Source organism: Amblyomma mixtum, chromosome 4 (assembly GCF_055824585.1).
Source record: "Amblyomma mixtum isolate Tamu chromosome 4, ASM5582458v1, whole genome shotgun sequence".
Taxonomy (NCBI): Eukaryota; Metazoa; Arthropoda; class Arachnida; order Ixodida; family Ixodidae; genus Amblyomma; species Amblyomma mixtum.
Genome location: NC_143015.1, coordinates 10,095,424 through 10,239,044, shown reverse-complemented (window position 1 = coordinate 10,239,044; position 143,621 = coordinate 10,095,424). Strand labels below are relative to the sequence as shown.

At 49.9% G+C, this 143,621-nt stretch overlaps 5 protein-coding genes across 5 annotated transcripts in view; 3 read left to right on the top strand and 2 right to left on the bottom strand.

Moving 5' to 3' along the window:
- LOC149345669 (UDP-GlcNAc:betaGal beta-1,3-N-acetylglucosaminyltransferase 7-like) overlaps positions 1-6,404 on the bottom strand; it is a 47,508-nt gene extending 41,104 nt beyond the window's left edge. The window contains exon 1 of the mRNA XM_089541178.1: positions 5,775-6,404. Within this exon, the coding sequence (XP_089397304.1) occupies positions 5,775-6,404 (630 nt within the window). The remainder of the gene's footprint in view (positions 1-5,774) is intronic.
- A 4,781-nt stretch (positions 6,405-11,185) lies between these two features.
- Positions 11,186-12,160, top strand: LOC149345668 (uncharacterized). The gene has a single exon (XM_089541177.1). It carries the CDS (start codon positions 11,186-11,188, stop codon positions 12,158-12,160), a length of 975 nt encoding a protein of 324 aa, XP_089397303.1.
- Positions 12,161-45,615: 33,455 nt separating this feature from the next.
- Positions 45,616-101,743, top strand: LOC149345667 (beta-1,3-galactosyltransferase 9-like). Its single transcript, XM_089541176.1, has 3 exons — positions 45,616-46,242; positions 92,649-92,879; positions 101,305-101,743. The coding sequence occupies exons 1-3, from the start codon at positions 45,616-45,618 to the stop codon at positions 101,665-101,667; spliced, it is 1,221 nt and encodes a 406-aa protein (XP_089397302.1). The 3' UTR covers positions 101,668-101,743.
- Positions 101,744-113,724: 11,981 nt separating this feature from the next.
- On the bottom strand, positions 113,725-128,717 carry LOC149345666 (lactosylceramide 1,3-N-acetyl-beta-D-glucosaminyltransferase-like). Its single transcript, XM_089585268.1, has 3 exons — positions 128,039-128,717; positions 119,669-119,899; positions 113,725-114,326 (listed from the first exon to the last, which is right to left on the bottom strand). The coding sequence occupies exons 1-3, from the start codon at positions 128,666-128,668 to the stop codon at positions 113,934-113,936; spliced, it is 1,254 nt and encodes a 417-aa protein (XP_089441394.1). The 5' UTR covers positions 128,669-128,717; the 3' UTR covers positions 113,725-113,933.
- A 13,120-nt stretch (positions 128,718-141,837) lies between these two features.
- The window catches only part of LOC149345665 (beta-1,3-galactosyltransferase 9-like), a 17,182-nt gene continuing 15,398 nt past the window's right edge, over positions 141,838-143,621 (top strand). Inside the window, exon 1 of the mRNA XM_089541174.1 lies at positions 141,838-142,464. Within this exon, the coding sequence (XP_089397300.1) occupies positions 141,838-142,464 (627 nt within the window). The remainder of the gene's footprint in view (positions 142,465-143,621) is intronic.

The window sequence follows — 143,621 nt, the reverse complement described above, 5'->3', positions numbered from 1 at the left end:
GAGCATCACCACTTACACTGCTATCGAAGCTGTGCAGATACGACGGAGAGCAGTCTTTTCCCGGATCGTCTAACGCTGCTCGGCCCTATCGGACGCGGCGGGCTGCCTGGATTTTCCTGCCACTCGTCACCTTGCCCTACCGCATTGCAATCCTCACTTTGGAACAAATGGACTGTGAACTGCTTGATTCATTTAGCATAGTGACTCCAGACTATGAAGTGTTAACTTTAATTGCAGATAAGGTAATATATTCGGTCTGTTATCGACCACCAAACGGTCATATTTCAACATTTCTTGGTTTTTATGAAGGCTTTCTTTCATTTGTTGTAGAGAACAAGTATAAGCTGATCGCCGCGGGGATTATAATATTGATATGAGCGTTAAGACTCCTATTAGTACAAATTTTAGCAACCTTCTCATCTCATATGGGTTTGACAACGTTATTAATGTACCAACCAGAATAACAACTGAATGCGAGTCAGTGCTAGACATATTTATAACAAACCTTTCATCGCAAGATATAAAAGCTGGTGCCCTATCGTGTCCCATCAGTGATCATCTTCCCGTGTTCATTTGTTTACAAGTTGCCCGCACTCTAAACTGTTCGTCGGCTGACAGTCTTTACCAGCCAGTAACTGATACGGCTCTCAATGCGTTTAGAAGTGAGCTGCTTCAAATAGACTGGCGCGAAGTTGTGAATATACATCATGCTAACAGCGCCTACAATGTTTTTTAGATACCTTCAAAAGATTGTACAATGCTCATTTTCCTGTTAAACGACACAAAAAGAGTAGAAAAATTCGAAAGCCATGGGTTACTCATGAACTGTACCAAGAAATGAGAGCAAAAGATAAGCTCTACAGACAGTTTTTAAACACCCGCAACGCTCCTGATTTGATCGTCTTTAAAAGGTATCGGAACCAGCTAACGAAAAAGCTGCGCACTGCACGTAAAGAGTACTTCTCGCGTTTTTTGGACGACAAAAATGTGCCGAGTGAGTTGCTCTGGGACAAATTAAACACGCTACTGCGTCGCGATAACCAACGTAGCTGCATTTCTAAGCTAACGATTGATGGCAAAGTTTTGCATGAGGCGGAACTGGCTGATGCTTTCAATATATTTCTTATAAGTATGAGTACTCCACGCAGTTCCTCAAATGCATGTCGGTATATCAGCACGCGGAATGAAAAATCAATATTTATACAGCCAGTGAATGAACAGGAAGTAATTTCAATAATAAAAAAATTAAAAAACAGCACCAGTAGGGATATTGAAGAAATTCAAATAAAACCAGTAAATTATGTCGCAGATGTCATAGCACCAGTTCTAACGCATATCTTTAATAAATGTCTGACGACATCGACATTTCCGGTGAAAATTCAAACTGCAAAAGTAGTAATGCTTTTTAAAAAGGGAAGTCGAAATTAATTGGGCAATTACCGTCCGGTGTCTATCTTACCTATATTTTCAAAACCTCTTGAAAAAATAATTCCCTGTAGGCTTGTAAGTTTTGCTGACCACTGCGAATTAATAACGAAACACCAGTTTGGGTTTATGAAGAATATGTCTACTGAATTAGCTCTGCTTTACCAGAAAGAATACATTTTAACGCAGTTTGAAAGCAAGGAAATAGTAGTCGTCCTTTTTGTCGATTTTTCCAAGGCATTCGACTTGGTTAATCATGATGTTCTGCTGCAAAAGTTGGACCTTTACGGTATACGAGGGTGTCGATTACAGTTATTACAATCATATTTGTCCCATCGATGTCAAGTAGTCCAAATAAACAACTCGCGATCACGAGTCCGGCCACTGCTTTGTGGTGTCCCACAGGGTAGCATATTGGGCCCCTTGCTATTTAACCTGTATGTTATTGACATTGTTAATATTAACCAGAACGCCAAATTTATTATATACGCAGATGATACTAGCATATTTTTTCTGGTAATCATATCGAAAACTAATCACTGATTGTAAAGACACCATAGTCCAACTGCAGCAATGGTCCTCATCCAATTACATGAAGATTAACGAAAATAAAACAAAAGCAGCTGTCTTCCGGCCGACAAATAAACCTGTTCCTCCTCATGCTGATATTGTTTTAAACTCTCATCCTGTTGACATTGTTGACCATTTCAAATGTCTTGGTGTGATATTTACTGCCAATATGTCCTGGGAATCTCATGTGAATTTTGTATTAGTGAAACTTGCTCGAATAACCGGTGTAGTTGGTCGTCTCCGATATATGCTTTCTACTAAAACAAAAATATTGGTCTATAATTCTCTTTTCTGTTCACACGTCAACTACTGCCAGCTTGTGTGGGGCACAAATACATTCTCTAACACACAAAAAATATTCCATATGCAAAAACGGTATCTACGTCACGTGTACAATGCTGGCTACAATGCAACCACTGCAGAATTTTTTCACAGTGCTCATTTTATCACAGCCCACAAGCTATACCGTTACCGTTTCAGTTCTCGGTTTAAATATGAAGTGAAAAAAAAAATATTCATAGCCTGGATGCCTTGGCACATTTAGAAAGAAATGCTAAATGTTATCAGACTAGACATGGAGAAAACTGGAAGGTTTCTGTACGACGCTTGAATTCTGGTATGGAGCGATTGTGTTATTCTCTGCCATCTCTGTTAAACTACTATCAGTCACTGAATTTTAATTTACTTAGTTGTTCCACTGTTAAACTTAGAGACATGTTTGCCGATTAACTAACCTGATTTCATCTATTCTGATGTTTGTTTTACCTAGCTCAGGACTTTTTTTTCCTTTATTTTGCACTGATGCAGTGTCTTGATTTGTTTATCGTTTTTCATTATCTAGTGCTGTCTACACGCTGCCTTCTATATGGGGCTGCGGACTCGTCAAGTTGCCAAGTGGCAGCTTTTTTTCCGTAGCCCTCCATCTGTAGCACCGATGGAAATAAAGATTTGATTTGATTTGATAAGTAGGGTCGGGACGCTTATAATGAACACTCCTGCTAACACGTACGGCTGCTAGAAAAACGTGCGGCTGATTTCGTAACTCGTGATGTACGAGGTCTCTTTTCAGAAAGTGCCCTGCTATGCCGAGCAGTCATACCGGGACCAATGTGGAACATTTGCATAGGGCAGCTGGTGCCACCAAAGGTAATCAATCGTGCACACGACGGGTGGCACGTTGCTTGCTAATGCTAAAAAATGGAGTAGAGAATGATGACCTAGTAAGTCCTTCTCTGTTCCAAGACAATTCTTCCTAAGAATCGAGGACCACGGATGAGGGTTAAAGACTACCTGACAAAACTGCCCTAGAGACCGAGTTACATCAGAATCGAGCATGTTAGGCGAGAGTGAAGAATGTTTCTGCGTGCAACTGTCCAAAAGAACCGTCGTAACTTAGAATCGATGACAGTTTTAAGAGTAACTATCTTACAGGTAGTTGTCTCTGAATAGAGCATTGGGGATGAAGGTGCAGATCGTCTCGAGGAGTAACCGCACAAAAAGACCGCTGTATCTGATAATCGAACACGTCGGGTGGAGAAGGATTTCAAAGAGTGAGCACTCAAACGGCTGTCGTACCTCGGAATCGAGAACTGGGGGGAGGAACTGCCAAAACACCATTCATATCATCCAGAACGTCTGGTCAAGACGAAAAATGTTGCGAAGAGTAAATGCAAAAAAAAAAGGTCGGCGCCAACTGGAAGACGTTCAAGTAACCCGCCGCCAGCTCGTATGCGCATGCGCGAGGAGATTTCGCCGCGTGTATGAATGTAGAGAAATACACAGTCGATACGCCTTGTTCCATGGAGGGTAAAGAGAGTCAAGCCGCTGCTAAGCGGTGCACGAGACTTGAAAATCTCAACTCGTCGGACCCGGAGGTTGTCGCGTGGCAGTTGGCCGTTGAGCGTAGAAACAACGAACGGAAGAATGAGCGTAACAAGGCCAAACGTGCGGCGGAGACGGTAGAGCAAAGGGAAGAACGGTTACCCAGGGTTTAACAGGGGGGAAACCAAGCTAATAAAAACAAGCTTAACCAAGATATACCAATGCCTCAGGCTACCTATATACTGACATAGCAGAGTTAAGCCACTGCCATTTTTTTTTTTTTTTGAAGCAGACACATGCTGCATTTATACAGAATGAAGGTACTGAGCGCATGCAAGTTCGTGAGGGTAGCAGAAAAGAAAGGAACCTAGTAGAATAAGGACAGCAGACTACATATTACCACCTATTTAATTATCTCCATTCACTGGCTCGCAGGGAGGCTGATGTGGTCCTGACGCACGCGCCACCTCTTTCTTTGATAAAGAAACACTTCGGACATCTCTCGAGCTATTTTGTCCTTACTTGCACTTAGAATTTTGATCCTCTCAAGTCATAGCTGACATTTATGATCATTTTCCTCTTTGCACGAGCGGTAGCCTGCTGATTCGGCGCAGTTAATGACTCTCAAGAGAGCTATACTCCGTTTAATACATAGCAGGCAACGCTGCGGAAGCTGCTGAAGTAGTGCGTCCACAAGACTATACTACTCCGCCACGTATCATTCGTTCTTCTCAAAACTTCGGTCGTTGTTTGGACGAATACAAAGAGTGGTATAAAACGATGTAGTAGCACTGAAAATCACGGCCGAAGCTTTCAGGCGCTCAGTGTTCGGGCTCTCTGGCCATAATTTTCACGGAGTGTGAACTACTTGGCGCGGATTGAGTAGGGGCGATTGACCCTACCAAACGCGTATCATACCGCCACGCGTACTTGTTGCTTCTCGAAATCTTGACGCAGGACGAAGCAGGACGAAAAAGTGGCAAGAGGCAAGTCCAGGAGGTGGCAGTCACGGCACTTAAAATTTGTCGCTTCGAAATATGTTTGCGTTCGCTTTGGTTGTATGGCGAACTACTGTTTGCGTGCGGACTTAGCCTGCGCGAACAGGCGTACTAGCGCTGGCAGGGTTGCCTGCTATGTATTAAACGGTGTATAGTGTGACCGTTTTGCTGGAATCCGCATTCCCCGGTTCTTGCCCTCACACGCTGCACACGAGCTTTCGAGGTGGGGTAGCTAGACTGCGCCAAGCATGGTTCCCTGACCCCGTGTTAAGGCGAAAGACTTTAATGCCTCATACTGTCGTTAGCAGCTGTGTCCGCGTTTCGGATGCATGCCTTATCAGTCAATCAATCAATAAATCAATCAATCAATCAATCCATCAATCAGCCTTTTATTTTCTCTATATTAGAGAAGGAGACAGGACTAAAAGCTCGGAGGCTTGACAGAGGCCCTGCTCCCTTTTTTCACGCTGGCATTGCAACAGACAAGCGGCAATAAATTCTGCGCTATACATTATAGCACAAAAGAAAATAACACACCTTGGAAAAAAAAAGCAAAAAGTACCAACACGAAAATACATGCAGCGTCATGACATGGTGCTGCATATGCAGCATATGCAGCATATGCTGCATGGTGCTGCATATGCAGTATAAAACATACCAGGCTTAACCAAAGCTATGCACCGGCCAATTTTTTTCTTTGTCTTTCTTTGTTATTTGTCTTCTTTGGTAGAAAGCCTGTCATGTCAGTTACTGCCAAATAACATTGCTGTTTTCATGCCACTCTGAAAGGCGCTTTGCAACGACATCATGCGAGATGATACTGCACTCTGGCCGCTCAGTGTGGTGCAGTGATATAAGAACATAGACGTCACCACATCACAACCGGGAATGGCACGCTTACCAGCTTTCGCTATAAAATCACCAGAGAAAGGCACAAAATCGACGTAACGTGAACTGTACCTGAAACGGCTCGATGAGGACGTCGTCGTCCATCTTGATCACGTGCTGCACCCCCGGGCAGTTTTCGGCCGCCCATCGCAGTGCGACCACAAACTTGGCCGACATGACGGCGAACGTGTCCTCGAAGGGAAAGACCACCAGGTCTCCCGTCGTGTCCACCTCCAGGTCCAGCCAGACGTCCACATTCCGCTCCGCTGAACGTCGTCCAGTTAGGAACACCGCGGTCCAGTTGAAGCGCTGCGCAGAAGCCTCCTCCATCAGCGTGTCCCTGAACACAGCGCGGCGGCTGCGATCTGCCGGGGCGCTGTACACGAGCAACAGCACACTTAGGGGGCGACGACAGCGCTCGATCACTGCCCAGCCACCTCGGGGCGGGAAGCCAGGCTCGTAGGAGCGCTCGACCATTCGACCGCCGACCTCGTCGTGGGCCCAGTCCATCTGCCGCGCGGTCTCACGGGGCCCTGCAGGCGCCACCCCCACTATCTGCGGATCCCACATGCACCACAACACAAAGACATAAGCGCACACACTGGCCGCGATGAGCGTCGCAAGAACCACCTTCAGACGATCAACTTCGATACCAGGTGTAGACAAATCCAGTGGGTTGAACGATGACAAGCGCCGCTTCATGATAACGGGAACATGAAAAGGGTCCTGACCACAGAATGCGAATATCTTCTTTTTCTTCTCCACATGAAAATGGCACATACCCATGCGGGGGAATTGGGGGTGGTGAATGCCAAGGAGGTATATGTGCGGGGAAAAAAAAAACCAAGTAGGATAGTACAATGATAGTACAAAAATATAGTACAAAAATATATCAGAAAATGTTAAAATTTTTCAAAAAATAAACAAATTAGAAATATTACGAATAAAATAAAATACGCTTTTTGGACATGCGGTGGAATTCTATATGGACTGAACAGGGTAAGCGACCAGTTGCAATAATATAACCATGAAGGTAGCCGCAAACAGTGCTTAACGACAATCCCGTGGCGCTCGCACGAAATGAAAGCAGAACTGGTGGAGACAAAGGGAGTCGTAACCTCGAAAGAGCGACCTCCAAATACTGTTTTTTTCTGAAATACGGACCGCCGACAATAGAGGAGAAAATGGTGAATTGTTTCAACTTCTCCGCATGATGTACAAAGGTTTGTCGTAGCCAACACGCATCTGCATAAGTACAAGTTGAGGTGGGGGATTCTGCATCGCAAAAGCGTCATGGACACTTCGCAAAGCCTTGACTTACACGATCTGACATTCCATGGGAACTTTAAATATTGAAAATCCACGGTATTCCGCAACGGATCACCCAAACTGGCTGATATATGTTGGAACTCCGATGTCGCTCCAGTATTAGGGTCGTCGTCTTCCTCTTTCTGCGCTGTCGCTACTGTTCGATGATCCTTAATGGAACAAAAACTGCGCACGTACACAGATGAGCGCCGTGAGCGAGAAACACACTCTATCAACTAAAGTTTCTTTCATCTCAGAGGAAATTTATGCGTAGAAAGAACAAAACAAACTTATGTGCCTAGCACAAATAACCAAAGACGGAAAAGACAAACGAAGGAAAACATTATTTCGATAATTATGTTTTCGTATTGCAGAACGGAATCGAACGCGAGCACATGCCTTCTTTCGTTTTGCAATAAAAACTTAGTCCAAAATTTTACTGGCCACTTTGTCACGAACGGCGAAATACAATATACACCATTATCGAAAAAATTATTTCGGTAATTATGTTTTCGTATTGCAGAACGGAATCAAACGCGAACACATTCCTTCTTTCGTTTTGCAATAAAAACTTAGTCCAAAATTTTACTGACCACTTTGTCACGAACGGCGAAATACAATATGCACCATTTACACTATGCGGCTGGAATTTCGAAATTCGGCGTGAGCAAATCAACATTTTTAATGTCCACCACTATTACCTTGCTTTTAGATGGAATGCTATTGTGTCAACTTCTTTTTGTTCAATTTTTCATTTTGTTTTGCAACGACCTCAACCTGTACGCAAGCTCCCCCCCCCCACACACACACACTTCATAAGTAATGCCTTAGCGCCTTCAAGGGAGAAGTAAATGAAGTTAAAATAAATTAAATTAAAGTCCTTCTTCACCGCTCGATCCAGGTGACCACCAGCCGCATAAGACCTCATTCTCACAGACGGTTTTTCCCGCGATGCTCCGTCTCTTCCGTCGAGCCGGCATCTGACGGATGCGGAGTTTTTGGACCGGCTGCTCCCTGAAATCGGGTGGCCGTAGCACTATAGGCGCTTTGCATCTCCATCGAGTCGGGGCGACAAACAGCGACGGAAAGTAAGCTTTTTCTCTCCTCGCACGCTACTCTGCGTCAAGGCTTGCGTGATGCGAGAGGTAGAAGAAGTGCAACAGGCACTTGGCACTCCGACTCCGATGGCCACAGAATCCCAGGCCACGACCTAAGCCGCCGCGGTGCGCCGCCAAATGCGTTCTCCCCCTCTGCGCCAGAAGTACTGTGCACGTCACAAAGTCATCAATCGCCCACCGTCATTTCCTACGAGCTCATCCATCACAGCATAGCATAGTCATAGCATCAGGCGAATATTTGCCTGCACGAATATCTACAAATATTCATTTTTCCCGAAAACAATATCCGACTGGAATTCTGTGCCTCATGATTCACCTCTCCTGTCTTCAACCATTTGAGAGCCTGTATATCTGAATGTATGGTTAGAAATGATGATTATTTATTAACAGTGCATAGTGTGCTTCTATGTCTACGTCCCTGTGTTTGGGGCATGTACTCTCACATAGTGTATTTCCTTTGTAACCTTGTTTATTTTTGTTATTATATTTTCTTGTTGTAATTTGTAACTTCACCACTGTTGCTGATCCTAAGGCATAGTACTTACTAATAAATGTATGTACCCTCTCCTGCTTCGACTGATTCGATCTGCAGTATTCTGTAAATAAATAAAAATAATAAATAAAAGAGAACTATGAAAAACCTCCATCAGCGCCACCCTCTCTCTTTCCATTGTGGTGAACCCGGCCACATTTTTCGACACTACCTTTACAGATGAATGGGCCAGCGTGGCTTCTCAATTCACGCCCCACGACGCTACCCTTGCCTACAGCCACGGGAGACCGACAGGTTTCTGAGCCGAAAGGATTACGCGTCATCGAGCCTTTTGTCCAGCTCATATAACCATCCACGCCACGTTTTGCTTCGCCAGGCCGCAGCTACGCAGCGGTTCTTCGCGGAAGGTCCCGCAGCCTCCGCAGAGGACGCTAAACAAAGTAACCTGTCGAGGTTAGCTTGCTTGCCAACGAGTAAAGGAAGATCGTCCAGCGACCACGCCGCATGGGGACGCCGCGCCCACGACGGTAACGCCGCATAGAAACAAAAGCTCGACCTCAACACGATCCGACTTCGGAATGACGCTGCCGCCCGGAGAAGCCCCATCGACACGCCCTACCGACTACTGACATGCTCGACGAAGCCGTGGCTCGACGCTGAATACGGCGTGCATTGCAAGAGCCAGGACATCTGACGTGGTAGTGGATATCGGCGGCCGGAATGTTACGCCTCTCGTCGACACAGGAGCCGATTATTCCGTGATGAATGGAACATTCGCATCGCAGCTGAAGAACGTTATTGCCGCTTGGGACTTCCCACAAATTCGCACCGAATGAGCCCCACCTCGTTACGCCATCGGGGTGATGCACGGCGTGAGTGACTGTGACGAGACATACCTATCCTGTGACCTCCATAATTTGTCAGCAACTTTCCCGCAACGTCATATTGCAACATTATGTACAGGGAGAAAAACGAAGACAGGGGAAGAAACACACAAACAAGCGCTGACTATCAACTGAAATTTTATTAGGAAATACTGGTGCTTATAATGGCTTCAACCCAGCACGCGAAGGCGCACAAAGCATGAAACACAACAAAACAACAGAAACAGCAAGCAAAACCCCACGTGCACATTAGCCTCATTGCTCAGCAGCCGTACTCTTAAGACAGCTCAGTTCTACCTGGTGTAACGCCACCGAAGGGTTTGCAACGCATGGAATGCGCGATGTGGCTATCAGATACGCCTCTACTATTTCCCGGCACTTCTGATTCCTGTGCCTGAAGACAGCGCTGGCACGCCCCAAATCAGGAACACACCACCCGTGAATCTTCGTAGTGATTATTTTATTTTCATTCTTCAAAGCTGCCGGCACGCCCCTTTATTGCTTTTGAAGCGCAAGTTTCACTACCGGACCTCGGGCTTTCTTCACGGTGGTGGCGCAGAAAAACTTCATTTATGAATTCTTAAAAAAAAACGAAAATTATACAGTTCAAAACAGCGTGTTGTCGGGCGTGTTGTCGGGCAAGTTTGGCATCCAACCCCAGGTACCTGCGCATGAGGTCCTCGCCATAAACAGGAATATCGCCTCAAAGACCAACGATGAGGACAAGGAACGGTGCCTCCTAGAAGGTGTAGACAGCCTAAAAAGGTGTGCTAGTTTGCGTACTTGTAAGAAGGACTGTTTGGACGTTAATTCTGTTGTGCGCCATTTCAAAAGTCATGACTTGCGCCTACTGCAATCCGACAAAGATGGCAGATTTGTAGTTTTACCTAATGACTTCTTTCAAGAAAAAGCACTCGAGGCGGTTCGCAAAAACTTTGCAGCCGTTAGAAAAAAGCGAAGTGAGATTAAAAACCAAATTTATTGACTTTTGCAAGAGCTTGCAACTGATGTCTTTAGCAAATGCAATCGATGCCAGTTATAAGAATTCTTTGTCAGTATTTTTTACAGCAAAAACGCACAAACCTGATCTTTCGTTAAGGACTATTGTAAGTGAGAAGGGATCCTGGCAACACCAAGTCAGCCGAATCCTTCTTGCTAAACTTAAATGCCTTTCCATTAACAATCCGTTCTTGGTAAAAAATTCAGCTGATGTTGCCGAGTTTCTGCAAAATAGCGGTCAGATAGGTTCTGCCTTCTCTGTAGATATTGAAGTTTTGTTTTATTCTGTCCCACATGCTGACTTGTTGGCCTCTGTTAGAGATTGCATCGAAAGCTCGGGGGCGGTGGCATCCCAGAACATAGCCGGCATCTCTACAGATAATTTTTTAAAGCTTTTAGAGTAATACCTGCATGTTACCTTTATCTTCCATGGCAGCCAGTTTTATCTGCAGCGCAAAGGCATTTGCATAGGTTCATGTGTCACACCCATTTTATGCGACATCTTTTTATCCTATCTTCACCACTCATTGCAACTAACCCTAAGTGACGGCCCGGTATTAAAAGTTTTTAGATATGTTGACGATTTTTTAATCCTTTTAAAGTCTTGGACCTTTACATCCCTTGACCAGGTTGTTTTTAACTGTTATGTTAAGTGGTCTCAGTGGCACCGACCGGATACCAATGCTCAAACACTTCGTTTTTGTCGTGCAGGTTGGTGGCAAATACTCTGTTTCCTCAGTTAGAGACAATGATGTAACCCTGACGGTGCTACCAAGTCCACAATTTCTCCTGAGCATGCTTTGTGACTGTTATAGTGTCATTAGGCTTTTACTGTTGACATCCGGTGACATTGAACTCAACCCAGGCCCTAGCTCTGACTCTGACTCTGACGGTCATCTTAGCAATGAACTACTGAAAAAGATTCTAAAAGAACAAGCAAAAACAAACAAAACTTTGCAGGAGTTAGTTACAATCCTAAAACATGTCGAGAGAACGGTTGATAATATGAGGTTGAGAATTGAAACAATTGAAAACGACTTAGGTAGGTTGAAGAAATGCGAAGAAAGACTTGATGAAAGTGAAAGACTATACAGAAGTACGAACAAACACATTCACGGTATAGCAGCAAAAATAGATGACTTGGAAAACCGAAGTCGACGCAACAACTTAGTGATTTATGGTGTGACCGAGAAACCGGAGGAAGACGCTAAATCACTTGAGGAACACGTTAAGCAAGAAATCTTCAAAGACAAGCTGGGCATGGAAGTGAAATCGGCCGAAAGAATTCACAGGATAGGTAATCCTAAAGGCAAAACACCACGTCCAGTCATAGTTCGGTTCTTCAATTCCGCAGAGAAAACAGATATTATGTCAAGCTGTTTCAAACTAAAGGGCTCTAACATTTCCATATCTGAAGATTTTTCAAAAAGGGTACGAGACTTACGCACTAAGCTATGGCGCTCATCGGAGCGAGAGAGGGCGGCTGGGGCAAAGGTGTCGCTTTCCTTTGATAAGCTAAAGGTCAATGGCAAGGTTTTCATTTGGGATGAAACACAACAAACCAGGGTCGAAATAACAAGAAGGGCCGATGATGTAAGGCACACCCAGCCTAACTCAACTCCAGGAGCAGCAAGCTCGAACAGTAATCATATCTGACCGGCCAAAACCAAAACACTAAGAATCCTGTCATTCAATGCTAGAAGTATAGTAAACAAGTTAGGTCACCTCGAGCAGCTAATTCTGGGACACCATCCTCACATCATGATTATAACAGAAACATGGTTACAAGCAGGGGTACGTGATTCGGAAGTTGTCCCATCAACATATAAATTGCTACGTAAAGATAGGGGTTCGCGAGGGGGTGGTGTAGCTATAGCTATTAAAAACAACATAAAATATTCAGTCCTGAAGGGTATTGATGACCACGAAAGTGTGTGGTGCAAAATAACATATTCCGGTAAATGTATATTACTGGGAGGCGTGTATCGACCCCCAAACGCCCCGCCAGATTATCTTGAAAAAATGAACGATTATCTGTCCCAGCACACTAACTCAAGATCTAAGTTGATTTTATCGGGGGACTTTAACTTGCCAGGGATAAATTGGGCGGACTTTTCACACGACGGAAAAGATGCCCAAAGCGCGGAAACGCTTTTATTTACAGCATTTAGTTTTTCCTTAGATCAGCTGGTTACCGATAACACCCGAGTTCTGTCGTCTTCCTCTTCACTTCTTGATTTAATTTTTGTTAGCAGTACACTTCCAGGGTGTTCAGTGCGCATCGAAGACGGCATATCTGACCACAAACTGCTAGTATTGTCATGCCCCATATCAGTCACTTGCAAAAAGAAGAAAACACTGCCAACCTTTGTCAAGGACTATGAGCGTGCAGATGACCCTGCAATTCTAAATGCACTTGAGAACAGCTTTGCCGAATTCAGCGTACTGGCCGATGTTCGTGAACTATGGTCCTGTTTCAAAAACACTGTAAATACTTGCGAAAAGAGATACGTTCCGCTTCGAAAAAAACGCATAAACAGGGAGTACCCGTGGATAACGCGCGAGATAATTCAACTTAAAAGAAACATAAAACGACGGCGTAAAAAAGGAAACAAGAATGACATTGCAAGTCTTGTTAACTGCTTACAGAGCAAAATCCGAGACGCAAAAACTCGCTTCTTTGATTTGACGCTGCCTTCCTTCATGGCTCACAACCCTCATAAGTTTTGGCGCTACTTATCTGAAGAACAGTCAACTGGTTCCATCATTACAGATTTCAGCGACACCATAAGTAAACCTGATGACATTGCAAATGAATTCAATAAGTTTTTCCAGTCCGTTTTCACCAGAACAGCCTCTCACGCTTCTCTACCCGCATACACAATCAAGGAACCCATGACAGAACTAATCATTAGTGAAGATGGAATCCTTTCTCTTTTACAAACACTTGACACAAAAAAACCTCCGGGTCCTGATTCCATCTCAAACACATTTTTAGTCCGATACGTTGACTGGGTGTCTAAATACCTGCATAAAATTTACACAACATCTTTACAAACACTCGTAATTCCAGATGACTGGCGCTGTGCCAAAATAATTCCTATACACAAATCGGGTCCTAAAACTGAACTGAATAATTATCGTCCGATATCGTTAACAAGCACTAGTTGTAAAATGATGGAACACATTATATTTAAAGCCATAATCTCATATCTAGAAAATAATAATCTCATTTATGAAAAACAACATGGTTTCAGAACAGGGCTTTCAACAGTAACGCAGCTTGCTGAAATTACTCACGACATCGCTAACACAATTAATGAAGGCTACCAGATAGATGCTATATTCTTAGACTTCTCTAAAGCGTTTGATGTTGTTCCTCACGATGACCTTGTAACAAAACTACTATCTTTTGGCATTGATCGCAACATTGTGTCATGGGTTTCCTGCTATTTGCAGAACAGAAAACAATGCGTTAAAATAGGTGAATACATTTCGCAAAACCTGGATGTCTATTCGGGTGTACCCCAGGGATCAGTACTTGCGCCTCTTTTGTTCCTCATTTATATAAATGATATTCATTCCTGTGTTAGTTCATCGATCCAGCTTCGCCTTTTTGCAGATGATTGTGTCGTATATATAGCTGTAAAAAAATCTGACGATCAAATTCTCCTTAACAATTCCCTAGAATCAATCCACGTTTGGTGTATGACCTGGGGAATGAAACTTAACGCAGATAAAACCAAAAGTATCACATTCACTATTAAGAAGCATCCTCTAAGTTTTACATACACACTTGGGGACACACAGGTTAAAAAATATGATCAGGTGAAGTACCTGGGGCTCATCCTAACATCTAACCTGCGTTGGGAGCCCTACATCAAATCCATTTGCTCTAAAGCTGAAGGTAAATTACATTATTTAAGGAGAAAGCTCCGTAACACGCCGGCCCATATTAAACTCAGTGCCTATAAAACTTTTATAAGACCTACCCTAGAATATGCGGATATAGTCTGGAGCCCCCATCAGAAAAGTTTAATCAACAAATTAGAGCGCATCCAAAAACTAGCAGTGAGGTTTGTCTATTCAAAGTATTCACGTCAAACTAGCGCTACCAGTCTAATAGTTCAGTCAAATTTACAAAGCCTGTCACAGAGAAGAATCATTTCAAGATTAAAGTTTTTGTTCCAACTTCTTCACGGTCACTTCAAAATAGCCAATTCACAATACTTACACCCGCCATTCAAACACTCGTCTAGAACAAACCATAGTAGTAGTAGTAGTAGAAAACTTTTATTTAGATCTTTTAAGAGATTCGCGGATTCGAAGCCTCCGTCGTCTTTCGTGGCGCCGGCGACTTGAGGCTTCTCTTCAGCAAGGTTGGGCCCCTAGTCCAGGGCTCCACTGAGTCGCGCTGCATCAGTAGCGTGCCGCACTAAGGCCCTTTGGGCCGCGAGCTCGCTGCTGGTGAGCCGGCTCTCCCATTGCTCCGCACTCGGGAATTCGTGTTGGTGGAATGCTTTATTTCGTTCGCACTCCCATGTGATGTGGTATAGTGTGGGTGTGTCGCCGCACCAGGGGCAGTTTGCTCTGTATTGTGTTGGTGACATCTTGTTATAGATGTACAAGTTGGGGAAGGAGTTTGTTTGTAGCCTACGCCAGCCGAGTGCTTCCTCCCTCGTGAGGGCTTTGTGTGGTGGTGGGTACTTGAATCTAGTCCCTCTGTATAGTTGTAATGTCTCTGTGATCCCCCCTCGCATGCTAGTAGCTGAAGCTCCAGAACATCTGACATGCCTGCTCGGTATGTAAGCCCTCGAGCTAGGCTGTCTGCTGTTTCGTTCCCCGCTACGCCTGCGTGGCCTGGGACCCAGATTATGTGTTGTATGGGTGTCTTCTCAGCAGAGGCTGCTGCCCCACTGATTATCCTGAGGGCCATGCCGCTAATTCTGCCCTTCGTATAGTTTTTACACGTGTCTTTCGAGTCTGTTAAGATGTTTAGGGATCGGCCTTTCCTATAGCCTTCTGCTACCGCCAGCGCGACGGCAATTTCCTCGGCCTCCGTTATGCCCACGACCTCCACTGAGGCGCATGTGGCCATGTCTCCTGTGCTATTAACTACCACCGTAGCGGCTAAGCGCTTCCCTGCATGTACGTACATGGAGGCGTCCGTATAGACTGTGTTCTCTGATCGGCCTAGCCTCCTTTCTATCTGCTCGGCCCTTGCTTTTCGTCTGTCCTCGTGTAGGTTAGGATCCATGTTTTTAGGCAGGGGTCCTACATTAAAGGTCTTTCTAAGGTCGTCCGGTACGTCCGCGTATCTGTCTATGAGTCCGCACGTGTTCCGACCCAACCTTCTCAGGAGCGCCCTTCCCGTAGAGGAGCCTCTGAGTCTGATGAGTTGTGCCCCCAATTGAGCCTCGGCAAGCTCATCGAAGGTATTGCTGATTCCGAGTTGGAGTAGCTTCTCGTTTGATGCGTTTCTGGGCAGGTGTAGAGCAATCTTGTATGCCTTCCTGAGAATACAGTCGGCTTGCTCTCGCTCCGCCTTTGTTGTTGCGTGGTAGGGCAAGGAGTACATAACTCTGCTAACGATGAGGCTGTTGACGAGTTTGAGGGTACCTTCTTCTTTCATCCCGTACCTTCTCTGAGAGACTCTACTGATCATTCTGCCAACCTGCTCCGCGGCTCTTCTCAACAGGCTGATGGTATGGCTGCATTTTCGGCTGCTCTGCAGCCACATGCCTAGGATTCGTACCATGTTCTGTTCTTGGATCAGTTGCCCCTCTAGAACTACTTCCAGCGAGGCTTTGGTAGGATTTCTTCCGATCCTGATGATTTCCGACTTCTCCGTCGAACATCTGAGGCCTCTCTCCCAGACGTAGGTCTCTACGCAGGTCACAGCTTCTTGTAGTCTGTCTTGCTTCTCCCCTAACGATCCTTGGGTGACCCACACCGTGATGTCGTCGGCATATATCACGTGTTGGATGCCCGGGATTTCCTTGAGTCGTCTTGCTAGCCCGATCATCGCCATATTGAACAGGACGGGCGATATCACGGAGCCTTGGGGTGTTCCTTTGCAAGGCGTGGTGAAGACGTCGCTTCTCAGCTCGCCTAGTCCCACGGTCGCTGTTCTGTCGCTCAGGAAGGCCCTGATGTAGTCGTGGGTTCTTCCCCCGCAGTTGGTGTTGTTGATGCCTTCCATGATGGCGGCGTGGCTCACGTTGTCGAAGGCTCCCTTTATGTCGAGGGCCATGACAACGTTTTCGCCACTTCTCGGCATTTTCTCGAGTACTTCCTCCTTGAGTTGGAGTAGTACGTCCTGCGTAGACAGGTGGGCTCTGAACCCGTACATGCTGTCTGGGTACAGTTGGTTCTTCTCTAGGTGCGACTGGATCCTTTTTGTGATTACTTTCTCGTACATCTTGCCCAGGCACGACGTAAGGGAGATCGGCCTGAGGTTCTCGACCTGGAGTTTCTTGCCTGGCTTCGGGATCATTACCACTACCGCGTGTTTCCACTCGGCCGGCACTGTTCCTTCTCGCCAGAGCTTGTTGAAGTAGGCTGTGAGCTGATCTATGGCTCCATCGCTGAGGTTTCTTATGAGCGAGTTCTTGATTCTGTCCGCCCCCGCTGCTGTGTTTTTTGTTGCCGACCTGATCGCCTCGACGACTTCCTCTCTCGTTATGGGCCGATCCATGGTTGGATTCTCTTCGCCCTGGTACTCTTCTTGGTAGCTTTCGACCTGGTCTCTGCCGTAGCATTTGACCCGGACTTCCTCGAGTAGCTGTTCGTCCGTGCCCGTGTACTGGCGCACCAGCCTCTGAATCGATTTGCCGCTTTCTGATTTGTTCTTGCTCGGGTCCATGAGGGACCTGAGGATCTGCCACGTCCTGGCCGTGCTGAGGGTGCCGTTCAGCGCGTTGCTGAATTGCTGCCATCCTTGCCTAGCCAGCTGCGTTGCATACTCCTCCGCTTGTTTAGTTATTTCGGCTATTTAATCTTTAGCTTCCTATTGAACTTCTGTCTTTTCCAATGCTTGGTGAGCCCGCGTCTCGCCTCCCATAGCTTGAGGAGCCGCTTGTCCACCTCCGGAGTTTGTTCGGTTCTATCCACCTCTTTAGTATAGAGTTCTTGGATCTGTCTGAGTTGCTGGCTCCACTCCTCCGCAGATACAATGTCGCCCTTGATCTGCTTGCAGTGTGCTCTGAAGGCGTCCCAGTCCGTTAGGCGGACCTTGCCTATTTTCCGCTTGATATTGTTTGCGGTTGTGCTGATCCTTATTATGTGGTGGTCGCTTCCAAGGTTCTCGAGCAGGTTCTCCCATTCTGCTTGTCTGGCGCCCCTTACGAAGGTTAAGTCAGGGCACGTGTCTGGACTGACGCTGTTCCCCTGTCTAGTTGGGTGATGTTCGTCGGTTAGCAATTCGCACTCTGCCTGTTCTGCTGCAGCGCAAATGCCACGTCCCTTCTTGTCGTCTTTATTGTAGCCCCACCTCGGGCTCTTGGCGTTAAAATCACCTGCTATTACTAGGGTGTTGTTCCCCGCTAACTTTTTCGCCTCCGTAAAGAGCCTATTAAAGTCCCCATCTTTCTGTCTGGGCGGGCTGTATAGGTTTATAATATAAGTGCTTTTAGATCGCGCTTTCTTTTTGGGGATTATCTCCGTGATCACGTGTTCGATCCGGGTGTCCTCTATTTCGTTATGTGCTATGGCTACTACTTGTTTGCTAATGAGAGTTGCTGTACGGCCATTTTCCTGACACGTAAAACACTTCGTCAACCAGTCAGCCGTGTAAATATCCACAAGTACTCCCTGTTTCCAGATGCTATATCATATTGGAATAAATTGCCTGAAGATGCGGTGAAGTGTACGTCCGTGGAACTATTTCTTAATTATATCGAAAAAATTGACTTTTCTGTTTAATTCTCTCCTAATCTTTTTGTGTTTTGGTCAGAGAACATCTCTGTATTTTTGAATTTTTGTTTTTACTCTGTTTGATCAATGATGCATTGTAAACACTCCTGCATGGGCCCGAAAAGGGCCTGCAGTATGTTCAAATAAATAAATAAATAAATAAATAAATAAATAAATAAATAAATTAGGACGAGGGTTGGTTTTTACACATGAACTCCCAGATAATCATGAGTTACGTTTTTGGACCTCGAACTTATGTTTCGTGGCAGCCACGTTTGCCATATGTATTCCCCCCGTGCTAACAAGGAGCTACTGATACGACTCCTCACACTCCAAGGTTGTAAAAAGAGCCATTGCGTCTCTCTGTTTGGAGTCGGCGCTTCACAAGTCGTGCCCTCATAGCATGCAGGAAAGTCTCGACTATCAGGTTTCCCGCCTCTTGGCGGTAGGCTTCCCTGGTCCGGTCATATCTGCCGTCGCTGAAACCCTCCTGCAGAAACAAAAAGGCGCCCAAAAAAGACCTGACTACAAGGCTTCAAAGCCGGTCTGGCCCCTATGTGCACCAGGTGTCTCATAACGTCAAGAAAGTGGCCGGTAGACACCATGTACCTTTGGTGTTCTCAGCCCCCAACAAGCTATCAAAGCTTTGCTGCCGCATTTCTGGCGTTTATGAAAGGGGTTGCAAAAAAAGGCATGGCACACTTCCTATGTTAAGTGCGCCACAGGAGTGGTATACAGCTTGCCCCTTTCTTGTGGCTCTTCCTATGTAGGCCAAACTGGCCGTTGCGTTAATGACCGGCTACGGGAGCATGCAAAAAATGTTGACAATAATGACAAAAATTCAAACCTTGTAAGGCACATTTCTTCCTGCACGTGCAGGGCAAGATTTGAGATGACAAAGATTCTAGGCAGGAGTACCAATGTAAAAGTTCGGCTTGTCTTAGAGGCCTTCCATGTTAAAAAACTATCTGATCGCTGCGTAAGCGATGCTTCGTTGCAAATCTAGGATGGTGAAGTTCCATATCTTTATTCGTTTGTATAAAATTGCGGTCTTTGTGATGTGTGTGCCTGCTCTACCTTTACGCATCCTCTGCGTTTCTGTATATATGCTGTAGTTTTTTCACCCCATTAAACAGTTTGAGGTACGTGGGGTGATGAGATAGAGATGTGGCCTGCTTGCGTTACCGCTGACAACGTTGTGGCAGACACGCGGCACTGCAGGAACAGGCGGCAGCGTTCAATGGGTGAGCAAACTCTCGCGGAAACCATTAACTGCCACCTGCCAGGGCGGCACGGTTGCCGCGCTGCCTATCCAGTGTACGGAACGCACTCAACGTTACAGAAGCCCAGCCGCGTACAGTTGCCCGGTATGCCATAGCTTTCGTTCTCTACCAGGTTCAGCTAACCGCAGCTAATTTATCTTGTGTGTGATGCTCCCAGATTTATCTCGACTGATCGTCCTCTCTCTGTCCTCATTCCCGCTATCCGCAGCTCAGGTTCTTCAGGTTCCGATGGCAGATGCCGCGGCTAGCAACATCTGTTCTTTCTACATTCATTTTTATGTATCTATTTTTATTTTCAAAATTTTTTGGCAATAAATAGCCACTGACAACAATATCGGATCCAGGCGGAGCCGATTCTACAGTGTTCCAGAATGTTCCAGTAACTTTCAACGCTTTATCACGATCAGCAAGGCTGAGAGCGGTGGGCATTCGGTTCGAGGACCGCCGAGCACGCCTGTTGCTACGCTGCAGCCGACTCATTCTCTCTGCGCGCGAGTCAGCCCAAATATAGTCGGATACAACTTAAGGCTGCAATGAAGCTCCGCCCACATTCAGCCTCTGCGCACAGAATTCCTCCACGACGAAAAAGTAGTCCGCTGCTTAAACATTTATTGTTACCTAAAGAAGAACCTTATCACACACAGAAAAATTGAGCTCTAGAATTTTGACACGCGGATTGTTTCGTATTGTGAAACATTAAAAGTAGATTTCGTTTACTGTTGTGAATGGGCAGCGGAGTAATACCAGACGCCGCGGACCGCGGCCCAGTGTTATCAACTGCTGTTTTTTTTTAAGTTGTATCATAATATAATATACTGCCTACTAATATACTGCCTACTATACTGCCTAATAATATCACTTCTCATATCCGCCTATATATACTAATATCAGAAGCCTTTTGCCTAAACTTGATCCTCTCAGGAATATAATTCACACAACAGAGTCTAACCTTGTTGTTCTTACCGAGACATGGCTCACATCATCAATCACCGACTCTGAAATTCTCTCGCTTTCTTCCGACTTAAATATTTTCCGGCGGGATCGAATCGACAAGCGTGGGGGTGGCGTACTGATAGCAGCCCACCGAAATCTCCAATGCATAGAATTAAGGATATCATCGCCCCTAGAAATTATATTTGTTATTTCCAATGCCTCTTACCCGCCTATAATAATCGGCGCCTGTTATCGCCCCCCCGACGCCAACGCTTCTTTTGTCGCCGAATTCCACACAGTTCTTCAATGCGTAACTGCAACGCACCGTCAGTCACCTATTCTGCTGTTCGGAGACTTTAACTTTCCTGCTATTACCTGGTCTAATCTCGCCAAAACACTATCAAAGAATAACATTGAAAGTGACTTCGTAAACACGTGTCTAACCTTTGGACTAACGCAAGTAGTCGCCCAACCAACACGTCATAGCAGCAATTCGTCTAATACACTCGATCTGATCCTTACCTCTGACTCCGATAAGCTCTCTTCGCTCACATATTTACCAGGTCTTAGTGACCATTCCATCGTGCACGGTTCGTTTCATTGCCATCTGCCGGGTACACCAACAATAATGAAAACAATAACATTATATGACAAAGGAAACTATTCCGCAATCAATACTGCACTTGAGGAATTTTCCGTCTGGCTTCTTGAGGACTTTTCTAAACGTTCCGCTGAGACTAACTGGTTACTTTTCAAGGATAAAATGCATGAGCTGATAAAGACGTACATACCCACTATCACTGTAACCGATAAACAATCATCGCCATGGTTCAACCGCACGCTGAAACGTCTCAACAACAAAAAGAAAAGACTCTTTCGCTCTGCTAAACGAATTAACAACGAATGCTCATGGAAAAAGTATTACACTGCGGAAAAGGAGTTTGAGTCACTTGCTAACAAAACAAAGCGTATTTTCTATTCATCAGTTTTGCCAACCATGTTAAAAAATGACCCTAAAAAATTTTGGAGTACTATAAACCCTAAACGCTCGCAACCATTACAATTACACGATCACTGCAATCGCCCGATTCCTGCAAGTCAAACAGCCGAAGAACTAAACCGTGCATTCACTTCTGTTTTCACGCAAGAACCTGCTAACAATTTACCAGATTTTCCCCATTACGATCACACTGTTATGCCTGAGATCACTTTTAATCCTCCCGGTATTGTGAAAATCATTGACTCATTAAGGCTTTCATCTTCTGCAGGTGTCGATGGCATTAACACCAAGGTACTAAAACATACGAAAAACACTGTCAGTGTGATTTTATGCCATATTTTCCAGCAATCATTGTCATCAGGAGTGGTGCCGGAAGACTGGAAAGTAGGCAAGGTTGTTCCAGTCCCGAAAAAAGGTCCTCCATCTTTATGTTCTAGTTATCGTCCCATTTCACTAACTAGCGTTTGTTCGAAACTAATGGAGCATGTGCTTTACTCTCACATAGTAAAATTCCTGATATCTGTCACTTTTTTTCATCCTAATCAGCATGGGTTTCGCAAAGGGCTATCATGTGATACTCAACTAGCTTTATTCATTAACGACATAAGCTCTAATCTCGATTTAAACATTCCGGTGGACGCTCTCTTTTTGGATTTTGAAAAGGCATTCGATAAGGTTCCCCATCAAAGACTTCTACTTAAACTTTCAAGCTTACACATTAACCCTCTTGTATTAGATTGGATACGCAATTTTCTCACTAACCGGAAACAATTTGTGTATGCTAATAAACTTTTGTCATCTTGCTCCCCGGTCCTTTCCGGTGTCCCCCAAGGCACTGTGCTTGGGCCTTTGCTTTTTCTAATCTATATTAACGACCTGCCTAATAATATCACTTCTCATATCCGCCTATTTGCAGACGACTGTGTAATCTACCGCCCCATCCATAACACCTCTGACTCTCGCTTACTTCAAGACGACCTTAAACGTGTTGAAGCCTGGTGCAACACTTGGTTAATGTCCTTAAACACTAATAAAACGTCATTGCTTTCTTTCCATCGGCGCCAAAACTATCAACCGTTCAAGTATGAAATAAGTGCATCTGAAATAGCATCTGTTCAATCGTATAAATATCTCGGCATCACATTTTCTAACAAACTTAATTGGTCAGCGCACATAACAAACATAACAAACGAAGCCAATCGCACTCTTGGTTTCCTCCGTAGGAACTTGCGACTCGCTTCTGCTTCAATTAAAACATTAACATACCTCACATTTGTCCGGCCGAAGTTAGAGTACGCATGCTCAGTATGGGACCCTCATCAATCTAACCTTTCAAACACCCTCGAATCAGTTCAGAATCGCGCAGCTAGATTTATTTTTTCGGACTACTCGTATCACACCAGCGTCACTGCACTTAAATCTGAGGCTAATCTTACTAATCTCGAGTCCAGACGTTGCATCTTTCGGCTCTGCCTCTTTCATAAATTTTATCACAGCCAACTTGATGTTTCAGCTATCCTGCCAGCTCATCGCTTATCAAGCCGTACCAACCATCCCAAAACAGTCTACCCTCCCCCAGCACAGACTACAGCTCATCTTCGCTCATTCTTCGTGCAAACTGCTCGAGACTGGAACGGCCTGCCATTCGACTCCGTGCACCACTCCGATCCACTGCACTTCAAGGCTGCCATCCAATCTTCCATTAGTGACACATTCAGCCCATCCCTCATGTAATACCCCATTCCTGGGGCATTTGAGGTATTGATAATAAATAAATAAATAAATACTATAGTTGTGTTGAGAAGCCATTTTCGCTGTATTTCTTCTCTCTGTACTGCAGTCTGGGGGGGAAATCTGACTGTGCAGCCTGCTCGTGCCCCCCCCCGGCACCGAATACGGGCCGGTGTAGTTTCGGCTACTAGGCTTTGTTTCGGTGCAATGCCAGCAGTGGGGATGGGATGGCCGGGACCCATCCTCTGGGGATGCAAACCCCCAATGGGAGTGGCAGCGACTCCCAGACGACTGTGAGGGCCAGTCGTGCACGTGAGGTCCGATGCCTGAGCGGAGGCAGGCCTGGGTTTATACTCAGGTTGGACCCACGAAATCCGGCCCGGAAGGCATGTCAAAACGCCAAAAGGTTTTCGAATACATGCTACCTTCCTTCCTCTGCGCGCGGGGGCGTGCAAGTCTGGCTACCGACGCGTCGGTTTCTGGTTACGGAGAAACCAGGTCCGCGCGGGGGTTCATAGTGGCCAGGCTCTGAGGACCGCCGCCTCGGGGAAGCGGCCTTACGGCTGGCCGCAGACTTAACCGCCTGCGGGATGCCGGGGGATGAGGGCTTAGTACTGCCTCGTAAGAGTCTGGCGAAAACCGAAGATGTGTGGAGTACCGGTGGAGTAGGCCCGGGTCATCTCATCCTAAGCCACGTTCTTGGTTAGTGGCCCGGTCGCCCAGCCTTGAACACTCTCTCCTCAGTAGGAGAAGAGTAAGCTAGGAGAGGAAATAAGTGCATGGGTGGTTGGAGGAAGCACAGATGGACCCCCCGGAGTCTGACCGGTTCTGAGGCCGCGAGGCCGTTGACGTTCTGGGCGTCCACTGGCCGGGACTATCACACATACTTCCGGTGTCCGAAAAACCGCGAAAAACCTTCGACGGCTAGTAGCCGGCAGGTGGGAAAAGCCTTCTAGTGAGCGATGAGGAGCCCCAGGTAGCTACTGACCCCGTGTTAGGTTTTCCTGTCTCTGACGGTCGGAGCCCGTTGCGTATGGTGGGTGGTCGGGCATCCCGTGAGTGGGGCCGCACCATTGGGCAATCTCGATGCTCTCCCTGCCCTGGCCAGGCGGGCCAGTAATGGAGTCGAGATAATTGAAGGATCAGAGCAAAAATCTCGCTGTCCCCATTCCCTTCCCACGTCCCATTTCCCTTTCCGCTACTTCCCAGGGGAGGTCAGGGGAGCCTCCCCGGGCCCGCTCTCTCGGCTGTGGGTCGCTAATGTAGCATTTTCCCTAATATTTTATTTTTCCACCCACGGGTGGTCAAATTACAACTTGCCTACGGGCCTCCTCTTTTATTTTTCAATTGGGTTAAGCCTGTTGTGTGTAAACGGTGCAGGCAGGGGCCTATTATTTTTATTTCTTTTCGGTTGCCCCAACCTATTCAATTTACTGCAGTCTCCACTACGTGACAATACTGGCCATGGATTTTCTGAGTGAACATCAGGCGATCATCGATCTTGGATCCAAGACCATGGCTCTGTGCAGGGCAATACGACATTCCTGTGGTGTTTTCCGCCCTTAGGAAGTTGGCATCAATCTGTTCGCAGGTGAGCAGCCGGAAGGAAGGAGGCGGCAGAAGGAAAGAAAGCAAAAAATTGCCTGCGGTTTCGCTCTGGTTCAACCTAGTCGAGTAGCGATAGCTACAGACCCCCGGCTGCGCTCCTCTGGCTGGCTCCTCCTGAGTCTCTTCAGAGCGCGGACTCCTCTTCACTTCACTTCTGAGTGGTCCTCTGGGCAGTCGAGTAGGGTGTGATTGAGGCTTGCTTTGGAATGATTGCAGAGAGCAGCGGGAACTGTATTCCGGGGGATACATCAGGGAGTAGGTATAAGGATTTAGGGGGGCGTGGAACCAGCGCGAGGGTGTTGGTGTAAACTTTATTGGCCATGACAAATTACAGGTGGGGTGCAGAGCACCCCTCATGGCCTGCGGGAGGGGCCCACATAGCGGGTTCCTCCCTTACAAATAGTGTGCCAGACCCTGGAGGGCCAGCCTGTCAGAGGCACTGGTGATGGCGAGTGGTTGGTCTTGGAGTGCTGAACTGGACATCAGCTGTTCCCAGTAAGTGATTGCCACCTGGGGGGGGGGGGGATGCGGGTAAGTGGAACAGGTGAGCAATACATGCATAAAGTCGCCTGGTTTGCCGCATAGTCGACAGGAGGAGGAAAATAGGTCAGGGAAACGTCCGTGCATGACTATCGGGTATGGGACTGTGCGAGTTTGAAGCCTGCGCCAGACAGTTGATTGCGTGGTTGATAGCCAAGGGTGAGGAGGTGCGTATGTCTGTGTTGGAGCGATAGTGTTGTAGGACGTCACTGAAACTTAACAGGTACGCCACTTCGATGGAGGAGGCGGTGTGCTGTCCCGCCCGGAGGGTAAGATCTCGGGCGAGGGCATGCGCCTCCTCGTTTCCGGGTAGTTCGGCATGTGCTGGCGCCCAGATGAGCGTTACGGTTCTGGAGGAATTCCAGCGTCGGAGTATGGTGCTGGCTTGCCGAGAGATACGACCAGTGCTATAATTTAGGATTGCTGTTTCCTAATCGGATATAATTAGAACAGAAAACTGGGCAAGTTGGAACGGATTCATCTTAATACAGCGCGATACACAGGACGAGAGAAAGAAACAAGAGACGACACGAGCGCAATCTAACAACTGAGTTTTATTTCTAGAAGGGTTACTTATATACGCACCAAACACAACGATAAAACACAGACACATCGCGATAGCCCTCACAAACCCGTACGCGCATGTAGCGGACTGCAAAAACCGCCTCATCCCAACAAAGCCATTCAGCATCTTAGCACATGACAAGACCCTGCAATCAACCTGTCGCCACACATTCCCCCAGAGCTCGAAACTCTTTATCTACCAGATTAATGGAAGGCTAGGCGACACATGTTCCAGTCTCCTGGCTTATCATAAACGCCTCAACTAACTCCCTGCAGGTCCTATCTGGGTGACAGAACAAGATGTTAGTCCTGTCCAAATGGGGGAAGCAGTCTTTACATTTTCGGCAGTGCAAAGCCAGGTTCGAGGACACTGCCCCTTTTACTGATCTGCGGTGCTCAAACAGCCGGATATAATCTTGGTGGCGGCTGAAGAGGAGATGGCTAGAGCGACAGCCGCTTCCTCAGCCGTGGTTATGGATGAGGTAAGAATGGTTCCTGCCGTAATGGGGCGGTCGTCACTGCGAACAGCCACTATGGCTGCCTGTGCGCCTGATGCGTAGAGCGAGGCATCAGTATATGCCGCATTGGGATCCTCTCCGTAAGCTTTGTGTAGTGCTAAGGCCCGGGCCTCCCTGCGCTTTTGATCACGCTCCGGGTGCATGTGTTTAGGGAGGGGTGGTATCTGAACTGCAGCTCTTATGGGAGTGGGGATTGTGTCAGTGCCGGGTATAACGCCGACAGGCGATATGCGAAGAGACTGCAGCAGAGCTCGTCCTGCAGGGGTGCGTGTGAGTCTGGCTAGTTGTGCCGTTTTGGTGGCCTCACAGAGTTCCTCGAAAGCGTTATGCATTCCCAGTCGAAGAAGGCGCTCTGTGGAAGTGCATGGAGGAAGGCGTAAAGCTGTGCGCGTACTGCTCCTAATGAGGCCGTCTAAGCGTTCTCTATCTTTCGCTAAGAGAGGGAGATACGGTAGTGCGTATGTTATTCTACTGGTGACGTAAGCCTGTGTTGGTCGAAGCGTGTTTGATTCCCGTAGGCTCGATTTTCTGTGTGCCACACGTTTGATGAGCCTGGATGGCTGTTGTGTATGCGTTTGGAGTGCTAGGATCGTATCAGTGTGAGAGCCACAAGTAGTGAGAAACATTCCCAGTATGCGAACCTTTGGCACTGTGGGAATCGGTTCCTTGCCCAAAACGAGCTGAATATTGGGTGGTGTGCCAGACATTTGGTGGGGCTTGTATGTGGGTCATTCCACGCGAACGGAGACGCGTAAATTTTTTGACATTTTTTATCGGCACGAAAAAATTACCCTGGTTGAACACATGCACTACGGTGGCGATACTAGCTTTATTTTTTCCTCGAAAAAATTTGTGTGACTGACGTCATGGCCGGAAGTTTGAGAAAATCCATCACCCTGGGCAACTTCGCTGATTTTACGTTAAACCGTCTCTGCTCTCCCAGAGGCCTATCATGGCACATAAAAGCCCAAGTGGACGTTCTTGCTTACCGAAAAAGATGACCCTTGAATGGCGTGAGTAACGACACAAAGATTGCTGAATTCTTGCATTTTCACGAATTTTTTATTTGCACTTTAAAAAGCGTTGTACCTACTATACTTTTGTAACGTGCTTTCAGGGACCTGGATACCGTTTTTCATATGTTGCAACCCCGGAATTCTTTAGCATTATTTTATAAATAAATGACAAGGAGTCCTCAATTTGTGAAAACTGCCACATTGAGGCCCCCAAAGCTCTATGTGGGCAACGGCCCCTGGCATTCTAGAATAATCCAAACGTTAGGAAAATCCCTTCTGCTTAACATATCAAAAATTTGGAAGGGCACTTTTCGTTGATGTAGAGAAATTATTTTTCAAACAGGAGCCACCGCGGCGCGGTCAACTGGTGCGCGCCCCGCGGGCCGCGCACGCCGTCGTCTGCTATGGTCGCGTGACGCGCTGCCTTGTTTGATTCTTGTCTGTTGTCCTAGGAGATAAACTTGAACGCCTAGAAACAGCCCCGAATGTTGACTTGCGAGAGCGGTTACTTCGAGGAGGCAAGCAGGAGTGGGAGCTGTTACAGCGGGAGTGGCCCTTTAGCCCTATAGGTGAAGTCCACGGTGCTTTCTCAAAATTGTTTTTTTTTTACAATATCATACGATGTGAAAGCTCCGTATCCTTCCTGATTTGACTTTTGCGCTGCGTCACAGCCCGTACAAGCAGTGGTGTTAGCCAATCTCTTTTCTTGCCCTGGCGCACGCATTAGTGTGAAATTTACTTGTTTTGAATGCAAGTTCTGAAACCGCCTAAATAAAGTTTATAGACCTAATGCCGGTATAGGACGAAGTAGCAGCGCGGCTGTCTAAATATGTATGCGCACAGACCTAGGATAGTAGCCACGGTTCACAGAATAGTCACGAGCGGTCACGTGGTGACTAAGAATCATGCAAGATTTGTGAAGAAAAAATGCCATGATCATGTATCATAGTGAGCTCTCTCGGAGTGCAGTGAGCTTGGCAGTGGCATGTAAGTACTCTTTATCATCTTATTGATGCTTCTAGGTGTCGGTTCTGCCATTTCCTAAAGGAAATGCTCTATACTGACTATGTTATTAATTTGTATATTTTGTAATCGCTCGGTTGGGCTGTGCAATTTCATGATTCACCTATTTGCGACAATATATTGGCGAACATTTTCTCAATGTAACTCAAAAAGTGGCATTCACAAACATTTTATTATAACAATTATCGGAATGGGTTCAGTTGAGTACTGTTTACAAATATAGCAGTCCACAGTCACTGTGCAGCACTGCCTGCAAAATGGAAGGAAGATGTGTGAAGCACCAAAGCTGTCAGGCGCTACTGTTTTAACGCAACACTCTATAAAATTTTTCTTCTGTTGAAGTTGACGTCGTCTTCACTGCCAACTGCGTATCTCCTATGGGAACAAAACAGTGATGTTCACGAGTTTTTGGAATGGCTGTGGCTGCGTTATATCGCGTGCTTAGAGCTCTTATTTCCGCAGTTACGACACTGTCGGGGACCCAAATAACGTTTATGGTCTTCAAGGCTCCCGTAGCCCATTCGTACAGATCTCTGGGCGTAAGAATCTGGTCGTTGAAGGGCCTTTGAATGCTAACTTTGCTAGCCAATCTCTTAAGTGTGCCTCCTAATCCATCACACGGACTCTTACCGTGTGATGTGGCGAAGACGTTCCACGTGGCGTCCAGCTGAAAGTCTTCTTGGTGCAAGCACAGGTTCCGGAAGTTTTTTCGGTTCTTGTATTGCGAAGCGGCACCGTGAGTGAAATAATGGATTCTATTCAAATCTTGCTTTCGCTTTTTTAATTCTTGAAGAAAGTACCGCTGAAAGGCGTGAACGGTGGCACTGTCGTGTACAAGAGTGTCGGAAACAATTACATAGGAAAGCGTTACAGTTGAGTCTCCCGTTTCGGTGATGTTTCGGATGTAGGCTACAATTGGATGAATTGTAGCTTGTGTTCTGTTCCAGTGAAATGATTGGGAAGCGTCCTGAACTATGAAATTATAGTTTTCTGCGAAGTCCATCAGTATTATCGCCTCATTTGAACCCATTGTGGTTTTCAAGAACCGAAGGTAGTTTGACTGAATTTTACTAATGAAGTGATGCCGTTTCAATTTTTGTAGCTTCTCTAGGAGCTCCTCCTTTGCATTCGTGGGTGAAGCAACAACAGTTATGAGTGAGCACTTTTCCGTGCGCACCCACTGTTTGTATCGAACTTCGTCTTTATCGAAGTTGTAGCTCTCAAACAAGTTCTTATGTGGTTCTAAGCCCGGACATTTCGAACACACACTCAGCATGCAGTTCTCCACTTCAAGAGACCAAACAGTCAGGGCCATCAGCTCAGCACAAGACTCCCGTATGCAAAGAGAATGAAGCATGAGTTTTACATTCTGATGATATTCACACACACAAACACAGTGTGTACCAGGGGAGCCGGCTAACACGCACCAGGAGGGTCGTAAAGACGCAAAACTCGAAAATGATGCTTGCATATTTGGATTTTCTTGCTTCCACTGAACGAAGGCTTCCTTCATGTTCAACAAAAGTAGACGCTTTTGGTAGCCTCTGAGAGCATCCTTCCTACCAGGAAGGCAGTATAATATTCTGTCGTCTTGATAGAAATCCAATATTGATGCTTTAACTTCTGCCGGCAGTTGGCGACTTCTTCGTGGATCAGGGATTTCAAGGATGCCTTTCGAGTCTCGAAGACGTCTAGAAGATCGAACTAACTTCTTGCCGCAACCGAAAAACGCACTTGTTTCTGGAATCGTCCAAGATCGCGGACAAAGAGCTAAAATTTCCAACTTCCTCTTTCTTGATCTTGTTTGCCTATATTTCTGTAGAAGACTATCTAACATCGACTTGTAGTCCTGCAGCTGCTTTTTGCGTCACCGGGAACGTTCTCTTGGGAGGTGGTAGCAGGTGTACAGAGAAAAGTATGTATGGGGGAGTTTACATCAGATTTTCTGTTTCGTTTACAAGGCTCGAAATTGGTGTAGTTTTCAGCCACTCGCTTTGTTCTCACTACATGTTCTAGCAAAGGGCTGCATAGAAGGTCCGTGGCGTTATGATGGCCTGGGGCGAATGTTTCTTGCAGTTCCCTAACCTCGGGAACTTCCTTCAGGTCTGTGCACTCAATGTAGCATTTTGGGCAAAGCTTGTCGCCTGTAATTAGGCCTAGTGTCGTTAACCTTTGGGCCAGAACAGTTGAAATAACCTTAGTCCTACGGCATGGCCTCGTGTGCCTCTTGAATGGGTCCATGCACAGCTTTGAGGCTGTATGTGTTGTATATTTTGAGACACACAAAAGTGGTGCGCACATATTGTACTGATTCCATCTTTGGCTCTTCTGGCTGGACTGGAAATAATGTCTTGCTGCTCAATAGGCAAATCGGAAAAAAGTTGAAGCCATGTCTTTCGTACGTAGTGCGTTTTGTGGCATGTTCCTGGTTCGAAAGAACAATCCTGCGGAGAATCCGTAGCCCTGGAATGGGCAAACAACATCCACTCTTAGCAAGCAAATAGCGATGCATATTTACTTGCAATTGCGTGCGCGTGCTGTGCTCTTGAATTTCTTTGAAACAATTTGCAGAGAATTTTTTTTATTTTTAGCTTGACTGCATATTATAAACAAACCAACAAATATCTATGCTCAGAGCAAAAATAAACAGTTAGATTTTTCCCCTTTCATCGCCACAAAATATTAACGCACACTTCACAAGCGGCAATGCATGCATAGTGGGCAGCTTAATCAGTGCAGTTAGCGAAAGGCTGACCAGTAAAAGTAATTCAAGGCACTGTTCTTTTATCAACGCACCAAATACTTGCCGGTTGCACTCACAACACACAAACAGTCATACCTGTGCAAGGCAGAAGCAGCCACATCACCGTCACCGTTCTTCATCGCTGGTGGGTCTGTGGGCTGATCATTGTCTTCATGCCAGCAGTCGACACACGCTATAAGTTGCTAAAGTGTTGTCTGCGCTCCCAAAATTATGTCAAAAGCCCGCAGTCTCAAACGCCACGCAAGGCCTAAAAGATTACTATTTTCTGTTATTCAGATAAAATATGCATTGTAAGAAAGAGAGTTGGGGTTTGCTGCCCCAGCGGCTAGCGCCGACGAAGGAGACGAAGAAGATAGAAGACGAAGCTGACGAAGCTCGGGTGCGCGCTTGCGAACGCCGGCCTGCTGAGAAGCACTGCTGGGACAAGGACTGTGCAACCGTTGTTCAGCACGAAGTTTTCGGACAGCGGGGCGGCCGAACACGTCAGTCAGGCTGGTTTTTAGAGCCGCCCAGGTAGTAAAATCCGCTTCGTGGTTGCGGAACCACAAATTGGCGACATCGGTCAAGTAGAAGATGACATTCGTGAGCTTAACGACGTCATCCCATTTGTTGTAAGCACTCACGCGTTCGTAAGAGGCCAGCCAATCTTCTACATCGGTGTCGTCAGTACCGCTGAAGATCGCAGGGTCGCGCTGACGGACGGCACCGGAACAGATGACAGCGGTGGAGACAGGTTGGGCCGAAGTTTCAGATATCGTGGTAGAGCCTGGTAGCCTGGGCATCGTGGCGTAGCTCCAGGAGAAGAGCAAGCAGCACCTCCACCAAGTGTAATGTGGGGACTCGCACAGGTAGTGTGGACGGCCACAGTCCTTGTCCCAGCAGTGCTTCTCAGCAGGCCGGCGTTCGCAAGCGCGCACCCGAGCTTCGTCAGCTTCGTCTTCTATCTTCTTCGTCTCCTTCGTCGGCGCTAGCCGCTGGGGCAGCAAACCCCAACTCTCTTTCTTACAGCATGTTTAAAAGCTATATTAAAGGAAACAGACGACACAGAGAAAGTGACAGACTACATCCGACCCGAGTGCAGAGCGCGCGTCACGCGACCATAGCAGACGACAGCGTGCGCGGCCCGCGGGGCGCGCACCAGTTGACCGCGCCGCGGTGGCTCCTGTTTGAAAAATAATTTCTCTACATCAACGAAAAGTGCCCTTCCAAATTTTTGATAAGTTCAGCAGAAGGGATTCTCCTAACGTTTGGATTATTCTAGAATGCCAGGGACCGTTGCCCACATAGAGCTTTCGGGGCCTCAATGTGGCAGTTTTCACAAATTGAGGACTCTTTGTCATTTATTTATAAAATAATGCTAAAGAATTCCGGGGTTGCAACATATGAAAAACGGTATCCAGGTCCCTGAAAGCACGTTACAAAGGTATAGTTGGTACAACGCTTTTTAAAGTGCAAATAAAAAATTCGTGAAAATGCAAGAATTCAGCAATCTTTGTGTCGTTATATTGCCCAAAACTCACGCCATTCAAGGGTCATCTTTTTCGGTAAGCAAGAACGTCCACTTGGGCTTTTATGTGAAATGATAGGTCTCTGGGAGAGCAGAGACGGTTTAACGAAAAATCAGCGAAGTTGCCCAGGGTGATGGATTTTCTCAAACTTCCGGCCATGACGTCAGTCACATAAATTTTTTCGGGGAAAAAATAAAGCTAGTATCGCCATCGTAGTGCATGTGTTCAACCAGGGTAATTTTTTCGTGCGATAAAAAATGTCAAAAAATTGACGCGTCTCCTTTCGCGTGGAATGACCCCTATGAAAAGTTGTGATTTCGTGGGTGAGCATGAGAGCCCTCTATCACGGACGTACGTGCAAATGATATTTAGTGCTCTTTGTAGGCGGTGTTCTATCTCCGCGTCGCTACCTCGGCATGTCCATAGTGTAATGTCATCGGCATAGAAGTTGAAGTGTAGGTTGGGTATAGAATTGAACTGGTCGACCTGGTCTTCCGACTCCCAAACTTTCTGCCGTCACCAGTCTTTTGTTTGTGACACAGGTGCAGAATCCACTTCCTCTGCTTTGGAGTGTCTTCACTTTTTGTTTCAACTGGTCGACCTGGTCTTCAGACTCCCAAACTTTCTGCCGTCACCAGTCTTTTGGTTGTGACACAGGTGCAGAATCCACTTCCTCTGCTTTGGAGTGTCTTCACTTTTTGTTTCAACTGGTCGACCTGGTCTTCAGACTCCCAAACTTTCTGCCGTCACCAGTCTTTTGGTTGTGACACAGGTGCAGAATCCACTTCCTCTGCATTGGAGTGTCTTCACTTTTTGTTTCAACTGGTCGACCTGGTCTTCAGACTCCAAAACTTTCTGCCGGCACCAGTCTTTTGTTTGTGACACAGGTGCAGAATCCACTTCCTCTGCTTTGGAGTGTCTTCACTTTTTGTTTCAACTGGTCGACCTGGTCTTCAGACTCCCAAACTTTCTGCCGTCACCAGTCTTTTGGTTGTGACACAGGTGCAGAATCCACTTCCTCTGCTTTGGAGTGTCTTCACTTTTTGTTTCAACTGGTCGACCTGGTCTTCAGACTCCCAAACTTTCTGCCGTCACCAGTCTTTTGGTTGTGACACAGGTGCAGAATCCACTTCCTCTGCTTTGGAGTGTCTTCACTTTTTGTTTCAACTGGTCGACCTGGTCTTCAGACTCCAAAACTTTCTGCCGTCACCAGTCTTTTGGTTGTGACACAGGTGCAGAATCCACTTCCTCTGCTTTGGAGTGTCTTCACTTTTTGTTTCAACTGGTCGACCTGGTCTTCAGACTCCAAAACTTTCTGCCGGCACCAGTCTTTTGTTTGTGGCACAGGTGCAGAATCCACTTCCTCTGCTTTGGAGTGTCTTCACTTTTTGTTTCAACTGGTCGACCTGGTCTTCAGACTCCAAAACTTTCTGCCGTCACCAGTCTTTTGGTTGTGACACAGGTGCAGAATCCACTTCCTCTGCTTTGGAGTGTCTTCACTTTTTGTTTCAACTGGTCGACCTGGTCTTCAGACTCCAAAACTTTCTGCCGTCACGTCTTTTGTTTGTGACACAGGTGCAGAATCCACTTCCTCTGCTTTGGAGTGTCTTCACTTTTTGTTTCAACTGGTCGACCTGGTCTTCAGACTCCCAAACTTTCTGCCGTCACCAGTCTTTTGGTTGTGACACAGGTGCAGAATCCACTTCCTCTGCTTTGGAGTGTCTTCACTTTTTGTTTCAACTGGTCGACCTGGTCTTCAGACTCCCAAACTTTCTGCCGTCACCAGTCTTTTGTTTGTGACACAGGTGCAGGATCCACTTCCTCTGCTTTGGAGTGTCTTCACTTTTTGTTTCAACTGGTCGACCTGGTCTTCAGACTCCAAAACTTTCTGCCGGCACCAGTCTTTTGTTTGTGACACAGGTGCAGAATCCACTTCCTCTGCTTTGGAGTGTCTTCACTTTTTGTTTCAACTGGTCGACCTGGTCTTCAGACTCCAAAACTTTCTGCCGCCACCAGTCTTTTGTTTGACACAGGTGCAGAATCCACTTCCTCTGCTTTGGAGTGTCTTCACTTTTTGTTTCAACTGGTCGACCTGGTCTTCAGACTCCAAAACTTTCTGCCGGCACCAGTCTTTTGTTTGTGGCACAGGTGCAGAATCCACTTCCTCTGCTTTGGAGTGTCTTCACTTTTTGTTTCAACTGGTCGACCTGGTCTTCAGACTCCAAAACTTTCTGCCGGCACCAGTCTTTTGTTTGTGACACAGGTGCAGAATCCACTTCCTCTGCTTTGGAGTGTCTTCACTTTTTGTTTCAACTGGTCGACCTGGTCTTCAGACTCCCAAACTTTCTGCCGGCACCAGTCTTTTGTTTGTGACACAGGTGCAGGATCCACTTCCTCTGCTTCTTCATCATTGACGTGAGGCACCAATAGCACCATGCCAGTCTTGGGAGGATTTCGCTGTCTTTTTAGCTGCCCAGGACAAACAATAAACGAAACAAGTCTCCCTCCATTGACTATACAGTTTCCTCGAAAAATGTTGTCAACAGTTGATTTAATTCTTTCTTATTGTTTAGTAGCATTACCATCATTACGAGCAATTAGAATTACTCAATCACTCACCGATTGTTGTAAATGTGCTGGGTAAGCTGGGAAGAGGGTAGGTATGCTGCCATATCGCAGCCTTGTTGTCTGCCCAGTTCTATCGTAACAGCCGCTATCAAAATGGACTGATTAAAGGCGGTCTCCGTCTTTAGGCCTCCAATCCTCTCGACGAATAGCACGCTCCCATGAATAGCATACAGTAGCGTCTGTAGGAAGCCTGTAATAGGGGAAACGTTGCAAAGGCGGATTTGCATTTGTAGAGGATGGCGATATGACACGAGTATTAAATAGTATTGACAGCGTTGTGCGAAATTGCATGCATCTGATCCGCAGGAGTTTTTTTTATTTTTTTGCCGCCAGTGAACCGCAGGTGCGAATCAAATGTAGCGTTTATGAATGTGAACAACGCGGCCTATAAACTGCATAAGCAAACGTACCAGCGAACGCCAACGGGCGTAGCGCCGGCCGAGAAAGCAATTTATGTTAAAAACGAACCCAGGCGCTGTGCTGGTACAATGGGGCCGATACAAAATTATCAAGTTCTTCACAAGGCAGCGAGCATGAGATGAAGGCAAGACCAGCAAGGCGGTACCGAAGAAGCCTGCATAGACGTAAACACGTAAAGAAAATAAGTATACTACGAGCGCAGTGAAGTCACAAGCGCTTGCTTAGCATAAGCAGGCGAGATTGAGTGAATTGAATTGAATTGAATTGAATTGGCTTTTTATTTGCAGGAAACAATACAGATGAATCCCTGCTGGTGGCGTAAGGCTAAAGGCTTGGAAGCCTGACGAGGCCTTAGCCCCCTCACATCAGTTACAGCCTGCAGCAGCAGACACACATTTTCTGAATTTAAGCATGTACGCGGTTGCAATAGGATAACATGTTCACGCTTTTCAATTACAACACAATGAATACGAGAAATACACAGTACAATGCAGCAATATAACTAAAGTGCAGTTCAAAAGTTTTGAGCACGAATGAAGGTACATAGGCATTCATGTACAAATGAAAAGAAACTAAGCCATAACTTGCGTACGTTGCGTACAAACTGCAAGTTTCTAATAACACAATTGAACAGAAGTGAGTATTAGCGTATATCACAGTCTAACAAAGAGCAGTACGAAAGGGAAACAAAAGAACAAACTTAGAATAATAGTTCCAAAACCATTTAGAAGATGTTTACTGTATTTGCAATGCGTTTATGGTTCTAAAATTATATTTGAGGAAAATAGGAATGCTCGATAATTTCGTTTGAAGGCTCTGAATGGTTGGCTGAAGTCAACATAAGATTCGTGTATGTTAAGCAGTCTAACTATTTGATAGTCCATAGCCTGTTTGCCATAGTTCGTTCTGAATTTTTGTACCTTTCTCTTACGATTCCTGATTGCATATCTCATGGAGGCATGCTGGACGTTATCGGCATATAGCTGTTTTTTGTATATTAGTTGCATTATCCGGAAATTGTACACTTTTTTAACTGGAAGGATATTATGTTTGAAGAAAAGTGGTTGCGTAGGCAAGTTTCTTACTTGACCTTTGTAATTCTCTAATATCCGAAGTACGCGCTTCTGCAGAACTAATATTCTCTCATAATTCCCTTTGGTGGTCGTACCCCATACTGGCATACCATAGAGCAGTTTGGAATAGAATAAAGTGTAGTACATTGATCTCTTCAGCCAAAGAGGTAAGATATGGGCCACTTTACTTAAACATCCTACAGAACGCGCGAGTTCCGAAATTAAATGATCTACATGATAAGTCCATGACAAATGTTCGTGAAACCATATTCCAAGAAACTTTTGCGTCTGCACTTTCTCCAAGTAATGGTCTTCAAACTTAATATTGATATTAAGTCACATGCATTCTTATTGATGGGTCTGAATACTATGTATTTAGTTTTTCGTGCATTGAGCTGCAACTTATTTTTTTCTAGCCAACGGGACAGTTCTAGCAGATAATCATTAGCTTCATTTCTTATTTCTTGGATGGTTGTGCCTGTAAAAAATATGCTTGTGTCATCAGCAAACAATGTGATTTCAGGTGTGTGTTTTAGCTCAGTGATATCATTAATGTATAACAGAAATAGTACTGGCCCTAGTATCGAACCTTGTGGGACACCTGCTTTTATAAGTAGTTTCTGGGAACGTACGTTGTTCAAGGTAACGTACTGTTGCCTCATTGACAAGAAACTCTGGAAAAGATTTAAGGTAATGCCTCTAATGCCACATCTGTTCAATTTACTAAGCATAATATCGTGATTCACCGAATCAAAGGCTTTCCGTAAATCGAGGAAGATACCTAGGGTATACAGCCTCCTGTCAATATTGTTAATAATATGAGTTTTAACTTTTACGAGGGCTTCTTCTGTCGTCTTGTTTTTTTGAAAACCATATTGGGATGGCGAAAGTATATTGTATTTGTTAAGGTAAGTTGTAAGGCGCTTGTGAATGCACTTTTCATAAATTTTTGAAAATGCGGGCAGGACTGAAATTGGTCGGTAATTTGAGATATCATTTGTAGAACCACCCTTATGAACGGGGACTACTTTCGCCACCTTCAGTTTCTGTGGGAAGATTCCAGTCAGAAACGATAGGTTTATTAGGAACGCAAGTATTGGACTAATTACAGACGAGACTTCCTTTATTGGCGCTACCTTAATTTCGTCATATCCACTCGAAGCAGTGGCTTTTAATTCCTTTATAAATCTGGCGACGTCAGCTGGAGTAACATCAAACAGCACAAGAGAATTAATTTGACTAGTTTCATCATAGTTACAGTCATTTTCAACCTGGCCTGTTGCGGGCATTGCTGCATGCACAAAGTATTCATTTATCACGTCCGCTAAGGGTTGACCTTCGAAAACGATGTTATTAATTTTCATTTGTTGAGGTGCACTGCTAGCTTGATTTTTCCCTGTTAAGAAATTAACTTCTTTCCATATTTTTCTTGGGTCCGATCTTATTCGGGAGAACAGTGACTCATACTAGTCTTTTTTTGCTTTTTTTACGTCGCTATTTAATTTCTTCCGAAAGCGCCTAAACTCAAGAAATAAGCCATAATCCTTATTGGCAAGAAATTTATGAAACATTGTGTTCTTTTGTTTTATTCTTTTATAAAGCCCTGCACTAATCCAAGGCTTCCTAATTTTACGTTTCTGCACTTTTGCACTTTTTAACGGAAAAGCATCATTGTAGCAGTATAGAAAGGTATCCAGAAATAGGTCGTATGCTTTGTCTGGATTTTCTTCCGAATACACTTCAGTCCAATCTGCTTGCTTGATCAATACTCTAAACTTAGTCAGTGAGTTGTTGCATATGATCCTGTGCTCAAAATTACGAGTTCTATCCTTATCTTTTCTGAATAAACATTAGGTGGCGATATAAATCGGCTGATGATCACTAAGATCACATGTCAAAACCCCTGCTGTATATCCCGAGTCGTTAAGGTTAGTTATTGCGACATCTATACTTGTGGAATAGTTCCAAGTAATACGGGTAGGGCTGGAAATGGCATTCTCACAGCCATAGGACATGATGAGGTTTTTCAGGTCCCGTGCGGGTAAATCGTCCTTCAGCAGATCAATGTTCACGTCCCCCATTACAAAATATGGTTTCTTTATGACATTAAAATGCCGAAGCAATTGTTCTAAACGCGATAGGAAGTGTCGCTTAAGTCCTGTCGGGGGCCTATAAATTACAGCAAGAAGAAAAGAGTCAGTTTCTACAGCTAAGCATTCTATGTCGTCATCGCTGCTAGTGACAGCATCAACTACTTGAAAAGAGTAATGACGTTGGAGATAAACAGCCACACCCCCACCTCTGCCTCTGCCTGCCCGGTCGAGGCGAATTGGCGTATAGCTGTGGAACTGAGGAAACAAGTCTTTTGCCGTGAGCCAGGTTTCGCTGAATAAGAGTGCGTCAAATTTTATTTGACACGACTTTAAGTAAGAATCTAATTCTTCGTGTTTGTTTCTTATGCTCCGTATGTTTTGGTGCAGTGCTACGAAGTGGGACTTCAAGGAATGCTTATCTATGGCATGCGTATGTGTCGACATTGCTGCAGTAGGTGGATTATGCTCTCATACAGCAATCTTGGGTTACCTAAGTTAAGAGATAAGCGCTACGTCTTCAGTGCTCATGATTTTGATGACGTCCGATGTTTCATCTTTCCTGGCAAAAATTTTTCCAGAGTTCACCCACACAATCTTCCATTTTGCAGCTTTCTTCTTTGCCACGGCTGCCCCAAGAAGCTGTTTGTTTCGTCGAGTCAGGTGTTCATTGACGTAGACTGTGCTACCTGTTCCTTCGTGGCCAAGCTCAGTGGTATCGATCTTCTTTTTTTTAGCTTTCATGAGCAAGGCGTTTCGCTTTGCGCGTGACACAAATCGAACGATGATGTTCTGTTCCTTCTCTCGCAAAGTTTTCACCCTGTGGCAGATGTCGATATCGGAATCAGCAACCTCCTCACCCACAGCTTCCCCTATCTATTTGACAACCACTAGCGAGTCAAGCTCTTCGGGCACGCCCTTGATTTCCAAGTTGTTGCCTCTTTGGTATTGTTCGAGTTCTTCGATTCTTCCTTCCAGTCGCTGATTTTCAGCTTTCAGGTCTTTGTTTTCTTCTCTTAGCGCTTGTATTTCAGCCATGAGTGCTTTAATGTCCTTTCCTATTTCTTTAACCTCGTCACAAGTGTCACTACAATAACTTATGCTCTTTTCAAGGGCTCTCAGTTCAGCCCGCACTTCTCTGCGGAAGTCCGCGACCATCGTAGTTAGCTCTTTTTTTTCTTCCTTGTTCATGATGATACTTTGATTTTAAACGTAATGCCACAATGATAGCACACTCTCAAGTACACTGTCAAGTACACTGTCAAGTACGCTGTCAAGTACGCTGTCAAGTACGCTGTCAAGTACGCTGTCAAGTACACTGTCAAGTACACTGTCCGGCAGCAATGCAGAACGAGAAAACAGGCACAGGGTAACGGGTTGACCCCCTTACCTGCGAAAATTTCAGGCTCAGTTTAGGCTTCCTGTCGCTCTGTGCACTGCTGCCGGACTGTGGAAATCCTGCAGCTCTCGTAGTATATGTAGGCAGCAGGCAGTCCCGAAGTTCCTTTCGGCGCACTCTCCGGTTGATGCCCGATTAGTTCATCGGCAGCGAAGCTCCCCTCGGCGATGCGCGGCGCACCAAGCGTGGAAGCAGCCTCTGATAGCGGCGATATTCCAGCGCCGATAATACAGACGGGCTCCACAAACAGTGTCCACAAACACTACAACAAGGGTATATAACCCACAAAGATAACCCACGGACTTGCTGTCCATCGGATCGAAGCGTCTGATTAGTGCTTCCGCTCTCCTCTCCCTCCTTTCAGCCTTGAATATGGAATGCATGTTACGAGGGAGTGCATGTTCAAGCGTCTTTGTTGCCTCTCCAACGTGACGCATGAGGGTCTCCATCCCTTCCTCTATGTTAGTGATCTTCCCAATGGCAGCTTTCTCTCGCTTCTTCCTAAATATATCCCATTCCGTTACTCTCGGTTGCCGCGCACGACGCGTCTTAAATCCTTCTTTAAGGATCGAGGCCAGAATGAAATGATCACTGCCGAAATTTTTCTCTGAATTGTGCTATTTTAGATCTGTCCCATTTTTAGGGAAGGTCAGGTCAGGGGAGGTGTCTGCGCACATGCTGTTACCCACCCTGGATGGATTACTAGGGTCCGTGTGTAGTTTGAGTCTAAGCTCATGCGTGTCTTCCCATAGCTGCCCGCCTTTGGGATGTTGTTTAGCGTAACCCCATTCCGGGTGCGCGGCATTAAAGTCACCGACTATTAGCAACGGGTTAGTCAAGGCTGCCTTAATAGCTTTGCGAAAGAGGGCCCTGAATATCACCTTTCTCTGCTGTGGGGTACTGTACAAATTTAAGAGGAACACGCTCGGTTCCTCTTTTCGTCCCGTAATAATTTCCAATAGCAGTGCTTCAATTTCGTTCCAGTTGACTTCGTGCTCGATTGCCGCAATGTTTCTCTTAATCAACGTTGTGACGCGAGATTTCTCACCTCTGTCACTTAAAAAAGCTTCGTATCCCGAAGGTTTTGCCGTTTTGCCCGTCTCCTGCCGGGCTATAGCTAGCGGGTTCTCATCTAATAGCGTCATATATTGTTGCACTAATGCCCGCTTGCGTAGGAATCCGCGACAGTTCCACTGGCAGATTAAAGACTCGGTGCGCCTCTGGCCATTTTGGAGCTGGTCAAATTTTTCCTATGCTTTTTGTTGCCATTCTCCGATGGAAACTAACTCTGCCCGTTGAGTTTGCACTTCAACCATAAGAGCTTGTATCTGGCTTTGAGTCTGATTTATTGCTTCCAGAATTGGGGCTATGAAAGAATCAAATTTAGCTTCGATTTTGGCTTCTAATCTTTCCTCTAGTGCCACCAACCGATCAGCGTCCTACCCTTTGCGTTTAGTAGGAGGCGGCCTAGCCGATTCTACAATCATTTTTTCCTCCTCCGGTGTCGCATGCTGTGTGGGAGTCGCAGCCTTAGGCGCCTGGGGTGTTGATCTCGAAATCAATTTTGGTAGTGCTCTGTGGGGGACGGGGACTCCGTACGCGCCTGCAATTTTGGTTTATTCAGTTTCAGAGTTAGTTTATTAATGATCTCATTAAGCTCCCCAACCTCTTTCCTTAATTTATCGATCTCCTCGTCATTTTCTTTAGCCTGGGAAGCCCCCCTGTCAAAGCTTGCCCTTTTACGGTCCCCGCTCGGGCTCCGCTTCTTAGTCCATGGGTTCGCTGGGTCCCTGGAACACGATCTCCATCTGGTTCTGGATCCGGAGCGGCCCCTGGTGCGGGAGCTCGAGCGGCCGCGCGATATTGCGGCTTGCTTCCTGTAGTGTCCTCCTCCTTGGGTCTAGGAGGTCACGTAGGCCCTCTGGATTCGGTGCACCCTCTGCTGTTGGAGCGCGAGCTGCCCCGACGCTGGTGCTGCCCGGGGTGCCTTCCCGTGGTCTCTTCCAGGCTCGCGAAATCTTCGGCACGGAAACCCTCGTAGTTGTTGCCGCGCTTGTCTCTGGGCGACCTTGGCGGGTGGAATTCCCCTCCAATGTTTTCTGGGTCCCGTGTTTTGGCGAACTGCCGCCGCTTTGCTCCCACCGCCTCTTCTTCACCTCGTAGGGCGTGCGGTAGAGCTCCTTGCATTTCTTATCGCCGAGCAGGTGTTCTTTGCCGCACAGATGACACTTGGTCTCGCATTGATGGTTTTCGGGCGGGTTTTCCGCCCCACAACCGCGGCAATTTACGTTTTTAGGGTCCGGGCAGACGTCGATTCGATGGCCCATTCTTCCGCATGCGTTGCACACTTTGTATTTTTTCCGGTAGAGCGCGCGCACCAATAGCGTGATGTGCACCCATCTCGGGACTTTCCTGTCTTCGAACTGTATCAAGACTGTCTTCGATTCCTTGCCTAATCTTCGAACCCCAGCATCGGGGGGTTGCCGTGCGTCTTGAGACGGTGCAATATGTCTGCCTCCGAGAAGTACAGGGGAACGTCGTGGATTACGCCCTTTCCGCAGTCCTCCGGCATGGCGACGTGAGTGGTCATCTCTATTCGATCCCCTTCGAAAGTGAGATGCTTCAGCTCTACGTATTTTTTTTTCGCCCCGCGTCTCTCGTCGCCACGAGAAGGGACTGTTGACGTGTATTTTTGGAGACGATGTCCTCTCCCGCTGCGTCTTGGTAGACTCCGGTAGCCCGGATTATCGCGTTCGCCAAGTGCGCGTTCCCGTGTTTCGTCAGCATCGTGACGCCGCCGCTGGGTCTCATGATTATCATTTTGGCACCGCCGGGGAGCCTGATGTTTTGCCTTTCCACCGACTTCGCCGCCATTTTCCTTCTCGCGAGCTTCTCGGCAGCCCGCCGCCGCTCCACGGTGCGCGTCTCTTGGTTGGGGCTAAGGGTAGGGTTAGCCTCTTTCGGCGCCGCTTTGCCTTTTCTCTTGCTAGTGTACCACTGCCCGGGCACATTTAGCTCGCTCGGATCAATGTCCGTCCCTTCGACGGTTTCCATCGTCGTACCTCAGCCGTTGGGCGGGACTGGGCCCCCGTCGGTGGCTGCACATCACTAGGCCTAGAGTTAGGCTCGGACGCTCTCCGCGGAAAAGTCCCAGAAATGACATACAAACAAAAAAGGCTCCCACCTCAGAAGATTTGGCATCCGCAGTGTTCGCTCGTCGTATTTTGTCAATTCGGAAGGCTTTCGGTTTCCTCACCGCAAGATTTTCGTACGAAGTGGCAGTAGTCGACGGAGCTCATCGACCACACACCCGATCGCTACCGCTGCCTCGACGGAACTCCGGGCACGCCATCTGTGCGTAGTGACGTCACTTGCTCCTCGCGCACGAGCAGTATGGTCGAGAAAGAGTGCACGCGAAACGACGAGACTGTTGCCGATGTGGCTCACGCTACAACAAATCAAAAAAGATTCAGGGGGCACTTTGACTGTCTAAAGTGGGTAGAGGCGGAAGCGTTTTCCGCACCACCTTCGCTGTTTCTGTGGCACTGGTGGCGTCACATATATTTGAGTACTAATTACTAAGTCATGACAAATCACTAATTAATTGTTAATTACTCATTAATGCCTGAATGCTAATTAACTGCTAATTAATGACGCTTAAGCTTCGCCTTTAGGAGTGGAACGCGACAGCGCGTTGTAGCGCTGCCAGGGAGTCCACGGAACGCCACCACACGTTCGGCGCGATGCCTTGCCCTTTGAACGCAACGCTTTTTGAGGAAAGGAAATGGCGCAGTAATTCTCTGTCATCTCAGTGGACACCTGAACCGCACCGTAGAGGAAGGGAGGTGGGAGTGAAAGAAGGTAGATAAAGAGGAGCCGTAATGAGGAAAATGAATATTGTATTTGAGGAAAGGAAATTACGCAGTAACTGTCTCACATATCTCGGTGGACACCAGTCAAAATTCAGGGGGGGGGGGGGGCACTTTTTTTACCTAAAGTGTGGTCACTGATGTGTGGTTAAGATATTAAGCTTCGCCCCTAAGAGTGGAACGCGACAGCGTCTTGCAACGCTGCCAAGGAGTCCATAGAACGCCATCGCCCATTCGGTTCTACGCCTTGCTCGTCGGTAAATTGGTTTTTGAGGAAAGGAAATGTATCTGTCTCTCATTTGTCGGTGGACACCTAAACCTCGCCGGAAGGGAATGTAGGAGGATGAGAGTGAGTGAAGACACCGTATTCACTAGACGCGCTTTTGTTCATTCCGAACCATCGAGCTGGCATGGCGGAGTGGATAGCGTGCTCGTCTCTCACGCCGAAGACCGGGGTTCGATTCCTGAGCTCGACCAATTTCTTAATCGCTTTTGTTTATTTATATGGCCTGACTAGTAAAGCTAATTAGGCTAATTGGGTAATTAAGCAATTAACTAAGCTCTGTCCCACTTACTTTGAGCATCACTATACGATCCCTTCTATTGGTTGTATGGTTACTAGCCAAAGTGCAATTGGCCCCGTTTGAAATTCGCGCACTGTGACGTCACGACCGTTTCCACCAATTGAAAAGCGTGACATTTTCTGTCGACAACTGCTGCTTACAACGATGAGACATTAAAGGCTTCCGCCTTAATAAAAAGTGTAATCGGAGTCAATTGTATCATCGCCTTCGCGGCAAAATGGTTAGTCAAAGCGCGGAAGCCGCTTATACAGCAAAACGAAAAACCGACTGTGTTAACCAGCCTTCGATTGCGTCGGGCGACAAAGAAATGCAAAGAATTCTTTAAGTGGTTTTGTCTCTATGTTTCTCTTTTTTGTCTTATGGTCGTCTTTCTGAGGGGCGCAAGTTTTCTTTTTATTCTTCCTCTTTATAAATTCAACTTGAGATGAAAGAATCCTTGGTTGCTTGTCAGTGCCAGTTTGTTGCTTGTTCTTCTCCTCCCTCCTCGCCCAATTGCTGCGTACGCATATTTTATTTCATTAAAATGTAATCGAATAGTAGCGACAGCGAAGAAAAAGGAAGACGAAGACCGTAATACCGCAGCGACATCGCATTGTGTGGACAGGACCCCAACAACAACAACGACCCTCGTCGTATTCCCGTTATCATGAAGCAGCGCTTGCCTTCGTTCAACCCACTGGATTTGTCCACACCTGGCATCGCAGTTGATCGTCTGAAGGTGGTTCTTGCGGCGCTCATCGCGGCCGGTCTGTGCGCTTATGTCTTTCTGTTGTGGTTCATGTGGGACCCGCAGATAGTGGAGGCGCCTGCAGGGCCCCGTGAGACCGCGCGGCAGATGGACTGGGCCCACGAGGAAGTCGACGGTCAGATGATCGAGCGCTCCCTCGAGCCTCGCCTCACGTCAAGAGGGGGCTGGGCAGTGATCGAGCGCTGTCGTCGCCCCTTAAGTGTGCTTTTGCTCGTGTACACCGCACCGGCGAGTCGCAGCCGCCGCGCAGTGTTCAGGGACACGCTGATGGAGGAGGCTTCTGCGCAGCGCTTCAACTGGACCGCGGTGTTCTTCACCGGACAGCGTTCAAGGGAGCGGAATGTGGACGTCTGGCTGGACCTGGAGGTGGACACGACGGGAGACCTGGTGGTCTTTCCCTTCGAGGACACCTTCGCCGTCATGTCGACCAAGTTTGTGGTCGCACTGCGATGGGCGGCCGAAAACTGCCCGGGGGTGCAGCACGTGATCAAGATGGACGACGATGTCCTCATCCAGCCGTTTCAGGTACAGTTCACGCTAAGTCGATTTTGTGCCTCTCTGTGGTGATTTTACAGCGAGCGCTGTTAAGCGTATCATTTAATGTTCTGAGGCGAGGCCGCTTATGTTCTTGTATCATTGCACCACACTGAGCGGCCAGAGTGCAGTATCGTCACGCATGACGTCGTTGCAACGCGCCATTCTCAGTAGGAACTATCAAGAAGCTCAGCAACTACGCTGCGCAAGTAACAGGGATCTTCAGGAGGGTCGCGCTGAAGGGCAGGGGCCTCAAAGAAAGTAGCCTCTTGAAACTGACGCAGGCTTATATTATTTGCCGAATATGCTATGCCACGCCATTCCTCGATATAAATTAAACGAGAAAGAGAAGATCGACGCAATTATTCGGCGTTGCATCAAGAGGGCGCTGGGCCTACCTATCTCCACCTCTACAGGCCGCCTGTTGGAAATGGGGGTGCATAATACTTGGATTGAACTCGCCGAGGCGGTGCGAATCGCCCAGCTCGAAAGACTGAGTACAAAGAATACGGGCCGGACCATCTTAGAGTGGGTCGGCCGAAAAGTAGATAGGGGCATATGCGACAAGGTCGCCCTACCGCAACAATGTCGCGAGAATATCATCGTTCCCCCCCTCCCCCGCAACATGCACCCAGAACATCACAGGGAAAGACGGGAGAAGAGGGCGTAGGCGTTGATTAAAAGGGCCGGGAATTTCCGGGCATATGAGGTTGCCTACGTGGACGCAGCGAGTGGCAGGTCGGGGGCGGCGGTCGCCTCAGTGGTCGACGGCCGAGGTGCCCCAGTCGCCGCCGCCTCCATTAGGAGTAGAAACATAGATACGGCCGAGGAGGTCGCAATAGCGCTTGCTTGCGCCGGAACCAAGGCTAGTTTGATTCTTAGTGACAGCAAAACAGCAATCTGCAACATCGGAAAGAGCAGGGTATGGCCAGAAACGGCTCGAATTCTGTCCGCAGCGAAAATTGATCGCAAGATGACCATAATTTGGGTCCCAGCACACACATCCGTCCCCGGTAACGAGGCGGCCCACATGTTAGCCCGAGATCTCTTTTTCCGGGTAACTGTAGAGGCACCCGATCCCCAGGGGATGGACGAACGTTTGCAAACCTACGCGGAAATCGCCGTGCACTACAGGTTAGGCAGGCGTCTAATGCCACCAACAGATCCAAACTTAACCAATACAGAGGCCATCGCCTGGCGACAATTACAGGCCGGAAATTTCGTTAACCCCGTCTGGTTATTTCAAACCACGTTAGACGATAAAAAATATGACAAATGTAAGACCTGCGGAGCGAGGGGGACCCTCGATCATATAATTTGGCAATTTCCCGGATCCCCGGGTGCTGCGGACAATATTAAGAGTAGAGCAGCCTGGGAGGCCCTTCTGCGAAGCGAGGTCCCCGCCGACCAGAAACGAGCTGTACGCCTGGCGGCTGCAGCCGCGAAGAGCCAATGTATCTTCGCCAGTCTTTAGTCGCGGAGGTCCCCTCGGTAGCGACCACTGCATCATTAACACTACACTACGCACACGCCCCCTCAAGCGTCCCAGAACACAAGCCCGTATCCCAGATTGGACGAAATTCAGGCAAAATATTAACTCACTTGATAATACACCCATTTCCGCGCAAGGCTACACAGCATGGTCCCAACAGCTGCTGGCACACCTTTCCTCGCATGAAACACACATCCAGCTCTCAGAGGCGGTCACGGACGTGGATAACCACCTTCTACACCTCTGGGAAGCCCGCCGCAGCCTCGTCCGCCGTTGGCGACGCCAGAAACACAATAGAAAGCTTAAAGCTCGAATTGCCGAGCTTACCCAGAAAGCGGCAGAGTATGCGGCCCAACTCGCCGACTCCAACTGGGTAGATAGATGCAACACGGCCGCGCGACAAATGTCCAGCCGAAACACGTGGCGTCTCTTTCGAGCCTTAATCGACCCAACCCAAACACGAACCGAAACACAAAAACATTTGCAGCGAGCCATGCACGCTTTTCCTGGCAACACGACTCAACTGGCACAGAAACTTCGGGACCAGTATCTGTGTACAGCCCAAGACCCCCGTGGATCTGCGTACTCTTATGCAGGCAGAGAGAACACTGAGCTGGATCAACCTTTCCAGCTGCATGACCTGCCGGCGGCTCTCGCCAAAATGAAACGGGGCACTGCGCCAGGACGGGATAAGGCCACCGTCAAGCTTTTGACGAACCTGCCCGACTTGGCATACCAGTCCCTCCTAGAATACGTCAATGCGATATGGCGCGGGGACACCCCCCTGCCAATCGAATGGAAAACGGCTTTGGTCACTTTTATTCCTAAAGCTGGCAAACCAATTAACACAGATAACCTCCGCCCCATCTCTCTCACCTCATGTGTGGACAAACTGATGGAGACGATGGTGCGGGATCGGTTATCTACATATCTTGAACACAAACATGTCTTTGAGAGCACCACGTTCGGATTCCGCCCACACAGATCCGCACAGGATGTCCTCCTCCAACTCAATCGGGAAGTCCTTGACCCCCTCGAATGCCCCCATAATGACCGGGTAGTACTCGCCTTGGATCTTAAAGGGGCATTTGACAATGTAACACATGAGATCATAGACAATCTGGCCATTACATTCAAACAAATCACCGATTACTACAAGGAGGAGCACCGGCGCTACCCGGCCCCTTGTAAGGGTCTGGATCGCGCTGACGAGCGCCTCCTCATCAAAATTCTTACTGACACTGTACTGTGCCCGGCGGTGCTTAAACATTTCAATACATCCTTTGATGGCGCGTGCCAGTTCTGTGGGGAGGTGGCTGACACCTTCCACATGGTTTGGGCGTGTCAGTCAAACCCATCTATCCCCCCCCACCCCAACCCCACCAGAGAGGACTGGGAGGCGGCCCTGCTCGGCTGTCAGGACCTAAAGACCCAAAAGGCCTTGGTTCACCGGACGCGGGCGGCGTTGCTTGCCAATGGGGCCCCGGAATAGGGGCTCCACCTAGTATTGTTAGGGGAAAGGGCCAATAGGGCCTACCCCAATCACCTCTCTGTAAATATTTATTGTATTATAAATGTTTTTCACCATGAGATCATACTCACTAACCTAAGTCACACCGACTGTGGCCTCAACACATTCCGATACGTAAGCCAATTTTTAATGGATCGTCAATCCTACATTCGAATTCAAGATAGAGACCATGGTCCTTACCTACTCGGCACGCGGGGAACCCCTAAAGGCGCGGTACTTTCCCCGCTGCTCTTCAATCTGGCCATGATGCACCTGCCGGCCCAGCTGGGTGGTGTCGCCGGCGTGCAGCATGCCCTGTACGCCGATGACATCACTCTGTGGGCCACGCAGGGCAGCACAGACACATTGAAACCAGCCTGCAAACAGCGGCGACGATAGTAGACCGCTACGCCCGCCGCTGCGGTCTTCAATGTTCCCCTAAAAAATCGGAATTTGTGCACCTCCGCCCCTCACAGAAGTGCACAACTAAAATATCTCTTTCTCTTGAGAGTGGTCCCATACGCGAAAGTGATGAGATACGGGTACTCGGACTCTACATCCACAAACACAGGCGGCCAGACACTACATTGGCCAAACTCCGTAAGGTGGGGGACCAGGTGGGCCGCATGGTCCGCCGGGTTCCCAACAAGCGCGGAGGGTTACGAAGTAAGGATGCCTTGCGGCTGGCAAACGCCTTCGTAACTAGTCGAATTCTCTATTCGACTCCTTATTTCCACCTACTGAAACAAGAGGAGGACGCCCTTGAGGTCATCCTTCGCAAAATTGTTAAACGTGCCCTTGACCTCCCCATCACTACTTCAAACGGCCGGCTAATGGCCCTTGGGGTGGTGAATACTTTCCAGGAGCTCCGGAAGGCGCACCTTACAAACCAGTACACGCGCTTGTAGCTAGCGAAGTCGGGTCGCCGCCTTCTTGCTCGACTCCATATCCAACACACCACTCCCATGGAAGACAGGTTTCACATCCCAGAACTGTGGAGACGTGCCCTCCACGTGCGGCCTCTTTCAGCATACACGTCACACGAAGACCATAATGGTCGGCGCCTGGCACGAGCGGAAGCGCTAGCCCGATATTATGGCAACAAAACAGGTGTATACTACGTGGACGCCTCCAGCCCTCACCACGGGGGATGGTACACGGCCGCGGTAGTTCACAACAGCAACACAGTTAACGGCCTCACTCTCAGAGCCCGCATTGCAACACAAGCAGAAGAGGTCGCGATTGCTCTCGCGGCCTCACATTCCAATTCAAAATACATAATCACCGACTCGCGAGGGGCCTGTCGGAACGTCGAACAAGGCTGCACTCCCTTCCTAGCCTATCGAATATACCAAAATTGCATACGGGATACGGACCCCGCTCACCGTTACCTCATATGGGCCCCTGCTCATCAGGGGTTGGCAGGAAACGAGGCAGCAGACGCAGCCGCCCGCGCGCTCTCTCACCAGGCTGTTTTCTCCACCCCACCTGATCAGGAACCCGATTTTAATCCGGTCTATACGTTCAAAAATATCGCAACCTACTATCAAGATAGCCATCGCCTTTACCCTAGCCCCTGTAAAGGCCTCAAGAAGGCGGATGAGCGACTCCTTCTCCGCCTCTTCACCAATACATTGCTGTGCCCGGCAGCCCTAAAACATTTCGACCCCTCCTTTAGCGGCAACTGCCCGCACTGTAGTGCGGTGTCTTCGGACACCTATCACATGGTGTGGGCCTGCCCCTCCAACCCGGCCATTCCCCCTATCCCCAACACAACCCGGGAGGACTGGGAGGCGACCCTGCTCGGCTGCCACGACTTACAGGCCCAACAAGCCTTAGTCGGGCGCGCCCGGGCGGCGGCTACCGCCACTGGGGTCCCAAACTACAGACCTCCACCTTGTGTTTGTAAGGACCGGTCCCTTACCGGCTGATCCAAACACCTCCTGTCCGTTCTGAATAAATGTTTTCACCACCCCGTCCCCCGCCCCTAGGCCTGCGTGCCAGGGACGGGGAGTAGGGGGCCTCCTACATCGGTGGAAATAAAAGTTGTTATCATCATCATCATCCATTCTCAGTGGCATGAAAACAGTAACGTCACTTGACAGCAAATCAACATCGCGAGTATGCTCAATGGTTACCACTTTGTAACGCGAAATTCAGCGATAGCTTTTAACCCATTGCTATTTCACTATATTAAGAGCGAGATCGTATCTGTGCAGTTTTTTTGTGCTGTATATGTGCAGGTTTTTGAGGAAAGGAAATGGGGCAGTATCTACCTCACATATCGCGGTAGATACCTGAACCGCGTAGTAAGGGCAGAGACGAAGGTGGGAGTGAAAGAAGAAAGAGAGAAAGAGGTGCCGTAGTGGAGGTCTGCGGAATAATTTCGACCGCCTGGGGATCTTTAACGTGCACTGACACCGCACAGCACAAGGGCGCCTCTTGCGTTTGGCCTCCCTAGAAACGCGGCCGCCGCGGTCGGGTTCGAACCCCGGTACTCCGGCTCGGTAGACGAGCGCCTTACCACTGAGCCACCGCGGCGGGTAACGATGCGCAGGAAAATTGGTTCTTGTTAAAGTGGTTTTTGAGGAAAGGAAATAGCTCAGTATCTGTTTCACATATCTCGGTGGACACTTGAACCGCGCTTTAAGGGAAGGGAGGAAGGTGGAGTGAAAGAAGAAAGAAAGAAATAGGTACCGTAGTGGAGGTCCCAAGAAAAATTTCGACTACTTTCTGTTCAGTTTGCCACACGCACACACATTCCTTTTCCCACTCGCTCTCCTCTATAGGCCGCCGCCGTTGTAGATGAGCGGTTGGTTGGTTGGTAAACATTTATTAAAACAGTCAAGGGGCCGAAGGCCCAGATCTAGGGGTCGGCCAAGACTCCTTGGAATCTGGCAGCCTCTAGAGCGAGACCGATGAGCGTTCGTTGGTCGTCTAGGGTAGAGCTGCGTAGACGAGCCTCCCAGGTATGTTGTGTGGGTGTTGGCATGTGTTGTCGTGGACAAGTCCAGACCATATGAAGGAGGTATGCTGGGATATTGCAGTGTTTACACATCGGCATATACCGTTCAGGAAATATATTATGGAATCTCAGGCGGTGCATATCGAAGCTATGGAAAGGAATGTGTTTGAGACCGGTAGAGACTATAGTGTCATCTCGCGGGTTGCGAGCAGACCGTGGCTGTTGCGACTGAAGGAAGGATGAAAAGGTAAGTGCACAGACATGCCCACTGGCCTTGATGAGCCACAGTCTCTGTCTCGTGCAGACGGGGGAGTGTTGAAAGATGTGAGAGCTTTGTTGGCGCGCTCCGCTATTCAGCCGGAGTTCCCTCGTTCGAAACTAGCCGTGACAGCCGCGTTTCCATGCAGGTGAAACGCACAGGCGCCCGTGTGTTGTGTGATGTCAGTACACGTTAAGGATCCCTACGTGGTGTGTACTCTGCCTTTTGTGAAGTTATATATCGCAGTTTTTGAGTCGCTTATTATGGTCTTTTCCCGCGAAACTTTTATGCACAATTGTATGGTATTGCTGCTTCTGCTTCTTCCGGACTTTTCGCTGGTATGGTCGCAGCTGCTATGCATTCTCCTTTGTGGTCAGCTATACCCACATCACATGCATCTTTGTGCCTGTACTCGGCAGCGTCGACATACAGCACTGACTTGTCTTCCACTCTATTAAGGCGGAAGCCTTTAATGCCTCATCGTTGTAAGCAGAAGTTGTCGACAGAAATGTCACGTTTTTCAATTGGTCGAAATGGTCGTGACGTCACAGTGCGCTAATTTCAAACGGGGCCAATTGTACTTTGGTTACTAACCATGCAACCAATTAAATGGATCGTATAGTAATGCTCCAAGTTAGTGGGAATTACTTAACCAATTAGCCTAATTAACCTTTCTAGTCAGACCAGATAAATAAATAAAACCATTTAGGAAATTGGCCGAGCTCGGGAATCGAACCCCGGTCCCCGGAGTGCGAGACAAGCACGCTACCACTCCGCCATGCCAGCTCGATGGTTTGGAATGAACAAAGGCGCGTCTGGTGAATAGGTGTCTTCGTTCACTCCCATCTTCCTCCCTTCCCGTTACGGCGAGGTTTAGGTGTCCACCGAGATATGAGAGACAGATACATTTCCTTTCCTCAAAAACAAATTTACCGACGACCATCCTTTCCTCAAAAACAAATTTACCGACGAGCAAGGCGTAGGACCGGACGGGCGATGGCGTTCTATGGAATCCCTGGCAGCGTGGCAAGACGCTGTCACGTTCCGCTCTTAGAGGCGAAGCTTAACATCTTAACCACGCATCAGTGACACAAGCAGCAACACCTTAAGGCTTTCGCCTCACCGCACTTTAGTTCAGCAAAGTGCCCCCCTGAATTTTGCGCATATTTGCCACGCGGGCATTCCTTCTGCTGATGTTGGGAGAGGGGAGCATGTTTTTTATAGGGGTGGCATTATGAAACGCCCTCTTATTTCCCCATCGACATCCATGATTTGAGGTCAGTTCCTCCCGCATTTTACGTTGACACTTTCAGAATTTTTCTGCTGGCTGCAGTTTTGGAGGTGGTGGTGGTGAAAATATTTTAATGAAATAGTTTAGGAGGTTGTAGCGGCGGTTGGAGCTCTCAGTGCGGAACCCCATTGGCGTAGGCTGCTGTCCGGGTTCTTTCGATGAGTTGCTTTTGACTCGCATCGTCCGAGCTGGTTGAAAACATTTGAGAATGAACAGGAGGTATGTTTGGATCAGCCCGTAAAGGAACCGATCCTTACAAACACTAGGTAGAGGTCCTTAGTATGGGACCCCACTGGCGGTGGCCGCCGCCGCGGCGCGCCCGACTAAGGCTTGTTGGGCCTGTAAGTCGTGGCAGCCGAGCAGGGTCGCCTCCCAGTCCTCTCGGGTTTGTTTGGAGATGGGGGGAATAGCCGGGTTGGAGGTGCAGGCCCACACCATGTGATAGGTGTCAGAAGACACTGCCACGGCCGCTAGATACAAAGCGCAAAGCGAGGTTGCGGCCCGCCACGTCGCACAGAAACGGCGTCTTGGGCTTAGTTCTCCGTGCGCCCGCCGCGGCGCCACTGCTCGGGGACAACTGCTCGCAGGGAAACGCCGCGACAGCTGCGTCGGTACGCCCGTTGCTCACTGTTTGAGGGCGTAAACAGTGCGCTTTCTTGTTGCTCATTAAAGACTGCATTTTTAAGTAGTCATTGAAAACGCCGATTATGTCACAATCACCGCAGCAGGTAGGAAGTGTATGCCTGAACGCTGTCCATAACGGCCGCCTATACGATGCACGACCGGGCGAGCGGCTGTACCTCAGGATGTTGCATTAATGCGCCTGAAGCTTTCGATCTACTTTTAAGGCGTAAGCCTTTTATGGCTCATGACTCGCCAGCGTGTCCGTCCGTCCATGCGTCCGCGGCAGCTGTCATTAATGGTTACTCGAAAATTCAGTAATGATAGTTTATGGTGTAGTAGTAGATGTACGAACAGTAATGATGATTAGTTAATGATACCCACTAAACGCGCACACTGCGCATGCGCAGTGCCCCATGCGCAATCCTCAGGTGGTTTAACAACGGCGCATGTACACTGACGTCAAAAGTTTGCACAATGGTCGTACCACCCAGAGCTCTCTCAGGTGCTCTCTGAACGTTGATCGAGGAAGGATGCTGCCCGCGCGCGCTCCAATGTCGCCCGCTACGAAACGCGCTCGCGATGCCGTACGGAAGCGTTCAAGAGTCGCCAAACGATCTTCAACAGTCCCCAAGCAGAGGGCACCGACAGAGGCGGTTAAAGGCTTTCGCCTCTTCGCACTTTAGATCGTCAAAGTGCTCCCTGATTTTTATTCACTTCTCGCTACCCCATGTAGACGGTGAATGAGACGGACACGCACAGCTGGTCACACGCAGTAAATTTCCGCTTCGTGTCACGTCGAATTTTGGCTCTTATATACACAAGTTATTGCAATCTATAAAAAAGAAAAAAACGATAATTATAGCTGAAGTTGTGGAACTTCATAAGCCCACCTGCAGCCGAGACAACCACAAAGTACTTGACACTTTTATTTCATGGTCATACAAGAAAGGAAGGAACCATTCACAGACGAAGAACCTTCCTTGACCTTGTCATTCTCTGTAAAATGCAAGGAACATGCCAGAGACCTGTCGCTTGGCGCCCACTTGTTCCTTTCCCTGACAGTCCTTGGCGAGCGAGAGAGAGAGAGACTCTTCAATGAAATACAGAGAATTTAGCCGGCGTTTCAATATCGCTGGCATGCGTAGGGAGGGGAATTTGGGAGATAAAGACAGAAGGACAGCAGCGTGGAAGAGGTAAAAAAAAACGAAGGTGAAATGCGGCCATGAAATGGGTACTAAGGATGCAATGGCTAGTATTGATGTAACCTATGGAATGATGGAGTGCATAGTCCGTCAAATGGGCTGACGAAGTTCACAGCCTGAAGAATGCATGAAGGTAACGTGCAAGTGAATTTAGAGCTTATCGAGATGTCCAATGTCTTTTAAATATGTAAATAGAAAGTTCATTGCAAGCCTCTGTTGCCTGAAGCAGGCTAAGGGACCTAAAACTTTGTCCATTGTTAGGGGCACTGGGCAGAGCTTCTGCATGCAATGTTTATAGTACGCACGCTCGTTAGCATACGCAGGACACTCAAGCAGGATAAGTTCCACAGTTTCTATCGAGGCACATATTTTCAGCCACGCTTCTCGACGCTGTAGTTCAGAGGGAAACTCATGATATCTCACAGTTGGCTGTTTTCTGGAGTTTGTGACGGACAGTGGCACACAGTAGATGCGCGGCATCGTGCCCCATACACGTCCCTGACCTCCACACACGTATGCACGAAAAGCCCAAAGAGTGCACGGCAGACACGAGGAAAACATTCATTCACGCCCACACGAAAAGTCCAAATCCAGCACCGCAGACGCGAGGCAAACGTGCTCACTCACGCACACAGCAGAAAATCCAAAGAAAGCACTGCAGACATGAGGAACGTGAGTAGTAGTAGTAGTGGTTTTTATTTTGCATTGAATATGGAAGGCAAACGCGGTTTTACACGACGCAAACGCGCTCGAACACGACGAAGCAAGGAGCGCTTCGGGAGTCCACTCCCGGGACCTGTCCCCGAACAGTGGCGCCCCCACCGAAAACAGCGACCGCGACTGTAAACTCCGCCAGGACATGCTCACCCATTGTCGGCGGCGCGACGTGGCTGGCCGCACCTCGCTTTGCGCTTTGCATCAAGCGGCCGTGACACTGCACTACAGTGTTGGCAGCTGCCGCTAAAGGAGCGGTCAAAATGTTTTAGCGCTGCCGGGCACAGCAATGTATTGGTGAGAAGGCGGAGAATGAGCCGCTCATCCGCCTTCTTCAGGCCTTTACGTGGGCTATGGTAAAGGCGATGACAATTTTGATAATATGTTGTAATATCTTTAAATGTATAGACCGGATTAAAATCGGGTTCCCGATCGGTTGGGTAGGAGAAAACAGCCCGGTGAGAGAGCGCTGGGCGGCTGCGTCTGCTGCCTCGTTTCCTGGTAGCGGTGTGCGGGGTCCGTATCCCGTATGCAATTTTGGTTCTTGTCAACTGCGCCTCTATTTCTTCCGCCGTATTTATTACGCCTAGAGACATGAGCCTCGCTTTTGGGGTGTTGGGTGGTAGTCTCAAAGCCGTTTTGTATGCCCTGCGCATTATAGCGTCTATCCTATTTCTTTCCTTTTGCGCGTGTCTCAGATATGGAAGTGCGTAGCATATGCGGCTGAGCACAAAGCTCATGAACGACATTTTGCGTAGCGGCGGCCGGTAGCCACGTTTGATCTTTAGGATTACCTCTGACGTCATACCAGGGTGAGAGATGGGCTACTAAGTCGAGTCGTAGCGCAGCGGCGGCCGGTAGCCACGCGTGACATTTAGAAACCCCTGACGTCATGCCATGCCTAGTGACGTCAGAGCGTGATGTCATACCAGGAGCGAAAAACTGACCAGGTCGCCGATATGCAAGAGATCAAGGCCACCAAGCGACAGTATCCCACCTGTGCCAGAAGGGAGCCTTCCTCTTCAAAGACTATAAACAAAGTTTATTCTCTCTCTCCCTACGTAGTTGAAGGAGACTTTTTTATTCACATACCCTAAAGGCCCTTTTCGGGCAGTAAATAGGGGGGGGTGCACAGTTACAAATAAACAATATTCCACACAATTGTAAAGGCAACACAGATCCAAAACCACAGGCAAAATCGGGGGGGGGGGGGGGGGGGGGGGAGTACAGAAAATTCAAAGTCGATAGAACGCAGGCTTCCTAATCCGAATTTGTTAGGAAAAAACACTTCAGTTTTTGCACAAAGGCATCATGGTTTGAGGTGAAGACAATGTCACCTGGCAACTTGTTCCAATGATGGACGGCAAGAAGCAATGGTGAATGACTAAAGAGGTGGGTGCGAGCAAACACGGGTTCGACTTTGAGAGCATGATCTAAGCGCGGAAAGATACGGTGGGCGGGTGTAATATAGTATGAAGCGAAATAATATGGACTGTGATACAATCTGTGAAAATGCGATAATAGTGCTAGTGTTCCTCTCTTTTCAAGTTATGATAGCTTTAGCGACGCTTTGATTGCCGTTATGCTAGAATGACGTGAATAGTCCTTAGTTATAAATCTCGCTGCTTTATTTTGTATTGACTCCAGTTTGTGAATTAAGTACAAATTAAGTACAATTGATGTGGGTTCCAGATTAATGATGCGTATTCCATTTTTGAGCGGACGAGTCTAGTGTAAGCTAAAAGTTTGGTGGCAGGATCAGCTTGGCGCAAGTGACGTCTGATGAAACCAAGTGCTTTAGATGATTTACTGACAATTGCATCGATACGGTTATTCCATGTTAGATCAGACGAAAGATGTATGAAAGATCAGACGAAAGACCAAGGTATTTGACTGTGGAGACATTCTCAATGGGAATGCTATTCATGGAATAACAGTGATTTTGAAGCTGATTATTGCTGGTGAATGTTATAGTCTTTGTTTTAGAGACGTTAATTTGCATTTGCCACTGTTCACACCAAGTGGTGATTCTGTCGAGATCTTTCTGCAAAGAGTTGATGTCGTCAGGGTTGATAATCTGTCTATATATAACGCAGTCATCAGCAAATAATCTAGTAGTAGTGGTAATAAATTCCCTTATATCATTAATGTAGATCAAGAATAAAATTGGTCCAGGTACCGAGCCTTGCGGCACGCCAGATCTTACCACGGTTGGGGAAGATCAACACCCATTTACACAAACATATTGATAACGATTAGTAAGAAAGTTAGTAATCCAGGTAATAATATGCTTGTTAATGTTGAGAGAATTTAGCTTCAGTAATAAACGATAATGGGGTACCTTCTCAAATGCTTTCGCGAAATCAATAAGTATAGCGTCAATCATTAAGTTAGCGTGCACGGCATGATGAAGGTCGGTTATTAATTCAAACAACTGCGCCTCACACGAACGACCATGTAGGAAACCGTGCTGATTTGGGGAAAATAAGTTGCGCTCGGTTAAGTATTTCTTTATGGCAGATGATATTGTCACGTAGTGGTGACTGCACTCCGGCGAACAGGAACACAGCGAGAATGTCTTCAAAACGAAACTTTATTCGGGCTGACTTGCGCCCGCAAAGAACTGAATCACTCGGCGGCGGCGTAGCAACAAGCGTGCCCGGCGGTCGTCGAACAGAATGCCCGCCGCTGTCGGCCGTGCTCTTTTTAAAGCTGATAGCGAACCTTCGAGACAAAGCGTGGAAGGTTCTAGAACCTTCTGGCACAAAGTATAATCGGCTCCGCCCGGATGCGATCAATCGAAATAATTCCAGGCGCGTCCCGCGTCACAAACGAAGCGATAAAGCGGCGTGCCGGCAGCCCTGCAGCATGAACAAATAAACACAACAAACAAACGCTACAAAGATTCGCGGCATTATTCCCCCCCCCCCCCCCCCCCCAAAGAAGCATCGACTCGATGCTTCAGAACATAATGCGGCTATCAACAATCAAAAACAGATTGTGCAAAAATAAACACCGAATGTGGAAACACGGCGTCCTTTAGCGTGCATTATAGGGCTTTAGGCGTACGACATGGACTACTTCTGGTCGTACGCGGCGTCGCTGGGATACAGCCATTTGGTCAGGGACGACTTCATAGTCCAATTCACCTAGCCGACGAAGAACCTTGTACGGGCCGAAATAGCGGCGCAAAAGCTTTTCACTCAATCCTCGGCGGCGGATGGGCGGCCAAACCCACACTCGGTCTCCTGGCTTGAATTCCGCGTTGCGTCTTCGTAGGTTGTAGCGGCTGGCATTGGTCCGCTGCGGATCTTTGATCCTTAATCGGGCAAGTTTTCGGGCTTCTTCTGCTCGTTGAAGGTAGGCGGCGACGTCGACGTTATCTTCCTCGGTAACGTTCGGCAGCATGGCGTCCAGCGTGGTCGTGGCCTCCCTGCCATGGACGAGCCTAAAAGGAGTCATCTGGGTGGTCTCCTGCACTGCGGTGTTGTAGGCGAAGACTACGTAAGGCAAGATGACGTCCCAGGTCTTGTGTTCGGCGTCGACATACATGGCGAGCATATCGGCGATGGTTTTGTTGAGGCGCTCGGTCAGTCCGTTGGTCTGCGGGTGGTATGCAGTTGTTCTCCGGTGGCTGGTTTGGCTGTAATGGAGAATGGCTTGCGTCAGTTCCGCCGTGAATGCTGTTCCTCTGTCAGTGATGAGCACATCGGGGGCGCCGTGTCGCAGAAGAATGTTCTCCACGAAAAATTTGGCGACTTCTACTGCTGTTCCGTTCGGTAGAGCTTTTGCCTCGGCGTAGCGTGTCAGGTAGTCGGTCGCTATGATGATCCACTTATTTAGGTTTTCACATAATGTGCGACATCGACAGACAGTCGGGGCCAGTAAAACTTGTCCTGAATGCGGCGGAGGGTGCGAGAAAACCCGAGATGTCCAACTGTCGGCTCGTCGTGTGAGGCCTGAAGAACTTCTCCCCGCAGACTGACAGGTACAACAAGGAGGTAGGCTGTCTTGTTCGCTGCAAAATTTTTCTTCACGAGGACATCGTTCTGTAAACAGAACGAAGACAATCCTCGCTTGAAGCAGGCGGGGGGTGAAGAAACCTTGCCTTCCAAGTATTCGATCAGGCATTTTATGCCGGGGTCCGAGCGTTGCTGTCGTGCAAGAGAGCTGGAGCTGATGGGCCCCAGGAAGGCGTCCTCATCGTCGTCCGGCGGCGGTGCATCTACAGGGGCTCGTGACAGGCAGTCGGCGTCAGAATGCTTGCGTCCGGACTTGTAAACGACGGTTACATCAAACTCCTGGAGCCGCAGGCTCCATCGAGCGAGGCGGCCGGAGGGGTCCTTCAAACTGGCGAGCCAGCACAGTGCGTGGTGATCGCTGACCACCTTGAACGGTCGTCCGTACAGGTAGGGGCGGAATTTCAACGTAGCCCAGATGATGGCAAGGCACTCCTTCTCAGTTGTCGAATAATTAGTTTCGGCTTTGGACAGGGAACGGCTAGCGTACGCGATGACCTTCTCCACTCCGTCAATTTTCTGAACGAGGACAGCGCCTATGCCCACACTACTTGCGTCGGCATGAATTTCAGTCTCGGCGTTTTCATCGAAGTGCGCGAGGATCGGTGGGGACTGTAAACGACGCTGAAGTTCCTTGAAGGCTTCCACTTGCGGCGCTTCCCATTTAAATGGCACGTCTGCATTTGTGAGGTGGGTGAGTGGCTCGGCGATGCACGAAAAGTTCTTCACAAATCGTCGGTAGTACGCGCACAGTCCGAGGAATCTGCGCACAGCTTTCTTTTCGGCCAGTGGCGGAAACATTGCGATGGCAGCTGTTTTCTGCGGGTCTGGGCGTACTCCCTCCTTGCTAACAATGTGGCCTACAAACAGCAGCTCTTCATAGGCAAAGTGGCACTTCTCTGCTTTCAAGGTTAGCCCGGACGATTTGATTGCGTCTAGTACTGTTCGAAGCCTTTTAAGGTGCTCCTCAAAGTTCGAGGCGAAAACGACGTCATCTAAATATACCAGACAAATCTGCCACTTCGAGCCTGCCAGCACTGTATTCATTACTCGCTGAAATGTCGCTGGTGCGGAACAGAGGCCAAACGGCATCACCTTGAACTCGAAGAGGCCATCTGGAGTGATTAATGCGGTCTTCTCGCGATATCTCTCGTCGACCTCTATTTGCCAGTAGCCGCTCTTGAGGTCCATTGATGAGAAATACTGAGCGTTGCAGAGCCGGTCCAGTGTGTCGTCGATGCGGGGGAGGGTGTAGACGTCCTTCTTTGTGATGTTGTTCAAGCAGCGGTAATCAACGCAGAATCGAAGTGCACCGTCTTTCTTTCTCACTAGAACGACAGGTGCCGCCCAGGGGCTCTTTGAAGGCTGAATAACGTCGTCGCGCAGCATTTCTTCCACTTGGTCCCGGATGGCTTGTCGTTCTCGCGGTGACACTCGGTAGGGGCTCTGGCGGAGAGGTCGGGCGTGCTGGTCGGTTATAATGCGATGTTATGCAATCGGCGTTTGTCGGACCATCGGCGATGACGAGAAGCACTCGCTGTAGTTTCGAATGAGATTGCGAATCTGGTCTTGTCTGTTCCGGGGCAGGGTTGGGTTTATGTCGAAAGTGGGCAACTTCTCTTGGTCAGGAGAATCTTCTACGGATGGGTCGGAGAGCGCGAAGAAGTCTCGTACGTCGGATATTTTGTCGAGGAAAGCGATCCTCGTTCCTTTGTTAATGTGCCGGTATTCTTCGCTAAAGTTAGTCAGCAGTACTTCGACTTGTCCTTTGCGGAAATGTGCGATGCCTCTTGCGATGCCGATTCCTCGGTCGAGAAGCAACTGCATGTTCCCCTCGATAATGGCTTCAGTGGTATTCGCTTCCGTGGAGCCTACGGTGATGATGACGCTTGAGCGGGGTGGAACACTCACTTGTTCCTCCAGGACACTGAGCGCAACGTGATGTTCCGGAGTTCTCATCGACGGGATGGCCTCTTCCGTGGAAAGTGTGATCAACTTGGATCATAGGTAGATGATCGCTTGATGCTCATTAAGGAAATCCATGCCCAAGATCACTTCGCGGGAACATTGCCGTAGCACTACGAAGGTCACGGGATAGATAAGTCCCTTGAGAGTAACTCGCGCTGTGCATCGTCCTGATGGCGTGATGAGGTGGCACCCTGCGGTGCGAATTTGTGGGCCGTCCCAAGCGGTCGTTACTTTCCTCAGTTGCGCAGCGAATGGTCCGCTCATCACCGAATAATCGGCTCCTGTGTCGACTAGAGCGGTGACTTACCGGCCGTCGATAATTACTTCTAAGTCGGATGTCCTGGCTCTAGAGTTACACGTCGTCCTCGGCGTCGGGTTACGACTTCGTCGGGTATGTGAATCGTGGGTGGGGCGTGTGGTCGGAGCTTTCCTTGATGGCGGCGTAGTTTTGAAGGCGGTTTGCGTCGTGGTCGAGGTTGTTGTATGCGTCGTCGGTGTAGTAGGTGCGGCGTCTTCATACGGCGTGGTCGCTGGAGGATCTTCATCGTTTCCTCGGAAAGCAACCTGACCTCCACAGGTTGCTTTGTTTAGTTTCCCCTACGGGGTCCAGGGGACCTTCCTCGGACAGCCGCGGCGTAGCTGCGGCTTGGTGATGCAAATCGTGCGGTGGACGGCGACGGGGAGCGGAAAGAACGGCTTGAAGACACGTACTCCCCTCTACGTAGGTAGTCGTCAATTTCCTGTGGTCGCTGGCTGGGGAGCGGTCGAGGGGCGTCGATGGCGAAACCTCGCAGCCCGATGCGTCTGTACGGGCAGTGGCGAAGTATGTGCCCGGCGTGGCCACAATGGAAACACAGTGGGCGGTTGTCAGGAGTCCGCCACTCGTCGCATTTCTTAAAGCTGTTGCGTCAGGTGTAATGTGGGCGCGCGGGAGCTTGGGACCGTCATTCTTGTAGAGCTGGTGCGCGTCGAAGAGGGCTTGGGGGGTCTCGTCGAGGCGCAGGACTGCGTAGTGCGGCGGCGTAGTTCATGGCTACAACTTCCGTTGTGTCGTCTGGGACGGGGAGCCAAGTGCATGCTGTACTTCTTCGTGGATGATGTCCGTGAACGACGCCACCTGAGTCTGCTGCGTTGCCTGTGTTGGCGATGGCAGCAGTCGGCGAAGTTCTTCGCGAACAATTTCGCGTATGAGATCACGAAGGTTGTCTCCACTTGCAGGGGTATCTTCTGGGGGGCTCGCCGACAGCACTTCAAGTGGTCGGTTGTAGTGCCGGGTCCGGGCGTTCAGGGTCTTTTCGATGGTTGAAGCTTCAGCTTCAAACTCGTCGACGGTTGTCGGAGGATCCCGGATCAGTCCAGCGAAGAGTTGCTCCTTCACGCCTCGCATTGGGAAGGAGAGTTTCTTTTCTTCGTTCATGTCAGGGTTGGCGCGCTTGAAAAGGCGTTTCATATCTTCCACATACGCAGTCACGGTCTCGTTTGGGCGTTGAAATCGCGACTGCAGCAGGATCTCCGCTCTTTCCTTGCGTACGATGCTAGTGAACGCAGCCAGTAGTTGCTTCTTGAAGGTCGCCCAGGTCGTGAGGGAAGATTCGTGGTTTTCAAACCACGTTCTAGTGGTGTCGTCTAATGCAAAATAAACGTTACAAAGCTTAGCGCTGTTGTCCCAGGCGTTCAGCGCTGCTACACGGTCGTACATGTCCAGCCAGTCTTCCCCATCTTCGTGTGGTTCTCCACGAAAAGCCGGTGGCTCACGGGGCTGGCGAAGCACGACGGGCATTGGCTGTGCACCAGGTTCAATCTTGGGGGGCACAGCAGGTCAGCACCTCCACCAGATGTCACGTAGTGGTGACTGCAGTCCGGCGAACAGGAACACAGCGAGAATGTCTTCGAAACGAAACTCTTTATTCGGGCTGACTTGCGCCCGCTAAGAACTAAATCACTCGGCGGTGGCGTAGCAACAAGCGTGCTCGGCGGTCGTCGAACAGAATGCCCGCCGCTGTCGGCCGTGCTCTTTTTAAAGCTGATAGCGAACCTTCGAGATAAAGCGTGGAAGGTTCTAGAACCTTCTGGCACAAAGTAGAATCGGCTCCACCCGGATGCGATCAATCGAGATAATTCCAGGCGCGTCCCGCGTCACAAACGAAGCGATAAAGCGGCGGGCCAGCAGCCCTGAAGCATGAACAAATAAACACAACAAACAAACGCTACAAACATTCGCGGCAATATGATATTTGAGTTTAAACGCTTCTTTTTATTGATGCATCGCTTTACTTGTGAAGTGAACCATGTATTGCACGTTGATGGTGGGATGGTAATTTTTGGAATATATTTATCGTTCAGTTCAATTAGCTTGTCATGGACTGTTCTCCAATTTTCCGCGCTTCCACAAAAAAAAAATGTGTTTAAAAATTCTTCGGAAAATGACGATAGTTCGCTCAAGATTAGGTCTACATTTGCTCGCGTATAATCGTATATGACCTTATTTTGCATTTCAGGCTTTTCAATTGGTAGGGCATACTCGCAGTGTAAGACATTATGGTCGCTAATGCGCTCTAATACGTTGACATGCATATTTTCTGGCTCAGTTTTCAGCACCAGATCTAAGACAGGAGCTCCACGCGTTGGACAGGATACGGTTTGGGTCAGATTAAACAAGGAAAGTAAATCAAGAAATTCCATACCTTCGCGCTGCCTTGTACCACCAGTGGGTGTGCACGTCCGCCAGTCTATTCCGGGATAGTTGAAATCACCAGCCAGGATTTTTTCTGCGTTCGGGTACTTGTCTGCAAGAAAACTAAGTGATTCGCCGAGGTCGTCAACAAACTGATTTCGTGCATCTGGCGGACGGTAACACACACCGACGGCACAAGTAGCAGCGGTCGATAAGTGCACCAAAACCCACAGAATTTCCAAGTCAGAGCCGGTGTCTACAATGCGAGTTTGAAAACAGTTTTTGATTGCAATTAAAACACCGCCACCACGAGAAGTCGGCCTGTCTTTTCTAAACAGCGTAAAACAGCTTGATAGTGAAAGTTCGTTGTTCGTAACATCAGACGATAACCAAGTTTCGGTGCCAAGAATAACATCGGCAGCACAACATTCAGTGAGAGCGCACAGCTTGCCTTGTTTGTTTAACAGGCTTCGGAAGTTGGACACGATGATGGACAGTGGCCTTTCAACTTTATCGTTTCTGCGTCATTCGCTGTTGGCCGTTTCACGCTTCTCAAGGGAAACTACCCGATCCTGCAAGCTATCATATGCATACAGCTTCTTTCTAAAAAGAACCTTGCCTAAAAGAAGCTTATATTTTTCAGTATCAGATTCCCGTTGCGCGCGCACAAAATCCCGGAGCTTTTTCCGTATGAATTGAATTCTTGGTGAAAAATCTTCTTCAATCCAGACGCGGAGCGTCTCTAAGTCTTTGAGTTTGTGAGCGTTCCTGAGGATGTTGCATTTGTCTTTGAAGTTCAAGAACTTTACAACTAATGGGCGGACGTGATCTTGTTTATACTGCCCTACTCTGTGGGCTCGTTCAATTTCTCCTGCCTGAATGTCAAGATTTGCCTATATAAATTCGGTTATTACCTTTTCTGTGTCTTTCCATTTCCCTGTCGAGTTTTCAACAATGCCCTTAAAAACAAGGTTATTCCTGTGCATCCGGTTATTGAGGTCGTCAAGGACCAGATTTGCCTGCTCTGTTTGCCTTGACTCCATAAATTTTAACTGAGCCTGAGATTCATTTATCGTTGAGTTCACGTTGCTGACGTCTTCGCGCAAGTCATCGACGACAGCAAGGCGATCCTCAAGTGTTGAGAGCCGTCGTTTTATTTCTGTGACGCTCGCATGAATTTCTTTCAGTTTGCTAGATGTTTCCTTTTGGAACTTTTCACATGACGAGACTAGTTCTTTCACGAGGGATAGAATATGCTCTGATTTTTCCGGGCCTGGATTTGTTTCCACGTTGCCAACACAAACCAGTAGGTGCGTGACACAGAACAAGAGAGTAAGTAAGCGCCCACCTGGTTTCCACCAGTGGCGCAGACCAGATGACCTCAACCATACCGCAGGCTGTGAGCTCGTCCCTCTATCGCGCGCAACAAAAGAGCCTATGCGGACACGATACGTGCTCAGATCGACACCCATGCCCAGTCAACAATGCACAGGTGGGGTTTGCAGCCAGTAATAGAAACAGTAATGGCGTCAAAAAAGGCGCACACACTCACCTACAAATGTGAGCAAGACCAGTTAGAATCGAAAACACGGCTGCAAATCCCGGTGAGCGCTTGTCTTCGTGGGTACTTGTAGGGAGTCCAGGGGCGCTGTAGTAGTTGCTGATGGCGTCTTCTGCGCAGTAGATGATGACGGTTCCTTGCGCAGGCAGGCGCAGGTGATAGTAGCAGCAGCACAAGGCCGCCGAATATTGCTGATGACTCGGAATCAGCAGGAGCGTTCTACAAGCAGGCGCAAAGCACCCGCTCTTGGAAGGTGGCGATGCTCGAACGAAGCGGGAACAGTGTGTAGATCGCCTACAAATGTGAACAGGACCAGTTAGAATCGAAAACACGGCTTCAAATCCACTGCACCATACTTTTTATGCGTAGCATAAAAATGATATCTCGAATTAAAAATGATATCTCGAAAAGAAATGATATCTCGAATTATCGCCCAATATCTATCGTGTCGTGTATATCACAAATTTTAGAAAAACACGTCTTATGTACAATGTCAGCATTTTTGCTGAGGCATAACGTGCTTAGCCCACATCAATACGGATTTGTTGCTGGTTCTGGTACCCAAACGTTGAAAAGATGTCGGATTCCGTTCATTCTAGTTTTGATAAAAATGAAGTGGCATTTGGTCTCTTTCTTGATGTCAGGAAAGCATTTAATACTGTTCATCGTGATATTCTCTGTGAAAAGTTGTTTTGCTATGGTTTTCGTGGTCCTTTTCAAATGTTACTAAGAAATTATGTGTCTCAGCGATCTCAAATGGTGGAACTTGGACCTGTGCAAAGCATAATTATAGACTTATATAGTGGTGCTCCCCATGCAGGGATCCACCTTATCACCCCTCTTATTTAATCTCTATGTTAATGACCTCCCCAGCATTATAACTTCATCACAGATTTATCAATATGCAGATGACACCCTCCTCATTTCATCTAATACAGATTTTTCTTGCGCACTCCGTCAACTTCAACAGGACGCTACTAATCTATATGATTGGTTTCAATGTAACCTGATTGATATAAACCCCCAAAAAACTCATCTAGTGTGCATAAGAAATGCACACAAGCCAATCCCGAAAAACGCTGCGGTTTTTGTGCACAGCTCCAGTTGCACTGCATGTTCTTGCTACCCCATTACATGTGTTGCGTCCGTGAAATACCTTGGCATTTACTTTGACAGTGATTTATCCTGGAACACGCACATGGCACACCTCAGTAAGAAGCTTAGAGGCGTCGCATGCTTGCTCTATGCTCTAAGGGCCTACCTGCCATTTGCCATAAGACGTTTAATTGCACAGTCTTTGGGGTATTCTCTGCTGAGATATGGCATGTGCTGTTTCTTCAAATGTTCTGCAACATCTGCTTCAAATGTTCTGCAACCCAGACGAAGACAAGTCCCCTTGTCGAAACGTTGGCTCAAGCAACCTGAGGTTTTCCCCTCCCTTGTTCATTTTTGTGATGGAAAAATAGGATAAACCGTATTCTCAAGAATATGGCTAAGAGTGTCATCTATTCAATACCCCATAAACAGCAAAGTGTATTCCTTTCTTCAGGTCTGCCTTCCTTTGACATTGTGTTCATACAAATCACTGTACTCAGATATTTCTGGAACTCTGAATTTCGGTTCCACAACGTTAAACCAATCCCATTAAGAAAAGTTTCTCGATATATTGTCCCTGCAGTGCGAACTCATTTTGGTATGTCTATGAGGTCATATTATATCCCATGTATATTCAGTGAGATGCCTGATAATGTTTTCAACTTGAACACTCGCAGACAGTTACGTGATGCTATTGCCGAGCTTGAACAGCTGTAGTGCATATGTTTCAATGTACACAAAACAAAGAATTGATTTGGTAACAGAGGTTGTTGCTGCTGCCGGACGGCGCCCTACAAGCCCAATTGAGGCTTTGGCGCGTCCGCGTCTTGTATTGTTTCTTTGGTGTGAATAAAGTATTTATTATTATTATTATTATTATTATTATTAATCACTCAGTTCAGCCCTTGGGCGCGGCCGGGCAGCCACGAAACTACGTGACGTGACGTCACCAAACGACGTGAAAGAAAAAAAAAAGAGAAAGAAAGAAAAAAAGAGAAGAAAAAGAAAAAAGAAAAAAAATATCCTGGCTTAGCTTATGGTTAAGCCTAGGATGCGAAGCATAGTCGGCATCGGCGAGACATTCTTGAGTCTGCAGTAAAACCATTTCTTCTTCGCGCTGCTCCTTTCGTTTCTCATGTTGCTTCTTCCGGTAAGCACGCTCCTTTACAAGGTGCTGTTCCCGCTGTTCAGGAGTTTCTTCAGCACGCATTTTCCGTTTGGTAGCATTTCGCCGCTCGAACCGTGTAGCAGTACTCGAAGCTTCATCCTTCACCTCGGCATCGGTTGTCGAACGCTGCCGTCTAGCTGCATACTGTGCACGTCGCTTGGCAAGCCGTACTTCTCGTTCTTCTCCCGTTCCCGTGGCTCTTGGTAACTTGCGCTTTGCGGTCTGGCGAGCCGCCCTCTCCCTGGCCGACATCTCGCTGCTCAACTGACAACGAGTGCGTCGCCTTTTGCGTGACGTCAGTATCTCCTAGCGGTAGGAGCGGGAGTTAGGCCGCCGGCGGAGGCTGCGCGTCCGCAAGCGAGCGCAAGCGAGCGCACGAGGCCCGAGCTTTCACAGCTCTTTTGACGTCATATCACGTGGTGCGCCGATGAAAGTCAAGTGGTAGCTACGCGGCCGTGCGTGGCGCAGCAAGGAAGATCTCGGTTGTCCGAGTAATTTGCTTCGCATAAAAAATGGCTGAGGCTTAGCTAAGGTTAAGCCTAGTCAGATGCGAAGCATATTGATGGCTAGGCTTGGTAATACATGGCTTTCCTTGGTTGAATACTTGGTCATTTTAATACAACCACTAGAAGTGTAGCAAGGATTGCCGTGGCAGCTATATACGGGATCATCGGTGAATTCAATGCAGAGTATACAACCGCTGCCCCAGCACCTGCTACAACATTATTCTTGGCACCCATGGAAAGTACATTGGAAACACCCTTAGTTATTCCACCACCGCCACCATTCCCTATAGACTGTATTGATGTACCCCCAGCAGCAGCAGGCAGCGCCTCTGATGTGGAGCCTCCACCGCCGCGGCCGACCGCGCGAGCCGGCAGCCCATCTCTCCTCTGCTGTGACGTCATGTTGTCACGTGGTGTCACGTGGTCACGGTGGTAGCTCCACCGCCGCGCTCGACGGGCTGTAGTGTAGCTCTAGTAATATGCTTCGCATAAAACAGACGGCTCAGCATGGTGGCGGTTGCCACCGCCCCGTTTCAAAGGGGGCGCTCCTATCCATTCATCCAACCATCCATACGTCACGGAGGAAAAGCTGCTGAGAAAATCGAGTGCCGCCAAGCAATACCTCGCGCAAAAAGACCTCGCAATATGCAACGCATTCTTGGCTTAACCAAGCTAAGCCTGGGCATCTATTTTTTCCTTTCCTCCCTCCTTCATTCCTCCCTTCCCTTACGGGTTGGGGGGGGGGGGGGGGGGGCTTCGGGTGTCCCCGAGATGTGAGACAATCACTGCACCGTTTCTCTTCCTAAAAATCATTGTTTAAGGATTGAAAGAAGCGCTGCATGCGCGCCCACCGAAGCGACGGCCCCGGCTGTAACAGATACCTCAGTACAAGTGAAAAGTGAAAATTGGTTCCTTGAGGAAAGGATATGACGCAGTAACGGTATCACATATCACGGTGGACACCCGAACCGCGCCGTAAAAAAAGGGAGGAAGGTGGGAGTGGTTCGGGTGCCCACCGTGATATGTGATACCGTTAGTGCGTCATATCCTTTCCTCAAGGAACCATTTTTCATTTTTCACTAGGAAGGTGGGTGTGTTTACCCGCCGCGGCGGCTCAGTGGTAAGGCGCTCTCGTATACCGAGCCGGAGTACCCGGGTTCTAACCCGACCGCGGCGGCCGCGTTTCGATGGAGGCGAAACGGAAGAGGCGCCCGTGTGCTGTGCGATGTCAGTGCACGTTAAAGATCCCCAAGTGGTCGAAATAATTCCTGAGACCTCTACTACGGCATTTCTTTCTCTCTTTCTTCTTTCACTCCTACCTTCCTCCCTTCCCTTACGGCGCGGTTCAGGTGTCCGCCGATATATGCGAGACAGATACTGCGCCATTTCCTTTCCTCAAAATCTAATTCACCAAGGTAAGAAGATCCGAAAAAAGTTGGTTTGGTTTAGTTTATTAAGGTTTAACGCCCCAAAGCGACTCAGGCTATGAGGGACGCCGTAGTGAAGGGCTCCGGAAATTTGAACCACCTTGGATTCTTTAACATCCACTGACATCGCACAGTACACGGGCATCTAGAATTTCACCGCCATCGCAATTAGGGTAGGAAGAAAGAGGTGCAGTAGTGGAAGTCTCTGGAAAAATTGGCAATGGCTTAGTTCGGCTATGACAGGATATGCGTAGCTCGGCTATGCCAGAATATGCACAGCGAAAGGTAAGGCATAGCTTGGTTAGTCTTGGTTAATCTTGATTGCAAGTCCAGGTTAGTCTGGTTATTTAGCTGTGTTGTGGTTTCAATCCTCCGACATGTGATCAGGCATGCGACACAGCTGGCGATGCGAGTGGAGGTGAGCGCCGGGATGGCGCAAGCGTTGTGACGTCATATCAAACGTCGGCGGCGGCGAGGCACACGGTGTGACGTCATGCCAGATGGCGCGGCGAGCACGCAGCGTCTAAAGTGCGGTGTCGGCCATCTAACGCGGTTGATAGGCAATGGCTCAAGGTCGGTCTCTGTGCCTCCTCGGAGCACCGCCGCAGTGAAATCGCTAGGTCGTGGCCAATGTAGCTTTCGCTACAATAATTTCAATCACATGTGGATCTTTAACGTGCACTGACATCGCTTAGCGTACTGGCACTTAGGCGTTTCGCCTCCATCGAAAAGCGGCCGCCGCAGTCGGGTTCGAACCCGGGGGCTCCAGCTCAGGAGACGAGCGCCTTTACCCCTCAGCAATCCTTTTCTTTATTCCTTGGGACGCATAAATATAACAATCAGAGTCACATGACCTGCGACGCAACATAATCGGCGCTTGACATCACCTCATATCCTTCTTTTTCAACTCAGTAAGCAGAAAGCTGCAACGGCAACGGGAACATACGTTGAATATTACAATAAATACAGAACAGAACAGCTCAGTGGTTATGGTGCTCGGCTGCTGACCCGAGAGACGCGGGTTCGATCCCGTCCATGGCGGTAGAATTTCATTGGAGGCGAAACTCTAGAGGTCCCTGTACTGTGCGATGTCAGTGCACGCTGAAGAAACCCAGGTGGTCGAAATTTCCGGAGCTCTCCACTACGGCGTCTTATATAGCCTGAGTTGCATTGGGGCGTTAAACTCTATAAACCAAACCAAACCAAGAACGACACAATGTTTCAGGAACAAGTACACAGCTGCCTGATCCGTACCGTTCCGGCTTTGACACGGAGCGACCGTGTTGCGTCAAGTAAGGGACCGCGTTATTTACGCCCTAGTCGGCCTTACATCGTTCCTAGCTGCCAGCTGACCTGTTTCTTCACTGTCGGCCTGCGGTGTTCCCGTGTCAGTGGGTCTTTCATCGTTCCATGCTACCAAGTGACCTCCTCCTGTCTCCGAAGGAAATTCATAGCTGCCCCTACATCTGTTTTATTGCTAGACTCCGAACGTAAAGTTGCTAGAAATTTGGGGTTTCTCTCCAGCGCCACCCCTGGGCAGGGTTGCCAGATTGGGCTATTAATAGCCAAATTGGGCTACTTTTTGTCCGAGTTGGCGTCAGAAATTTCGTTTTGGCTATGTGGCTACTTTTGGGCTACATCTTTTTCATGCGTGAAAAAAAAAGTTAAAGTAGTTATAATATGCTCTATTACAATTATACAGTGACAGAAATAAAAGGCATGATGGAATCAAAATGCAGGCGATAGCAGGTTAAAGAAATTGAGCGCGTCTGCTACAAAAGGACAATTTGTAAACGCTGTGTTCGAGAAAACTTACGTGTTCCAGACGGTCAAGGATCATGACCTTTCGATTTCTTTTATAAAGAGTGGACACTACGTGAAAGTTGCCCTCCGCGAACTAACGCCACGCGCGCGCGCGCGCGCCACCGAACATAGACTGTTGCCGTCTGCACATGTGAGCGTTCTCCCATTGACGGTGCACCACGGGTGACCAGGCACCAGAATAGAGGGAAAACACTAAGAGAACTTAGGTCTCCCTAAGTGGTGCGAATGCGTAAGCATTAAATGCTACTGTTTCGCTTCTGTTGCCTGGTTTCGTGATCCTCACATGTTAACCGTTAACCGTAGACGTGGCCGAGTGGCTTCGGGCGTCCGTTTCGGCTGTGGTAGGTGGCTGGTTGGAAACCCATCGCCAGGCATGTTAATGCCTCATGCTGTCGTTAGCAGACGCTGTCGGCAGCGGTGTCGACAGACGCGTCGGCAGATTTGTCCGCCTTTCGGCGTCACTGCTTAAAAAGAAACTGCGCCGAGGGTGGGAATCGAACCAGGGCCTTTGGCATTTGAAGCGGAGACGCTACCACTCCGCCACGAAGGCTCAAGGTTGAGCATGAATAAAGGCACATCTAGTGAATGCATGGGTTTCATAAATAAAATAAAAGGAATAAAGTGAAGGAAAAATAAAAACAATAAAAATAATAAAAAGATCAAAATAAAAATAATAAAAACAAAATATGAAAAATAAACATAAACAAACAGTCCGCCAGGAAACGCTTTCGCCTTGCAGCACTTTAGAGAGCCAAAGTGCCCCCTGAATTTTTTGCGTATTCTGGTTCTGCGGACACATTCTGCTCAAGATACGCATGAGGGAAGTAATGCTTACGAATTAATAAGGTCTTTTTCTGTTTCTTCTTATTCTCGTGGTGGACACAGCAAGCGCGCCACTCACAAGAGCCTACGCTTTTTCTGCAGCTCAAGAGGCACACATGCAGCCCTCAAGATTCATTGCGAGCGACGCGAGAGCGCCGTGTCCGTTGCGTAATCTGCGTGCCTTCGGCGCGGCGCGGAACCCATCTGTAACTAACGAAGGCGGCGGAAGTTAGTGGCATGACTTGCCATTAGATCCGTCGTTACGAGAACTTTCAGAATGGGCAAGTGGGCGATGCACATCCGGAACTACAAAAAGAAATGCGAAAAGGAGCCGGAATTCAAAAGTAATATGTTTTTCTCATTATTCTGAACCTGCTGTTAGACTGAAGATCAAATCGACATAGAATATCATCTAATGGCGTATATCCTTGATTTATTCTGAGCTCATGCATATCGTAGAATGTAGCTTCAAGAAGGAGCATGCTATATGCTTTGAGGTGACGCTCTCAGTGAGAACCTTTCTCTTAAAGCATAAAATTAAAATTTGAGGCTGCGTAAGTATGCAGTAAGGTATTTTCACTGTCGATGTGTCTAATCTGCGCGCGAACATTTAAAAGGTGAAATATTCCTAAACTATAGAGCTGCGATTGCACCTTCTTTTCCGCGTGCAGACTGGCAGTCGTCACCCGCCTCAGGTGATATGGCCTACTGCCGCGCCTGCAAATTGGAACTGCGGCCCGATCTTTAAGACCTGGTTAGCCGCACTGGTTAGCGCGCATGACGGAGGCGAAACGTAACAACAGAAAGAACACGCCGTGCGCACCCCCTCAGACATCATGTGCTGGAAAGAAATCTAATATGTAAATATTCTTGCCGAAAATTAATTCAATGTGCTTAAGAAATGTCGTCCCAAAAAGAAATATTTTTGGCTACTTTTGGGCTACGCAAAAATTTCGCTTTTGGCTACGTTTGGGCTACTACGGAGGCCAATTTGGCTACCTGAGGTCGGAGCCATCTGGCAACCCTGCCCCTGGGTCTGTTCTCACTTCATGAGACCTTGGGCTATCTGCGATGCCTATGAGTTGTGCCCTCGGCTTGAAGTCCTTTACCCACACTGTGGCTCCTGCTTTCAGAGGCGGCAGTGGTCCGGCCGTAAGGCAAAGACTGGAATTCCTGCGCTGTTTCTCGCAGTGCCAGTGGTGGTTTCTTATCTTCTAAGACTGTACGAGGTTTCATATTAGACACCTTTAGCATACCGTGTACCGTGTTACCGTTACCGGAGCACTGAGAGCCCGCCTACCGCCGGTGGGCACGCGCTGATTGGTCTCGATGCTGCAGGAGCACGCGTTTCTTCAAGGTACGTCGCGCCATCTGGCGCCGTCAAGGCGATTTGCGCGTGTGCATTGGCTGCGCGCGGGCTCCCGGTACACCGGTACCGGTAACGTAAACACGGTACACGGTATGCTAAAGGTTTCTATTTTCAGAGGCCTGCTGTAGCGTCGTACATAAGCGCCTTCCCATGAGCAGTTGCGCTGGACTTTTGCGCAGGGGCCCCGAGCTTTTCCTGTAAGCTATTAGAAGAAGGTACGGATCCTCGGCCTTCACAAGCAATCTCCTCACTGGTTGTACCGTTCTCTCTACCTGGCCATTGGCCTGCGGGTACCTTGGGCTTGACATGACGGTACGGAAACCGTACAAGCTCGCGAACGCTTTGAAATCTTCGGGTAGAAACTGTGCACCGTTATCTTGCGCAACAGTTTCAGGTTCCTTATCTCGCGAGAATTCTTCTTGAAAAGTGCACGATAACAGTAGAGTATTTCATTGATGAGGGGAGAGCTAGCTGTGGGAATCTCAAAAAAGAATCGACTACGACCAAGTAGTGCTGTTCTTTGATTTCACATCCAACCTTCTGCCACGGACTTCGTGGAGGAGGCGTGGGAATCATAGGTTCACTCTTCCGTAGTCTCCATTGTGCACATACCTCACAATGGTCCCCAGACAGCCAGTTGAGAGCTCAACACAGGCTGCCATACAAACTCTGGTTCGGTTACGTCACGCTGCTGCTGTGGTCGACCTGAATAAACCAATAGTCCTTTGTGATCAAATTTTTTATTTTGATGGTATGGGTTAGTCGGTGGCTGATCTTAAGGAAAGTAATATACAGCACAAAAAACAGGGACAGGAGACAGGAGAGACACAAACAACAGGACTGGCGCCAGTCCGTTTGTTTGTGTCTCTCTCCTGTCCTGTTTTTATGCGAAGCATATTACTAGAGGTACACTACAGCCCTTCGCCGTGGTTACGCGCCGTGCACACCACGTGGTACAGTGACGTCACACCACGTGACATACCACGTGACACATGACGTCACGACAGAGGAAGATGGAGGTACACTACAGCCCTTCGACGTGGTTGTGCGCCGTGCACACCACGTGGTACAGTGACGTCACACCACGTGACATACCACGTGACACATGCCGTCACGACAGAGGAAGACGGAGGTACACTACAGCCCTTCGCCGTGGTTATGCGCCGTGCACACCACGTGGTACAGTGACGTCACACCACGTGACATACCACGTGACACATGACGTCACGACAGAGGAAGATGAGGGTCCACCTCGCGCCGTCGCTGTGGTTGCACGCCGTGCAGACCACGTGGTACAGTGACGACACCCCACGTGACACATGACGTCACGACAGATCGCCGTCACGCGCTGGGAGAGGGAGAACGATGCCATCGCACAGACACCAGAATGTCCTCGAGCGGCATTCCCGCGCATTTCGAACGCGCGTTCACACTCAGTGTAGGTGAAACGCTCGCTCCACCGGGCAGGCGGACGCGGCTTCCGTGGCAATCCAGGCGCCCACCCAACGCGCGTCTCGGGGTTTGTCGGCGTTCCGCTGTAGCCATGCCGTTGTCTTCCCCCACGACGAAGGCTTCTAGTGGTTGTATTAAAATGACCAAGTATTCAACCAAGGAAAGCCATGTATTACCAAGCCTAGCCATCAATATGCTTCGCATCAGACCAGGGTTAACCAAGTTAAGCCTCAGCCATTTTTTCCTCTGTATATTACAGTCCTTTGTGCCCTGTGCAAATCGCCGGACCATCACATTCGCTCCGTGGGTGATCCAAAGAATAAACGAGACAAGAAGTTGCACAAGCCCTCTGTAAAAATGATTATGCCTACAAGTAATCGCTTTGCTTCATGTGACGACAACGACTTCCCTGAACTTGCTTTAACTGAGCCCGCTGCTCACCACCCGTCTTCTCAGCAGCCTTCATACGCACGAGCGGCTCACATTCGTGGATCAGATGGTACACCAGCACGACCAGTGCATCCTTCACAAGTGGATCTCAAAGATGAAGACGCACCTTTAGAAAATGCCATCGCAGAGGCTCGCCGCCGTCAAGACGAACTCACCCAACGCCGGGAACTGCGTCGTACTCACTCCTCTCCAAGAATACTAATCGCTACGGAGCAATTATCACAGGAATCACCTCCAGTAAGCACTGGGCCACAATCAAGTGCCGACTACCCGTTAACCATGACTACCTCTACAGTGGATAAAACATTAGCGCTCATGTAGCAGTTGACCTGCCTCATCGTAGAAGCTCTTCGGCCTCGTCACGGATAGCGCATCATCTATGGTGGCGCTGTGGAACTGTCGAGGCTTTGCTAATAAGGCCTCTGAAGTGAACATCCGCCTTCACGACGGAAAGCTGAAGGAATGGGCGTTCCTGTTGCAAGAGCATAATTCACTTCCACGCCATTCAGGATTCTGAGCATAATATTCACCATCTGTCCCTGATCGCCGTTGTATTGCCTCCTCCCTCAGTCCTAGGTAAATGTGCAATTTATATTCGCAGTTGAATTTCCCTACTCCCCTAGACCTTTCACGGTGGTGCAACACACGTCAAGAGGTCGCCGCCCTTCTTGTGAAACCTGCACGTACCTCTCTTATTCTAGTTTCTTTTTATGGCCGTCCTGGCTCGCATCTCCCAATCTTGAGTGGTTTCGTCTTCTCCGATCTACCAACCCGGGTGTCCCAATTCTAGTTGGTGGAGACTTCAACGGCGCACACACTTCGTGGAGTTACCCATCAGATTCCTCAAGGGGTGTACACATTGAGGGCAGCTTTTAGGATAATTCCTTGGAACTTTTCAACCATCCGAATACCTCTACCCTCCCACGAGGTGATCCGTATTCACCAGACTTGACCTGGTGGTAGACCCCGGTAACCCTCGCTGTGCTGTTGAATCAGATACTTGGGGCAGTGATAACTGCCATATTTTTATCTCCGTCGCTCCTTCGCGTCTACGGAAAATACGCCATAGCGTACACATAACATCATGGGACTCTGTACGCGCTGAAAACCATTCACGTACAGTAAATTCAACCCGTCTTCAGTGCTGTAAACTCTCTCTGCTGTTCTCGCCACTCATACTATCAGTTTCTTGAAGTGGTTTTTTCAGCACCACAAAAACGAGGACCCAGAACGAAAGAAGTACACAGGACAGGTACTGTCCTGTGTACTTCTTTCTTTCTGTTGCCTACTTTTTGTAGTGCTGAAAAAACTTCTTCAAAAAATCGTGTTCACCAACTAGCCCAACAACCTTCTTGTTCAGTCATACTATTACTACTACTGTAAATGAAGACGACCCAAACCCGGACATACACCTCTCGAACATGTGGGCTCTTCGTCGCCAGGCCGATAATTATGCTTCCCGTCACCCCGAGGACCCCTCGGCTCTTCCCTCTCTTCACCGAGCTACCGCACGTGCGCGGCGTTACGCAAAGCGACAAGGCAGGCAACGCTGGGCTGCGTAGTGTGTCCGCCTGTTTTCTACGCAGGGCAATCGACATCTTTGGCGAGTGTTTCACGCAATGGAGCGCCATTTTCAGCTTTCAGCTTACACAGAAAGCATTCGCTTCGCGGTGAATGTGGTTGCGGATACATTTGCACAAGAAGCGACCAGTCAGTTTTAAGCATGAAATGCTTTTAGCCCCCGTTGTCGGCAGTGTGGTGACGTCACGCCGAGACCGAGAGCTATCATCCGGGCTCTGAACCGAGAACATCCGGGCACCTGTACGAGGCTTAACGAGATTTAACGAGACTCTCTAAGCCCTCCTACGCGACCGGCATGCAAGCGCCGGTTGGTCTCCAAAGGAGTCACAAAAAATAACTGCTGCCAGTGCCTTCTCAATGTTTATCAAGATATCAGTCGCTGTGCGTTTGATAATGCACGGAATTATAATTTCCGATTTCTAATAAAGCGTGCAAAAAGCACATAAATGCCACGATACACTTCGTTGTCATACGTGATCTCTTAGGGGCTTCGCGCATCGAAGCAAAGCCGCGCCGGCGCACAGGGGCCCGGGGGAGAAGCGCTGCGTTCAAAGGGCAAGGCATCGCGCCGAACGGGTGGTGGCGTTCCTCCCTTCCATTACAGTGTGGTTCGGGTGTCCACCGAGATGGCAGAGAATTACTGCGCCATTTCCTTTCCTCAAAAAACCTTGCGTTCAAATGGCAAGGCATCGCGCTGAACGGGTGGTGGCGTTCCTCCCTTCCTGTACGGTGCGGTTCGGGTGTCCACCGAGATGACATTAGGCCTGTAAACATTTCATGCTTACTCTACTCTCGGTTACGGGAGCGGCAGACATTTTTTTCCACATCATGACTGCACCTGCACATCTCCTCCTGACTTATCGGTTACAGAGCCCATCGATGAGATTATTTCTGACCTAACAATAGCAGAACTGCTAGCCTCCATGGATGAACGCCTCAAAGCTACCACTTCTCCCGGGTACGACGGTATACCTACCTCTTTATTCCGTAACTTGGCAGGGACTGCCAAGTTAAAGAAAACAAATAAAGAAAGGAAACAAAGAAATGAAACAAATAAATCAAATCAAATCAAAACTACGTCAAAGCAAGAAGGCTAGCATGCTCGACCGGAAAATCTGAGCTCTTACGGGTTTGAAGAGGAAAACAGAGCCGAAGAGTCCCTACCAGTAAAGAACTTCGACTACAAGTCCACCTCGAAGGAGTACCAATACCTGAGAAGACACTCATACGAGTACTAGGGATGTGGATACAGTCAAATCAACGCTGTACTCATACCCTTGCGCTATTAAAGGCATCTACACTCCAAAAGGCCCGCATGATTACGCGCATCTCACACAGACGTCATGGCATGCGAGAAGAAGACACACTAAAATTGCTCAGGAGCCTAGTGGTCAGCAGGGCGACATACTGTCTCCCGTACTACAATCATGTCAAGAGTGAAATACAACAGGCGGACGCGATTTTACGCAATGCGTATAAAACCGCGTTTCGACTACCTAATAACACCTCAACTGAAAAGCTCTTAGCCTTGGGACTGCAGAACACGTTCGAGGAATTATGTGAAGCGCAGCATGTTGCCCAAATGCGCAGACTACAGCAGACCCCCACAGGCAGAGTTATTTCAAAGAAACTCGGCTACACCGAGCAAATTCGAGAAATATCGAGAACTGAAACGATCCCCGATAAGTACCGCAGCACGCTCAGGGTGGCACCAATACCAAGAAACATGGACCCTAACCTCCACAAAGAGCGCAGAGAGCCAAGGGCCGACCGCTTACAGAAAACACACGCATCCCAGGATACAACAGTGTATGTGCACGCTGCCACATACGCCATGACAAGGGGACAAGGCACCAACAACGCTGTAGCAACTGTAGTCAACTCGGAATTACACGAGATTACCAGCGCCTCACTGCAAGACTCTACGATAGCTGAGGCTGAAGAGGCGGCCGTCGCTCTAGCTGCAGCGGAGGGCTATCGGACTGGGCGGTCACTGACAATTCTTACTGATTCACAAGCAGCCTGCCGCAACTATCTTTGCGGCAGAGTCGGTCACAGAGCGCACCGCATACTCCGCTCTGTAGGCTGCAAGACGCAACAAACACATGCAAAACCACACAAGCCGATCAAACATAAGATCATTTGGGTACCGGGGCACACGGGGGTGGCAGGAAACCAAGAGGCGGACAGGATAGCTCGAGGATATTGTAACTCCCGAGCATCCAACGTCACCGATCTTGAGGAATCCCTGCCAGTATCTCAGGAATACTCTGCCATACTCAACAACTACAAAGGCAGCAGGATGCGGTACCCACCACCGCACAAATCCTTAGAGGCTGTCACATGGAGACAACTTCAAACAGGGTCATATCCAAATCTAAACACACTAGGTAAAATTCACCCCACACTTTACGCACACAATTGTATCACATAACATGGGCATGTCAAAAAGTCGACGTCGTCCCAGTTATACCAAACCCTAGTGTGGAGCAATGGAAGGGTCTGCTATCCAGCGACTGCCGCGATCACCAGATCGGTTTGATACAGCGAGCTCAGCTGACGGCAGCATCCAGCGGAGCCCTGGAATAGGGGAAATCGAACGTTGCGGATGGACTCATCTGACCGCATAAAAGCACTTGTGCTAGAGCTAAATAAAGTTATCCTATCCTATCCCAGATTCCCAAATCGGTTTCCGTCCGCAAATTTGGACGGAGGATGGTCTTGCTACTTTGGCTGCTGGCATGCTTCACCACTCTCCGCAGTCACCTTGTTCGAACCGTCATTGCTACAGACGTAACAACAGCATATGATAACATCCTGCCATTCTTGCCTCCCTTCAAGCTCGTGGTCTCCCTCATAGTTTCTTCTCTCCATTCACGCCTTTTTAACAAATCGAACTTTCAGTATAGGTGTCTTCGGAAAGTCCTTTGGTAACTTCAATTCGAATAAAGGAGTGTCCAAGGGCTCTATTCTCACCCCCATACTATTCAATGTGACTTTTATTCCTGTTGTTCAAGCCCTAGAGACCATCCATTTTATTCGTGTGGTTGCGTACGCCAATGGTATAACCTTGCGTGGCTGTCACTGAGACGCGTCTATCCATCAGTTGGTCCTCCAACACGCGCTGGATGTCTTGACATCTCGTCTCCCACCTCTGGATATAACCGTCTCGCCTACTAAATCATGTTTCATCCGCATTGAAAACAAAGCCGGCTTACGGAAAGCTCCCACTTTAAATTTTAGAGTAGACAGTTCTACGATTCCTCTCGTAGAAACTGTTCGTATTCTCGGCCTCCTCCTTCATAAATCTGGGACTGGCACCCTCTGGCGGATAGCCACCCGTAAATACGCTCACGCTACTATAGGTCGTATTCGTCGCATAGCTATGCGATCTGGTGGCGTATATCCTTATACCGCCCGCCCGCTTGTGCGCTCTATCCTTCAGCCACGGATAATATATCAGGCAGAATTTCCTAATCGTCCACACGGTTCCATCTCGAACACATTGTCCAGCCAGCCATTTACAAACGTCTCAAGCTCTTTGACTGTCAGCCGGTTTTCGCCATTTTTCTGTTTAAATTGACAACATATCCTCACGCGACGTGCCATGTGAATAGCGATAGGAACCAAGTCGGCTACCAGGCGCCATTTGCACGAACGCGCTAACCCTAAACAAGTGCTCTCGCTTTGAGTGCTGTTGGCGTAAGTGGTTTGCTGAGACGTGTAGTAGGTCATCAGGTTATCCGGCATAATATTGCTGCAGCCTGCGTACCATTGCAGACGCCGAAAAATGGAGAAAAAAATGTAATTTTTTTTCATTCATTCATTGCTATTTGTTGCTATCCAAATGCACGCAAACACTGCTTTGCGACGAGTTTGCGTAGCTGTTAGTGCAGCCAACAACAAAACACGCCTGCCAAAACTTCGTTTCAGCAGACATAATCACCCGCAGCACCGTCTAAATTAAGAGCACCGAAGCAAACTGCACAGAAACCAACGACACACTGCGCACGTCTGGCGGTGCGACCCATTCCTGCGAAGAGGGAAGCGCCGAGAGGCGGCGCCACCCATCTAGCTGCCCGGTCTCTATGTAAACAGAAACGCAACGATAAGTCCAGCCTAGTGGCGCCATCTGCTTGACAGAAGACAAGGGAATATATAGCTGATCGGCCAGCTTAACTCTTCCTGAGGTGAAATCCGTTTGTCAGAAACCGGATTTATGGCCCGTTCACATTCGTCAAAAGATCCGGTGAGCGAAGGGGATTCAGCTACGTTTGACACCAACTAGGGCGAAAGCGGTACGGCGAGGTCGATCAGTCAGGACTGATTTCCGTCCCCGGAAAAAATTCCATGCCCGCAAACAAGGACTTTGTACGTGAGGAGGTGGCCCGTCAGCTTTCGCTTTTGCCTAGCACTCAAGGGTCGCCACCATATTTGGCCCCGGCTCTCCAGCATGCTATTCGAGAGCTGGTTGCTGAGGTGCTTCCGTCAGCGCATTCAGCATCACCTGTCGCTGCTCCGCTGACGTACGCTGATGCCGCCCCAGACCTGTCGCCACCCCTCTGAATTATGCCAACGTCGTTCCAAAAGCTGTCGCCCGTCCAATGGCTTACGCCGAAGTCGTCGCACAAACTCAGCCGCCTACGTACCGTATAATGTCAGTGACCGTACAAGCGCCGGCACCTCATCTCCGACCCTATCCACGAGACCGATATTCCTGGCGCACAGCGGATAACCGGCCTGTTTGCTACGCTTAGGGTCCCTAGACCTACTACGCTTGCGGATTGCCTGGTCACGTGGCCCGCCATTGTCATCGCTGTCTCCCATTTTCACCCCCGCCAATCGGGTGCGGGCCTCCAGCGCGTCAGCACTCCGCGTCTGCTGAGCCCCGTGCGTCGACTCGTCTTTTCGCCCCCGACCGTTCAGCCATTACCGACCGCCGTCCCCCTTCGCCGCGACGCCGCTCCATTTCTCCGACGCGTCGCAGCTCATGTGGCAAGAACTGCGTCCTCGTCGAACTACCAAAGACTTCAACTGTCACCTGCGAACCTTATTGACGTTTTGGCCACGAGAATTTCTGTCATGGCCCTTGTGGACACTGGCGCCGCAATTTCAGTAATTGAATCCAAACTTTGTCGCCGCTCGAAGAAAATTGAGACGCCATTTGCCGGTCTCTCGCAGCCCACGGCCAGCGCTCAGCACATCAAACCGTCAGCATCTTGCACCGCTGGAGTTTTATTTCGGGGCATCCTCTATACGATCGAGTTCGCCGTCCTGCCGTTTTTTTCCCAACTCTGTTATTTCGAACTGGGATTTCCTGTCTCGTCATGCCGCTGTCATCGATTGCGCTGGCGCTGAAGCCGGGTTCCCTGCTCTGCCCCAATCCTTGGCGGACGCTGGTCCTTCACCGCCATGTATTAAAGCCCTCGTCGTCGAAAACATCGACCAGCCTCCATGCTCTACCATCCTTGTGCGCCTCACTTGTGACCCTCTCCGTGATGACACTGTCCTTACACGCCAGCCCATACTTTTCTCCACCGCAAGTGTCTTCTCCTGCCTTACGCCGAACTGACTATTTCTGCTGGCCTGTCCGTACTGTGGGTCTGAAAATCATTTTGCTGCCCTAGTGCTTTGCGCTGTGGCGAATCTGTCGGAAGCGTCCAACCTACCGCGTCTATTCTAACCTGTGAGGAGACTGCCGATGCATCGCACATCAATCTCACTGCGCTCAGGCCACAATCTTCTACACCCTTCATCTACACAACTATTTCTCCGCTCCATCGACGCAGATCTTCCTCCGCCGCAACTCACGCAGCTTCTCCACTTACTCCACCTGTTCCGCTCCTCCTTCGACTGCCATCACAGCTCGACCAAATGTCGACCAAATGTCACAGTCAACCAAATGCTCAAGAGCGGAGTCATTCAGTCCTCGAGCAGTCCTTGGGCTTCGCCAGTTGTGCCTGTCAAAAAGAACGATGGCTCCATTCGTTTCTGTGTAGACTACCACCGCCTTAACAAGACTACGCGCAAGGACGTCCATCCCCTGCCACACACGGAGGACGCCCTATACTGATGCAAGGTGCCCAGATATTTTCCTCTTTAGATTTACCTTCCGGGCACTGGCAGGTACCCATGGAAGAGGCCGATCGCCCCAAAACAATTTTGTAACATCTGACGGCCAATACGAATTTACTGTGATGCCTTTCGGCCTTTGTAAAGCTCCCGCCACGTTTGAGAGCATGATGGATACCATTCTGCGCGGGCTAAAGTGGAAGACCTGCCTTTGTTACCTCGGTGACATCATCGTATTTCCACCTGACTTTGACACTCACCTCTACTGCCTGAAGCACGTTTTGACCTTCCTCTCTGACGCCAACCTGCAGCTCAACTTGAAGAAGTGGCCGCCCGCCAACTTACCATTTTAGGCCACGTGGTTTCCAAGGACGGTGTTCGTCCGGAACCGGCTAAACTTCCTGCTGTGACTCCATTCCCTCGACCTGCTTCTACCAAAGAACTGCCCAGCATTTTAGGTCTGTGCTCCTAGGTTTATACGCAACTTTGGTTTACTTGCTGCACATTTGACACAACTTCTGTCCGGCAGTTCCGATCTGTCCGAGTGGTCCCAAGTGTGTGACGACGCCTTCGATTCCTTGCGCTGTATCCTCACCGCCCCACCGATACTGCGCCATTTCGACCCGACCGCACCTACCGAAGTCCATGCTGACGCCAGTGGGGTAGGCATCGGCGCCGTACTCGCACAACGCAAATCTGGCTTCGTCGAATACGTCGTTGCCTATGCCAGCCGCATAATCACACAGGCTGAATCTAATTACTCGGTCACGGAAAGAGTGTCTGGCGATAGTTGGGCTCTTACCAAATTCCGCCCTTACCTCTACAGCCACCCGTTTGAAGTCGTGATTAACCACCATGCGCTGTGCTGGCTTTCCTCTCTGAAGGACCCATCCGGTCGCCTCGCGAGGCGGGCCCTTCGCCTACAGGAATACGATATCCTCGTCGTGTATCGTACTGGACGCAAACATCAAGACGCCGATGCTCTGTCCCGCTGCCCACTTCCAGCTAATATTTCCAGCCTTACCACCTTCAACACCTCCTCACCGATGTTTAACATCAGCGCCATGCCTTCAGCGCAGCGTGCCGACCCATGGATCGCTTCTCTTTTTGACTTCCTCACCAACCCTACGGCTGCTTCTCCTTCGCGAGCTCTTCGCCGCCATGCTTCCCATTTCTCAGTTCGTGACAACCTCCTTTATCACCGCAACTACATCTCAGGTGGCCCCAAGTGATTGCTAGTTATTCTCTATTACCTTCGCTCGGAAGTCTGCGCCTATTTTCACGCTGACCCGGATTGTGGTCATGTCGGATTGTTCAAAACCTACGCTCGCATCCGGTTACGATATTAGTGACGTGGCATGTACAACTTCATCCTCAAATACGTGCGCTCATGCCTTACCTGTCAATGTCGCAAGCCACCTCCTCATCGTTCTGCTGGAGAATTGCAGCCGCTACCTTGCCCGCCACGCCCATTTTGTCGTGTAGGTAATAATTTACAGGGTTTCCTTCCGTACACACCACGCGGCAACCGTAGGGCTATCGTCGCGATTGACCATTTGACAAGGTATGCCGAAGCCGCGGCCCTTCCGGCTGCCATAGCTTCAAAAGTTGCCTCGTTTATTTTAAACCAATCCATCCTTCGTCACGTGGCGCCTCGCGAATGGCTGAGCGACAGAGGCCGCCTCTTTTTCTCCTATGTTGTGAAATCACTGCTCACCAAGTGCAAAAAATTCGGGGGGGCACTTTGGCTGTCTAAAGTGCGTAGAGGCGAAAGCGTTTTTCGCACCACTTTGCCTGTGTCACACTGGTGACGTCACCACTGGATTACGCCACACATAATTGATGACGAAGTAATGACAAATTACTAATGAGTGGCTAATTACTGATTAATGGCTAAACACTAATTAACAGCTAATTAATGACGCTTAAGCTTCGCCTCTAGGAGTGGAACGCGACAGCGTGTTGTAGCGCTGCCAGGCAGTCCATGGACGCCTCCATCCGTTCGGCGCGATGCCTTGCCCTTTCAACGCAACGCTTTTTGAGGAAAGGAAATGGGACCGTAATTCTCTGTCATCTCGGTGGACAACTGAACCCTCACCGTACAGGAAGGGAGGAACGCCACCACCCGTTCGGCGCGATGCCTTGCCGTTCGAACGGAACGCTTTTTGAGGAAAGGAAATGGCGCAGTAATTCTCTGTCATCTCGGTGGACACCCGAACCGCACCGTACAGGGAGAGAGAGAAAACTTTATTTACAGAGGAATTCGGGGCACGCCCCAGGGTCCCCGCACGACCCCACTGCACTCAAGTGTTTATGTTCGGAAGGTCCATAACACTGGCAGCACGGCCGGTGGCGATGGTCTGCACGGCCGGGTCCTCCGCGCGCAGCAGGGTCTCCCAGTCCTCCCAGGTCTTGAGGTTCTCTAGGTCCCGCGGGGGAGGGTCCGCCGGGCAGAGGGAAAGGATGTGGAGGGAAGAAGCGAAGGGTTCTGGGCATAGAGTGCATGCCGGAGTGGGGAAGGAGGGATGATAATGGGCTAGGGTAAGGGGTGAAGGGAGTGTGTGTGTCTGTAGTCTGCGCCAGAGTGTTGCGTGTTTGTTATCTAGGGAGGGGTGGGGCGGGGGGTAGAGCTGGCGTAAGGCTCTGTGCGCCTGGGTCAGCTCACTGAATGAGTGCATGCGCTCCTTCGTGAATCCCCGATCAGAGGCCACCTGAGCCCGGTTTAAAGAACCTCGGGCTAAAAGGTTGGCGGCCTCGTTTCCGGGATTCCCGGAGTGCGCGGGCACCCATATCAGCTCCACTTGGCGGGGCGGGGGGGGGGCATCGGGCGAGTCCAGTATGCCAAAAGCAGGGACATGGACTCGGCCTCGAGCAAAATTTAGAATCGCAGTTTTAGAATCGCTTAAAATGTACCGGGCTTCCGTGCGGGTTATAGCAAGGGCAATGGCGGCTTCCTCTGCAGCCTCTGGGGACGTGTCTGGAGGGAGAGGTAGTGTGAGGAGGGCGGATAAAGAGGAGTCCACCACAGCTGCTGTCGCTTCATCACCCGTGCAGGCAGCGTCCACCCACACGGCGTCCGGCTGGGGGCCGTACGCTCGATGAAGTGCCTTCGCACGGGCTCTGCGGCGCTGCTCATTGTGGGACGGGTGCATATTCCTCGGGAGCGGCCTGATGAGGAGCTCTCGGTGAAGGGATCGTGGGATGGCGAGGAGGGTTGGGTCGTTGGCCGGTATTTTGATTCCGAGGGTGTCCAGGATATACCGACCTGTGGAGGTTTGTGTGAGCCTGATGTATTGGGCCTGTCGGTGGGCCTCCACCAGTTCCCCGATCGTATTGTGGAGGCCCAGGCCTAGTAATCTGTCTGTGGGTGCGTTGAGGGGAAGGTGAAGTGCTACCTTGAAAGCCTTGCGAATCAAAGCATCCAAAACGTTTGTCATGTTTGGATAGGTGTAAGTATGGGGTAGTGTACAGCACACGGCTGAGGACAAAGGCATGAATGAGGCGACATAGGTCGCGCTCCTTCATGCCTCTATGACGTCCCGAAACCCTTCGGATGAGGTGCGATATCGCGCCTACAACCTGCTTGAGTTTCTTGAGGGTGGTGGTGTTTTTGCCATCGTTCTGGATGTGCAGGCCCAATACACGGAGGGTTCCAACCTCAGGTACCGGGTCACCATTCAGTTCAATGGCAATGGGGGAGAGGGGCAGCGGTGGTTCTTAGGCCGGATGAGGAAGAGTTCGGACTTCTCTGGGGAGCAAGACAGTCCGATGGTCTGTGCGTAATTTTGGGTGAGGGTGGCTGCTTCCTGTAAGGTGTTCTCTATGTCTCCGTCACTGCCGTGAGTGGTCCACAGGGTGATATCGTCGGCATAAAGAGTGTGCTTCAGGTGGGGAATAGTGGCCAATTTTCGGGAGAGGGGGATGAGGGTAATGTTAAAGAGAAAGGGAGAAAGGACGGACCCTTGAGGGGTGCCGATACTCTGAAGAGTGTAGGAGGGGGAAGACAGAGGGCCGAAGTGTATCTCAGCTGTGCGGTCAGTGAGGAATGCTGAATGTAGGCATACGTGCGCACACCCACATTCAAGAGGGATAGAGCAGTCATGATCGCCTGATGTTCAATGCGATCAAAAGCTTTGGAGAGATCCAAAGCTAAGACTGCCTTGGTGTGACCCGGAAGAAGCGGGTCGAAAATGTCGTGTGAGAGTTGCAGCATAGCGTCCTGTGCGGATAGATGGGGGCGAAGATTGTTGTCCGCCATGTGACTTGTGAGTCTCGCTAACACAACATGCTCTAGGAGCTTCCCAAGGCATGAGGTTAGCGAAATAGGGCGAAGGGTTTGAAGTGTAAGTGGTTTGTTGGGTTTAGGTATGAATATTACCTTCGCGTGGCGCCAGGACTGCGGGAGGTTACCCTCCCTCCAGCACTGGTTGAAGTATTTCGTAATGTGGGTGATCGATTGGTCATCCAGATTACGGAGCATGGAGTTTGTGATTTGGTCTACACCAGGTGCGGAGTTGGCGCGGAGAGTCAGGAGGGCCGCTCTGACTTCCGTCTCCGTGATGTCGGTGTCGAGTGTTGGATTTGCTTGTCCTGTGTAGTGCGGTAGAGGTATGGGGCCGCCTGGAGATGTGTACATGGTTCGAAGTGTGTCTAGAAGGGTGTCGAGATCGTCAATGTGTTCATGTGTGAGGCGTGTCACGTGGTGCTGTGTTGCTGATTTGGTGCGCGTGGGGTCAATGAGGTGTCGGAGGAGTTGCCATGCGCGTTTGCTGGACAGGTTTCCGGCGATGCCGTCACATATCTGTCCCCAGTTGGATCGGCAGAGCTCCTCAGAGTGCTCTTGGATTTGTGTCTGCAGCGCGGCCAGCCGCTTCTTAAGCGTTCTGTTGTGTTTGTTGCCTTTCCAGCGTTCTAGGATGCTGTGATAAGCCTCCCAGAGGTGGGCTAGGCGTGTGTCAAGGGTAGGTGTTTCGGTTGTAGTTTCAATGTCTCGCGTGTTGTGGTGAACGTCATGCTTGAGTGACTGCACCCATTCGTCGATGTCTGCGATGGGAGTGTCTGGGAGGGCGGTGCGTACAGCGCGAAAGGCATCCCAGTTAATGAGTTTGTGTGTTGTATTTGCGTGACGGGGTGCTTTGTACGGGACAGTGATTTGTATAATGTAATGATCACTGCCCAGTGTATCGTACACGAAAGGAGGAAGTGGGGATGAAAGAAGAGGGGCCGTAATGAAGAAACTCAAAATTGTATTTGAGAAAAGGAAATTACGCAGGAACTATCTCGCATATCTCGGTGGACACACGTCAAAACGCGGACACATCCGCCGACACGGCTGTCGACACGGCTGCCGACACGGCTGCTAACGACAGTATGAGGCATTAAAGGCTTTCGCCTTAATATAATTCATCGCACCACCTCCGCCTATCATCCGCAAACCAACGGTCTCACCGAGACCTTCAACCGTTTCCTCGGTGGCATGTCTATGTACGTCTCCTCAAACCAGACTAACTGGGATCTTGTGCTTCCTTATGTAACCTACGCGTACAATACCACAACGCAGTCCACTACTGGCTTCTCTCCTTTCTTTCTCCTTTACGGCCGTCACCCTTCTGCTGCCATCGACACCAATCTGCCATACCAACCCGACGCTTTCGAGTACACACGTCTTTCTGAAGCCGTCCGGCGCGCCGAAGACTGTCGCCGGGTAAAACAGTAGACGCCCATACTTTCAAGGCCCAGTCAGCAATTCACGCAGAAGAGGTTGCCATCGCTTTGGCAGCCTCTGACACCTCCTCCAAATACATAATCACCGACTCACGAGGGGCTTGTCGAAACGTCACGCAAGGGTGGGTTACTCCCCTAGCTTATCGTATTTACCAAAATTGTAGCCGAGACTCGGATCCCGCGCACCGATCTATCGTTTGGGCTCCAGGTCACCAAGGCGTCCACGGAAATGAGGCAGCCGACGCCGCCGCCCGCGCGCTCTCTCTCCGGGCATTTCCCACGGGACCCGACGCCGACCAGGACTTCCATTTCAATCCGATTTACACTTTTAAGGAAATATGCGATTATTACAAATCCACGCACCAAACTCTTCCCACCCCATGCAAAGGGCTGGGGAAGGTCAACGAGCGGGTACTCCTGCGCCTGCTCACCAACACGATGTTGTGCCCGGCAATTCTACAGCATTTCGATCCTAAATTCGACGGGCGGTGCTCACACTGTGGGGAGGTGTCTGACACCTACCACATGGTGTGGGCCTGCCAGCAGAACCCATCCCTACCCCCTATCCCGAACCCCACCCGAGAGGACTGGGAGGCGACCCTGTCCGGTTGCTGCACCCTCGAGGCCCAAAGGGTCTTAACGCAGCGCGCCCGGGCTGCGGCAAACGCCAATGGTGTGCCTGACTAGGCATCCCACCTAGTGGTTGTAAGGGCGTGACCCTTCAGGTCACGACCCCCAACACCTCTCTCTATGATTAATAAATGTTTTCACCACCCACCACCCGTCGCCCATGCTCTCACGACTGACACCAAGTGCAGAGAGAAATCTCGCCACGACCTCAATCAAACAACGCCGCACTTCTCCAATTGCTACCTTGTGTGGCTCTGGATTCCGATATATACTCCGGACCTGTCGTCAAAATTTCTTGCGAAGTACCATGGCCCATACCGTGTCCTGGAGCGCACATCTCCGGTTAATTACAAAGTAGAACCTCTCATCCCGTCTTCAGATCGCCGTGCACGCGAGGCTGTTCCCGTCCAGCGCCCCAACCTATTCTACGACCCAGCCATCCTGCCTGCGCCCTAAGTCGACAGATTGGCTCCTCTTTTCCCCCGGGGGCAATTGTAAAGACGAAGACGATCTTTCTGTTTAGCGGCGGCATTGCCATCGCTGTGCGTGCTGTGTGCTCACGTAGGCTGACCGCCAACTGTTCCCGCCCTGCTCCTGAGGTCCCCGCGCCTTCAATAAACCCCCATCTTACAATATCATTAGCAAACAACGTTCCTCTTATCGTGTGCATGATTTGCGACCTTTACACGTACCTCACTAATGTTCCGCACTGTCTTCGTTCCTGGCTGCACACCGTAGCACAAGCCTGTCTCTCAAAAGGCACCTCGTGCACCACAAGCTCTGAAATCAGCCGCACGTTTTCCTACCAGCGACATGGTTTAGCAGAAGTTGAAAAGCGTTCTGGCCTTTTTTACAGCCACTACTGTCGATTACAGCGATACTTCGTCCTTTTTTTTTAGGCGGTCGCGCGTGAAGAAGGATTAGCCACCATCGACTGCCTTGCTGCCCCCCTAACATGCGCCCCCCTGCCACGATGCGGTGTCTTCGAGCGCCTGCTGGGAGCCTGATCCGCCGGCACTAATTACTTCTTTAATTTCGCTGGGCCCCCGCATCCTGTTTATGGGTGCACACTAGCGCGTATTCCTGACGCGTGCACCATGCGAGTGCTGCGTGCTGGAGTGCCCGAAAGACCAGTCTTCTGTTGAGACAGCATCCTTCGCCAAAGTGGTGTATCTTTAACGCTGCTTTAATAGCTCCTGCATCTTGGAACTGGTCTTACATCCGCCGCTGGTTATGACCTGAGCGCCGCTAGTTATGATCTGAGCGCCGCTGTGCACGTGGCATCGTCGCCCGTGCTGTTTCATTAAAACGACAAGAACGTGCAGTACAAGGTTTGCTGCCGGTGTGTTCTTTCGATTTCGTAAGTGCGGTTAAACACCATAACGCGAGAATAATCTAAAAACGCGGATAAAATTTTTTCTCTGTTTGTTTTAGTGCGTGAACGTTAGATACTGCGCCATTTTCTCCCCCCCCCCCCACGAAAAAATAAACAATTTAATTCAAGTTTATTTGCATCTATATATATTACAGATGATGGTAGTGCAGACAAAAAGCCAAAGGAATTTGGCTTGACCGGGGTCTGTACCCCCTACAGAAATGGCACTGTGCACAATAAAGAGAACACAAAGATACAAGAATGCATAAACGAAAAAAAGCATTAGTGAACATTCTATAACAGAAATACTTTCGAGCAAAAAAAAAATACGATAGAATGCTTAAAGGAATTAAATTGCAGAAAGCGTATAGTATCAAATGATACAAATAAAACAGCTTTGAAATTCACAAGTATTAATAATAAGTTACCAACAAGCAAAGAATATTGGTTTGGCATTCATGGCGTCAGAGTATACTACAGCAAAGAAAAGAAAACAAAGAAAAAAGTGGAATCCACAATGAGCCCATTAAAAGGAGAGAGTGGTTGCTATTGAGTTTTTAATGAGTTTAACAAAGATGGCAGTATGTGGCGTAAAACTGGTTGACCGTAAATGCGTTTCCCAGCTGCAGGAATACCTCAAGAAGGACGTGCCGATGCAACCACGGTCGCTGCATTGCCGCGTGTGGAAGCGGATGCAAGTGATCCGGCACCCGAGGAGCGTGTTCTTCGAAACCTACGGATCATTCCCGGGCGACTTCTTCTTCACATACTGCTCGGGGCGCACGATCATCATGACCTTCGAAGTGATGCGCGACCTCCTGAGGGCCGCCTCGTTCATCCCTCGCCACACGAGTGTACGGCACGCACCCTTTTACCTGCTTCTGCGCACGTTGAGGTTACCGTTAACATTCATTTGCAGTGATATCCCCGCAAGGCGTATTATAGAGCAGCTTCAGCCGCCAATTCATGGCATGCGCGTCGTCGCTGTGTCGGGGTACCCGGAGGAGCTATAGCAAAGGTAGAAGCGCAGCAAACCAGGAGACCTCTTTCTCCGAAAACTCTTCAGGGGCGCTGCGGAGTCCATCTACATTGGGCGAGTGCAGGTACACGCATAGCTCGTCGCTTATGAATGTATCTTTTCCTTGCCTGCGTTCAAATTTGTGATGTTGGGGGGTAATCGTGTATTTGACGCTCAGAACTTAACTTTGAAATTCTTTAATGGCGCCAGAGACTATCGGACCGAAGTTGTGGCGCCAGCGTGCTCCCAATCCTTGCAAAATCGGCTCATACTTTCAAATGGCTCATAACGGGGTTAGTAAGGATTTCGACTGAAAAAAACAAAGGGAGTGTTTTCGCCTGTTCGCTGGAGCTGTCTCAGCACCGACCATGAGGTATTCTTTAGAGTAAAAATTGGTTTTGAGGAAAAGAACTGACGCAGTAACTTTCTCGCATATCTCGGTGGACACCCGAACCACACCGTTATTAAAGGGATAAAGTAGGGAGTGAATGAAGTCAGATCATCACTAAAGGCAATGGTGGTGGTGAAAACATTTATTACGAATGAGCAGGAGGTATGTTTGGATCAGCCCGTAAGGGACCGATCCTTACAAACACTAGGTGGAGGTCCCTAGTATGGGACCCCAGTGGCGGTTGCCGCCGCCCGGGCGCGCCCGACTAAGGCTTGTTGGGCCTGTAAGTCGTGGCAGCCGAGCAGGGTCGCCTCCCAGTCCTCCCGGGTTGGGTTGGGGATGGGGGGAATAGCGGGGTTGGAGGGGCAGGCCCACACCATGTGATAAGTGTCAGAAGACACTGCACTACAGTGTGGGCAGCTGCCGCTAAAGGAGGGGTCAAAATGTTTTAGCGCTGCCGGGCACAGCAATGTATTGGTGAGAAGGCGGAGAAGGAGCCGCTCATCCGCCTTCTTAAGGCCTTTACATGGGCTAGGGTAAAGGCGATGACAATTTTGATAATATGTTGTAATATCATTGAATGTATAGACCGGATTAAAATCGGGTTCCTGATCGGACGGGGAGGAGAAAACAGCCCGGTGAGAGAGCGCGCGGGCGGCTGCGTCTGCTGCCTCGTTTCCTGCCAACCCCTGATGAGCAGGGGCCCATATGAGGTAACGGTGTGCGGGGTCCGTATCCCGTATGCAATTTTGGTATATTCGATAGGCTAGGAAGGGAGTGCAGCCTTGTTCGACGTTCCGACAGGCCCCTCGCGAGTCGGTGATTATGTATTTTGAATTGGAATGTGAGGCCGCGAGAGCAATCGCGACCTCTTCTGCTTGTGTTGCACTGCGGGCTCTGAAAGTGAGGCCGTTAACTGTGTTGCTGTTGTGAACTACCGCGGCCGTGTACCATCCTCCGTGGTGAGGGCCGGAGGCGTCCACGTAGTATACACCTGTTTTGTTGCCATAATATCGGGCTAGCGCTTCCGCTCGTGCCAGGCGCCGACCATTATGGTCTTCATGTGACATGTTTGCTGGAAGAGGCCGCACGTGGAGGGCACGTCTCCACAGTTCCGGGATGCGAAACCTGTCTTCCATTGGAGGGGTGTGTTGGATATGGAGTCGAGCAAGAAGGCGGCGACCCGACTCCGTTAGCGACAAGCGCGTGTACTGGTTTGTAAGGTGCGCCTCCCGGAGTTCCCGCAAAGTATTCACCACCCCAAGAGCCATAAGCCGGCTGTTTGAAGTAGTGATGGGGAGGTCAAGGGCACGTTTAACAATTTTGCGAAGGATGACCTCAAGGGCGTCCTCCTCTTGTTTCCGTAGGTGGAGATAAGGAGTCGAATAGAGAATTCGACTGGTTACAAAGGCGTTTGCCAGCCGCAAGGCATCCTTACTTCGTAACCCTCCGCGTTTGTTGGAAACCCGGCGGACCATGCGGCCCACCTGGTCCCCCACCTTACGGAGTTTGGCCAATGTAGTGTCTGGCCGCTTGTGTTTGTGGATGTAGAGTCCGAGTACCCGTATCTCATCACTTTCGCGTATGGGACCACTCTCAAGAGAGAGAGATATTTTAGTTGTGCACTTCTGTGAGGGGCGGAGGTGCACAAATTCCGATTTTTGAGGGGAACATTGAAGACCGCAGCGGCGGGCGTAGCGGTCTACTATCGTCGCCGCTGTTTGCAGGCTGGTTTCAATGTCTCCTGTGCTGCCCTGCGTGGCCCACAGAGTGATGTCATCGGCGTACAGGGCGTGCTGCACGCCGGCGACACCACTCAGCTGGGCCGGCAGGTGCATCATGGCCAGTTTGAAGAGCAGCGGGGAAAGTACCGCGCCTTGAGGGGTTCCCCGCGTGCCGAGTAGGTAAGGACCATGGTCTCTATCTTGAATTCGAATGTAGGATTGACGATCTATTAAAAATTGGCTTATGTATTGGAATGTATTGAGGCCACAGTCGGTGTGACTTAGGTTAGTGAGTATGATCTCATGTGTTACATTGTCAAATGCCCCTTTAAGATCCAAGGCGAGTACTACCCGGTCATTATGGGGGCATTCGAGGGGGTCAAGGACTTCCCGATTGAGTTGCAGGAGGACATCCTGTGCGGATCTGTGTGGGCGGAATCCGAACATGGTGCTCGCAAAGACTTGTTTGTTTTCAAGATATGTAGATAACCGATCCCGTACCATCGTCTCCATTAGTTTGCCCACACATGAGGTGAGAGAGATGGGGCGGAGGTTATCTGTGTCAATTGGTTTGCCAGCTTTAGGAATAAAAGTGACCAAAGCCGTTTTCCATTCGATTGGCAGGGGGGTGTCCCCGCGCCAAATCGCATTGACGTATTCCAGGAGGGACTGGTATGCCAAGTCGGGCAGGTTCGTCAAAAGCTTGACGGTGACCTTATCCCGTCCTGGCGCAGTGCCCCGTTTCATTTTGGCGAGAGCCGCCCGCAGATCATGGAGCTGGAAAGGTTGATCCAGCTCCGTGTTCTCTCTGCCTGCATAAGAGTACGCAGATCCACGGGGGTCTTGGGCTGTACACAGATACTGGTCCCGAAGTTTCTGTGCCAGTTGAGTCGTGTTGCCAGACAAAGCGTGCAGGGCTCGGTGCAAATGTTTTTGTGTTTCGGTTCGTGTTTGTGTTGGGTCGATTAGGGCTCGAAAGAGACGCCACGTGTTTCGGCTGGACATTTGTCGCGCGGCCGTGTTGCATCTATCTACCCAGTTGGAGTCGGCGAGTTGGGCCGCGTACTCTGCCGCTTTCTGGGTAAGCTCGGCAATTCGAGTTTTAAGCTTTCTATTGTGTTTCTGGCGTCGCCAACGGCGGACGAGGCTGCGACGGGCTTCCCAGAGGTGTAGAAGGTGGTTATCCACGTCCGTGACCGCCTCTGAGAGCTGGATGTGTGTTTCATGCGAGGAAAGGTGTGCCAGCAGCTGTTGGGACCATGCTGTGTAGCCTTGCGCGGAAATGGGTGTATTATCAAGTGAGTTAAAATTTTGCCTGAATTTCGTCCAATCTGGGATATGGGCTTGTGTTCTGGGACGCTTGAGGGGGCGTGTGCGTAGTGTAGTGTTAATGATGCAGTGGTCGCTACCGAGGGTCTCCTCGGTGTTGAGCCAGTCTGCGTGTCGTATGTTGCGAGTGAAGGTTAAGTCCGGACACGTATCCCGTGTCACGGAATTTCCTAGCCGGGTTGGGTGGACAGGGTCCGTGTGGAGGGTGAGGCCCAACGTGGACGCAAGCTCCGCCAGCTTACGCCCGCGCGACTCCTCCTTGCGATACCCCCACTGCTGACTGGGAGCGTTAAAGTCGCCCACAATCAGCAGGGGATCGCGGCCCGCTACTCTTAGCGCGCGGCTAAAGAGGTCCGCAAAAGTCACTCGCTTTAGTTTGGGAGAGCAGTACACGTTGAGTATATGCAACGGTGGGTCCCTGCGGCGGACTGGTAGGAGGGTCACCATTACATAAGAGTACTCTAGTTGAAGGTCGAGATCCACTAGGTTGGCTGTGTAGTCTTTGTGAACGAGAAGACAAGACGCGGGATCCTGTTGGAACGTCGTGTAATTTGAAATTGTGGCGCCCAGGCCTGGCTCTTGGAGGGCAACCACGGCTGGTAAGGACTCGAAAGTTTCAAGGTAGAGGCGGAAATTGGCCCGCTTAGTGCGATCCTTAAAGCCTCTACAGTTCCACTGTGTTATTGAAGTTGACATGGCCGAATTGGATATGGCGGAACTCCTTTGATTAAGGTGTCTCGCCATGATTTAAAATTCTTGGGGGGGAGGAGGAGGGATTGGCTGCCTCAGAGCCAGCTACTTGCGCCATCAAGGGGGTGATGACGGAAGGAGCGGGGCAGCTGTCCTCATTGTCCGAATCAATAATCAGACGGTTGAATTTGGAAGGGCGGGATACGTCCCTAATGGGTCCCGTCCGACGGAGGAGGCGGGGGTTGTCCGAGATGTGTTTTGAGACCACCGCGGGGACGGCAGATTTGACCTTTGTCAAGATCTGGTCCATGGCGGTCTCGATCATATATCGCAATTTAGAGGTTAAGCGCTCCTCCATCGCAGAGATGGCTGTCACGAGGGCAGGCGAGATCTCCGCGTCGCTCTCCATTGCGTCCGAGTTCTGCGGGCTCGGTGCGGCAGACGCCAATTTTGACTCTAAATTTTGAATTTTGTTGAGCAAAAGCTCATTCTGTGCCCGGAGCACGTCTATCTGTTTTTTGTACTCCGCGTCGAGTGCGGAGACGGTTACGGGGGAGGGTGAGGGATGGGAGGAAGAGGAGGCGATCTCAGCCCAGCTGCTCACCTGTTTGTCGTGTTGAGGCGCTGATGCCCGGGCGTCGGCAGCGCCAATTGTCTTGAGGGCCGGGAAGTGGCCAGTGTCTCTGCCGCTGGGCGGTGGAGGCGCCGTCTTCTTCCCGGGCGCTGGCTTCACCGACGGCGAAGAAGGTGACGATGTCTTGTGGTCGGTGCCGTGAACACCACGCGGCGTTCCGCCACCGGCACCTGGTTTTGAATGACTTGGCTGCTTGCCAGGTCTCTGGTTTTTTGGCACCTCTGGGCGTTTAGCCTTGGGGCCATACACCTTGAGCTGCCGGAATTTTCCCGTGCAGTCGCGGGAGTTGGTAGCGTGGGCTTGCCCACAGACTGCACAGGACAGAGTACATTCATGCGGCGCCTTGACTCCGTCGACGGTCGGCGCCGTTTGGCCACACAGGCCGCACTTTTCATCCGGGCAGGGGCAGGTGTCTGCTCGGTGGCCCACAGTGCCGCACCGCACGCAGGCCGGAATGGTTCTCTTGTACGCACGCACAAGGGTCACCTCAGAGTTATAGTGCACATATCGCGGCACCACTTTTCCTACGAAGGTGAGCGACGCGACGTCGGATTTGCCAAGCTTGCGGATATCGGCAAGCTCTCCAGCACGCCACTGGATCTTGTTTTGGAGGGACTCACTGGTCTCGTGCTTGGCCACGGTGATGACGCCGCGGAGTCGAATAGACAATTCGACTAGTTACGAAGGCGTTTGGATGCCTTGCGGCTGGCAAACGCCTTCGTAACTAGTCGAATTCTCTATTCGACTCCTTATCTCCACCTACGGAAACAAGAGGAGGATGCCCTTGAGGTCATCCTTCGCAAAATTGTTAAACGTGCCCTTGACCTCCCTATCACTACTTCAAACAGCCGGCTTATGGCTCTTGGGGTGGTGAATACTTTCCGGGAGCTCCGGGAGGCGCACCTTACAAACCAGTACACGCGCTTGTCGCTAACGGAGTCGGGTCGCCGCCTTCTTGCTCGACTCCATATCCAACACACCCCTCCAATGGAAGACAGGTTTCGCATCCCGGAACTGTGGAGACGTGCCCTCCACGTGCGGCCTCTTCCAGCAAACATGTCACATGAAGACCATAATGGTCGGCGCCTGGCACGAGCGGAAGCGCTAGCCCGATATTATGGCAACAAAACAGGTGTATACTACGTGGACGCTTCCGGCCCTCACCACGGGGGATGGTACACGGCCGCGGTAGTTCACAACAGCAACACAGTTAACGGCCTAACTTTTAGAGCTCGCAGTGCAACACAAGCAGAAGAGGTCGCGATTGCTCTCGCGGCCTCACATTCCAATTCAAAATACATAATCACCGACTCGCGAGGGGCCTGTCGGAACGTCGAACAAGGCTGCACTCCCTTCCTAGCCTATCGAATATATCAAAATTGCATACGGGATACGGACCCCGCACACCGTTACCTCATATGGGCCCCTGCTCATCAGGGGTTGGCAGGAAACGAGGCAGCAGACGCAGCCGCCCGCGCGCTCTCTCACCGGGCTGTTTTCTCCTCCCCATCCGATCAGGAACCCGATTTTAATCCGGTCTATACATTCAAAGATATTACAACATATTATCAAAATTGTCATCGCCTTTACCCTAGCCCATGTAAAGGCCTGAAGAAGGCGGATGAGCGGCTCCTTCTCCGCCTTCTCACCAATACTTTGCTGTGCCCGGCAGCGCTAAAACATTTTGACCCATCCATTAGCGGCAGCTGCCCACACTGTAGTGCAGTGTCTTCTGACACTTATCACATGGTGTGGGCCTGCCCCTCCAACCCCGCTATTCCCCCCATCCCCAACCCAACCCGGGAGGACTGGGAGGCGACCCTGCTCGGCTGCCACGACTTACAGGCCCAACAAGCCTTAGTCGGGCGCGCCCGGGCGGCGGCAACCGCCACTGGGGTCCCATACTAGGGACCTCCACCTAGTGTTTGTAAGGATCGGTCCCTTACGGGCTGATCCAAACATACCTCCAGTTCATTCGAAATAAATGTTTTCACCACCACCCGCGGCACACGTCTCCAGTGAGTTTCAACTGGCCGTACATAGAGAGCTGGCCCTTCGGTGATGTTAGTTGAAAATCCCGCAGAAGCTTGTCCGCGACGTGCGGCTCTCTGGTGCCTGCGACGATGAGGTTTTGCTCCCATGTGGGGAGCAGGCTGAGGGATGCTGCGGCCTTGGCGCCCAGGTAGGCCGCGAACGCTGCTCCCAGCTCGCCATGTTGGTAGACATCCCTCAGAGCGACGGTCACCCGGGGCTTCAGGATGATCACGATGTCTTCTGGATGAAGACGCGGCAGTGGCTTTGGTTTCCAAGAGGGTCCCGTCTTAGACTGGGCCCCTCCGTGAAGCGCTGCAGCGCGCGCAGCAGCGTTGTCCCGTGTTGAGCGGCCTGCCGACGTGGCGTCCGCTTTCTTCGAGGCGGCGTCCCGCTTGCGGGAGCGGCGTTCCACTAGTTTGAAGAGCCTCGGGTTCTCGATGGGCGCAGAATCCGGACTCTCAGGCGGTGGAGCTGAGGGAACCTCGGACCAGGCCATGGCGTCCGGGTCGTAGCCTCGTTGTACTTTTTGGGCAGCCATCTTGGCACGGGTGGGCGACTCACTCACGGCCGAGCGTCGGCGTAGGCGTTAGGCCTAGCGCCGTCGCCACGAAACGCAAGTGAGGATCGGCCCTAAAATGCGTAAATGTTGCCCCACCTGTGTGTGAGTGGTGTCCACAGGTAGCTGTCGACTTCGCGAAGACAGACGCGGCTGCGTTGACGGGGTTCCGGCCGAGGAACCGTGGCTCCAGCCAAAAGTTGGCGGAGACGATGCGCTGTACGTCCACTCGCTCCGCGCGTTTACAGCGCCCCCACTAAAGGCAATGCTTGGTTTCACTACGACGCCGCCTTTTTTCGTAATAGGACTAGTAAGGCTTTCGCCTTAAAAGATCAAGTGTAGTGTTTGCTCCTGTTCGCTGGAACTGATTATGCACTGACGAGGAGGCATTCTGTAGTGTCAGATCGCCGCTAAAGGGAAGACTTGCTGCACTATTTCGACTGGGATCGAAGTAAGAGTAAAACGAATGGAATTGTGCATCGGATTTATGACGGCCCCCGGTTCCTGGATATGTGACGGGTTTCTGATGTTTGTTTACCCACAAAAATGCAACGGGTCTTACTTAAAAGTAACACTAAAGCTCTGACATAGTACTTGGTAGAAAGACAGCGCAAAAAACGACAACCACAGGGGAGGACAAGACAAAACATAATGCTCTTAGCGTTCTTTTGTGTCTTGTTCTCTCCTGTGGTTGTCGTTTTTTGCGCTGTCTTAGTACCGGCTATGAACAAAATCTAGCCCAGCTTATTGAAGCTCCGACATAGCACTGTTGATTTATAGCAGACAGCTGTCGTCTTCATTATTCACATTGGATGCATTGTTCTCTCGTCCTGCTTCTTAGCACTCGGTCTCACAGCGTACCACGTGCTCTGCAGTTTTGTTTCCCCTCCGCCTTCTGTGCAGGATGACGCCTACATAACGGGCGACCTGGCACTCGTCCACGGCATCGGCCACGTAGACATACACGAGCGATACGAGTGGGACACTGCGAAGACCGACTGCATCTTTCAGGGCAGCTGCTTGTTCACGCACGAGCACTTCGCCTACGGACTGAGCGTCGGCCGTCGCAGTCAGTGGGGCCTGGTACTCTGGCGCCGGAGACTGGACACGCGTGAGACGCTCGACCTGTCCACGAGGCTTCAATGCGCGGACTACGCGGAATTGTTCAACCGAACAAGAGCCGCCCTTGCCGAAAAAGTGTCGACGTATGAAGAAGGCGCTGCCATAAATGGCGGTTCACAGTGGATCACGACTGATGCGAGTTGACCGGGGAGCACCCTGCTTCTGTGAAAGCAAAACTTCGAACAATTTTAAAACACGTCCGACTGTAAAGGCCTACGGTTTCAAGCTGATTTGCCGAGATGGAGTACTGAGGTGCTTCGTTGTAGTGATTTTAATAAAGAAAAATACGAAAACTATGGAAAAGACGACGGCAGCCGCGCAAATCTCTGCCTATTATATTAAGCACCAGAGCTGCGGCCGGCGGGAGAGGGGCAGGGAGCATGGTGCGCGAAAACCTTTACTGGTTCTCGCGAGTATTCAAAGTCGAGTCCAGTGGGCTGGTTCCTTAGTCCAGGGACAAGGGAGCTGAGAGCGAGAAAGGAAAAATTGGCCGGTAGGTTGCGAAAGCTCGTTGTTTGTTCCTGGCTTCACACTGGCGAGCTGCCTTCTCCTTCTGTTTGGCAGTAGACGGCCTGGCAAACCATCATTGTACACAGTGAGAAAGATCCACCGTGACTACCGCCGCGCTCCGCCGACGGATCGAGCTGGGGGCCCTTTTTTTCGCAGCTGGTATGACATCACCTCGTCTGTAGCGCCACTGGTGAAAGGAGCGCGAGGCTCACCGCCGTGACTACCGCCGCCCTCTGCCGACGGGTCGAGCTGGGGGTCCTTATTTTCGCAGCTGGTATGACGTCACCTCGACTGTAGTGCCACTGGTGAGAGGAGCGCGAGGCTCACCGCCGTAACTACCGCCGCCCTCCGCCGACGGATCGAGCTGGGGGCCCTTCTCACTCCGCGAAAGGTCAACCGTAATTACCGCCGCGCCAAGCTGAAGGCTCAAATCCTACCGTAGTATTGCTTTCGCAATAAAAGGTGAGAGCTATGTACCCTATTTCATGATCAGCATCAGCCTGACTAAGCCCACTGCAGGGCAAAGGCCTCGCCTATGTCTCTGCAGTTAATCCTGTCCTTCGCCAGTTGCGGCCACCGTATCCCCGGAAACTTCTTAATCTCATATGCCCACCTAACATGCTGCCGCCTCCAGCTACGCTTGCCTTCTCTTGGAATCCACTCCGTTACCCTTAAGGACCAGCGGTTATCTTGCCTTCGCATTACATGCCCTGCCCAAGCTCACTTCTTCCTCTTGATTTCAACTAGGATGTCATTAACGCACGTTTGTTCTCTCACCCACTCCTCCCGCTTCCGATCCCTTAACGTTATACCTATCATTTTTCTTTCCATAGCTCGCTGCGTTGTCCTCAACTTAAGCTAAACCCTCTTTGTTAGCCTCTACGCTTCTGCCCTATAGGTGAGTACCGGTAAGATACAGCTGTTGCATACTTTTCTCTTGAGGGATATTGATAAACTACCATTCATAATCTGAGAGAACCTGCCATATGCGCTCCACCCCATTCTTCTCGTTATTTCCCTCTCATGATCCGGATCAGCTGTCACTACCTGCCCTAAATAGACATATTTTCTTACTGCTTCCAGCACCGTGCCATCAATTGCGAACTGCTGTTCTCTTCCTAGACTGTTGATTAAACTTGTTTGCGCTGCTCGCCAGCGAGTGTCCAGGCTGTGTCCGAGATGTAACGGCACGAGGGCGAACACTGCCCTTATTTACAAAAACAAAAGCACTGCATATTTAAAGCCACGCGTTCATAGTGCCCTGCTGATAACTAATCACCCCCGCTGAACTCTCCACCAGCGGCCAGATGGGCGCCCGGCCCCATGTCACCCGAAGTACCATACACAGATCGTTCACGTCACTCCCTGATTTGCATCCGCGATGCCAAGCCCGCCTACCCGATGTATACATAGCCGCGCATGGTTTTTCTCTCATAGGTGCGCCACTGCCACGCGGGCACCCCTTACAAAACGTTTTAGACAGTCTATGGAGTGTCTATAGACTTCTGTCTATGAAGTCTAAAGATTGTCTATAGACAAATCGTAGAGAACAGTCTATAGGCGATACAAATGCCATAGACAGTCTATAGGCAATGTATAGATTTATGGATATACATTATTAGTCGACGTTTGTCTATAGACAGTGTATAGGCTATGAATCGACAAAAAGCAATAACTATAGGAGGTCAAAAGATTCAATAAGAAGTCTATAGACTGTCTATTGACCATTCTTATCAGGGACAGGAGCGTCACTACATTGCTCAGGATGATTCCCATCACTCTAAGCCGCCAGGACCTTGCGATGCAGTTCTGCGCAAGCGGCCCAGTGTAGGAGCATGTGCTCCAAAGTCTCTACTGCGCCGCAGTCACTGCACGTGTCGCTGAGCGAAAGGTCGTGGTCCACCCGTCCTTCCCAGGGCCACACGCAGCCGACGTGCACTCGCAAGATCATTGCGCACTTGAGGCGGGAAATGAGCACGCGTTCCCGACAGGGTCGCCCTGCCTGCAAAATTTGTAAGTCCGACTGTTGCCGACAGAGGTGGTCGAAGATCACCAGGCACACATCCTCCAGTGCAAGAGAAACGTCCCTAGAAGCAAGCTGATGTGCAGTGACCGAGTGTACACTGCACTCTGATGGGGTAGGATGACGATGAAAGACTTTTATTGGTGCAGGGAGATATGATTGGACCGAGTGTTAAGGGGCCGGCACTCACAAACACTAGTTGGGGTCGCTAGTACAGGACCCCAGTGGTGTCGGCCGCTGACCGGGCGTGCTCAACCAGTTACATCAGTGCCTATAGGTCAGAGCAACCGAGCAGGGTCTCATCCGGATCATCCCGGGTGGGGTTGAAGCGAGGGGGGGGGGGGAGATAGCAGGGTTGAAGCGGCAGGTCCACACCATGTGGCAGATGTCCGAAGACTTCTGCCCACAATGCTAACAGCTGCCCGAGAAAGAAGGGTCGAAGTATTTGAAACCTGCCGGCCGCAGCATAGTTAGTATACAGGCGGAGCAGAAGCCACTCCACCGCCTCTGAGAGACCTTTACACGGCGGTGATTAAGTCCGGGGCTAGATAGGTAATATAAAACAATGTCTTTGAAGGAGTAAGCCGCAGTGAATTCGAGATCCTGATGTTTGGGCTTGGTCGGGAAAGCCCGGCGAGAGAGCGCGCGGGCGGCGGCGTCAGCTGCCTCATTTCTCTCAGAGCCCATGTGAGCAGGAGCCCAAACGATATGCCGATGAGCGGGGTCCCCGGTGTAGACGATGTTTTGGAGAAGGCGGTAGGCTAGGTACGATACCCAGCCCTGCTCGACGTTCCGACAGGCCCCTCGAGAGTTGGAAATAAATGTTTTCGAAGTGGGATGAGAGACAGCCAAAGCAATGGTGACCTCCTCCGCGTGTGTTATGTCACGGGCTCGGAAAGTAAGACACTTCACGTTTTTAGATTGGGGGACGGGTGTGGCCATGTACCATCCCCCATGGTGGGGGCCGGAGGCATCCACGTAGGATACGCCGGGTTTCAATCCATAGTGGCGTGCCAGGGCTTCCGCCCACGCGAGGTGCCGGCCATTATGGTCATCACGGTGCATGTTCGCGGGAAGAGGGCGCACGTGGAGGGTGAATCCCCACTGGAATGGAATAAGTACGTGCTCTTCCATGAGAGCGATGTGTTGTATGTGTAGTCAGGCAGGGAGGCGGAGGCACGTGCATTCTGAGAGACAAGCTATGCGCTTTCGTATCGCGCGCTGCAGCGGATTCCCAAAGGTGGAAGTCTGCAGGCGGCTGAGGGCGGCGCTGCTCTTGAAACTGTTCCGCAAGCGCCATCACTGCAGAGGAGCTTCTATACAACTCCAACTCCTTTGAAATAGTTATCAATGTGCAGCCCTTGTGGAAAAAGTTTTTGCATTTTGCAGCGATACCAGTTGCCCGATGTTCGGAGTAGTTTATAGTAGCAAGTGACTGTACGCATGAAATCAGAAGTGCAGGTAAATAAAGACAAACAAAAAAAGCGGGCCACCGCGAGAAGTAAGCAAAGTGAAAGAACCACTGCAATAAAAGACCATCAGGCAGAATGTTTTCGTTAGTCTGCTATTGCCTTTTACTGCATACCCGGAGTATGCTGTTCCTTCTTTTTTGTATATTTCAGATACTTCAAAGGCCTTTGGGTAAGCGCTTTACTTGAGGGGTGGGCTGACAACATGGTATTAATAAAACATTGTGTCGATGCCTTGCTTGAAATAGTCCGGCTTTGTATGAAGGGTGCCATTTGTGGTAAGACTTCCAGACTCTAGCTGTCTGAATGAAGGCGTCAAGATGAGTCCCGGCGCAAGCAGGAGGTGGGTAAAGAGCCTTGTGGTGGCCTGCGCCGCCTGAGGACGATGAGCAGGCTAGATAGTACAGTTACAAGGAAAGATGATACGTTCTATCATACTTTTTATTTATTTATTTTATTTATTTATTACCTCAAAGGCCCCGGTTGTGGGGCATTACATGAGGGATGGGCGGATTACATGCAGATTATATAAAGATTACAGAGTACATAAAGATCAGGATACATAAAGATTACTGATTACATAAGGATGGCCTCAATCTTTTTCTTGAAGTCGATGCAGTTGACGATGAGTACGGCTTCCGGCGGCAGATCGTTCCAGTCCCGAGATGATATGACAAAAAAAGAACGGAAATGAGATGTTGTTCTTGCAGCGGGTGGGTATACGGTCTTGATGTGGTTGTTGCGGCTAGAAGGACGATGAGCTGTTGATATGATAGATGATCCTAAAGGTGAATGATAGAACTTGTGGAATAGGCATAGTCGAGATATTTTTCTTCTAGTTTCAAGGTTAGGCAAGGATGCTCTGGATTTTAAAGAGGACACGCTAGTATAGTAAGAGTATAGTAAGTATAGTAAGTAAGTATAGTAAGATAGTATAGTAAGATGCAAACATAGCTTTGCAATTTTACGACGTTGCTCGTAGTAAGATAGGCATGAGTTATTTTTGAGGGATGTAACATTAGTAGAGTATAAGTAGTTTCAGTAGATAAATCGAACTGCGCGATTTTGAGCAAGTTCAGAAAATGCAGGGGGCCGCTTTGTTCACCTAAAGTGTGGTGCGGCGAAAGCCTTAAGCGCGGTATCGCTGCTTGTGTCACTGATGTGTGGTTAAGATGTTAACCTTCACCTCTAAGAGTGGAACGCGACGGCGTCTTGCAACGCTGTCAGGGAGTCCACACAACGCCATCGCTCGTACGGCTCTACGCCTTGCTCGTCGGAAAATTCGTTTCTAAGCAAAGGAAATGTATCTGTCTCGCATATCTCGGTTGGCACCTGAACCTCGCCGTAAGAGAAGGGAGGAAGATGGGAGTGAACGAAGACACCGTATTCACTAGACGTGCGTTTGTTCATTCCAAACCATCGAGCTGGCATGGCGGAGTGGTTAGTGTGTTCGTCTCGCACTCCGGAGACCCTAGTACGATTCCCCAACACGACCAATTTCCTACTCGCTTTTATTTATTTATTTACTTTACTTGGAGCATCGCTATACTATCCCTTCAGTTCGCTGCATGGTTACTAGCCCGTTTGAAATTCGCGCACTGTGACGTCACGACCAATTGAAAAGCGTGGCATTTCTGTCGACAACTCCTGCTTGCAACGATGAGACATTAAAGGCTTCCGCCTTAATACACTCGGAAACTTTGAGTGGGGTCCCAGATGGCAAATTCGAACTCTAAGGCCGAATTAATGTTTTATGAGGTAGTAATTTAACTGCTGGTGAAGCTAGACGTAAATTACGACGAAGGAAGCCGAGCGTTTTTGTTAGCATGTGGGTAGATCACATATCCGCGCTATGTGTGTAGACCATTTAAGGGTACCCAAGATGTCGATACCAAGATACTTAACAAAACTGAGGAATGAGACACTGGAACCGTCCAGAAGATAATTTGGGATAGGGTAAGTTTGTCGCCTGTGGAAAGAAACAAGTCCAGTTTTTTTAGTGATTGTGACCTTCAGCCATCTACGACACCACTCCTCCAACCTTTGTACTTGTGAGTCAGTGCTACCCATTCACCTAACTACACTGCCGTCCTGCAGTGAAGCCACGAACTCAAAAGAAATTTAAAGGTGCATAAAGAGGAATCTACACTCGTCTTTTTACCTCGGGAACTCGATCAACACGTTCCGAGTATTCTTAGAAACTTCGGATTATTGCGTGTGCAGCCGATTTCCCTACTTTAAATGGATTAAACGCCCCGGCTCACGCCTTTTGTTTAAATCACCGCGGACGGTAGGAGTCAACCAACCCTCTAGCCAGTAAAGTGACGACTAGCCGCTCTGCCATCGCCGGAGTTATGTGTAGCGATCGGCGAAAGAAAAAAGTCCATGCGTATTTTTATTCCGTGGGCTTAATTTGCAGCTGCGTAGTCTCTGACTGGACCTATTTATTCACGGAAGCCAAAAAAAAACAAAATAAAAGCGAAAGCGAAGCCGCCACGCGACTGCTTGAAAGGCACTCCACGCGTTAGTTGACCCGTCCTACCTTCAGCGGTGAGTTTAAAAAAGGGCAGGAGCCGAGACGTTTAATCCGATATAAATTACGGAACTCGGCCGCACAGGAAATATTTTGAAGTTTCAAAGGATGCTCGGAACGTGTACATCGTGTTGCCGCGCTAAAGTGACGACTTCTGGTTCCTCTGTAGTGCACCTTTAAGTTATGTGCAAAACGTATACTGCATGCGTGCCAATCTATTGCGGACGCTGCTGACACGCGGTGAAGCCACCCTACCAGTGTTCCCGTGGCTCCGTCGACAGAAGGGTTGAAATGCGGGTCAGTGGCTACAGTCGGGGACAAAAGTCTCCGGACCACGTGTCCCTCTAACGAAGCCGATAGCTCTGTTATTAGTCGGCGGCTGGAGACCACACTTGTGGAGGGAAATTTAAATTTTTGTTCTTTCATCACCACAGTGCTGTCTCCAGCCGCTGTCTAATAGTAGAGCTATAAGCTTCGTATGACGAACACGTGGTCCGGAGACTTTTGTCCCTGACTGCACTTTGTAAACGAAAAAAAAAAGCAGTCACCAAAGACGAGGGACAAGAGAAGGAGTACACGCCGCAGCGACTGGACTATCAACTGAAGTTTATTAGAAAATACATAGTCCCAGCAAGGCCAGCTGAGCATGCGCAAGAGCAGCATCACAAATCAGAAATGTATTTTCTAATAAACTTCAGTTGATAGTCCACTCATTGTGGCGTGTACTCCTTCTCTTGTCCCTCGTCTTTGGTGACTGCTTTTTTTCCATTTTCCGTTGACACCTAAGGGACGGCCGAAGCTCTGCTCGCCAGTTTTTGACCAAACGCAAACGTTCTTCAAAAACGGAAGTTTTTTTTTTTTTTTATTCGATCAGCGAACCTATTCCCATTTGTTTAGGCATCCTCATCTATCATTACATACCGTTTTATGCTTTGAGGCAATCAACATCGCATTACAAAAAGACGGAAGTTTTCAAACACGTGCAACAAGAGGTAAAGGCAACAGCTTATGCTCCGGTGGCCATTTGGTCATTGGCAAGCTGCTGAGAATCCGCGCTTTTTTTCGTTTTTCCCCGATATCCCGCAGTGCGAAAACAACGTTGAAAAATCACAGGAGCTTTATGCGTATCTCGCTGCTATAGGCCGTTTTGCCGAGAGAAGCCTCAGAACTCGTGTCAAAGGGCCACCGAAGTGCGCGAACAGTTTGGTTACGCCAAGGTAGATATCTCGGTTTGAGCGCAGTGCGCGTCCTCTTCGCGATAGACGTACAGCCGGCCAAATCGTTAGCTGGCGTGCGCGCCGGCCGCTTTTTCTGCGCTCCTGCATTTTGCGACTAAGCAAACTTGCCGAAAGCTCAATATGAAGCACGCATGCCAGCTAAACATTTGGCCGGCTGTACTCGCAACTTGGACACAAGTGCCTCGGCTTCTTTTCACCTCCATACTGACGCGCACCCCATTGACTTACTGCCCACTGCCAGAGTACTCATCATGCTGGTGCAATACAAAACACGCAACTCGGAAGCCATAAGGCGCCTCTGTACCACTAGGACACAGATCACTCGTGTCATTCGAGACATCTGCACTCGACACAGAGGCATGCAAGAAGCTGACATCTGTCGCCTCACCCAAGCCTCGCTCATTAGCCGTATCGTGTACACCTAACCCTAGTAAAAAAAAAAACGTAGAAACGGTAGACATTATCGTCCGTGCAGCCTACAAGGCAACCCTAAGGCTGCCCTCCTATGCCAGCACACAACACCTCCTTCAACTTGGCGTGCACAACACACTCACAGAGTTGATCGCGGCCCACAAGACAGCTCAAATCCACCGCCTCTCACGTGTCGTTCTTGGTCGCCATATTCTCAACCGGTTACATATCAACCCTATGGGCGAAATTAACTCCCCCACACCCCTTCCCACAGGTATCTACAGTCGCCGGAGGGTCAAACTCCTGCCAAAAACTATGTTACCTGGAGGATATGGCACACACCGGGGCCGTAAAGCACAAGCCCTAGACACACAGTACGTCGATGGCACCCAGCCAGTCTACGTAGACGCCTCCAAACACAATACCAACACCTATACAGCATATGCCGCCACTCCTCGTGCCGCCCTACTCAACGCAGCCACGACGCGGGTTTCGTCTCCCACTGCTCCAGAAGTTGCGACAGCGCTGGCCATCTCTCAGCCTGCCCTCGCACAGTTACTGGCGATTCCAAAACACTATCCGCAATTACTCCAACTCCGTTTGCCCTGCCGCGGCACGCATCCTCGAAGACTGCGCCCCTCCGCGACCGATTGACTTAGTCTAGGTTCCTGCTCATGCTCGGAACTCCGGGAACGAGGAAGTCGACCCGTGGTTTGGCGAACCGGGCGGCCGACGCGCCCTCCTCCCCGGACGTCCTGGCGGAGACTTACCAGACCCAGGCTGAAATTACCAACCTATACGGAGAACAGCGTCGAACGTATACCCTCACCTCATCCTGACCTCGAGAGACCACCAGCCACCCTACTCCGTCGATTAAAAAACTCATTCCCTTCTCAGTCACTCCCGTCTAGCGCTTATCACCAACGGTGAATTGACCCCTCTTGCCCAAACTGTAACAATGGCACTCAAGGAACACAGGCTTACATCTTATGGGGGTGCGCGAAACAACCGCCCCACATGCCCTACAGCCAGCTCCCTCTGAAGAGGAATGGAATGGACTGCTGACATCCGCAGACAAATCGCAACAACTGCTTCTCACGTCGTGGGCCCAAGCAGTCGCTCCCACCTGGGGGCCACGCCGCCCCACTATGCCTCCCCAATTCCAATTATGGCAATAAACTTTATTCACTCACTTCTTGAATTAGAGAAAAAATATCGCCAAACCATGCACACCCCGAGAAAGGAACGCGGACGAGACACAAGCGCTTGTGTCTCGTCCTCGTTCCTTTCTCGCGGTGTGCATGGTTTGGCGATATTTTTTCTCTAATTCAACTATGCACCAACTAGCCCAAAAAGAGGTGTTAATGAAGTATCACTCATTCCTCTTTCCGACGCAGTTGACGGCTAAAGTGGAAATTAAACAGCAATGGCTACTGAGGTCTATTTCCTGAATCTCCCCAATAAAGTTTTTCTACACCTTTTCAACACGGGGTGCGCCATCTTCCGGTTAAAAGCCTCAAACCAGGCGGCAAGAGCCCAACAGTAACTTGCTGGCGGCGAGAGTAACGCACCAGTCAGTGTTGCCCGTTCTGTCTGGACTGCATGGGAAGCTAGCATGTCGCTACGAGCCATGGCTACGAGTACATGCATGGCGAGTGTATGTGATTGTTTTCCACTTGACTGTCAATTTAAGTGTTGCTTCTGTCGCAGATAAAAACTGAAAGCGGAGTCCTTTCCTATTCTACATTTGAGAGGCCACAGGGGTTATAGATGGTCGACCACTGTGTTTCTACAAGGTAGATGACTGGGCAAGTTGGTACTGATTCATTGATTTTAAAACCAGTCAAAGGACAGAACATAGAGAAGAGCACAAAAAGAGGCTCTGCTCTTCTCTGTGTTCCATCTTTTCACTGGTTTTAAAATGAATCGAATACTATGTTCAACGATGCGGGATCGAATCCCGGCCGCGGCAGCCGCTTTTCAATGGAGGCGAAAAGCAAGGCTCCCATGTGCTGTGCGATGTCAGCGCACGTTAAAGAACCCCAGGTGGTCGAAATTTCTGCCGCCCTCAGCTGCAGCGTCTCTCACAGCCCGAGTCGCTTCGGGAAGTTCAACCCCATAAACCTAACCAAACATTTGTATCCCACCTCACCATTAACCTTCCCTTGGCCTGACGGTATGAATAAAAATTGCTCAAAGCGAGGCTTTCTTACTAGACGAACTGCGGTGCACACCACGTTATCCATGCCATAGCTTTATTAATGAACTCCAAAATAGTGATTCGGTACACGACACAAGCTGATTAGCGCTAGCCGATGCTCTCTGCAAGGAGGCTTCAGAATGGCAAGAGCATTATTGTCTTATTGACAGCGACATGCATGCCAAATATTCTACACGCTGCAGGGAGCTCATCCATTCAGTGCACTCGCTTACATTTCTCCGAAAGATAACGCGCATGCAACACTCATCTGAAGTACTCAGCGTCACGGGCATAGCAACTTTAAGATCACAAATTCTTTCTCGGCTTCTGTAGAAGTAAAAAACGGTGCGCAGTATCGTGTCAGCCCAAAATGATGGTTTGGGGTTTAACGTCTCAAAGCGACTCAATGCAAGAAACACTCCGTGTTGGAGACACGATCGAAATATAACCGCCGCAGCCGGGATCAAGCCCGCGTCTTTAGGGTCAGCAGCTGACCATTCGCGGCAGCTGCATCAGCCAAACGAGATGCAGAAAATGATATGGAGTGAATATTTATTGCAATTAAACTGTATAAGCAGTCATCTTACTGCTGATATTAATAAGACTGCTTGGCTGGGTCCCCGTCGCGCACGACGGTGGAGTGTCAACAGCCGAATGCGCAGATGCCATCGCTTAGTCGCAACTGTAAATTTAGCTGCATTTTTCTTTTATCGTGCTTCCTTTGTCTGCAATCTGAAATAGTACTGATGGGCGTCGCGCTGCGGCAACTAAAACACAAGGACACCATCCTGCCGCTCGCAGTTGCAGCCGAACTGACAGTCGTCAAGGCCAATCGGGTGTGGCTGCAAACGATGGTTCAGAAAACGACAAAACTCGGAATGCGGACCAATGCGCGTACCCGTGACACAACTATGGTGCGCCATTCTGCAATCATCGAGCAAGCTGGCGTCCAGTTCCGCTTGCAAATCTTCAGGTAGGGCCCGCAGTGACACGAAAGCTCCGTGTGCGTTACTTCGAGCGCTTGAACAGAGTATTGCCGGCGTGATTAAAATAGGATTCTTTGTAAATACCAGGATTCTTGTAAATACCAGCAGTGTACGCTCGCGCGTACACAGTGCCTGTACACTAGCGCGCGAGCAGCGCAAACTTTACTTTTAGAGCGTAGCTCCTAAGCACCCGTTCCATGGGTGTAGCCGCGTTGCCGCCGTCGGTGTAACCGAGCCAAATCATGAATGAATAAAAATAAAGACTATAAACAATATAAAAATAAACATTCGAATCCGCGGCGCATCGAACAGATGAGCTTCCCTGGCGACTGCACTAGAGAACTAAGCTCTAGTGCACACACTCTCGCGCTGCGCATTGCACATCGTCGTATTCTTCACCTAATGCAGCTGGGAAACAACGTCGCTAGACGTGCGGACGACGCAGGAAAGCAAAACAATGAGGCTACAAATTCTGAGGTACCAGCAGGGCAGCGCTCAAATTTCGCATTAGGGAGAATCGTAAACGTACTTAAAAGTTTGTTGCGCATTGTAAACGCTGTGCATAAAACTCACCTGTCCTTTCTCGGTATCGCTCCTCTCCGTACTTGTCGTTCTCAGCTCCCTGGTCCCAGTACTGATTAAGGGATCCGCCCACTGCACTTGGCTTCGAACACCCTCGAGAGCCAACAATGTTTTTTACCCACCCACTCAACCCCTGTCCCTTTTTTTTTGCGCCATCCGAAACTCCGATGCTTAAAATATGAGACAGCAATTGTCACGGCAGCAACATGTTTACCTTTCTTTTCGTATTCTTATTAAATAAAACAACAAATAACAAACAATGCAGTAACAAGGCCCACATCACCACTCCCTCCTCGCCTTCATCTGGTCGGCCAATCTCTTCTGCTTCATACAACAAACACCCCCTTTTTTTTCTACCTCCCAAAGTTCCCTTATGCCCTTAGGTAAAAAATAACATAATAAAAAATAAACTCAGTTGTCCAGCTCGGGAAAAACGCTTGAAACCGCAGGATTTCCCGCTATGACGTATTCTGAAATTGGTGGGAGCTTTGCTCTAGCTCAAACAGGGTGCTCCACGGTGAACTGGCATCTGTGGTGGCGTGTTCATTCGTCGACATTTCTTCCACAAGGGCGGCTCTTGTTCGGTTGAACAATTCCGCGTAGTCTGCCCAATGAAGCCTCGTGGACAGGTCCAGCGTCTCACCCGCGTCGAGTCTCTGGCGCCAGAGAGCCAGGCCCCACTGACTGCGACGGCCAATGGTCTGCCCGTACTCGAAGTACTCGTGCGTGAACAAACAGCTGCCATTAAAGATGCAGTCAGTCTTCTCAGTGTCCCACTCGTATCGCTCATGTATGTCTACGTGGCCGATGCCGTGGACGGTCGCCAGGTCACCCGTTACGTAGGCGTCGTCCTGCACAGCGGACGACAAACAGAAAGGCATGTGGTGCATTCTGCTAACTACTGAACATCATCATTGCCAGCCTGACTACGCCAACATGCCGACAAAGACCACTCCCATTTCTCTCCAATTAACCCTGCTCTGTTACAGCCGCGCCCAGCATATGCACCCTCATCTTTTTTTTTTTAATGAGCTGTGCGCATAACAGACGAAGAGAGAGGAAGAACATACACAACAAACAAGGCGAATGTGTGTTCTTCCTTTGTCTTCGTCTATTAGGCGCACAGTTATTTTTTAAAGACCATGAGCCGACTAGCTCGACAAAGAGTGTTAGACGGCCATATCCCCGCTAACTTCTTAATCTCATCCGCCCACCTACCTTTCTGCCGCCCCCTGCTACGCTTGCCTTCTCTTGAAATCCACTCCTTAACCCTTAAGGACCAGTGGTTACCTTGCCTTCGCATTACATGCCCTGCCCAAGCCCATTTCTTCCTGAAAGTCATGAGAGCGCAAAACGGGGACACGGACGAGGAAGGGAACAGGACGAGCGCTGCACTTTCAACAGGATTTATTCAGGGAAAAACGTTTAAATAGCCTTTGCTCTTATCCATGCTCTTGATCGCAGACAATCGCCTCTCACAGATACGCATCAAGAAACAGCATTTCACTGTGGCGAAGAACAACTGACGTGTCACTAATACAACTATCACCTCGCTTCTTGATATAGAAGGCTTCCACAAGCTCACGTTCAGTCCTATCTAGGCTTTTCAATAGCACTTTGCAATCATATAGTCGAGGCTTGCAGGCTACACGCTTCTCTTTCGAGCAGGCTTGGCAGTGGTCTGGAAGATGTCCTCTCTTGTTCAAAGAATTCTTGTGTTCAAGCAGGCGCTCATTAAGACAACGGCCGGTTTGTCCAACGTACACCTTGCCGCATGTAAGCGGGAACTCATAGACTACTGCTTTCTTGCAGCCAACATGTGGCATTCGGTGTCTGATGGTGCACTCTTGTACTTTTGTTCTTCCAATCCGTGAACACATTCCGGCGAGTTTTCGCGGCGCTGAAAATACCACATCGACGCCATACTTATTGGCCACCTTCTTCAGGTTATGAGAAGTGTGGTGTACGTACGGTACAACTTCCGGCCTTGCCTGCTTTTTTTCTTGAGGTCGGTTGTTTTCCTTGCTGCCCTTCAGCTTTTTCAGCAAGGTCTGCGCCACGGAGAGAACCAGGGAAGCCGGGAAGCCTGATTTCTGCAGCCTGGACACCTGGGAAGCATAGCTTGAGTGCATGGCATGGTGGCAAGACTTCTTTAGTGCGGAAGCTAAGCACTGGGAAGCGATAGCCCTCTTAACGGTCTTAGAATGGTTCGAATGGAAAGGCAACAAATCTTTCTTTGCGCGTGGACAGTACTGCCAGCAGACGTGTGAAGGGTGGAAGGTTAGGGTGAGATCTAAAAACTGTAATTTGTTATTACTGCTAGGCAGTTCGTGTGTGAAGGTGAGACCCATGCTATTCCGACCAAACGTACCTAAAACATCAGCTACTGCTTCGTCAAAAGTAAAATCGTTATCTGCCAAAAGGACCAGGTAATCGTCTACATATCTAAAAACGTGGACTATACAATCCGTGTCAAGTTCTTCACTCAAGGAGCGGTCAAACTCAGATAAAAACATATTACAGAGTACCGGGGCGACACACGAGCCAATACAAATGCCCCTTTTTTTGTAGATACGTTTGGTCATTAAAGTCAATAAAAGTGGCCTTGAGATAAAACTCAAGTAAAGACAAAAAATTGTCCACATTCAAACCGGTAGCGTTTTGAAAAGCAGTGGCTCCATTTCTGTCAATGCAATTACGCACTGCAGAATAGAGATGTACATGCGGAACAGAGTAGAAAAGATCTTCTACATCAATAGAAAAACCAGAGCTTATGTTCCTATGAGTCTGAAGGAAGGCTATTACGTCATCCGAGTTCTTAGTTGCAAAGGGGTCTTCTACTTCCAAAGTCTTCAGGTGCTTGAGCAAAAATTGGCTGATTTGTCGTTGCCAAGTTTCCTTTTCGCTTACTATAGTCCGGAAAGGCATTCCCCGCTTGTGTGTTTTGGCGGCGAAAAAAACCGAAAGGCTGCTCTTTTCAGACTTGTTGATGGCCCTGGCTAGTGTCTGCAGTTGCAGCTCATCACACAACGACACTGCATCTTTTTTCATTTGCGTCGTCTTCACTTTCACGGACCTGAAATTCTTCTTCACTGCTTCTATTGCCTTTTCGTTGAATAAACCGGACGGCATTGCCACAAAACCGCCTTCTTTGTCTGCCTGCACGAGCTGCAGATCTTTCGCTCTAAAAAACGAAACGACCTTCGCCGTGGGATCAGCTCGATGGCTGGGAGGGTTTGAATCCCTGACTGACCTGGTGAGGGTGTCGACGCCGTCCAAGAGGCACCTTTCCTGGTTTTCCTTCGTTGTTTTGTTGGCCAGTCGTCGGTTGAGGGCCAGCCATTCGTGTGGCTTAAGCTCGGATGACGTAATAGCCTTCCTTCAGACTCATAGGAACATAAGCTCTGGTTTTTCTATTGATGTAGAAGATCTTTTCTACTCTGTTCCGCATGTACATCTCTATTCTGCAGTGCGTAATTGCATTGACAGAAATGGAGCCACTGCTTTTCAAAACGCTACCGGTTTGAATGTGGACAATTTTTTGTCTTTACTTGAGTTTTATCTCAAGGCCACTTTTATTGACTTTAATGACCAAACGTATCTACAAAAAAGGGGCATTTGTATTGGCTCGTGTGTCGCCCCGGTACTCTGTAATATGTTTTTATCTGAGTTTGACCGCTCCTTGAGTGAAGAACTTGACACGGATTGTATAGTCCACGTTTTTAGATATGTAGACGATTACCTGGTCCTTTTGGCAGATAACGATTTTACTTTTGACGAAGCAGTAGCTGATGTTTTAGGTACGTTTGGTCGGAATAGCATGGGTCTCACCTTCACACACGAACTGCCTAGCAGTAATAACAAATTACAGTTTTTAGATCTCACCCTAACCTTCCACCCTTCACACGTCTGCTGGCAGTACTGTCCACGCGCAAAGAAAGATTTGTTGCCTTTCCATTCGAACCATTCTAAGACCGTTAAGAGGGCTATCGCTTCCCAGTGCTTAGCTTCCGCACTAAAGAAGTCTTGCCACCATGCCATGCACTCAAGCTATGCTTCCCAGGTGTCCAGGCTGCAGAAATCAGGCTTCCCGGCTTCCCTGGTTCTCTCCGTGGCGCAGACCTTGCTGAAAAAGCTGAAGGGCAGCAAGGAAAACAACCGACCTCAAGAAAAAAAGCAGGCAAGGCCGGAAGTTGTACCGTACGTACACCACACTTCTCATAACCTGAAGAAGGTGGCCAATAAGTATGGCGTCGATGTGGTATTTTCAGCGCCGCGAAAACTCGCCGGAATGTGTTCACGGATTGGAAGAACAAAAGTACAAGAGTGCACCATCAGACACCGAATGCCACATGTTGGCTGCAAGAAAGCAGTAGTCTATGAGTTCCCGCTTACATGCGGCAAGGTGTACGTTGGACAAACCGGCCGTTGTCTTAATGAGCGCCTGCTTGAACACAAGAATTCTTTGAACAAGAGAGGACATCTTCCAGACCACTGCCAAGCCTGCTCGAAAGAGAAGCGTGTAGCCTGCAAGCCTCGACTATATGATTGCAAAGTGCTATTGAAAAGCCTAGATAGGACTGAACGTGAGCTTGTGGAAGCCTTCTATATCAAGAAGCGAGGTGATAGTTGTATTAGTGACACGTCAGTTGTTCTTCGCCACAGTGAAATGCTGTTTCTTGATGCGTATCTGTGAGAGGCGATTGTCTGCGATCAAGAGCATGGATAAGAGCAAAGGCTATTTAAACGTTTTTCCCTGAATAAATCCTGTTGAAAGTGCAGCGCTCGTCCTGTTCCCTTCCTCGTCCGTGTCCCCGTTTTGCGCTCTCATGACTTTCACGAATATGCACCAACAAGCCCAGTTTCAAGTACTTCTTAGCCATTTCTTCCTCTTCATTTTGACTAGGATGTCATTCACCCACGTCTGTTCTCTCACCAACTCTGCCGGCTTCTTGTCTCTTAACATTACAGCTATCATTTTTCTTTCCATAGCTGGCTGCGTTGTCCTTACCTCAAGCTGGGCCCTTTTCGTTAGCCCCCACGTTTCTGCGCGAAAGCTGAGTACCGTTAAGATACAAGTGTTGTGCACTTTTCTCTTGAGGGATAGTGGTAAACTGCGATTCATGATCTGAGAGAATTTGTCATATGCGCTCAACCCCATTCTTATTCATCTAGTTATATGCCTCTCATGATCCGGATCACTGATCACTACACCCCTAAGTATACGTATTCTCTTACCACCACAAGCCTCTTGCCACGAATTGTAGCGAGGTGATTGGTGTGAACAAACCAACCGGCGACCGCGCACGCATTAAACGTAGCCGCTCGCGGTAATATGCTAACGCCGAGGAAGCTTGAGGGCGACGGAATGCGGCTGGACGAGAAAAAAGGGCTGAGCTCGGTTCGACCACTCTCGTCTCAACCTCTCCGGCAGACTCGGAACGCCGAATGAAGAGATGAAGAGGCGGAAGCGTGCTCAGGCGCAGTTTCGGCAACGAGAGGCTGAACGCCACGCAAGACGGCACAAGCGTACCGATGTCGAAGAGTTACTACAGCGAGCGGTTGTGATGAAGCACCTAAAACGTGATGAAAACGAGCGGTTGCGGCAGCCAGAGGACGAGGAGAAAACGAACAAACGGAGAGACGAGGCAGAGGCGAGAGCTCGGGTAGAACAACCTCTTTCTTCTTTCACTCCCACCTTCCCACCTTCCCACCTTCACTTACGGCGCGGTTCAGGTGTCCACCAAGTACCATACAAAGCTGCGACGAATCGTTTAATAAAGACGTTTGTACGAACCCCATTCAGTAGCGCGTGCGGTGTGTGTGGCACCGACATGACAAAGGAGCCCGAAACAGCGTACTTCCGGATATACGCAAACGCTTAAACTAGTAGAAAGAAATTTAATGAATATAGAGGAAACATCACACCCACACAGGGTAATGCTTCCGCATTCACACACTTAATCAGTCTTAAGTGCTGAACGTAGTTCTTTTACCTTTTCTAGCTCAACGAAGCAGTTTTTTTATTGAAGTTAGACTCTATTCACTGTAACGCCATAATATATCAGTACAGGCCCATTTGACCCCACCACCCCTTTAAGCTGGCCTCTAGAAAACGGTGTGAGGGGTCGTCAGTCCGTTTGAACGATGGCGGTAAGCACCCAAGAGCAGGCCAAAAGTGTGCGTGCCGTACACTGGTGTGGCGAGGGATGAACGAGGCGGCCCTGAGGAGGTCTCGCATCACATCGAAGGTCATGAGGATCGTGCGCCCAGAGCAGTATGTGAAGAAGGCGTCACCCGGGAACGATTCGTCGCTTTCGTAGAACCCGCTGCTCGGGTCCCGGATCACGTGCATCCGCTTCCACGCGTGGCAATGCAGCGACCGTGGTTGCAGTGGCACAGCCCTCTCTATGTATTCCTGCAGCTGGAAAAAGCATTTGAACATTATGCACTGTACCGAACGGGGAAGAAAAAATTCTACGCGCTTTAGAATATTCCCACGTTACGACGGTGACCTGCATTCACGATGCCGAAGGAACACACCGGCAGCAACGTGGCGGCCAGAATTGTAACGTGGCGGCCAGAATGTATTAGCGACAGTGACACGTGCACTTCGGCGCTCAGAACAGGACCAGCGGCGGATATAATATGGGCTTGAAGTGGACGGTTAGATGCCAGTCAAGCTATGACGTCGCCAAACGAGGCCACCTCCACAGAAGGCTGGTCTTTTGGGATGGTCAAAAGACCAGTCTTCTCTGGAGGTGGCCTCGTTTGCTGAAGTCACAGCTCAACTGGCGCTTCTAACCGCCCACTTCGTGATGATGATGGTGATGATGATGATGATGATGAAGTGGGCGGTTAGAAGCGGCAATGAAGCTATGACGTTAGCAAACGAGGCCACCTCCAGAGAAGACTGGTCTTTTGGCCGTCCCAGCACGCCACTCGCAGTGCGTATTCGTCCGGAATACACACTAATATGAGTCCTCGAATAGGACCTGACGGCACTCAGCACCGAGAGGCTTAAGTCAGCGGGCAGAAGGGAAGCAAAGCAGACATTAATGTCGCCGAATCAGGCTTCCAGCGGGCGCTTGAGGACACCGCAAGAGAGAGGGCGACAATGTTACTTAGCCAATAAAGGCGTCCGTGCTGGTTAATTCTTCAGCACGTGCGATCCCCTTCGGAAAAGTTCAGTGTATCTCCGTAAGCGGCATTTGCAGTGGTAAAGAGGATTGGGACGCCAATAACAAAAACTCCTTGAACCCGTACGGCTGCTAGAAAAACGTGCGGCTGGTATCAGAATTCGTGATGTACGAGGTGTCTTTTGAGTGTGTCCTGCTACGCCGCGCAGTCAGTGCCTAGACTAATGTGGAACATTTGCACAGGGCAGTTGGTGCCACAAAGGTAGTCAATCGTGCACACGATGGGTGGAACCTTCCTTGCTAATGCTAGAAATTGGAGTAGAGAATGATGACCTAGTAAATCCTCTGTTTCAAGAGAATTCTTACTAAGAATCGACGACCATGGGTGAGGGTTAAAGACTACCTGACAAAACTGCCCTAGAGATCGAGTTACATCAGAATCGACCATGTTAGGCGAGAATGAAGAATGTTTCTATGTGTAACTGTCCAAAAGAACCGTCGTAACTCAGAATCGAGGACATTTTTAAGAGTAACTCCATTACATGGAGTTTTCTCCGAATCGAGCATTGCGGATGAAGGTGCAGAGCGTTTCTAGGAGTAACTGCACAAAAAGACCGCTGTTTCTGGTAATCGAACATGTCGGGTGGAGAAGGATTTCAAAGAGCAACCACTCAAAAGGCTGTCGTACCTCGGAATCGAGAAATGCGGGAGATAAACTGCCAAAAGACCATTCATATCATCGAGAACGTCTGGTCAAGACATGCGCGAGGAGATTGCCCCGCGGGTATAAATGTGGAAAAATACACCATCGATGAGCCGTGTTCGATGGAGGGTAAAGATAGTAAAGCCGCTGCTAAGCGGTGCAGGAGACTTGAAAATCTCAACTCGTCGGACCCGGAGGTTGTCGCGTGGCAGTTGGCCGTTGAGCGTAGAAACAACGAACGGAAGAATGAGCGTAACAAGGCCAAACGTGCGGCGGAGACGGTAGATCAAAGGGAAGAACGGTTACCCAGGGTTTAACAGGGGGGAAACCAAGCGAATAAAAACAAGCTTAACTAAGATATACCAATACCTCAGGCTACCTATATACTTGCATATACCAGAGCTAAGCCACTGCCAATTTTTTTTATTGAAGCAGACACATGCTGCATTTATACAGAATTAAGGTACTCAGCGCATGCAAGCTAATGACGGTAGCAGAAAAGCAAAAAAGCACCTAGTAGAGTAAGGACAGCAGACTACATATTATCACCTGTTTAATTATCTCCATTCACTGGCTCGCAGGGCGGCTGATCTCGTCCTGACGCACGAGTCCTCTCTTACCTTGATAAAGAAACGCTTCTGAGACTTCGCGAGCTATTGTGTCCTTACTTCTACTTAGAATTTTGATTCTCTCAAGTCATGGCTGACAGTTATGATCATTTTCATCTTTGCACGAGCGGTAGTCTGCTGAATCAGCGCAGTCAATGACTTTCAAGAGAGCTAGTGCGACCATTTCGCTGGAATCCGCATTCCTCAAGACAAGCCCTTACACGCTGCACACGAGCTTTCGAGGTAGGGTAGCTAGACTGTGCCAAGCATGGTTCACTGACCATGTATTAAGGCGAAAGCCTTTAATGCCTCATATTGTCGTTAGCAGCCGTGTCGGCCACCGTGTCCGCGTTTTGGATGCATGCCTTATATGGGCATATGCTAATCATTACTTAATGGATGGCATTCGAATGATATTGTAACGTGGCGGCCAGCCGAAGATTGAGGCCTGATGAACCATGAACAAGATATGATTTAATGGCCGCTGGCCTAGCGCGATCGCTCTGTCCCGCGCCACTGCCAGCTTCGTCTTGTTAACATTACCCTGGGCCACCGAGCGATCGTACCGATCGTAAACAGAAGAAGGCGTCGATGAAGGGACGGGCGAAACGGTGATGGGCTGCCAGATTAGAAAGAAGTGGCAAAGTGGTGAAGTGCTGGCCGCCACAGAGGATGAGATGATCGAAGGATGAGTCCCGGTCCACAAAGCATCCGTGCCGGAGGGTGCCAGGAGCTGACGGCCGAGGTCCTTGGCCGCACCGGACGGCAGGGGCAGGGGGCGGTGTCTTCACGTGTGGGTCCTGGGTCTTGGGTAGGTCTTGGGTCGGTCGGGTCATCGCTGCAACGTCGTCAATGCATCATGTCCTGTGGTCCGAGCGGGGGACGGGGCGGAGGTGAGCAGCGAGGTCGATTCAGGTCGGGCGGGCTGGGGCACGGCCGGGCGGGGCGGACCAGGTACTCACGGCCGACGTCCAGGGCAGGCGCAGGACACCAAAGCTCCAGGACCAGGTGGGCGATGAAGGGAGCCCAGCACCTCACACCAAATGTAACGTGGCGGCCAGCCGAAGATTGAGGCGTGATGAACCATGAACAAGATATGATTTAATGGCCGCGGGCCTAGCGCGAGCGCCCCGTCCCGCGCCACTGCCAGCTTTGTCTTCTTAACAATATCGCAACGCGATATAAGGCATTCTATAATAGTTGCGTGATAATTAATGACTTATAATTAATTAATGACTTATAATGATGATTAATGACTTAATTAATCACTTAGACGTGATAATAGTACATAAATAAAACCGAGTAGCAAATTGGTCGACTGGGGGAATCGAACCCGGGTCTCATTAGTGCGAGACGAGCCCGCTAACCACTCCGCCATGTCAGCTCCATGGTTTGTAATGAACAAAGGCGCGTCTAGCTAATACGGTTTCTTAGTTCACTCCCATCTTCCTCCCTTCCCGTTACGCGAGGTTCACGTGTCCACCGAGATATGCGAGACAGATACATTTCCTTTCTTCAAAAACCAATTTACCGACGAGCAAGGCTTAGAACCGAACGGGCGATGGCGTTCTGTGGACTCCCTGGCAGCGTTGGAAGACGCTGTCGCGTTCCACTCTTACAGGCGAAGCTTAACATCTTAACCACACATCGGTGACACTAGCAGCAACACCGCGCTTAAGGCTTTCACCTCACCGCACTTTATGTCAACAAAGTGCCCCGCTGAATTTTTTCGGCAGCCCTGACCGAGGAACTCTCATAAAATATCGAGGGGAGACAGGAACTTAGGAGTGCCAGATCGGTGGTAATCCCGTACAATCGCAGTGTGTCCCATAACCTGAAAACGGTTGGCAACAAGCATGGCGTGCCGATAGCCCTTTCTGCATCGAGCAAATTGGCCGAGGTGTGTCCCAAGGTCAGCATAGGTGCCCCTGCGAGTCCCGGCTGTGGTATGAACCACACGAAACCGTACGTACGTTGAGCCCCGGTTGTGGTCTCTGAGATCCCCCTTTCATGTCGTAAATTATATGTCGGGCAAGGCGGTCGCCATGTCAGCGAACGTGCCAGGAAACATGAACGATCACTAGATAACATTTCAGACTCGTACCCAAATCTGTGCGCCCACTCACGCTCTTGCAAAAATCAAAATATGGTATTGTATTCTGTAGTTCTGTTTGTATAAACCAGGTGGCGCTAGGCACGCGCCCTATCTGGTCAGCTGACTCATATATCTGTATATAGATTTATCATAAACTGTGAATAGAGGAGTTCGTCGAAGTACATGGCGGGTGCTTGACGTGGTGGTGCTCCGGCTGCTCCGGCGTAGTCGGGCCGGGCAGTTCCCCAACGGTAAGGGATACAACAGTTGGCGACGAGTGGAGAAGAAACCGAACGCGGAAGCAATGAGCCTGCATCAACCGCCCGAGTTCCTGCCGACGCCCGGGAAGCCCGCCATTCCTTGGACGCAGTGGCACCGCCTTTTCAAGAACTATCTCCTGGCGTCTGGGAGCGACGCTCACCCATCTCCGCGCCGTAAAGCTTTGCTGCTACACTGTTTGGGTTTGGAAGGCCAACGTTTGTGCAACGCGTTGCCGGAGGAGAAATCGTCGACGCCGCCTGCAGAAGAAAACGAAGGAAGCGGTACGAGTGACGAGTACGATGCAGCTGTGGCTGCGTTGGACGCTTACTTCACTTCTAAAACGAACGTCGTCGTGGAGCGGCATCGGTTCGGAGAACGCACCCAACTGCCCGGGGAGACCGCAACAGCGTTTGTCATGGCGTTGCGTGAGCTGGCATTGAGCTGCGACTTCGGTAAGCAGGCTGACGATTTTATTCGTGACCATCTTGTAACGAAAACGCGACCCTGTTCTTCGGGAACGCTTACTGCTTGAAGGCACTTCGCTCACTCTTGAACGTGCACTGGCTGTTGCAAACAGTATTGAAGAAGCCACGAAATAGTGACTTGAGCTGCAGTCATCGGCTGCGAGCGTTCAAAAGGTCGAAAAACATCGGACGCCATGCCGCTCAGAAACGCAGTTACCGCCTCCGCAGCAGCAAAAGTCCCGTTTCCGTTGCGGGTCTTCACGACATCTTGCAGATTCCAAGACATGCAAGGCGCGGGGTAAAACATGCAGCAAATGAGGCAAACGAGGACATTTTCAGCGTGTCTGTAGAAGCGGCATGCCTGACGAGCGGGCTCTTGCTGTCCGAGAAGTCGACACCTGCAGTGCATCCGGCGATCTCAACGTGTTGCTTCTCGACCGGCAGTGCAAAGGAGGGATACACACAGAAGTCCTCGTACAAGATGTTCCTATACGTTTCCTTGTAGACACGGGCTCTGCTGTCTCCATTCTGTCGAACGCCACGCATTCAAGGTTGAAACGCTTCCCTTTGCAGCCAACATCAGCGTCACTCTACGATTTCTCTCGCCGCAGAATAACCACCGAGGGGTGTTTCACGGCGCCAGTCATCTTCCAGAATCGGCAGGCCGCCATTCTCTTCTACGTCGTCAAGGACGGTACTGACATTCTCGGCATCGACGCTGTCAAAACGCTGGGTCTGCGCATCAACGGTACATCATTGCAATGCATCCATATTACGCAAGCGCCAGAAGGCCTTGGCGCTGAACTGTTCTGCCAGTTTTCTGCAAAACCCGTAACACCACCTCTGCAGCCAGTTGCATTCCTATCTGCACCATGGCAGAAGCTAGGCATCGATATTGTGGGCCCTTTTTCCGAAGTGCCGGCAGATTGCCGTTTTGCCATTACAGCCATCGATTACTACAGCAAGTGGCCTGAGGTTTGTTTCTCAGCGAAAGTGGCAACTGCAACAGTCATCTCCTTTCTGCGAAGTATCTTCAGCAGGGAACGATATCCAGACGAGATTGTGAGTGATCACGGTGCTCAGTTCACAGCCTTGGAGTTTGACAGTTTTCTCAAAGAACGTGGCATCGCTCATACGTATTCGGCAGTCGATCACCCGCAAGCTAACGGACAGGTAGAGAGGTTTAATCGAGTACTCAAAGAGTACGTTCAGGTCTGCACACAAGAACATCGGCCTTTGAAGGAAGCTATCACCGAATACCTTGGAGTCTACCGTTTCACACCGCATGCGACCACACGAGTGAAGCCGTCATCCCAGAACAAAACTTGATCTTGTAAGAGCGCCAGGTAAAGAGTTTTTTCAAGATACGCAGGCAGCGATGAAGTCCATCCGCAGCAGAGGAGCACAAAAGCGCCAAGCGAGTAAGACTTACACTGACCGTCTACGAACTGCGAAGCACTCTCCATTAACAACAGGTCAACTGGTGAGAGTCAAGTTGCCTGGTCACGTGCCCGAGGGCGCTTTGAGCTACTGAAGTCCATTCACCATTGTGGACCGATGTGGTCAAGACACCTACAAACTCAATGATGGCCGCACATGGAATCGGAGTCGGCTGGTACCTTGCCCCCAACCACTTACACCACCTACAGTGCCGAAAAGTGGTTCGCGTGAAATAGTAAAACCACTTGGCGAACCACAGCAGGAGAACCACGACCCACCTCAGTAGCCATCTGTTCAGACGCCAGTTGGAAGGGACACTCCAGAACTGAGGCATTCGACTAGACAAAGAAGACCACCAGTGTGGTTTAAAGACTATCAAAGACATTGAGTGTTCATTGTGTTTTTCCAGTGTTAGTTACTAACTCTTTTTGAGGGGGGAATAATGTGGTATTGTATTCGGTAGTTCTGTTTGTATAAACCAGGTGGCGCTAGGCACGCGCCCTATCTGGTCAGCTGACTCATAGATCTGTATATAGATTCATCACAAACTGTGAATAGAGGGGTTAGTCGAAGCACATGGCGGGTGCTTGACGTGGTGGTGCTCAGGCTGCTCCGGCGTAGTCGGGCCGGGCAGTTCCCCAACGGTAAGGGATACAACAAAAAAAGACCATAACGGTCAGTCACGACTTGAGGGAATCAAAATTTTAAGTAGAAGGACAGACTAGCTCGCTAATTGTCGAAACCGTTTTTTATAAAGGAAATAGGCAAAATGTGCGTCAGCACCACATAGTCTCCCTGTGAGCCAGCGAATTCCGATAATTAAATACGCGATAAGAAAAAGTCTGCTAACCTTAATCTACTAGATTCTTTTCTTGGTACTGTCATGAATTTTCAAGCTCTCAGTGCCTTCATTCCGCACAAATTTAACATGCGTCTGCTTCAACAAAAACAGAGTACAGCGCCCGTCCTGTCAAGTTCTTTCTTTCTCCTCGTCTTAAAATGTAGCGCTGGATTACTTTAAACAAAATCTTGGCTTAACTCTGCATGACCCGCCCATGTCCATTTCTTGTATTTTATTTCGTCTAGGATGTCATTAACTCGAGTTTTTCACCTCACACACTCTCCGCTCTTCCGCTCCCGTAATATTGCGTCGAAAATTTCCCTTTCCATAGCTCAGTGCTACTGCTGCGAGCCGCCGCTCCCGAGGAGAGGGTCCATACATGGGAGCGGAGGACCGGAAAGGACACCTAGTCGAAAAATGAGCATGTGTGGAAAAATAGAAAGAACTCTCTAGAGATATAGAGATAGGGAGCGCTCTCGTACTCCCTACCTCAACCTAACGTGAAATAGCAATGCTTATCAGCTTTCCCTGAATCTCTCGGTTCCACAGTGCTAACCATTCAGATACCTTTTTCTTTGTATTTCTTTGTTATTTGTTTTCTCTGGTGGAAAGCCTGTGATGTCAGTTTACTGCCAAATAACACTGCTGTTTTAATGCCACTCTGAATGGCACTTTGAAGCGACGTCATGCGTGCTGATACTGCACTCTGGCCAATAAGCTTGGCGTGGTGATACAAGAACATAGACGCCACCATATCGGAACCGGGAATGGTAGGCCTACCAGCTTTAGAAGAATGGCCTGTGGGGCGAGTTGGTGCATGATGAAATGAACGCGGGCGCAACAAGGACACTAACAAGAACGGGACACCACATGCGCACATGTGTCCATGTGGTGCGCATGTGGTGTCCCTTTCTTCTTAGTGTCCTTGTTGCGCCAGCGTTTATTTTATTTATCAGCTTTCGCTGTAAAATCACCACAGAAAGCCACAAAATTGACTTAACGTGAACTGCACCTGAAACGGCTCGATGAAGACGTCGTCGTCCATCTTGATCACGTGCTGGACCCCCGGGCAGTTTTCGGCCGCCCATCGCAGCGCGACCACAAACTTGGCCGACATGACGGCGAAGGTGTCCTCGAAGGGGAAGACCACCAGGTCTCCCGTCGTGTCCACCTCCAGGTCGAGCCAGACGTCCACATTCCGCTCCCTTGAACGTCGTCCAGTTAGGAACACCGCGGTCCAGTTGAAGCGCTGCGCAGAAGCCTCCTCCACCAGCGTGTCTCTGAGCACGGCGCGACGGGTGCGATCTGCCGGTGCAGTGTACACGAGCAATAGCACACTTAGGGGGCGACGACAGCGCTCGATCACTGCCCAGCCCCCTCGGGGCGGGAAGCCAGGCTCATAGGACCGCTCGACCATTCGACCGTCCACCTCCTCGTGGGCCCAGTCCATCTGCCGCGCGGTCTCACGGGGACCTGCAGGCGCCACCCCCACTATCTGCGGATCCCACATGAACCAAAACAGAAAGACATAAGCGCACACACTCGCCGCGATGACCGCCGCAAGAACCACCTTCAGACGATCAACTTCGATACCAAGAGCAGACAAATCCAGTGGGTTCAACGAAGACAAGCGACGCATCATGATAACGGGAATATGAAAAGGCTGCTGTCCACAGAATGCGATGATGATGTCCTCAGGCTTAATGGCACTTCTTCTTCTTCTTCTTCACCTCTTTATAATACTCACGGCGTCTTCCTCTTTCTGCGCTGTCGCTACTGTTCTATTACATTTTAATGAAATAAAATATGCGCACGGAACCATGCGACGAGCATAGAGGAGAAGAACAAGCAACAAGCTGGCGCTAAATAGCAACCAAAGATTCTTTCATCGCAAGCTGAATTTATCCACAGGAAGAAAAAAAAGAAAACTTGCGCCCCTCAGAAAGACAACCATAAGAAAAAAAAAATTACCGACGATTACGTTACTTCCTAATGCGAAATTTGAGCGCAGCAAATAAGCTGTTTGCAATTTCGGCTCGGGCGGTGCACATATACAGATCCGCCGCCACCAATCTGGCTCTCTGATTGCCACCGCACAGGGGTTGCATTGGAGGAGGAGCGAAGAAAGGAATTAAGTTCGAGCCGGCGCTTTGACAACCGGAGACTCGCAGGAAGAGGGGGGAGGGGGGCAGCGTGTACACCCAGCGGCAAACGATGGGGCAGAAGCGCGCGCAGCAAGCGGACAACACGATAAAGGGAGGAGGGAAGAGATAGCAGCGACTGATTGATGCCGCTGACGCCGATAGTGAGTCAACCCCAGCTGCGGAGTTGGTTTCAGGGACAATGCCGCCGATGCCGACACAAACAATATGATACCCTCGCTTCCGCAGCGCTAAGAACCAGGTCTAGCCGTGGGAAGGTGGTCACGTATTCGTCGACGTGCCGGGGCCTACGTGAAATAACCGGCGCGTCGGCAACTGAAGAGCACCCTATCCGCCACACAAGAACAGGGGGGGGGGGGGGGGGGAACCCTTTCCTCCTCGTTCTGCATGGCGGCGACGGTGTTCTATGCAGTCACGTTATCTTGACTCTCTAACGGCGTCAGCGGCATCCAGCGGTATCAGTCGGTCGCTGCTAGCGCTGGGGGGATGAAAGGGGGCAGTAACGTTATCTTGACTCTCTAGGGGCGTCAGCGGCATCCAGCGGTATCAGTCGGTCGCTGCTAGCGCTGGGGGGATGAAAGGGGGGCGGAGCTGGTTACGAGGCCGACGACAACGCCGACGACGACGCGAAACCCAGGAACGGACGCCAAAGAGCTGCGCTCTAAAAAAAAGAGAAACGTAGAGATAAAACCACTTCAAGAATCGCATTTCTTTATCGCCCAACGCAATCGAAGGCTGGCTGACACACTCATTTTGTCATTTTGCTGTAGTTTTTGTCGTTTTCTTTCACAATTTGACGGCCGTTTTGACGCAAAGGCGATAATAAAATTGACACCGATTACGCTTTTGATTTAATTTATGGCAGCGTGAGCCACATCGGCAACAGTCTCGCCATTTCGCGTGCTCTCTTGATCGACCATACTGCGCGAGGAGCAAGTGACGTCACTGCGCACAACTGGCGTGCCTCACCTCGCGCGCTCGCCGCTGCGGGCTACTGCGCATGCGCGAGGGTACTGCTCCGCGTGTATAAATTTGAAGGAATACGCAGCTAGGTGTAGAGATCGCGGGTTCGGCCGCTTATCTGTTTTTTCAGCAGCGTCCGCTTCGGCGGACGCGGTTGTTGCACCGACGCGCGTCTTTTATTTTCTTTTTCTTTCCTCTGACCTTTGAATTTTTTCTCTATCTGCACGCGGCAGCGGTGGTGGCTCGGCTCGAGCCAGTAGGCAGGCCCGTGCAATTTCCTTTTCATCCTTCTCCCAGTCACAACAACAAACTACAAGCTACTGCGCCGTGCTCCATGGAGTAAAAATGCCAACGGCAATGAACACAATGAACGCCGACAGCCTATAGCTTCAGCGCGCGTTTCTGGTACAACCTTGTCAATGCCTGCAGCCCACATCTCGTTCTAATCACCCCACGTACCTATAAGCTCGATTCAGACTTCCGCTGACGCAGGGAACCATTATGCGCACTTCCTTTCCTTAAAATGATCGGAGTGTAAAACGTTGTCAACGCCAACGCCAGTGAACACTACAAACGCCGACAGCCTATGGCTTCAGCGATATCGACGGCCTATGGCTTCAGAAATGAGAACAAGAGAAACCATAAGAAATAAATAAACGCTTCACAATTGGTACTGCACATTATCTCGTCTTTAATTTTGTCATAGTTACAGCTACCGGAATTTCAAGGTTTAACAGGGAGGAACCAATCTAATAACGACAAGCTTAACCCGGATATTCCTCTACCACCTCAGACTACGTATATCCTGGCATAGCCGAGATAAGCCACTGCCAATTTTTCCACAGGCAAGCAGGAACAAGGTTGCGGTGGAAAACGAGGGGAGAAAGAAAGCTGCAAAGAAGGCAGCTTGACTGGACCCGAGTTCCGTTTATAATGGCAGCAGCAGGGCGTGAATAGCAAAATTTAACCACTTTATGTCCACCACTTTCACATTTATTTTAATCCCTATTTCACAATAATGATCCAGGTGTGCACGTGCCGTAAGACGTCATTCTCACAACCGCTTTTTTCCTTGCTCCGTCTCTTTAGCGGCGACGCCATTTCACTGAGGGTGGAGTTTTCGAACGATTACTCCAAGAAATCGGGCGGCCGGAGTCGCAGGACTTTACATTTCCATCCAGCCGCGGCGACGGAACCTTGTCCTGCGGCGAGAAGCTTTCAGTCACAGCGTGTTTTCTCCCACAACGAAAGCCTCTCCCACACGACCATTCCAAGGGCTGTCCTTAGGAAACTTAAAACCGTATACACACACCCATGGCTACTCTCGAAATTTAGTTCCCCAGTGAAATTGCAAAACCGTATATTCATTCCTCCGCTTCCCAAAAACATGCACCAAGTGCATGACCAAGGTCACGATGTGGTAAGATCGGCCGGTAGCATTCCCGTGCTGTATGGCCAGGGCTATCGCAGCCACGTCTGTCTCTCATACGGTGCAGAATATGGAAAGGCGGACGAGTTCTCCGTCGTTCGGTCCTACTACGGTAGCTACCACTGCGTTTCCGTGTGGAAAGTGATATAGGGCTTTCTTGGGATGGCGTTGTGCACACGAACAAACATACACAGGAAGGAGCAGAAGACACAAAGAGCGCAATCCGTCTCCGTCTACGTAGACTGCCCTACCGCTGCTCCCTGTCATTCGTCTTATGTAATTCACTCTGGCTGTTCTTCGGCCTTCATGGAGTGGGTGGACATGTTCTTGGGCATTGGAGCTACGTGTATGCGACTCTATTTGCCAAAACAATGTCGGTTGTAGACTAGACTACCTATGTGTAAGTCGGCCGGGCATCCGACCCTTCGTAGGATATGTCTGCCCGTTTCTGCTGTGAGCAAGTGTTCTCTTTGAGATAGAAGAACGGCCTCCTGAATTTCTTCAAAAAAGTTGTGGACGCCCAGCGCCTCGAGCTTGTTGTTGGCGGTGTACGGTGGGAGGCCGAGCGCATTCTTGATTGACGAACGGATGATGGCGTTGATTCTGTTACGTTCTGCTTTGAGGAGCGGTAAGTTCGCGAGGGCGTATGCAACTCTGCTGATGATCAGCGCGTGTACGAGTCGCTCAGTGTCCTCTTCCTCCATTCTCTTCCGTGTTTTTGCTATATGGCGTATCATCGCCGATTCTTGGTTGTTTGATGTGTACAGAAGTTTGATGGTGGGGGACGCTCTGCGGTCGTACTGAAGCCAGATTCCAAGGATTCTGATGACTGGGACTTCTATAATTTCCGCCCCTTGCAGCTGAATTCGGATTGGTTCTTGGGTGCGGTAGTGGCAGCCTTTGATGCGGTCACTTCGCATTTTCCCGGAGAGCACTGTAAGCCGACTGCCAGACAATAGCTTCTACGCCAGGAGGTGGCAGAAAGTTATGTGGGCGGATGACATTAAGAAGATTGCGGGAATACGGTGGCCGCAGCTGGCAAAGGACAGGGTTAATTGGAGAGACATGGGAGAGGCATTTGCCCTGCAGTGGGAGTAGTCAGGCTGATGATGATGATCTTCTACGCAGGTGGCGGCTTGCTGGAGGGATTGTTCTGGTTCGGCTAGGGAGCCTGTTATTGTCCAGAACGTGATGTCGTCGGCGTACATGGTGAATCCGATGTTTTGGATAGGCTGTAATGCTTTGGCGACCTTTGTCATGGCGATTTTAAATAGGAGGGATGAGATCATTGAGCCTTGAGGCGTGCCTCTGTTCGGCATGGCGTCTGGATTCATTCTTGTATCCGCCATTCCCAGGGTGGCCGTGCGGTTGGATAAGAACGCATGGACACATTCGTAGATCCGTTTGCGGCAGTTGATGGTCGAGAGCTCTTCTAGTATTGCTTGGTGCTATACGTTATCGAAGGCCATGGTTAAATCCCCCCCCCCCCCCGTACTGGGATGTTGGTTAAGACGAAAGAAGGCGCATGTGGACAGGCCCGCTCTGAAGCCAATCATAGATGGGTAGAAGAGGTTGTTGTCCTCGATGTAGCTATGTAGTCTTGTCTGGAATAACTGTTCGTTGTTTCCCCAGACATTATGTTACAGATATGGGGCACAGGGCTTCATTCGTCAGTTGTTGCCCCGTTCATCGTGCGTAAGGACAGCCCCAACTAGGCGAGGAGGGAAGTTTACCTTTTGGGGTATGCGGACGTGGTGACGGGAGCGCCACCTCTAAGGCTACGCGGAGCTCCGCAGAGCCGTTGAGAGTCTCTTCGGGATCCGGCCAGCGTCACGACGCACGTTCTCGTCACCTTCCGCGGCAGGCGCACGGAGATCTGTTGTGCCTTGCCGGTGGACGTCTGCTTTCGGGCAGAGAAACGAGCGCAGTAAACGCGCGATCTCCTCCCCTCCCCCAGCAAATGCTCGCGGATGGCTTTGCCCCAAAGAAGGCGGCGCGCAGAGGAAAACCCGACCGCCATTGTGGGCGCGTGCAAACATTCGCCACCGATAGATACCCCCGAAGTCGCGCCCCTGCCCCAGCCGGTAAGTCGGAAACCCTTTTTACGTAGCCTTCTATTCCCGAAGAATGCCTCGTTGATGTTCTGTAGCTAGCCGGCCCGCACTATGCCTTCATTGCAAGTGTAATAAATAGCATATGAGTGTGCACGCTTTGTCTTCCCTCCCTTTGTTCCCTCGAGCATGAACCCATCCGTGGTTAGCGAGCGGGTTCTGCGGAGAGGAAGTGCGGTGGGGGCGAAGGCTGACCCCCAATTCCACAATGGCCGCTCAACGTGTGGCAAGCTCTTGGGACAAGGGACGACACTCAGTTCGGTTCATGGAATGCCCGCCCGGACTTAAACAGCGTTAGGCCTGACCCGAATTCGGAGTTGCTAAAAAAAAAAGATGAGCGGAATAGCAGCATGAGAAAAATTGCCGTGCATGCTGCGCTTTTGATGAACGCTTCTTCAATACACCTTTGGAAGGTGAACGTACGTGGTCCGCATATGGAGAGCCAGACCGAGCCGTCCATGGAGAACAGCAAGCCAGAAGCGAGCGAATGCGGAAGCCTGAAGGGTGGCCCGATTTCGTTCTGTCTCTTTGGCTCTGGGAGCCGGGTGCCGTAATCTGCTGGCTTCTAGTGCAGCCGGGATTGCAGGAAAAGCACCGCGGCGCTCCGACACTGCTGTCGTTAGAAATCCGTGTCGGCAGCCGTGTCTGCGTCCGTGTCGTCAGCCGTGTCGACAGCCGTGTCGGCAGCCATGTCGGCAGCCGTGTCGACAGATGTGTCGCGTTTTGACGGGTGTCCACCGAGATATGTGAGACAGTTACTGATTTCCTTTCCTCAAATACAGTTTTCAGTTTCTTCATTATGGTCCCTCTTTCTTCTTTCACTGCCACTCCCTCCCTTCCTGTACGGTGCGGTTAAGGTGTCCACCGAGATGACTCAGAATTACAGCGCCATTTCCTTTCTTCAAAAACCGTTGCGTTCGAAGGGCAAGGCATCGCGCCGAACGGGTGGTGGCGTTACATGGACTCCCTGGCATCACTACAACACGCTCTCGCGTTCCGCTCCTAACGGCGAAGCTTAAGCGTAATTAATTAGTAGTGATTTAGTACTTAATAATTAATCAGTAATTAGTAATTAATTTATAATTTTGTCATTACTTCGTCATCAATTATGCGTGACGTCATCCAGCGGTGACGTCGCCAGTGTCCCATAGGCAAAGTGGTAAAAAACGCTTTCGCCTCTACGCACTTTAGACAGTCAAAGTGCCCCCTGAATTTTTTCCTGCATGGAACACGGTGCAGTAGCTGCGTATTCCTTCATAATGTCACGTTGTAGTGTCGGCAGTCCAGCGGTCAGGAAGGCACCAACAAGACTTGGAAACGAAGCTCTTTAGTTGGGCCAACTTGCGCCCGCAAAATAACTGAATCACTCGGCGCCGGCGTAAGCAACAAACGTGCTGGTCAGTCCTCGTACTACGAATGTCCGCCGCTCGCGGCATCGCCTAATTTAAAGCCGGCAAGGAAACTTCGAAATAACAGGTCAAGATCATCTACAGTAATCCGGAAAACCGTAGATACAGCTCTTCATGGCTGTGAACAATCGAGATCAGTCCGGTCGCTTCTCGCGTCACGAACAAAAATGATAACACCCTTTTCCTGCGGCCTTGAGAGCGAATGAACAGCCACTCCAGTGATACGGGGCATTACCCCCCGCCCCCCTTCCAGAAAAGAGTCGCCTCGATGCTTCACAAATGAAAATAAACACGGAGAATGCAAACTTCTAGTCCTTTAGCGCTCATAATATCGCTTCAGGCGTACGAAATGTACGACTTTCGTCGTGTGCGTCGTCGCTGAGATGCTGTCGTGCCGTCGTAGATGACTCACCGATGCGACGGAGAACCCTGTACGGGCCAAATGAGTGTCGCAGCAACTTTTCACTCAATCCATGGCGGCGAATTGGCGTCCATATCCAAACGCGATCACCTGGCTTGAAATGCGTGTCTCGTCGGCGCAGATTGTAGCGTCGGGCGTCGGTGTTCTGCTGGTCATTAATTCGAAGCCGCGCAAGTGTTCGGGCTTCCTCTTCGCGATGAAGGTAGACGGGGACGTCCAGGTTGTCTTCATCTGAAGCATGCGCGAGCATTGCGTCGAGTGTTGTCGTGGGCTTCCTGCCGTATACAAGCTGGAATGGGGCAGAACTGGTGGTCTCCTGGACGGCAGTGTTATAGGCGAAGATCACGTAGGGCAGAACGATGTCCCACGTCTTGTGTTCAGCGTCGATGTACATGAAGAGCATGTCTACGATGGTTTTGTTCAGACGCTCTGTGAGTCCGTTGGTTTGGGAGTGATACGCAGTTGTCCTCCGATGGCTTGTCTGACTGAAATTTAAGATGGCTTGCATCACGTCCGCTGTTAACGCCGCTCTTCTGTCTGTGATGAGCACTTCAGGGGCGCCGTGTCGAAGGAGAATTTTGTTCGACGAAATATTTTGCGACTTTTGTTGTGTATACCACTAGGCAACGCTTTTGCTTCGTCGTGGCGGGTCATGTAGTCGGTGGCCACGATAATCCACTTGTTACCTGATGATGAAGTCGGAAAGGGGCTGAGGAGGTCCATCTCTATTTGCTGAAAGGGCTTAGTGGGGGGTGGTATGGAATTCAGGAGTCTAGCTGGTCTAGTCGGAGGAGTTTTGCGTCGCTGACACTCAGGGCATGTTTTCACGTAATGGGAAACGTCGTCAGCTAGCCGCGTCCAATTGTACTTCTCCTGGATGCGGTGCAACGTGCGAGCAATCCCGAGATGCCCTGCTTTCGGCTCATCATGACATGCCTGCATAATTTCTTGCCTGAGATTTTTGGGCACGACAAGAATATGCACTGTCCTCTTGGGCGCGAAGTTCTTCTTCAGGAGGACATTATTGTGAAAGACGAAGGACGACAGTTGGCGCTTGAACCTTCGGGGAGGCGATGCGGTACTGCCTTTCAGATAGTCAACTAGGCATTGCAACTCAGGATCCGAGCGCTGCTGCTGAGCGAAACTGCTGGCGCTTACCGGCCCTAAGTAAGCGTCGCCGTCTTCCTCTGCCGGTGCTGCGTCGACGGTTGCTTGCGACAAGCAGTCTGCGCGGAATGCTTGCGGCCAGATTTGTAGACTACAGTTATGTCGAATTCTTGAAGGCGCAGGCTCCAACGAGCAAGGCGGCCGGACGGATCTTTCAAATTGGCTAGCCAGCACAGGGCATGGTGTTTGCTCACAACCTTGAATGGTCGTCCGTACAGGTAGGGGCGAAATTTCGACGTGGCCCAAATAATGGCGAGGCATTCTTTCTCGGTGGTCGAATACTTGGCCTCGGCTTTCGACAGTGAACGGCCGGCGAGCGCGATAACTTTCTCCTGTCTTCCATTTTTCTGAACTAGAACCGCACCTAAGCCCACACTGTTTGCATCGGTATGGATTTCGGTTTCGGCGTTTTCATCAACGTGCCCGCGCACAGGCGGGGACTGTAAGCGGTGCTTCAACTCTTTGAAAGCTTCCGCTCGCGGCGTTTCCCATTTAAAAGACACTTCTGAAGCCTTGGTAAGTTGGGTCAAAGGTTCAGCGATGCGCAAAAAGTTCTTCACAAATCGCCGGTAATAAGCGCACAATCCAAGGAATCTGCGTATAGCTTTCTTGTCATTAGGCTCTGAAAACTCTGCGATCACAGCCGTCTTCTGAGGGTCTGGGCGAGCTCCATCCTTGCTTACGACGTGACCAAGGAACAGCAGCTCCTAGTAGGCGAAGTGGCACTTCTCTGGTTTCAATGTTAGTTCTGAGGACTTGATTATTTCCAGCACTATCCGAAGCCTTCTGAGATGGTCTTCAAAGCTTGAGGAGAAGACAACAACGTCATCTAAGTAGACTAGACAAATATACCACTTCAGGCCTGCGAGCACAGTATCCATTACTCGCTGGAACGTCACTCGGGCAGAGTAGAGGCCGAATGGCATCACCTTGAACTCGAAGAGTCCGTTTGGTGTGATGAACGCAGTGTTCTCACCATCTCTTTCGTCGACTTCAATTTGCCAGTAGTCGCTCTTCAGGTCCATCGATGAGTAGTACTTAGCGTTACATAGCCGATCCAATGTGTCGTCGATGCGGGGGGGGGGAGAGGCTAGACATCCTTCTTCGTAATGCTATTCAGGCGGCGGTAATCGACGGAAAAGAAAAGGGTGCCATCGTTCTTTTCCAATAGGAAGATTGGTGCTGCCCAGGGGCTCCTCGATGCCTGGATGACGTCGTCACGAAGCATTTCCTCAATTTGCTTGCGGATAGCTTGGCGTTCTAGCGGCGATACGCGGTAGGAGCTTTGCCGCAGTGGTCGGGCGTGTTCATCTGTGACAATGCGGTGCTTGACAAGACCGGTTCTCCGCACATTCGATGCTGATCAGAAGCAGTCGCTGTACCTTTGAAGAAGACTGCGTATTTGGTCTTGTCTCCTGCATGGTAATACTGGGTTGATATCAAACGTTGGTTGATTGCCTTGGTCAGATGGCTCTACAGGTTGGTCGGGTAGGGCAAATATGTCTCTAATATCTGCCAGTTCGTCGAGAAAAGCAATCGTCATACCTTCGTTTAGATGCCGGTATTCTTCAGTGAAGTTGGTTAGCAGCACCTGGGCTTGGCCATTTCGGATTTAGGCGACTCCCCTTGCGACGCCCAGTCCTCGATCCAGGAGTAACTGGGTGTTCCCCTCGACGAGAGAGAGAGAGAGAAAACTTTATTTACAGAGGAATTCGGGGCACGCCCCAGGGTCCCCGCACGACCCCACTGCACTCAAGTGTTTATGTTCCGAAGGTCCATAACACTGGCAGCACGGCCGGTGGCGACGCCTTCGGCATTTTCGATGTCTCCAGTACCTATGCAGGCGAGGACACTTGATCGGGGCGGCATGCTCAATGCTTCGTCGAGGACGTTTAAGGCAACGTAATGAGTTGGGCTCGTCGCAACAGGTATGGTTTCGTCTCTGGAAAGCTTGATCGACTTAGATCGAAGGTCAATGATCGCTCAATGTTCATTCAGGAAGTCCATTCCCAAAATCACGTCTCGCGAGCATTGCTGTAGGATCAGGAAGGTTGTAGCATAGGTTCTCCCATTTACAGTAGCTCTCGCGGTGCAGCGTCCTGAGGGCGTAATCAGGTTACCACCTGCGGTGCGGTTCAACGGGCCGTCCCAAGTTGTTGTTTCTTTCTTGAGTCGAACAGCGAGTGGACCGCTCATGACAGAGTAGTCAGCTCCGGTGTCGACCAAGGCAGTAACCGCGTGACCGTCGACCGTAGCCTCAAGGTCACTTGTTCGCGTTCTCTTCTCGTATTGTACGTTGTCTTTGGTGTCCGATCTCTGCTTCGTCGAGCAGTGAGGCTGCGGTGGGCGTACTTCGACGTTTCCTCTCTGGGTAGCGGTAAAAGTTTCAAGTCTGGCCGCGTCATCGTCGTCGTCGGTGTTGTCGTAGTTGAAGCACGGTATTGAGTGTTCGTCGATGGAGGATCTTTGTTCTTTTGCTCAGCTGCAACCTCACCTCCAGAGGCTGCTTTATTCAGTTTAACCTTCGGGGGCTGAGGAAGCGTCCACGTACTGCGTAGCCTCGGCTAGGAGATGCAAAGAGTGGTCACGATGGCGACGGGGAACGTGATAGACTGCTCGGCGATGAGTATTCTTCTCGACGCAAAAACTCCTCGATTTTGGCTGGTCGCTGGCCGGGTCGGGGTCGTGGGGCGTCGTAAGAGAACCCTCGGATGCCCATTCTCCTGTATGGGCAGTACCGGACAATGTGACCGGCTTCGCCACAGTGGAATCATAGTGGGCGGCGCTCGTCGGGAGTTCTCCACTCGTCGCATTTCCTCGGCTGTGTAAGACGCTCGTAGGACGGGTGGGCTGGGCCGGGAGGGCGGCGGTCCAATGCAGCTGGCTGAGGGCGATAGAGGCTTAGGTTCCGTCGTCGAGGTGCAGGACGGCGCACAGCTGCGGCGTAAGTCACGGCTGGGGGCTGCAGAGGCTGCGTGGTTGTCGGCGTCACACCCAAGGTCTGTTGAACCTCGTCCTGTGAGCGATGTAAGTTACGGCTGTGTTCCCGTTGGCAGCAATCCTCGGAGCTCTTCTCGCACAACTTGACGGATAACTTCCCGCAGGTTATCGTTCTTAGCCGTGTCCAGGCAGTTTGCTGAGAAAGCGCTGCTGGCGGTCATACTAGCGGGCTGGGGCATCAAGGGTTTTTTCCATGGTGGATGCCTCTTCTACGAATTCCGCTACGGTTTTCGGTGGGTTCCCTACGAGGCCGGCAAAGAGTAGCTCTTTAACTCCTCGCATAAGCAACTTCACCTTCTCTTCTTCCTTCATGTTCGTGTCGGCACGCCGGAAGAGACGCTTCATCTCCTCAGTGTACACTGCAACGATCTCGTTTAGGTGTTGTCTGCGAGATAGCAGCTGCTGTGCTCTGTCCTTTCTCACGACGTTTGTGAAAGTCTTGAGAAGCTGCTCCTTGAAGGTTTTCTAGTTCGTAAGGCTGGCTTCCTCATTCTCGAACCAGATTTTTGCGGGTACCTCCAAGGCGAGGAAGACGTACCTACATTTCATGGCATCGTACCAGTTGTTAAAGATAGCTACACGGTCGAATTGTTCCAGCCATTATTTGGGGTCGGCGCCAGGCGAAGCGTCGAAGGTTGGTGACACCAGGGGCTGCTGCAGAATGATTGGAGTCGTCGTCTGGGGCAAGCTCATGGTGGACGTTGCTACTTGCTTTCGCTTCCGTGTAGTGCCCGGCGGAGTCCCGAACTCAGGTGCGTCCCCTAGCAGACGTCGGTTTGCGCGGTGGACTGGAGTCAGGTCCTCCGGTGAATGACTCAGAGGGCTAGCGTCACGACTTGCAGGGGGTGTCCGGTACATGGAAGGCCACCCAGCACCTCCACCAGATGTCACGTTGTAGTGACGGTAGTCCAGCGGTCAGGAAGACACCAGCAAGACTTGGAAACGAAGGTGTTTATTTGGGCTGACTTGCGCACGCAAAAGAGCTGAATCACTCGGCGGCGGCGTAAGCACTAACCGTGCTCGTTAGTCGCCGAACTACGAATGCCCGCCGCTCGCGGCATCGCTCAATTTAAAGCCGGCAAGGACATTTCGAGATAACAGGTCAAAATCATCTACAGTAATCTGGAAAACCGTAGATACAGCCCATTATGGCTGTGAACAATCGAGGTCAGTCAGGTCGCTTCTCGCGTCACGAACAAAAATGATAACACCCTTTTCCTGCGGCCTTGAGCGCGAACGAACGGCCACTACAGTTGTTGTTGTTGTTGTGACTGAGAGAAGGATGAAAAGGAAATTGCACGGGCGTGCCTACTGGCTCGAGCCAAGCCACCACCGCTGCCACGTGCAGATAGAGGAGAGTTAAGAGATCAGAGGAAAGAGAAACAGGAAAGAAAAGACGCGCGTCGCAGCAACAACTGCGTCCGCCGAAGCGGACGCTGCTGAAAAAACAGATAAGCGGCCGAAGCCGCGCTCGCCGAAGCGAGGACACATTTCAGACAACCGTGATATGTGGCAATATTTATACACGCGGAACAATCTCCTCGCGCATGCGCAGTAGCCCGCAGCGGCGAGCGCGCGCGGTGAGGCGCCAGCTGTGCGTAGTGGCGTCACTTGCTCCTCGCGCAGTATGGTCGAGCAAGAGAGCACGCGAAACGGCGAGATTGTTGCCGATGTAGCTCACGCTGCCATAAATCAAATCAAAAGCGTAATCGGAGTCAATTTTATTATCGCCTTCGCGACAAAACCGTCCGTCAAATTGTGGAAGCCATTTATACAGGAAAACGACTAAATGAGTGTGTCAGCCAGCCTTCCATTGCGTTGGGCGATAAAGAAATGCGATTCTCGAAGTGGTTTTGTCTCTATGTTTCTCTTTTTGTCTGATGGTTGTCTTCCTGAGGGGCTCAAGGTTTCTTTTTATTCTTCCTGTTTATAAATTCAGATTTAGATGAAAGAATCTTTGGTTGCTAGTCAGTGCCAGTTTGTTGCTTATTCTTCTCTTCTCTGCTCGTCGAATCGTTCCGTGCGCATATTTTATTTCATTAAAATGTAATCGAACAGCAGCGGCAGCGAAGAAAAAGGAAGACGAAGACCGTAATACCGCAGCGACATCGCATTCTGTGGACAGTACCCTCGTCGTATTCCCGTTATCATGAAGCAGCGCTTGTCTTCGTTCAACCCACTGGCTTTGTCTACACCTGGTATCGCAGTTGATCGTCTGAAGGTGCTTCTTGCGACGCTCATCGCGGCCAGCGTGTGCGCTTATGTATTTGTGTTGTGGTACATGTGGGATCCGCAGATAGTGGCGGCGCCTGCAGGGCCCCGTGAGACCGCGCGGCAGATGGACTGGGCCCACGAGGAGGTCGACGGTCGAATGGTCGAGCGCTCCCTCGAGCCTCGCCTCACGTCTCGAGGTGGCTGGGCAGTGATCGAGCGCTGTCGTCGGCCCCTAAGTGTTCTGTTGCTCGTGTACACCGCCCCGGCGAGTCGTAGCCGCCGCGCCGTGTTCAGGGACACGCTGATGGAGGAGGCTTCTGCGCAGCGCTTCAATTGGACCGCGGTGTTCTTCACTGGACGACGTTCAGCGGAGAGGAATGTGGACGTCTGGCTGGACCTGGAGGTGGACACGACGGGAGACGTGGTGGTCTTTCCCTTCGAGGACACCTTCGCCGTCATGTCGACCAAGTTTGTGGTCGCACTGCGATGGGCGGCCGAAAACTGCCCGGGGGTCCAGCACGTGATCAAGATGGACGACGACGTCCTCATCCAGCCGTTTCAGGTAGAGTTTCACGTTAAGCCGATTTTGTGCGCGTCAGGGGTGACTTTACAGCGAAAGCTGGTAAGCGTACCATTCCCGGTTCCGATGTGGTGACGTCTATGTTCTTGTATCACCGCACCAAGCTGATTAGCCAGACTGCCGCATCATCACGCATGACGTTGCTGCAAAGCGCCATTCTGAGTGGTATGAAACTAGCAACGTCACTTGAAAGCAAATCGTCATCACAAGCTTTCTGAATGGTCACCACTGTGTAACGCGAAACTTGCGACAGCTTTTAAGGCATTGCTGTTTCACTATATTAAGAGCGAGATCGTATCTGTGCAATTCTGCTAATAATAATAATATTAATAACTGGTTTTTGAGTAAAGGAAGTCGCATTATCTGTCTCACATATCTCGATGGACACCTCAACCGCGCTGTAAGGGAAGGGAAGAAGGTGGAGTGAAAGAAGAAAGATATAAACAGCTAGCGTAGTGGAGGTCTCCAGAAAAATTTCGACCACCTGTGTTCAGTTTGCCACATACACACATTACTTTTCCCACTCGCTCTCCTCTACAGGCCGCCGCAGTTGTAGATTAGCCGCTCCTCAGGCGGCGCATATCGCAGCAGCAGTAGCAAGCTACGGAAAGGAATGTGTTTTGTGTCACGTTAAGAGACCGGTGGAGAGGATAGTGTCATCTCGCGGGTTGCGAGCAGACTCAACAGCAATCGGCGCAGGCTCTTGTTGCTGTTGTGACTGAAGGACTGATGAAAAGGAAAGTGCGCGGACATGCCCACTGGCTCTGCTGAGCCACATCCCTGTCTCGTGCCGACAGAGGAGCGTTGAAAAATGTGAGACTTTGGTTGGCGCGCTCGGCTATTCAGCCGGAGTACCCTGGTTCGAACCCAGCTGCGGCAGCCGTGTTTCAATGGAGGTGAAACGCAGAGGCACCCGTGTGCTGCGCGCTGTCAGTACACGTTAACGATCCCTACGTGGTCTGCCTTTTGTTGCGGAAGCAACACTACGCTAGGTATGATTGATCTCGCGGAGCCCTGGAGAGCCCCGCCTGCGCATGCGCGAGCAGCGTGTTACGTCAGAGCAGCGCGGAGCCGCCGCCGACTCCTCAGCTGCGCGGGTGACTCAGAGGTGCCGTCGCCGCTGCGCCAGCAGTGAATTC

Coding starts and splice junctions, on each gene's coding strand:
- LOC149345668 (XM_089541177.1), top strand. CDS start 11,186: ATGCTCAAACACTTCGTTTTTGTCGTGCAGGTTGGTGGCAAATACTCT.
- LOC149345667 (XM_089541176.1), top strand. CDS start 45,616: ATGAAGCAGCGCTTGCCTTCGTTCAACCCACTGGATTTGTCCACACCT. Junction 46,243..92,648: donor TCCTCATCCAGCCGTTTCAG/GTACAGTTCACG, acceptor TGCGTTTCCCAG/CTGCAGGAATACCTCAAGAA. Junction 92,880..101,304: donor TCATCCCTCGCCACACGAGT/GTACGGCACGCA, acceptor CCTTCTGTGCAG/GATGACGCCTACATAACGGG.
- LOC149345666 (XM_089585268.1), bottom strand. CDS start 128,668: ATGATGCGTCGCTTGTCTTCGTTGAACCCACTGGATTTGTCTGCTCTT. Junction 119,900..128,038: donor TCTTCATCGAGCCGTTTCAG/GTGCAGTTCACG, acceptor TGCTTTTTCCAG/CTGCAGGAATACATAGAGAG. Junction 114,327..119,668: donor TCATCCCTCGCCACACCAGT/GTACGGCACGCA, acceptor TCCGCTGTGCAG/GACGACGCCTACGTAACGGG.